General features: G+C 36.5%; 4 protein-coding genes and 5 pseudogenes across 9 annotated transcripts; 5 read left to right on the forward strand and 4 right to left on the reverse strand.

Moving 5' to 3' along the window:
• Positions 1-207: 207 nt before the first annotated feature.
• LOC109108221 (tau-tubulin kinase 2-like) lies at positions 208-17,674 on the reverse strand. 2 transcript variants are annotated; one of them, XM_042774396.1, is made up of 16 exons: positions 17,299-17,674; positions 13,136-13,286; positions 12,115-12,262; positions 10,328-10,401; positions 9,790-9,930; positions 9,575-9,679; positions 9,387-9,452; positions 9,191-9,283; positions 8,972-9,097; positions 8,735-8,892; positions 8,432-8,636; positions 8,131-8,342; positions 7,461-8,019; positions 6,024-6,356; positions 4,434-5,329; positions 208-3,677 (listed from the first exon to the last, which is right to left on the reverse strand). In XM_042774396.1, exons 2-16 carry the CDS (start codon positions 13,202-13,204, stop codon positions 3,233-3,235), a joined length of 3,630 nt encoding a protein of 1,209 aa, XP_042630330.1. In that variant the 5' UTR covers positions 13,205-13,286; positions 17,299-17,674; the 3' UTR covers positions 208-3,232. The 2 variants fall into 2 exon arrangements, with proteins under 2 accessions (XP_042630330.1, XP_042630329.1); XM_042774395.1 differs by lacking the exons at positions 6,024-6,356; positions 12,115-12,262; positions 13,136-13,286; positions 17,299-17,674 and having other exon boundaries at positions 10,328-10,456.
• Positions 17,675-28,014: 10,340 nt separating this feature from the next.
• LOC122148237 lies at positions 28,015-40,638 on the forward strand (annotated as a pseudogene).
• Positions 40,639-55,257: 14,619 nt separating this feature from the next.
• Positions 55,258-67,046, reverse strand: LOC122148238 (annotated as a pseudogene).
• Positions 67,047-70,535: 3,489 nt separating this feature from the next.
• Positions 70,536-73,865, reverse strand: LOC109071690 (proton-activated chloride channel). The gene is made up of 8 exons (XM_042774397.1): positions 73,431-73,865; positions 73,096-73,195; positions 72,329-72,541; positions 72,094-72,248; positions 71,872-72,014; positions 71,655-71,796; positions 71,344-71,451; positions 70,536-71,231 (listed from the first exon to the last, which is right to left on the reverse strand). The coding sequence occupies exons 1-8, from the start codon at positions 73,464-73,466 to the stop codon at positions 71,070-71,072; spliced, it is 1,059 nt and encodes a 352-aa protein (XP_042630331.1). The 5' UTR covers positions 73,467-73,865; the 3' UTR covers positions 70,536-71,069.
• Positions 73,866-75,135: 1,270 nt separating this feature from the next.
• LOC109071691 (neudesin-like) lies at positions 75,136-76,747 on the forward strand. 3 transcript variants are annotated; one of them, XM_042774401.1, is made up of 5 exons: positions 75,143-75,684; positions 75,803-75,863; positions 76,021-76,047; positions 76,216-76,319; positions 76,453-76,747. In XM_042774401.1, the coding sequence occupies exons 1-5, from the start codon at positions 75,550-75,552 to the stop codon at positions 76,684-76,686; spliced, it is 561 nt and encodes a 186-aa protein (XP_042630335.1). In that variant the 5' UTR covers positions 75,143-75,549; the 3' UTR covers positions 76,687-76,747. The 3 variants fall into 3 exon arrangements, with proteins under 3 accessions (XP_042630337.1, XP_042630335.1, XP_042630336.1); XM_042774403.1 differs by lacking the exon at positions 76,021-76,047 and having other exon boundaries at positions 75,136-75,684; positions 76,416-76,628; XM_042774402.1 differs by lacking the exon at positions 76,021-76,047 and having other exon boundaries at positions 75,155-75,684; positions 76,453-76,701.
• Positions 76,748-78,190: 1,443 nt separating this feature from the next.
• On the forward strand, positions 78,191-82,940 carry LOC109071689 (T-cell activation Rho GTPase-activating protein-like). Of its 3 annotated transcripts, none has more exons than XM_042774400.1 (10): positions 78,191-78,655; positions 78,988-79,066; positions 79,212-79,271; positions 79,593-79,662; positions 79,870-80,009; positions 80,121-80,282; positions 80,395-80,504; positions 80,589-80,757; positions 80,961-81,069; positions 81,573-82,940. In XM_042774400.1, the coding sequence occupies exons 2-10, from the start codon at positions 79,040-79,042 to the stop codon at positions 82,580-82,582; spliced, it is 1,857 nt and encodes a 618-aa protein (XP_042630334.1). In that variant the 5' UTR covers positions 78,191-78,655; positions 78,988-79,039; the 3' UTR covers positions 82,583-82,940. The 3 variants fall into 3 exon arrangements, with proteins under 3 accessions (XP_042630334.1, XP_042630333.1, XP_042630332.1); XM_042774399.1 differs by having other exon boundaries at positions 78,195-78,655; positions 78,981-79,066; positions 79,867-80,009; XM_042774398.1 differs by having other exon boundaries at positions 78,197-78,655; positions 79,867-80,009.
• Positions 82,941-83,498: 558 nt separating this feature from the next.
• On the forward strand, positions 83,499-96,259 carry LOC109047642 (annotated as a pseudogene).
• A 2,817-nt stretch (positions 96,260-99,076) lies between these two features.
• On the forward strand, positions 99,077-102,853 carry LOC122134066 (annotated as a pseudogene).
• A 27,227-nt stretch (positions 102,854-130,080) lies between these two features.
• Positions 130,081-133,839, reverse strand: LOC122148239 (annotated as a pseudogene).
• Between the last annotated feature and the right edge of the window lie 10,340 nt (positions 133,840-144,179).

Below are 144,179 nucleotides of genomic sequence, written 5' to 3' on the forward strand. Positions count from 1 at the left end.
CAATAACTCACTAACCTAACGTCTCAGGTCTTTTGGTTGAGATGTTGATGTGATGTGGCTTGAGGCTGCCAACATACAGATGTGCTTCAGCACTGCAGCCATTCTCAGAACTCACTTTCTTTCTGTGTGAAAATGTTCATGTAAAAACGGCATCTATGTAGGAATTAGAGTCATATGAGATCCGCAACAGTGTCTGACTGTTCCTACCTCTATGAACGGGAAAGTTCATAGGCAAATAACGTTACAGCATGGGCACATCCACTGACAGTCAACCCAGCGGCCCGACCGTGCAGACACACCAGCTCTTTCTCTTCTTCACTGAGTCCAGCCTCAGAGCCGAGAGAGGATAACTGCGAAGTAAAACATTTCGAGAAACGTGGTTGTTTAAAGTAAGAGATTTTACGTAATCAGGTCTGGTTTCTATGGTAACTGTTTCAATAAAACATAAAGCTCTATGGGAGAAATTCACGTTAGATTTTCAATAAAAAAGTCACAAGGACCCCGTTCGCACTTTAGAGTTCAGAATTTAAAATAATTTTAGAGACATTTAATGTTCAGGGACCTCTGTTGGCATGCTGAATGAAAAGTGTATTCATAGTAAGTTTATAAAAATAAAATACAAAATAATTCTAACTGAAAAAAATAACGAAAAAAAATAACACTGTACAAGGCATTTATGATACAAATAAAAATTAACACAAATAATTACAATAATGTACAATGTCCCACCCCATAACATTCTTTTGTACACTGTACATCTAACTTCACAAATCGTAAGAAAAAATAAATAATAAAAAATTATACAGATGTAAAACTGCATTTTCTTTTCTCATACGGTTACATCATTGCTTGTCATTTTGTGACAATTACTAATAGAGCAGTAATAGAGAAATTCAGCCTTTGAATTGTTAGAGATGAAATGCAAACAGAAATTGTACTACACATATTACATTTCAGTTCATAGTTAAAACAGTACTGTGCAGTTTAAGTGTTCAATATGGAGACAAAATGCATGAAAAAAACAACAGTCGAGATCCATCAAGCAATGAAACAGTTTGCTTTGGATGGGATAAAACCAGTATACTGAATTGCATTTAACTAATCACTAAATACATTGATTTTATTTGAAACAAGGCAAAGGGGTTTGTCAATGAAATTGAAATGAAACGGCATGACATTGACCTGACTTATATAGTTTTTATATATGGGGGGGGGTAATATTTGTATGATGCCATATGCTGATATCCCACAGGCTCTGGTAAATTACCTACCAGATTACACCCTCATACTCATAAATGCATATTAACCAGCTGAGGATTGAGTAAGTACACTCTGCAAGTTCTCTCTGCAAGTGCTGATATAAAGTTAAAACATGGGTAGTGAGATTGAGAGAATATATTTAAGACACCAACCAGAGGACAGATAGGAAAATAAACATGAAGTCCCTATTTACAAGCTGGCAGAAATTATCAGGCTACAAACTCCAGATATATGAAAACTTGTAAGCTGGGTTTATTGTACATGGCAGCGTTTTGTTATTTTCCTGTAGCTCATGCAAAGAGTTGGCCTTCTATGGGAAGTGGACGCTATATTACAGCATTTTACAGGCGGAGAAGGAAGACAGCTGTGTAACTTATTGTTCCAGCATTTGAAGGGAATTAGATGCATGCTTTTTGAAAATATGCATTATTATTTTTTAATGAACTCTGAAACATATAAAACTTTGATATGAGTGACAAATGGCAAATAGCAGCCCAAACATGTTGAAGTTTTGTTATGTAAAACTAACATTTGTTCCATTTTGTTCAATTGGATATCATATGGCACAAAAGATATTAAAACTATACGTTTAATCCTTGAATATTGGCCACTGTATCAGTATCAGAACTCTTCCCATAAAATAAGAAATAGGAAAAGTATTGGCACTTTAAAACCTTCCGTTTTCACATTAAGTTGAGAGATTTTGGTATAAACTAAAATATTTTATATTCAAAAATGCAATCTACTATGTAGAACTTGATGGATGGTCCGGTTTTAAGTCGAGTTTTCTGCTAGGTATAACAGGCATAGATTATATGAGGGCCTGCAAATAACCAGTCAAAAATAGGTGTGACTTATATGACGCTTTGTTCTGCTGGAAACGGTACATTGCTGTGGAATACCAGAGGCTCTACAGAAAAACAAAATTAACAAATAGTTAGTGACTCCAGATTCTGTAAGCTTGAGCCTGCCCTATATAACTGTACTGTATATTCCAAAGCAAAACTTCTTTAGGCACATCAAAGTGCAAAAACACTTTTTTTGTTTCTTCAGTGTTTTAGAGGTCACCATTTCTTGAAAAAGGAAGAACGCTTCCTCTTGCCAACTTAGAGATGTCAGAAACAGTCTATGCAAGTACAAATGCATGGTCCCATTGAACATAGCACAGTTCACCCAAAAATGACAATTCTGTCATCATTTACTCACCTTTATGTAGTTTCAAAAAACATTTTCTGACATTTTCTCGTATGTTCCACAGAACGTTTCGGAACAACATGAGGGTGGGTAAATGAGGACAGAATTCTCATTTTGTGGTGAACCATCTCATTAAGTTTTTAGAAAGCTAACTCAGCAATGTTCTCTTCTAACTGTTGCTCCGCTCATGATATTAGTTGAGCTAAAAATAAACCTTTCCCATGTAAGAACACTAATGAATGATTTTTGTTTCACAGATTTCAAATGCAACAACATGCAACCACAGCATTTCAGTTCACAGACTTGCGTACAGTGTTTCAGGCCATGTGTTAGTGCTGACAGTAGCCAAAGCACGGGCACAGAAAGGGTTAATGATGGCATGATCTATCAGTGTACCCGCCACTGCTCAGAGAGGGCTGCAATGCATCAAAGCCCAAATAAATACCATAATAAATACTGTAGTACAGCCGATCTTGATGCAAACCTCACATAGTTCATGATACAATAATCTTCATAAAAGCTCTGGAATATTTGAAAGAAATCAAACTATAAACTATTAAAGATCCAGCCAATCACCATCACGTATAACCTCCCATGTTATGAAAGTGACTCTGGTCAGTTCCTCAAAGCCAGCATCTAAAAATTGAGTCTATTGATGGAGAGAACACAAAGGAGTCGCAAAAGCTGCAGATGTGCGAGGGAATGAGAATCAAATATTTTTTAAGGTCCCAATTTCACTCATTCACTTCTTCTGCCAGTGTCTGAAACCTGTGGTTGACTATCTGCCCAGCTTGCTCGAGCATCTGACCTCACGGATGCCAGCTTTGCCCCGTTGGGTGTGTACAGTGACGGAGCGGGCCTGTCTCCCACACCATCCTTCCTGTGTGTGAGGATGAGAGCGGCGCAGAGGAGGTGAGCCCGAGAAACTGGGAGGAGAATGGCTGCGGCCCAGACAGCCACCGCGGTGCTCGTGGCAGGACGGGGAAGAGCTGATGGAGCGCTGTAGTGAGGAGGAGCTGCGGGGCGAGGCACTAGAGCTGCGCTGGTGGAGGTGCTGAGCAGCGGTGGGACCGACGAACACATGCTTCACGCCCATGTGCTTGGGGGAGGAGCAGCTGGGGTGCGGAGAGTGACGGGGCGAGCTGGCGTGCATTAGCTGGGCCAAACATGTCAGCAGATCTGAGTCACTGTTGCAGCCGGCAAGAATCCTGTACCGCCGTAGCCTGGGGGAGAAGTCAAATGAAGTCAAACTACACTATAACATGCAACTGATAAAGAAATAACAGACTGCCTGATAAACATCTAGAATTATCAAAAATACCGTAGCGACCACTCAAAAGGCTTTAGCTACTCCCTAGTAACCATCGAGAGCACTATAGCAACCACTAAGCAATTCAATACCAACCACTCAGAACATCTTAGCACCCATCATTATAGTAAATGTCTAGAAACTTTCCAGGTGATCTGGCTGGGTGACAGGTGGTTGCTAGGTAGTTCTGAGTGGTTGCTATTGCATTCTGCTATGACATTTCTAGGTAACTGCAACTATTTTTTTAAAAGGTTGATTGGTGCATTGCTAAGTGATTGCTAAAATATTCTGGGTGATTGCTAGGCATTAATTACCAAGGCATTCTGTGGTTGCTAGGGTGTTCTGGATGGTTGCTAGGCAGTAGACAGGCCATTGCTGCCCCAAAGTTCTTTGGGGTAAGCAAGAATTTGGTTCCCATCCTGGTCCTGGAGAACCCCCAAAACTGCACGTTAGTTGTCTCCCTTATCAAACACACCTGATTCAATTCATCAGCTTATTAGTAAAGACTCCAAGACCTCAAATGTGTGTATCAGATAAGAGAGACATCAAAAACGTGCAGTGTTGGGGGTTCTCTAGGACCAGGATTGGGATCTACTCATCTCGGGTTAGAAATTCTGACAGAACCATGCATATACAATAACAATATGTTGGCTATAGGCTGGATAACTACCTTCCATCCCCAGTGGAGCGGCTAGGAGGTTTTCCTGGTGGTGGACGGGGCACATAGTGTGCAGTAATGGTTTCCGCGTTCGATGTGGGGGTAACTGGGCGCGGTATCTTGCTCTTCCGTAAAAGTGGGCTAGAGGATGAGGACAGTGAGGCAGCATCATCTCCATGACGATCGGAACGAGAACCCAGAAGCGACTCTTCATCTTGAGAGCGTTCAGAAGAGGCAGAAGAAATCTGGTCCCGCTGCATAGCAGCCACAATGACACGCCTGTCAGAGGATAACGACGGGGAAGCAGAGGGTGAAAGTGGAATGTGGTGAACCTTCCTCTGCAGCAACTTCTCTTTAGCAGATCCAGGTGGTGGATCCAGAAGGCTAGATGGTTCTAACACTGGGATACGGCTGTGCCGACGATTAGGGTCTTGTTTGGGAGTGGAGGCTGGAGAAGAGGGGGCGTTTCTGGAAGGAGCATCTTCCTTTCCTTCCTCCAGAGTGTACTGGTTGGGCTCGATGGAGTGCTCAAGGATGGGAGGATCACTTTTTGGGTCTTTTAGTTTAGGAGGCTGCTTGTTGCCATCTCTCTGTGTATCCAAAGGAGGTGTAAGACAGCCGTTCATCAGAACTGGGCTACGCGGAGTGGGAGGTGTGCATGGAGACGGCAACAGGCTTGGCACTGGGCTTGAAGGTTTCTGAGGTCCATTCCCATTTAGCAAAGGATCCCCTTCAACATTAGAGGGGCTGGTGGGCTGGAAGGCAACATGCTCCTGTGGGGAGTTGATGTCAGCTGTGCTGTCTTGTGGATGCATCTCAATGTTACCATTTTCAGTATCATGTCTCTCCAGTGGAACGCTGTCGGATGCAGATTGGGAGGACAGCACAGAGGGTCGCTGAGCTGTCAGCTGAGAGAGGAAGAGAAAAAATTAGCTATGCACTACATAAATTTTCATGTCCTTGATGTCATCTGGGGGTCACAAATTCAGCTTCAGTCTTGGTATAAATGCTTGTTATTGGTAACCAAACATGCTTGCATGCAGATATAAACTGACAAACCACACACAACATCTTAATGTTAAATGAAAAGAGAAAGTTATAATATCCTTTAGAACATCAGTGTCCAATCCGGCTCCTGGAGGAACAACGTTCTACAGAGTTCAGTTCTAACTTCAAAACACCTAGCTGGATGTTTCTAGTAATCCAGAAGCCCTTAGTTTGCTGGTTCAGTGTTTGTTTAATTAGGGTTGGAGCTAAACTTTGCACTCCAGGAGCAGGATTTAACACCCTTGCTTTAGACAACTTGGATGAAAAGCAAAACCTGACTGATTTAAACAGGATATGAGATGGTTAGTCACATATTTAGAGGAATGTAAACACATAAGCCCTGTTCCAAAACCTAGTGACTGATTTGGAATGCTTTAAATAAGCATTACTTAAGCACAGAAAAAAAACAGCATGACTTCAGTACTACAGTCAAATACAACAACAAAAATCAAGAACATACAGAAAATTGGAAGCAGTAAGACTGGAGAGAAGTCATGTTTGGTGGGCAGAGATGGCCGAAGTTATGGGAAGCACAGAATGGGAGTGCCAATTCACCTGCTGAAGCTGAGCGCGGGTGATTCGTATGACTGAGGGGAACTTAGTGTTTGCAGCAGTCGCTGGAATGGCAGGAAGTTTTCTGCGTCCAGGTGAATGGTCAGCACGGGGCTGGGAGGGTAGTGGCAGCCAGGCATGGCAAGAGGAGGTGGAAGAGGAAGGGTGGTGTTGGTGGTCTGCAGATTGGCTGCGCTGCATCCCAGGTGGGGCACGCTGGTGTAGGGGGTCCGACAGGGTGATCAGGAAGGTGTGTGGGCTAGGGGAGCGCAGGTGCAGGGGGCTGCACGTCCTCGCCACAAGCTCCTCATTTTGGGATGCAGGAGAGGTGGGCAGCTAGAAAAGGAAAGTGGGGAACAGTGGAAGGGAGGCGAAGAGCATTTAGTGAGGCGGATCAGGTGAGTCAGGGGAAGTGAATGTGTAGTGAAGATGGAAAATAAGTCAAGTAAAAAGAGATTAAAATGGCCGGAAAGATAGTAGGAGGTAATTAAGGAATAAGAGGAAGCAGATGGTTACAGTATGCAGTTAGGCAAAATTCACTGACATCTTCCAGAGACCTCAGCACTTAAACTTTCAGAGGGCCAGTAATGTGATTGAATCTGCAACATTCTAATAAATTAAGCCAGCTCTGTGTGGTTCTACAACATTCCTTCCATAAACAGTGTCCTGACCTGGGCAGTGAGGATATAAGAGCTAAGGTAACAGGATCAGCTTAGCTCAGACTACCGTAAGCTTACATCACAGACCTGAGGGTGAGCTGTCTGTAGCTCATTACTGTGGCTTACAGGTAAGCAGCCCTCAGAGACCACCGTTATTCTGCTGACATGAGCGTGTGTAGCATAGAAAGTTATTTAGCCTCATTTACGACATCCAGAAAAAAGTAGAGCAGAAAGGAAATTTTCATGAGGGGTGTATTAGTGAAAATCACTAATTACTATAATGTTTTTTGTTTGTTTTTTGCAACTTAGACACATGCATTTAATACGCTAGTTCATCTAATTTATTGTCTTTTTTGTTTTGTATTTGGTAGGTTTAAGTGTTGCCCAGATCCTTGGTAAAATGTTGCCTTATATTCAGTTCCTGTCTGGCTTGTTCATGATCACATTTGCAAGAGAAAAGCAGTCTAAAATTCACCAAACTTGGCTTTTTATAAAATTAATTGTGATTTGTACTAAATGTTTGACCACTAGGTGGAACGGTCCTCCTACTGTCCCGCTGGGTCATGGTACCAATAATACCTACCAAAATTTGTCTTGATAAGCTAAAGCATTGCCAAGCTAGAGCCTCACGTTATGTTTGGCATATATTTGTCATTGCTGAGGAGCTGTTTTAAAACCTTTTTAAGCTTTTCTGAGTATGGGTCTAAACATCATGTGACCAAATCTTAAATTGTAGACTATTTGTAGAAGTAACGAAAACAGTTTTCTGAGCCATAGTTACCTGTGTGAGAGCTCCTTCAGCCAGTGCCTCACCAGGGCTGGTGGGGGTAACAGGGCGTCCACCAGCAGTAGGGAATACACTGAGCTCCAACCGATCCATCCTTTGTGGGCCCTGGACTGTGTGAGGTATGTGGGTGTCTCCTTGTACGGGACTAGGAGTGGATTCTTTATCCGGAGATTCATCCATTGGCTGCAAAACTTCTGGCTCCTCTTCACACTCATCTGATGGGCTACTTGTGAGTTTAGCCTCAGGACCAGGGCTACGTCCTGCCACCTCTTTGAAGTCCCGCAGGTCAGAGCCCTTCTCTACCATCACCCAATCACGCAACTCAACATCTTGTAGACCTGAGCTCAGGTTTAGAGCGACAAAGCCACTGTTAGCTGCATCATCGCCCTGCTCAGGAGATCCCGGTGAAGCAGGCTTGGGCGAGCCACCGCCAGAGCGAAATTCCTCATCATAGTGCCAAACACGCTCTGTGTGACTTCCATTCAACATAGCCATGCCAGGGACACCATCAGCTTCCCGTTCCTGTGCTGTACCAGGTGGCTGCTTGGCAGAACTGGTCACAGAAACCCGAAAGAATGCACACTAAGTCAACATACCGACAAGTTGCTAAATGCTCAATATTTTTGAAAAAAGAAAATGCAATTTTGAGTGTAGAGAGACTTACCAGGCCTCTACAAAATGCTCAGTGTTGGGTTTGGGCTCCAAAGTTAGTCTCTTCTCCAGTTCAAAGCTATGGATGTTGCGCAGTTTCCTCAAAAGAGGAGGGTCTCTATCTGAGGGCACCACATCTGACCGGATTCGCACTGGTGAACCAATGCTAGGCCCTGCATTGGGACTCTGATTGCCTTGGTTGCTATGTTCATCCTCTGTTCCCATCTAGAAGGGAAGGACAACAAATTATGAAACCTCCAAGAATAGACAAAGATGTCTATGACTGATTCGGTTCATGGTACACATTCTGGTACCTTCCAGACAGCGGGACAGATTCGGTTCCGGTTGCGGTCCAGGTCCTCACAGACATCAGTCTCCTGGTTCCTAAAAGGAAGGCTCGGAGATCCAGGCAGGTGCTCGGGCCGAGCATTGTCCCCATCACTGAGATGCTCATCTTGTAGAACTTCATCCGTGTTCTCCTTCAGAAGATCTCCAGGCACCTGTGAGGCGTTCACAACGCTGGAAGAAAACAGAAGCACCAGAGAACTCTTCACTAAGAAAATGCAAATGTTTACGAGAGCTCAACCAAATGAGAGTAAAGTAGTCACATGACTTACCCCATCTGAGCTGGTGTGAGGCGTGTGTGGTGCTGTGGCGTGTTTGCCGTGGCGATGTTTGTCAGTGGGCTATCTGAGTTCATCCTTTCCCAATCATACGGGTCATTTTCCACTACGTTGTATGTTCTCATGCTATTCTCAAAAACGTTCCTCAGTAGCTAGAGTGGAGAGATCATTTTCAAGTGAGATTATAACTGCTAGATATTGCATTGATCTATTAAAGTATCAAATGTTTACCTGATAGTCAGGTTTGGTAAAGTAGTCCAAATTGCTGGTGTGGTCCAGAAAGACATTGAATTCTGGGGGCAGGTGTTTCAACATAAGCCGATGATCATACGTCTCTTTTATTTTCCCCACTTGTTCCTAATGCATAAACACAAAAATATCATCATCACTTCCCAACAAACAGGAAACTGCTTTTCATAGCACTTCTTCTTCCTCCTGCCTGATAAGCACCTTGTCTTTTATTTTCCTCCAGGGGAGTTGCCCAACCAAGAACTCCACCAGCATGTAGAACAAAGACCACAAGTCATCATGTCTTCCCATCTCCTGTGACAGTAAGCCCAAATCAAATCTGATCAGACCAGAATTGACCACAGTATAAGCAGCTGAGACTATACAGGAACAAGAGAGCGAACAGGGAGATTCTTACCTTGTTCTTGTGGGCGTTGACTGAGGCGTATCGCACTGTACCCCTAAACCCTGCAACAGGACGGGGCTGAGAGAGAAGAGAATCTTACAGTACAAAATTGTATAAAACCCAGTGACAAATAAACACTCACAAACATATAAACAAGTAGAGTCAGAAAGACTGCATTAGAAATTACTATTGATACTGACCGGTCTGACTTCTTGGCAGGAGTTTGTGAATTGGCGTGCCAAACCAAAATCTAACATGTAGCAAGTTCGACATGTGTTAGGAAATCGGCCCATGGCAAAGTTGGACTGAAAACAATATGAACAAGACACTCATTACAATAAGGTTGCAATATTTTGAGTAAAAAGTAAGCAACTTATTGTTAAACTAAGTGTACTAAAGAGTTTAAACTTCTTACCGGTTTGATGTCACGGTGTAAAAAGCCCACTGAGTGGATGCTCTCAATGGCCTCCAGTATCTGTAGACCCAGTCTGAGTGTAGTGCTGACTGTGAAAGTGCCACGGTTCATGCTCCTCCTCAGATCCGCTAAATTACGGCCCTGCAAAAGCCAAAAAGGCAACTCAAAAGGTTACTCATTTTGGCTACAATTATTTAATTGAAAGACGGGTTTGTAAAAAAATGCACACAGACCACAAATCCTAAAGTCATCATATTCACATATAAATTGCAACAAACAAAAACACATATCTACATCTTATTTGCACAATAAAGTTAATGTATATTGTAGGTAAATGATACATTTACAGATAACTTCATTTTAATAGGTCACAGTTGTTTTAACCATTATTACTGTCTTTACAGCTCTCTGTGTACATAACTGCACTCTCATATTAAATACACGTATTAGGCATGTAAAATCATCACCACAGATGAACTGTAATATTCGGCACACATTAAGATAGAAAGAAACGCATAACCTGTCAATCAGACCTCACCTGAAGCTCCATGACAACATAGTTAAAGCGATCATTGCGGCCACATCCAACAAACCGACAGACGTGATCCTTTCCTGAAACAGCGAGACAACACTTTATTAGACTATATATCATTGTATCTCATTTCACATGCACAGAGACCAACCAGGCATAACAGAAGCCCTTTACATATGAAGTCTTAAATGTACAGTAGCAGAAATAGCCTTTAAAAGATCAAAGAGAAGGTGGACATGAATGCAAGACAAAATAAATGCTGTAAAACTTATGATTATGACCACTTCACAAGACAAATAGTAAACAGTAAGTTTCCTTTTTTAAGTATTCTGTGTCTTTTTCTGTCCATGTGCTCCACTACTCCTCCTCCTAATGGAGATCTGTCCAGAGGAGGGGGGTGTTTGGATTTAGTTCAGTGCGGCTCAGCTCTCTTGGGACACTCTCTGGACCGCAGGAGCAGATCAGACTGGCTTCAGCCATATTCTAGTCTGATCCACTCCTGCCTTCTGCCCTGACACACCCTACAGCCCCCCGCAAGACCCTCTCTTCCTAATATGCCTCTTCCTCCCAGTCTCCAGTCCTCTATTATTTTGATTATTCTGAGTGTGATGTTCATTTTCATTATTTACACAGCATTCTTATTCAGAATTATGCGAAAAATGACATAGCTATGTATGAAAAACACCAAGCTACTGTACTTTTTAGCTATTGTCCAGAAGATTTGCATATATAATTTGTGCATCACTCTGTTTTATTTACTTCTCTTCTAACCGGGTGGGCGGCGGCAGCAAGTAGATAGAGATATCTCCAGTTACAAACCTTTCCCTCAGGGAGAGATCAAACCACTTTGTCCTATCATACAGCCATATTACAGCCAACATGATACAAGTACATTGATTTTCTTTTTCTTTTTTCATAAGCAGAGTGGAGAGGTTGAGGATATAATGAAGGAAGACTGTAAAGGGAGGGAAAGAGGATAGCGATGGTTTCATTGCTGGGCTCTGCTAATTGATTAGTTGATTCTTTGCCCAGAGGAAAAGAAGACAGGGTTTGATTTCAAGCTTGGCTACTGATCCTTACAATGAAAAGAGCTGCTTTAAAATACATTGTTTGCTCAAATTGAAACTATTAAGATTTCCTCTTTGAATCCCAAAAATCAGGGCTGCATTTATCTGGTGCAAAACATCTACAACCATGAAAACAAAAAAGCAATGTATATAACATAATGATAAAGCAGTATTTATATAAGTGACACAAGATACACTACCGTTCAAAAGTTTGGGGTCAGTATGATTTTTTTTTTAATATTTGCATTTATTTATGTAGCATATTTATTTGACCGATTAAAAAGAGTAATATTTGTGAAGTATTATTACAATTTAAAATAGTTTTCTATTTTATTATTTTTTTTAAAATGTAATTTAATCCTGTGATGACAAAGTTGAATTTTCAGCAGCTCTCTCCAGTTTTCAGTGTCACATGATCCTTATAATATGCTGATTTGGTACTCAAGAAACTTATTTCTTCTTATTATTATTAATACTGAAAACAGCTGTGCTGCTGTTTAATATTGAATATTTTATTTTATTTTTTTCAGGATTCTTTGATGAATAGAAAGGACAAAAGAACAGCATTTTTGTGAGACAGAAAACTTTTGTAACATTACAGATGTCTTTACTGTAACTTTGGAATGGCAGTATGAAAGTAAATTTAGGAATTCATTCAAGTATGCCATTTGTGTATTTATAAAAGTCACATTTATACACATTTATCGACTCTGCTTAACTACTTGCCTTGCAGTTTCTTCAATTCAGCCACCTCCATCTTCAGGACCTGTTTGGGTTGTTGAGCTGACTCTGCTTTCAGAGCCACACAGGTGCGGTTCATCAGGTCCAGAGCCTCGTAGATCTCGCCGAAGCCGCCACCGCCAATCTTCTTCACCTGAGGTCAAAAAGACACAGAGTGATATCACTATATATGGTTTAAATTTGAAGATCATAGATTATTAATCATAATAATTACTAATAATTTAATTATTTCAAAATGTAATTAAGCCAGTTGAATTCTTAGTCCACTGTTTATAAACCTGATCCAAATCCCATCCACATCAAAATATGAAATGCACCTCAGTCACAGACTAAAATAGTACATTTGACTGTTTTCGATGTAAAATACATTGAGTAAGGGGAAAAAAAGAATCAATATAATTAAAAACATTTTTTTTTAATTATACTAGATTTAATGCAAAACAAGAAAGTGATAAAATTACACGTCCTCTGCAATAGCATCACAGCACATTCTGCACAGCAGTCAGATTACATTTTCAGTATTTTACTATTTATTTCTCTTGGCATCACATGTCCCTTTGTGCCACAACCTCTTCTGCCCTCTTGTGTCACTTCCTTTTTCCCTCAGATCTCCCTGCATGGTGACAAATCTGGTTTTCACTGGGGATTATACTGGGTTGATTCAGCAATGTGCTTATACAACATCAGAGGAAGCAACGTTTTACTGATCAGTGCCCTAAAGGAGGAACACACTGCACCACGAGATCAGAGTGAGGAGTGAGTCCACTACCTGCCACCATCTCCACAGCTACTGAAAACAGTCTCACTCACATATGTAAGCATAGGTAAACGTAGTATCACATACTTTCCAGAAAGCAGATTTAAATGCTTTTTTTCAACATCCAGATTTTTATCTTTGTGAGCAACTATCTCTTTAAGAACTGTCTAAATCAATAACTAGGCTGTCAGGTCATATATCAAGCAAAGCACTACGCTGATGAGCATTAGATAAAACCTGCAGACTTACTACTTTCCATCGGTCCTTCACCAGAATGCCCGGGGACAGGATGTCTGTCTGCTCCAGCCCTGTGCTCATCCTGTCTGTGGTCTGCTCCGAGCTTGTCCCCTAACGCCAGCGACAGGGGTTTGGGTCTGGCATTGGAGCCGTGTGGTGCACTCTGCACACAGAGAATAAAATAACATTGTTTTAGCATTGCTTGTTGTACTGGGACAGCATTTAAATTAAATTAAATTAAATAAAAAATTAAATTTATGCATTTAGCAGACGCTTTTATCCAAAGCGACTTACAGTGCATTCAGGCTATCAATTTTTACCTATCATGGTAAACAATTTACAATGCACAATCTGTGGTTTCACAGTAAAATTATTATATTTGATTAAGCAAGTTATACGGAAATACAGCAAAAAATACAGCAAATAAAAGAAAATAATTGTAAACATTTTAACTCATACTGAAGAAAATCTCCAAAAAATCAAGTCGCATGTGACTTGTCAAATTGTCACTAGGCTGTAATCAAATATTTGATGTACATTTCAAACATGTATTCCAGTGGTCTCTTTCGAGAGGTTTTTCTTTTAGGATATTGCATGCAGATGTGGTTAACATGACAGTGTCAAAATAAAGGTGCATCTTAAAAATATATACTGATTCTTAAAACACTGCATAGATACATCATAGTGTCAACTGGTCGTTGTATAAATGGATATCGATGTTACAACCCTAGCACATGACATGTGGGGGAAAATGAGATATCATGGCAAAGAATTCAAAATTCGTTTAAATTAAAAAGGGAATGAATTAATACAGAGCGGCCAAGATTTAACTAAAACATGAGAATTACTTTTTCGCACGCACATGATAGGGAAGTCCTAAGAGGCCATGGATTATTAATATTTTTCTATCTTGTTTTCTTGTGATCACGACTTAAAAAGTTAGTTCACCCAAAAAGTAAAATTAGGCTGTGTTTTTATCCTAGGTGTATATGACTTTATTCCTTCACACAAATCCAGTCGGAGTTATATTAAAAACTGTCTTTGATCTTTCAAGCTCTATTGTTGCAGTCAGCGGGTGTTGCATTGGTTCAGTCCAAAAGACCTGAAATAAAAAGCGCCCTTCCATAAAAAGAAAAGCATCTCACACGGCTCCGGTGGGGGGGTAAACAAAGCCCTCCTGTAGCGAATCGATGTGTTTTTGTAAAAAAAATTATCCATATTCAAAATGTAGTAATCACTTGAATCTAGCTTGCGCTCACTGTTGTAAACGGAATTAGCTCCGGGGGAATTACGTACGAGGTCAGCTTTGCGCATGTGCCGCTCAGAAGTGACGCAGGCAGAAACACAGCGGAGAGATCAAAACGAAACAACGGTCACTAATTAGAAGTACAAAACGAGGATTTGTAAAGAAGAATGTCGGAGGATTTCGATATAAGCCAAGAGAAGACTGGTTTTGATCCTGTAAACAAACGTTGGTTTTCACGAGACTCACTGGCGCATACACTGACCTCATACATCATGCTCCGTTTTACAACACTGAGCGCTAGTTAGATTTAAGTGATTATTACATTTTGAATATGGATGTTTTTCTTACCTTTGTTCACCCCCGGAGCCTGGAGCAATGCAACACCCGCTGACTGCAACGATAGAGCTTAAAAGATCAAAGACAATTTTTAATATAACTCCGACTGGATTCATCTGAAAGAAGAAAGTCATATACACCGAGGATGCCTCGGGGGTGAGTAAAACGCTGCATATAACGCTGCTATAATTTGTTCATTACTGACATTTAATTAATGTTAAATGCTTGAATCAATATGATTATTTTGTGTATCTGTTTTCATTAAGTTCTTCCCGACAAACACAGAACGTTCCTCTAACGTTCCCATACGGTTTCCATTTGGTTATTTTTTTAAGGGAATTAAATAAGAACGTTCCCTGTAGGTTCTTTTTTAATAACCTAAAGAGAACCTTCCCAGAACGTTCCCTGTAGGTTACTTTAAGGTTTTATAACCTAGATAGAATGTTCCCAGAACGTTCCCTGCCAGTTATTTTTAGTTGTCATAACCATGTAAACTAATTAAATCTTTGCAGAGGTTTCTGAATGATCAGATTATTCTAATGCTGAAATGTGTTTTTTTTTTCCATAAACTATATTTAGCAGAATTTCATGTCTGAAGTAAGCTTTTAATAAAGTGTACATTAAAGCAGTCAAATCTCATTATAATGATCATATGAATCCAATTTTATAGCTGAAATTAAGCCAAGGTTAAGCGTAATCTGAAAAGCATATCATAAACACCTGGGTTTGTTTGTATCTTTCTTTACTGCGCACCTCTGATCTGCATGCACTTCTCCAGCATGTGCCTTCTCCTGTCTTCCAAGGAAAGCCACACACTTGAGTAATTTAAAAATTAATGGTCATTTCATTTTACTGACTGACTAACATTTGTTTATTGATCTCTTTATTAAATAATTACTTATAATTAATATATATATATATATGAGAGTAAATATTGTGATTTCAGAAAGATTACACACATCTAATTGAAGAGAACATGACGTTAACAGTGAAGTTTTTGTTTACTGACCAAAAGAGAGAATTAGACATCATCGCTAATTCAGTGGTAAGAAATGAATTTAATGTTATCCTAGTTAAAGTCAAATACATGTTATTTATTTTTAATGTCTGTAAAAATAAAATTCACATTTTAAAAACCCAATACTGTGTTGAAGTCATTGTTATTTGGTGCTTGCTTAAGAGACGTAAAATCTGGTTTATTATGGTACAGTGATACAACTTCTTCCATATTAATGGATAATTCAATCTCATTTAATGCTCCTAATGAAGGTTAAATGTGCTCTGATTGTTTTTAATGATTAAACAATAGTTTAAAACAAGACATGGTTTGTAGTAGCCTACTGATTATTGACGTCCATCCGTTCGTTCTCCATGCCGCTTACATGATGGGACACAGGAATGCTGGATGATTACTGATGTACAGCAGGGTATATCGGAGTAAAGAGGTTAAGTGAACATTCTGGGAACCTTCTAGGAGCCTAGGAACTAGGATCCTGTTGGTTAGCCAGGAAAGTTTTCTGAACGTAAATAGAACGTTCTCTTTAGGTTACGTGAACGTTGCGGAACCTACCTAGAATGTTCTGGGAATGTTCCCACAACATTCTGGGAAATTACTGTTTTTTTTTTTCCTGTGAAATTTTGCAGAACAACAGTAAATATTACAACACCTTTAGTTTATATATATTCTCTCTGTCAGTGAAAATAGTTCCAAAAGAAGCCAGAGCATCAAGCTTGGCGTGTCACCGCGCAACAGTCTGGAACAACGTCTGTGAGTGGATCGGAACACAGAGATTTCCATTCCCGCACTGTAAACAAATGTAATCACCTCGTTCCGATTCCACTCCGGGTTTTCCATCACACACACACACGATCATGTACTGGCTGGAACTCAAACAATACAAGTAGAGAACGGAACATCCCAGTGACACATTACTGCACTCTTGAGACGCGATTTCACCAATCAAACTGGAGGACTGACACTGTTGTCTCTGTGTTAGACTAACTTAGTTTCATTGGATAAAAAATGTCAGGCAAATGTAAATGCAGAGAAAATTATATCATCTCTTAGAACTGAGCTTTCCTGCCTTTAAAGAGCTTAGTGATTGACAGCTCTCATTTTAACACGTTCACACGTTAACACACTAAATGAGTGATCTGTGAAACTAATGCACTAGAGTTGTGCAGACGGTGCTAAAGATAAAAAAAAAAAAAAACCCATGTAACACTCTGAGCTGTTATTCGAACATCAGTATGGCTTTTGCGTGTTTTGCAGAGCTTATTAGCTGATAATTGCAGCAATTACTTTCGACAGATGCTGCTTTCTATTCAGACGACTTTAACTTCTTAATAAACGCATCAGACTGGTTTCTGCCACATTTCTGATCTGGTTTAATGGCAGCGGCCCGCTGTTGAAATGTGAGCCGCACAGCTCGATGCGTTGCGTTGCTACAGTAAACACAGACAACACATTCACACACGTATTACGTCTCGTTCATTCCGGCGGCTACGACCTTGAAACAGTCATATAACTGCATTAATATCACTGACGGCATGCCATATAGAGGAGCCGTGTGTCCTTATCCATGTTACTCACCTCAGTCCCGTTCCTCACAGCGCCGGGTGTGGTTTATAATTCTCACAAAATGCGCTTTAAAATCATGTCGAAGACGTCAAATGGTGTATATATGCGGAATGTTCATCCATGAGTACGGCGGGAGATGTCCTTTTCTCTGACATATGCGCAAACAGCGCCGTGTTTTCGTAAACGTCGCTTTATTACCGCGGCTCCTTCAGCATCTCTGCGGAATGGGTTCGTGACGCGCGTCTCCTCTGATCCGCTTGCATGCGCGCTCGTTCGCGACGCTATCGCCCTTCGCAACAGCAAGCGCGCGAACTGGCATTCCACTCTGCGAGTGCACGTGGATTCTCAGGGCGCGTCCTCGAGAACTGCTCAAACCTGGGAGGAAGGTGCCCTCTTCTGTTTAGACCCGGGGCAGCAGTGGAAGTACGGTTGACCTCTTGTTTAGTTTCGGTTGTCTATAAAAAGTATGAAATAATATATCCTCCTGAGAACCAGAAAAAAGGTCTGTGATTTTTTTTTTAATTTTATGTCATTGGTTGGAGCATAAGCAACAAATGGAGAGGATTTCCCCCCCCCCCCCCCCCCCCCCCCCCCCCCCCAATTTTTATAATACAGACAAAGTGATAAACAAACAATCATAAAAGAGAAAACATTGTCTGCACTTTTTTCCTTTTTACACATTTCTTTCCCACATACAACTAAATGAGGAAAGAGACAAGGAAAATAATAAAAATAAATAAATAGACATAGCCACCCCCCACCCTAAGAACCCCCCAGGAGGATTAGAAAATATCAACAGTCTTTGTATACAATTATACTAATAAGATGCATATAATAAAAAAGGGAGAGAAAAAAGAAAAGGAAAAACAAGTATAAACAACTATACAAATAGTATACGTGGATGATAAAGTATTAATTGGAAATAGTATAAAGAAGAATATACACATATACATACAGATATGCATCCAAAACAATGCACACATATACCGGTTCAAAAATCGGTTCAATTAGTTGGAATCTAGAGAGGACATAGAGTCATAAAGATTTAGAATAGGGTTCCAAGTTTTATAAAATTTATCAGTTGAGCCCCGAGTAGCATATCTCAGTTTTTCAAGTGAAAGGAATGACATCAGATCCTTTAACCAAGAGGTAGTTGGGGGAGGGGTTGGACACTTCCAATGCAACAAGATGCACCTTCTAGCTATAAGAGAAGCAAAGGCAATAACTTCTGCTTTCTGCCTTGTGATAGAAGACAAGTGAGACACGCCGAAGATGGCAACTATAGGACATGGAGATAAAGAAACATGCAGAGCCCTAGACATGAAGTCAAAAAACAAGCCCAAAATGAGGCCAATTTGGGGCAGCTAAAAAAGGTATGAGTAGCGGGAGAGAAGGAGCATCTGGTACAGGAGTCTTCTGTTTGTGGGAACAATTTATGCAGTCTAGCTTTGGTCAAATGAATTCGATGCAAGACTTTTAGCTGAATGAGACTTTGCCGAGCACATACAGTGGTAGAGTTAACTCTGGCAAGGGCCTCAGACCATAGCTCTTGTGATAACTTGATTTGCAACTCATTCTCCCAAGTTATCTTCAAGCAGTTAAGAGAAGATGTACTAGATGAAAGTAACAAGGCATGGATAGAGGATATAAGACTACCACCTGTAGAAGCTGACAATACTTTCTCAAGCAGAGTATTTTCTGGTAATAGAGGGAAACTGGGGAAGTTGGTTTTGGCAAAATTACGGAGTTGAAAATACCTGAACAAACCTGTAGAGTGTAAGTTAAATTTGGAAATAAGATTGGTAAATGTAGCAAAAGATTATCAATAAAAAGATCTGAAAAACAAACAATGCCCTTATCTCGCCATCTTTTAAAGGTGTGATCAATACCTGGTGGCAAAAACAAGTGATTATTGCAAATAGGACTTGAGATGGATAGTGATTCCAAACGAAAATGTTGTCGAAATTGTTTCCAAATTTTTAATGTCGATAACACAATGGGATTTTTAGTATAACTAGAGGGACGCAGAGACAAAGGAGCAAAGACTAGTGCAGGGAGGGAAGAACCAAGGCAAGAAGTAGCTTCTAGAGTGGCACCAGTTGACCTCCGGCGCATTACACCATAAGAAAATCTTAGAAATATCAGCGGACCAGTAATAAAAAAATAAAATTTGGCAAGGGTCTAGACACATTGATCACATTTGTTTCGTTTGCAAGGATAGATCTATTAACTTAGGAATCTTACCTGCCCAAATGAATGAAGAGAGAATTTTATGCAAAGCATTTAAAAAAGATTTAGGTAGAAAAAGAGTTAGAGACTGAAAGAGAAATAAAAGTCGTGGCAAAGGTCTCCACTCTTCCTACCAGCGAAAGGGGCAGGCTGTCCCATCGTTTTAAATCAAGCTTAATGTTTGATCAACCAAATTTGTGAAGTTATTCTTAAACAGAGAAACCTGAAAGGGTATGAAATGTTTACGCCTAAATATCGAAACCCTGCAGGGGAGAAATGAAAGGGTAGGGCGCTTTTAGAAATTTTCTTAGCCATCATCATTTATGGGGAAACATTCACTTTTTTGAAAGTTTAAATTGTAACCTGAAAAAGAGCCAAAGGTGTCAAGCAAGTGCATAATTCACACAGCCAACTGGATCTTGAACATACAACAACAAGTCATCAGCATATAGAGAAAACCCGATGTTCCGTTTTCACCCCTATGAATCCCAAATATAGACGGAGATGTTTTTAACGGCGCATGAGAAAGAGGCTCGATGGGTCTAAAGCAAAGAGCACAGGAGACGAGACAGAGGGCAACCCTGGCGTTGTCCCGCGGAAGATGAGGGGAAGAATGAACTATCAGCATTAGTTTTAACACTTGCAGAGGGAGCAATGTATAAGAGGCGAAATCCATGAAATAATATTGTTACCACCCAAAACCAGAATTTTTTTTAATGCCGTGGATAAATAATCCATTCGACCTGATCAAATTGCTTTTTCAGCATCAAGGGAAATTATCATTTCAGACTTAGTAAGAAAGAGATGGACTAAAAAGAATGTTTAGCCAAACGCCGGATATTAGATGACATATGACATACCCTAATAAACCCAGTCTGATCCTCAGATATAATATCAGGAAGACACGCATCTATGCACTTTGCCAGCACCTATTGCTAGAATTTTTTACAGTCAGCATTCAATAAACTGATAGGTCTATAGCTACTGCAGAAAGTTGGGTCTTTATTTATTTTTTAATAGAAGGGAGATAGATGCTTTGATCCAATGAGGTTGGGAGGAAAGCCGTGCTCAAACGGAGCTCCTTGTACATATCAAACAAATAAGTGGGGACTAACTGCACTTGATATTTCTTATAAAAATCTTAAGGGGAATACACATCAGGTCCTGGAGCTTGCCTCTACACACTGCATGAGACCAATGCAAGTGGTTGATTTCATCTAAGTCTAAGAGGTTCATTCCAATGTCCTCCTGTATTAATGTAGTAATAGCAGGTATATTTAAATTATGTAAGAAAAAGACCCATTAAGGAAACATCAGAAGGAGGTTTGAGAAGTATAGAGACTGGAATAAAGAAGGAGAAGCCCCAGAGTTAATTTTTTGAGGATCAGTCACAAGCTTATTAGAATGGGTTTTCATAAATCTTTGTGTAATAAGCGGGATGCGGACTGATGTTAAGCTGGGAGGCAAGAAGACGGCCCTGCTCTGTCCCCATGTTCATAATAGGTGGCTTTAGTTCTTTTAAGAAAATATTCTGCTTTATTTGTTGAAAGCAAATCAATTCAGTTTGCTGCAACTTCAAAGCTTTCAACTTAAGATCGGGTTTGGGATCGCTGGAATACTGGCTATCAACCTCTAAAATTGAACGGATAAGCTCTTGCGTGACGAGATTCCTAATCTAGCTAAGTGAGCACTAAAAGAAATTATTCTGCCACAAATAAACGCTTTAGAGAGGAAACATTTTTGAAACTATATATTTATCCATATTTTATTTTATGTCCTTTGTAGAGGATGCCAGAACAAGTTATTCAAAAAAAAAAAAAAAAATAAAAATAAAATAAAATAAAATAAAATATATATATAGGTAGACTCTCATGGGAACTGTCACTGACACTCTTTCTTCTTTCTTTCTTTCTTTCTTTCTTTCTTTCTTTCTTTCTTTCTTTCTTTCTTTCTTTCTTTCTTTCTTTCTTTCTTTCTTTCTTTCTCTCGCTTGCTGTTGGGAAGTAAATGCTTGTCAGAATGTTTAATACATGAACTGAATTTGATACAATTATTATTTAATTCAGCTTTCTAAAGACTGTAACAATCATGAGTTAAAAAACAATTTATTTATTTATTTTTTTCATATTTTCGAAAGGGGACCATCATATTTGGGCGTCCTGGGAAATTATAAAAGTTTGAAAACTGCCGGTCTAGACTGACCAAATTTGGGTTTTTAATGATTTTGAAAGGTTCTTATGCTCACCAAGGATGCATTTATTTGATCAAATATACAGTAAAACAGTAGTATTGTAAAATATTATTACAATTGAAAATAAATGTATTCTATTTTAATATATTTTAACATGTAATTTATTTATGTGATGCAAAGTTCAATTTCAGCAGCCATTACTCTAGTTTTCAGTATCAAATTATCCTTCAGAAATCCTTCTGATATGCTGATTTGCTGCTCAAGAAACATTTCCTATTATTATCAATGTAAAAACAGTTGTGATGCTTCATATTTGTGAGGAAAATGTGATACAATATTGATATTATAAGTTTCTTTAATAGAAACTGAAATAGAAATCTTTTGTAACATTACAGGTGCTGGTCATATAATTTAGAATATCATCGAAAAGTTTATTTTATTTCACTAATTCCAGTCAAAAAGTTAAACTTGTATATTATATTCATTTCATTACACACAGACTGATATATTTCAAATGTTTATTTCTTTTAATTTTGATGATTATAACTGACGACTAAAGAAAAACCCAAATTAAGTATCTCAGAAAATTAGAATATTGTGAAAATGTTCAGTATTGAAGACACCTGACCTGGTGCCACACTCTAATCAGTTAGCTAACTCAAAACACCTGCAAAGGTCTTTAAATGGTCTCTCAGTCTAGTTCTGTAGGCTACACAATCATGGGGAAGACTGCTGACTTGACAGTTGTCCAAAAGACGACCATTAACACCTTGGACAAGGAGGGCAAGACACAAAAGGTCATTGCAAAAGAGGCTGTGCTGTTCACAGAGCTCTGTGTCCAAGCACATTAATAGAGAGGCGAAGGGGAGGGGAAAAGATGTGGTAGAAAAAAGTGTACTAGCAATAGGGATAACCGCACCCTGGAGAGGATTGTGAAAACAAAACCATTCAAAAATGTGGGGGAGATTCACAAAGAGTAGACTGCAGCTGGAGTCAGTGCTTCAAGAACCACTACGCATAGACGTATACAAGACATGGGTTTCAGCTGTCGTATTCCTTGTGTCAAGCCACTCTTGAACAACAGACACCGTCAGAAGCGTCTTGCTTCAAAAAGGACTGGACTGCTGCTGAGTGGTCCAAAGTTATGTTCTCTGATGAAAATAAATTTTGCATTTCCTTTGGAAATCAGGGTCCCAGAGTCTGGAGGAAGAAGAGAGGAGAGGCACACAATCCATGTTGTTGCTTGAGGTCCAGTGTAAAGTTTCCACAGTCAGTGATGGTTTGGGGGTGCCATGTCATCTGCTGATGTTGGTCCACTGTGTTTTCTGAGGTCCAAGGTCAACGCAACCGTATACCAGGAAGTTTTAGAGCACTTCATGCTTCCTGCTGCTGACCAACTTTATGGAGATGCAGATTTCATTTTCCAACAGGACTTGGCACCTGCACACAGTGCCAAAGCTACCAGTACCTGGTTTAAGGACAATGGTATCCCTGCTCTTAATTGGCCAGCAAACTCGCCCGACCTTAACCCCATAGAAAATCTATGGGGTATTGTGAAGAGGAAGATGCGATACACCAGACCTAAGAATGCAGAAGAGCTGAAGGCCACTATCAGAGCAACCTGAGCTCTCATAACACCTGAGTAGTGCCACAGATTGATCAACAACATGCCATGCCGCATTGCTGCAGTAACTCAGGCAAAAGGAGCCCCAACTAAGCATTGAGTGTTGTACATGCTCATACTTTTCATGTTCATACTTTTCAGTTGGCCAAGATTTCTAAAATTCCTTTCTTTGTATTTGGTCTTAAGTAATTTCTTATTTTCTGAGATACTGGAATTTGGGATTTCCATTAGTTGTCAGTTATAATCATCAAAATGAAAGAATAAACATTTGAAATATATCAGTCTGTGTGTAATGAATGAATATAATATACCAAGTTTCACTTTTTTGAAGGAATTAGTGAAATAAATAAACTTTTTGGATGATATTCTAATTATATGACCAAGCACCTGTATACATGTCTTTATTGTCACTTTTGATCAATTTAATATGTATTTTCTGAATATAAAAACTCTTTAAAAAAAAAAAGACCCCATACTTTTGAATGGTAGTATATATCAAAGTACCATAGTATTAGCATTGTACTATATACATATATATATATATAGAACAATAATTAATACTGCTGTTTTATACTCTTATTGGAAATACATGCTATTGTTGTTTTTTTCCATTTTACACTTTACATTTTTTCCAGGTCATCTTCAAATTAATGCCATGTGAGAATATAGGCTTTAATGTGTAAATGTATTATTGAGAGAGTGATTCTATGGGACAAATCATGTTCTTCCATCTCAAAGCAAGATGAAGATCGATGCGAGCTGTGGAAAGAAACATTCTGACAGTTTAAGGACATCAAGACAAATGGTGAACCACCTAACATTCAGAATACAACTCCACTGTTTTTTTTTTCAAACTCTAATGAAACTTGTATTATTATTAAGGGTGTTTGTCTTGCTAATGATGCATACTTAGGGTTAGGGATTCAAACAAACCAATAAAGACCCATTTACACCAAGGAAATAACTGTAACGACAACCAAATCTGTTTTAATTGTTTAGTTTTAATAATCGTTCTAATTCTTTGAGAATAGTGAAGTCCACACCACAACTACAGTAGCCTATAATGATAACAACACAGGAATGATATCGTTTAAATCACTTTCATAATGATTTTTTTCCAGCTGATGAATGATAAAAAATATTGCCAGTCAGAACACACCAGATCTTGAACAATTAAAGAAGCAGATGACAAAACTGCAGAGCACACTTACATATGATAAACAGAATGTTAATGTATGTTTGGTGTAGACGCTAATATATACATTTTTATAGTTATCTTTCTTAATGTAAACAGGCCTTAACTTTAAAGGTGGGTCATATTTACTGTTGCTTGGCAAAATTTTGCAGGCAAAATCCAGTCATTTCAATAGGAAGCTGTGTGATTTGAGGATTTTGCAATGGTGCAAAAAAAAAGAAAAATTAAAAAAATTAAAAATTCCCCATGCAGATTTTGCATCTGTTTTTTCTCTGTGGGCTGTGCTTTGCGTATCACTCCACTATTGACAATGAAGAATGGACCATTTTTGCTTGCAAAAAAAATAAATAAAAATTTGCTAAGACCTTGCCATAATTATTTAACTTTGGTGTGTATCTTGAGCACCAGAAATGTCATAGAGACTTTGAACTCTTCTTCTGACATACAACCATCCATAACACCCTAGAAGCCAGCCAGGGCACCCTAACATCACATGAGCAAGCGCAATCCACATTTCATGGTTTCTATGTAGTTATATTATAACATGTAATTTAGGTCCTAGTTTTTTTTTTTTTTTTTTTTTCTATGTGGGGATGGACTTAAGTCTCCATGGGTTCATACGTTTGGTCTTCCTGAACATGCTGATACCCTGGTGTTGAAGGACACAGGGTAGTTCACTTCATAAAATATCTCAGACGCATTCAAAAACTAATGTGGCTGAGAACTATCCATACCTACAAGACAAGTTAAACAAAATAGACTCTTGTCTAACATGTCTAAACAGACAATGCCAAAAGATGCAGTGCACCATGGAGGATGGGAACACAGGGATCTACACAACTTATATGGCTTTTATCAGGTAAGCTCAGTCAAAGCTGCCCTTAATATAGATAAAGACTATAGTTATATTGTTGTTGTTTTTTCCCTTCACAGCATCACTTGAACTTTCTATTTATTAAGAATACTGATATAATATATACACTACCATTCAAAAGTTTGGGGTCAGTAAGGGAATTAATACTTTTATTCAGCAAGGATGCATTAAATAGATCAAAAGTGTGTGAATCAAAAGTGACAGTCAAGAAACGTATGATGTCAAAAAAGATTTATGTTTCAAATAAATGCTGCAGCAAGCAAGACTGGAGTAATGGCTGCCGAAAATGTACTGCCAATGTCCCTACATCTCTCCAGAACTGCTTCTGTTATGGTTTGGATCCTAATGAACTAACACTACACTAATGATCTCTTACTTGCAGCTGACAACGGCCTTCTATCCATCCTGATCCTTCTCGATCTCACCGCAGCCTTTGACACCATCTCCCACTCAATTCTTTTGGAACATTTGGCTGCCATTGGGATCACTTATAATGCAATATTTTGCTTCAGGTTGTATCTGTGAAACAGAAAATATTTCATTCAGGGAAAAAATGTCGCATCAAAAATGATCACAATCACATGGTGTTCCTCAGGGTTCACTGCTGGGACCATTACTTTTTATCACTTTATGCCAAAATTTTCTGTTATTTTTGGATCAACTTTCACTGCTACGCTCATGATACACAAATCTACCTTTCCACAAAATGCTTCGCTTCTTCCTATTGATTTTGATCATATGTCTTATCTATCTATCTGTATGTATGTGTATATACATACTGTATATATAAATATAAATGTTTGGACCTTGAACCTTGAGGGCTATTTACGTGGAATGGAAATTTGATGAATAAAAGTTAGAACATGTTATATAGCATTGTGTGTTTTCAGACAGCTCAATATGCCATTCTCCTTGTGCCATGTGTTTTCAGCTGTGCTGATGATCAAGGCTCATTTCTCTCAGATGACAAAGTGGAATCGGTGGTCATTCTTGGTCTGAATAGTTTGAAAAGAAAACCCAAGCTCAAATCAGGTGTGAAGAGGCCAAAAGTTTCCTTTTGTGGTAAGTATTAGTGGAATACTTCACACATAAATAATGTGGTGTTAGATATAAACCAGAGAGTTGTCAATAAACCATCTGTTTCTGTCTTTAAGGTGCACTGAAGACAGCAGGTATGTTTGAATTTAATGTAAAGCGAGGTGTGTTAACTTTAACTGGATTGGACCTAGAAATACACAAAGACTGGGAAGTAGTTATATAGTGGATGGTATTTTTCAAATTACCAGGATTTATTTTTATTTTACACTTTTTACAATTTTGTTGTTTTACAGTTTTTCAGATGGTGTTTATGCCTTAAAAATCACAGTAACTTGCAATTGCAATAAAAAGTTGTACTTTTGGTCAATTAAATCAGCACTTTAATATTGGAATGTATTATTAAGATTCCCTCCACAATGATGTCTACTCAAGAAATCTAATAACATGATATGATTTTAATGGCTGGGTTGTTTAAACATGAATTATTAGGCATTTTTTCTTTGCCACAATTATGTGATATTGTAAAGATGCAAAATTATTTTTATTCAGCATTGATGCATTAAATTGTTAACAGTAAAGACATTTGTAATGTTACAAAATAATTTTATTTTAAATAAAAGCTGTTCTTTTGAACTTTGTATCAATAAGATAATCCTGAAATAAAAAAAAAAATGTAATCACAAAAATTTGTAATAAAAATAAAAGAAATAGTAGCTGTTCTTTTGAACTTTGTATCAATAAGATAATCCTGAAATAAAAAAAAAAATGCTGAGAATCAGCTTTACTATTCACCAGGAATAAATTACTTTTTAAAATATACTAAATAGGAAATACGTTTTATTTAGGTTTATTTTAAATTGTGATACTTTACAATATTCCTGTTTACTTACTATAATGAAAATAAATGGAGCCTTGTTTGTGAGAAAATAAAAGACTTCTTAGGCGACCCCAAACTAAACAAATGTATGATACAGTGAACATTCAACACTTGTCGGTAACAAAAGAAGGTTATTAATTACCATACTGCTAAAGGACAATAATAGACAGTTTTGTTAAGTTAGGGCAAGCCGGCGTCATTATGCTGAGAGTGCTTAATGCGAAACTCATTGCGAACAGGTTTAAAAGGCTTGGGAATGCCTTCTGTCTGAGGTAGGCCATCTCACTGGCTTCTCTTTGCAGGGCCGCTCTCCTTTGTTGTACCTACAATGGCGGAACGATGAGCCAAAACTCGTTGCCAAATCTCATTGTTCGCGCCAATGGAGAGCCGTCAAGAGGGAGACTGTAGCAAAGTTTGTGTATGTTATGCAGGTGTGTTTGTGTGCTACATATTTGTGCCACGGTTTAAAGGAGTGTGGGTTCAACGTTGTCTTTTTCTTCTAAATACTGTTTTATTACTCCTGACCGCATGAAGGGGCATCAGGTAGCTAAATATATATATACAAAAGGACAGCCAATCAGAGTTTCAGCTGTTTGAATTTATTGCCAGGTGGATTTTGGCTTGTGAGAGTTAAGTTGTTGGTGGCAAAAGCCAGTATTTTCAATCCCTAAAAAACACACTGTCCCAGTGCAGGAACAAGATGCCCCTATACAACCCATCTGGTTTCTTTTGCGACTCGGTTAATCCGTGAAAGAGAGAGAAGGGATGGCGAAAGGTCCCCCTGAGAAAAACCACATCGTTTCAGTGGCCAGGACTACAACACCCTCAAGCAGGAGTATCTCCAGAAGAAGGTCCTTTTGAGGAGGAATCCTTACAGCCACTGTGGGACTCCCTTGGCTTCAAAGAGTTGGGCCACAAGTCCAACAAAAGTCAAGCAACATTGTTGGAAGCGTTCCCAAGGGTAGGAGGAGAGGGGCCTATGTCAGTTCGATTGGACTTGGGACTAACACTTTGTAGGTTGGGATGTGGAAATGGCACATGGGATTAAGAATTAGCTCAGCAAATGGGACTTAACCAAAATTGTATTTATTTGCTTGAAATATACCACACTCTCATGGGGCAATGATAAATGCCTCAGATGGCAAGAAAGATTTTAGAGAGCATGTTGGAAAATAAATGGGGGCTAGCTGTCACTTTTCTTAATGTGTGCATAATAAAAGCCTGGTTTAAACACTTCTCTTTTGTGCACAACAACAATAATAGCATATTAAGGAGTATTTGATGAGTTTTTAGTAAAGTTAATTTATGAAGCTATGAAGGAATTTATGAAATGCACAAATTAACATTTGTTGTTTTGCCAAGCATTCCAATGCTTTCAAATGTCAACCAAAGCCCTTTGACGGAAAATATTTACTTGAAGTGCTGGCTTATGGTGTAAGTTAATATTTCAGTAATTTAACAACACATTTTCTGGGTATTGTAAAAATAACATTGTGATATGTGCAATTGAAGTCAAAAATAAATTCACATTGTGAGATAAAAAGTCACAATTACAAGAAATTGTCACATTGTGAGATAAAAAGTCGCAAATGGCAAAAATAAATTCACATTATGAGATATAAAATCACAATTACAATAAATGAAAGTCACATTATAAGATACAGTATAAAGTCACCTTTACAATAAATAGTCACATTGTGACATAAAATCAAATTTACAAGAAATAGCCAAATGTCGCAAATGCGAAAAATAAAGTACATTGTGGGATATAGAGTTGCAATTGCTAGAGAATAGTCACATTGTGACATAAAAAAGTTACAGTTATGTAAAATCGTCGCATTGCGAGATAAAAAGTCGCAAAAGTCGCAAAAAAATACTTGACATTTGTGAGAAAATAAAGTCACATTGGTAGATATAAAGTCGCAATTACATAGAAATATCAAAATGTGAGATATAAAGTCACAATTAAATTAATGAAAAAGTCAATTAATGAAAGTTCACATGTAAGATACGGTATAAAAGTGCATTTGAGAAAAATCATTTTGAGATAAAAATTACAATTGTGGAAAATAAAGTTCACACTGTGAGATATAAAACTGCAATTGTGAGAGAAATAAAAAAAACAATTGTGAAAAGTCAAAATGAGATATAGTCCACAATATGAGAAATAAAAGTCACATTGTTGTAAGTAACAATTATGATATATAATAAAGGTGCAATTATGATATATAAAGTCACAATTACAAGAAATGAAATTTGGCACAGAAATAGACAATTACCATATTATTGTTAATATTATTTTTAATCTTCCATACTTCTAACTTAAAACCTTGTGACAACTAGTCTGTCCATCCATCCATCCATCCATCATCCATCCATCCATTCATCCATTTGATTCATCCATTCATCCAAACTCAGAAATAATCAGAAACAGCCTCACTCTTTGCATCTCTGAACCTTGTGTAATATCCCCGAAGCTCTGTGTATCAGTTATAAACAAACTCTTTGATGATGTGTGTCCTGCAGGAGATATGTGATAACCCACAGTTCATTGTTGGAGGCGCTAGCAGGACAGATATCTGCCAGGGAGCATCTGGGGTAAGATAACATTTGAACACATATAACACAATATTGGTTGCCGACTGTATAACTGATCTTTGGGAAGTGTTTTGTTAAGGGTCTCATATGCAAACTTCATGGCAGTGAGCCACTCTCTGCTGGGCCCCCATATGCAGACCTACAATCCAGTGGACCCCCTCCATATTGTGTTTACTCTGCTGGAAGGGAATCCAACTAGCAGTGCTTTCTATTGTTGTGACCCACATGCGCAATACAAGAGACCAAAGACACAAAGCTTGCTACTACTAGAGTAGATTACCAACCTGGCATGTTGCCCTGGACAGTGTATAAAAATGCAGAGTTCAGCAGTGTAGGCCCCTGTTTTACTGCAAATAGGTCTATATGTACAGTATAAATACTTCCCCACTGATGTGACATACTATTTTCTATTTATTTTAGGAGACTGCTGGTGCTTGCAGCCATTGCATCCTTGACTCTGAATGACAAGCTGCTGTATAGTGTTGTACCTCAAGAGCAGGCTTCTCTGAAGCGTATGCTGGAAGTTTTCCATTTCCCAGGTCGGTGTCATCGAGGCAAAGTAGCTTTTGAATTTATCTTCACTAGTCTGATTTCTGTCTTTTCTAGTTAGTTTTCCAACCGCAGTTCTGGCTACATTATGGCGACTGGGTGGATGTCGTTGTTGATGACCGCATTCCCACGCTTCAACACAACCAGCTGGTGTTCACCAAGTCAGCTGAAAGAAATGAATTCTGGAGTGCTCTGCTGGAGAAAGCTTATGCTAAGTAAGCAATTATCTGTGCATGATCTGTTTTGGAATCAGTCAGTCCTTAAAATTCAAAGCTGTAGAACATCTTTTAAGATTTTATTGATGTGAAATGTATAAATACATGGGCCATTTTGAGGAAACCGCACAATTTGTTTGTGAATATCATATTGTCTATACCCACGATCTTACAAATGCAGTTACAGCTTACAAAGTAAGTTGTTGTAGTATCATTCCCTTTCAAAGCACCTTCACACATCAATCTTTTGTGGGCAATATGTCATAAACTTGCAATTCTCAGAATGAAAGTCTGAATTGCAAGACATAAACTTGCAATTCAGAGTTTCATTCTGAGAATTGCAAGTTTATGACACACAATTCTGACATTCAAGAATCTCCTCTAAAGGGGTGCCTTATTATATTTGTGAATGAAAGGATCTCTCTGTACTACCAAAATGCATATAAGTAAATGTTTTTGGTATATTCCATCTCTTAATCATATTAATGCATGAAATCCCATATTACATTTATGAAATGTTGATGCATGATGACATGCACATGGAATACAAACATTAAAAAAAAATATATATTATTTTTAGTTTAAAATGTTTCGTTTAGAATTACATTACTTAATCAGCGCTGTAGAAAATAAACTGGGAGAGTTGTGAAAATGTTCTGTATCTTTTTCATGATATGATTAATGGGGACACACATAAACAGTTCCTGAGAATGACCCTATTCTCAAAAACAGATATTATTATTTAGGACATAATACTTTTTTTAAGGAAAGTATTATATCCAAAGTAACTGTACAAGTACAGCAGGAATTAATTATCTTTAATTTGTCCACACAGCACCTGAATACAAGTGTGTTATACGCTTCCAACACTTCCACACTTACTTTATTTTAGCTAGTAAGGTCTCTCAATGTAATTTGTGTATCCTGTTAAGGCTTCATGGTTCCTATGAGGCTCTTAAAGGTGGAACACAATGCTGAGGGGATGGAGGACTTCACCGGTGGAGTGACTGACTTCTATGAGATGAAGGAGGCCCCTAAAGAGCTTTATAAGATCATGAAGAAAAAGAAAGCTCTGGAGAGAGGCTCCCTCATGGGCTTTTTTTTTGCTCTCAAAATTGATGTGATCGAGCAAAAGAAGGAAAGCTTAATAACCTTTATTATAAAAACTGATGAAACTTTTGGTCCAAATCGTAGTATTCTACCATTAAACAATTGAATGTTTACCCACAGTCCCTGGTTCCAGCCCCCGGCTTTGAAACTCGTACTACAACAGGACTTGTGAAGGGTCAATGCCTACTCTGTTTTACTGCTGTAGAGGAGGTAAAGGTTCTGTTATTTGATACTTTTAAAGATTTTATCTTCTTTATTACATGGCTCTGTGGAATACCTTGATTTTCTGATTGGTCAATCGCGAACCATCCAACGGTATGTTATTTCCCAGATAAACAGCCGCCAAATTGAACAACACATTGCTCATCCGGGTACTACGAGTTATCTTTGACCAGTACTACTTGTATGCTTTAATGAGTCCCTCCGCTATCGTTGTGACACTCTTGTGACTGAAAACACTTAACCACCGCAGTGTTAGAATGGAAGACTTTAAGCAATAATTTCAACATATATGGTAAAAACATACCTTTTTTTAGCCGTGTAATAAGCTAACAATGTTATTACACTTATTTCACACGCTTTCACATCAGGGTCCTGATCACCCTGTCAGGGTTTATTCTGAGAAACAGCCGGCTGGATGTACTAACAATTATCCCTTACATAACTCTTGAGTGTCTGATGATATTTGTGATATTTTGTGTACTGCAGTTGTAAACAGTCCCAACAGAAGGAGTCTAAAATTCGTTTGGTGCGTCTGCGTAACCCTTGGGGTCAGGTAGAATGGAATGGACCTTGGAGCGATAAGTGAGTATCTGCATAGACCTGAATTTAAACCTGTTGAAGCCTAATGCATCATATTTGATATGCATATTTCTAAGACGCCTTAATTATCAGCATGTTCAAAACTTTGGTGAAAAACCTGTTGCACACAATCTACTGCATGCATTCTAACATCCAATAGAAGACAAATGTTTGCTAAAAAAGTTTCTTTTTAAAGTTTAGTGTAATTGTAAAAATGGCCACCATCAGGTCATGGAACGTGTCTTTTTTCTGTGAAATCTTTATAAATATTTATTAAGCACACATAAGAATACATTTCTATTTTGTAACATTTCAAGTTGAAGTTCATTTTGTAAAAAAATGAACTAAAATTAAAACAAAAAAATATAAAAATAAAAACATTCCAAATAGTAAAAACTATACTGTTATCTCAGTTAATCTAAAATATACTGTATGTAAATTTGTACTGTATGGATGCATTTTAATTATTTATTATTTAGTTTATTTTTTGTATTTCTCTCAATAATCATTTTGTACTGCATTGCAGTTGTAGTGTTTTTGCCCCGACAAAAAAACTACAGAGCTTTGGTTATAAAGACATATTTATTGGGAGATATAGATTGACAGCTGATATTCATAAATCATATGCATTTAATCTAAGTATTCTGCTTTAATGATTTACATTACAGACTACCAGAATTTCATATTTTCCATATTTTCTTATATCATACTATAATGAGCCATACAATCCTAATGGATGAAATATGATACTCAGCAAAGGACTTTAATGCAATTTTATTTTTAGATTTGATCTTTTTTTCTAAAGGTTGAATAAACTTAAAAAAAGAAGGAAAAAAAAGAAGCGTGTATACCAGTCTTTACAGGGTTAAAAAGTAGATGCTAGTATTCAATTATTACACTCATTTCTTTACTTTGCTTTTTTTCTGCAGTTCAGAAGAGTGGGAAACCCTCTCTAAATTAGAAAAAGAGAAACTTTCAGCATCAGAAATGCTGATGATGGAGAATTCTGGTGAGTTAAAAACATTTCCTTACGATGAAGGTTCACATAGAGAAAGCTTGAACTTTCGTCATCAACCTGTAGGATGTCATTTGAGGATTTTAAGAAAAACTACACCAAAATTGAGATTTGCAACCTGACCCCTGATGCTCTGGAGGATGATAAGTTACACAAATGGACCGTGTCTGTTAATGATGGGACGCTGGGTAAGAGGATGCTCTGCTGGAGGATGCAGGAATTATCCAGGTAGGTGTTATTTTAATGAACTGAAACCGGAATAAAAAAATTAATTTTATATAGCAACTTTCATGCACCTAAAAGTTCTCCACAGGTTAAAAAATTAAGAAAAAAACATGAAGTATCACAGAAAACAATAATGGCTTTAATATAATATGTGTGGTCTCCAATAGAAACATTCTGGACAAATCCACAATACCGCCTGCGTCTCCTGGAGGAAGATGATGACCCGGAGGATGATGAAGAGGCTTGCACTTTTGTTGTTGCTCTAATGCAGAAAAACAGGCGTAGAGAACGCAAGTTGGGTGCAAATCTCTTCACTATTGGATTTTCCATCTATGAGGTATCAATCACCGTATTTAAAATATAATATACATAATGCATTTTTATTCTGTCATTATCAGCGCGAAATTATGCAAATAGCGCATTCATCACAAAATAGCATGTTGATAATGCATCCAACACTCTTATTAACTTGTTTCATGTGTCCACAGGTTCCAAAGGAGGTATGAAGACACATATATGTTTGGACTCGAGGCTTGTGGATATCTTGCTGTTCATACAGTGCCATTCCTTTAGCATTTCCAAGATCATTTACATGTGTCAAATAGATAGAATATAAACTCCTTTGGGTCACTGATCAAATTTATTTTTTGCTTTTGGTTTGTCTGTCTGTCAGATGCACGGAAACAAGCAGCATATGCAGAAGGAGTTCTTCGTGTCTAGCACCTCTAAGGCTCGTTCCAGGGCCTACATTAACCTCCGTGAAGTGACCCAGTTCCGTTTCCGTCTGAGCCCTGGGGAGTATGTCATCATTCCCTCCACCTACGAGCCCCCCCAGGAAGGCGAGTCATCATCCTCCGCGTCTTTCTCTGAAAAGAGAAACACCTCTGAGTGAGTGAGAGCAGAAGGGATGGTAGGGGTGTTTGTTTGTCTTTTTCAGTTGTACAATGTCTGAGTGCAGTTTTCCTCACACAGCTTAATCAGTATCTTTGTTTTGTTTTCAGAAAATATGTCTAAACATCCTTAAAAAGGATGTTTATTTGGGAAACAAAATAAAGAAACTAAAAATATTATTTTCTCTGAAAACATAACCTCTTTCATATTTTTTAGTCTTATAGGGTTACTCCACCCCAAAATGAAAATTTTGTCATTAATCTCATACCCCCATGTCGTTCCAAACCCGTAAAAGCGTCGTTCTTCTTCAGAACACAATTTAAGATATTTTGGATGAAAACCGGGAGGCTTGTGACTGTCCCCTAGACTGCCAAGTAAAATACACTGTCATGGTCCAGAAAAGTATGAAAAGCATCGTCAGAATACTCCATCTGCCATCAGTGATTCAACCGTAACGTTATGAAGCGACGAGAATAATTTTTGTACACGAAGAAAACATAAATAATGACTTTATTCAACAATTTGTCTCCTCTGTGTCACTCCACATCAGCATAGTGCCATTTTGGCGAATCTGAGCTGTACGCAGGCAGCGTACACTCTTCTGTGTCAGCCGCGTCATTATTTTTTTGTTTTATTCGCGTCGAAAAAGTAACGCTTCATAACGGTGCGGTTGAATCACTGATGGCAGATGGAGTATTCTCATGATGCTTTTCATACTTTTCTGGACATTGGCAGTGTATTTTACTTGGCAGTCTATGGGACCGTCTCAAGCTCCCTGTTTTCATCCAAAAATCTTAATTTGTGTTTCGAAGATGAACAAAGCTTTTACGGGTTTGGAACGACATGGGGGTAAGTGATTAATGACAAAATTTTCATTTTGGGGTGGAGTATCCCTTTAAGTAAAAAAATGCTGGTTAAGGGGCTGTTCACACAGAATTCGTTTTTGGATTCCATTGTGCTGCTTTTTCATTGTTTTTGAGGTAAAAATGTGCTAATGGATGAGTTTGATTGTTTGCTCTCTCGGTCTCGTGTCTTATGTAGCATCTGACACATGACAGTTTTTAAAAATGTGGCACTCAGATAAAAACGTATTCTGTGTAACTGATGTCTAAAAAACCTATTTTTTGTATTATGTGGAAAAAATGTATGGATGTATGCACATGATCATGACATGCGGGGGCGGGGGTGGAGGGGGAATATATAAGATATCTTTGCCACAAGTTTTTTCCCATGTTGTACTAAGTAATTTCCTTCTTTTAATTTAGTTAACAAATCTTGGAAACAAATTAGTACAACGATATCTCTTTTTCCCACATGTCATGTGCACTCTGTAACACTGATCTGACATCCTAATTTTTCTGGTGTTTGCCTTTTGTAGTAGTATTTTCTTACGTTAAATCTTGTCTTAGCTGAAGAACTTCTGAAACACCTGGCTTGAAAGCAGCTGTTACAGAAGTGGGTTATAATGGCTGCAAAAGGGCACATTAAATGGGTGTTATTTTATGTACAAAGGAGCATGGTTACATTATCACATGAATACCAAGCTAACTTCATTGTTACCTGATTGAGTTCTCGATACACAATTGGGAAAGGGGGTGGAAAAACACAAGGACAAAAATTTTAATGACAATTTGATTTGTAGAGCTGGAAGAAATCGGCCCCAGTTCGAGGCTGTAATGGAATCTTTTTTAGGACAAGCGGCAGCACATTTTGGGACCCTCCGGTAAACATTTCCTTTCAGTTCTGACCCACTGTGAAGCACAATTAAACTTCGGCTACAAGGAAGACATGGACACACGAAAGACTGCCGATGTTCTCCAACGAATACTGATGATGCTGATGGAGGACAAGGAATCAGAGTATTTTCACAAGGATCATGTCAAAAATGATTTCCAGTTACTTGATGTGATCTAAATGTGTATTAACCACTGGCCCTATGATAGTCATTGTAACCAAATATCAAACTTATTTTTTAAAATCAAACAGAGAATTAACTTTTAATGATACATTTAAGTAATCATATTTTAAGGATTAGTCAACATATGGTAAGTCTGAGTAATTCCTACTTGGTTATTATAAAAAAAATTTATGGTTACATGGCTGATGTAAGCAGAATAACAATTGATCATTTGGCCATCAAAAGTGGCTTAAAAAGACATACTGAAGAATAAGCTCAAATGCGAAAAGAAAACCTACATGATAAAAACGGCTCCCCGAAAGCTCTTAGATGACCTGTTGTGATGCTGTTTACTGTGGTGACCAGTGTTTGTTGGTTTCTTCTCAGGGAGATAGAGAACAGGATTGAAGCTGATCATCCAGTGGTAAGTACTTCATCATCGAAAAGCTTTTGAAATTTGAGTTCAACTAAGACATGCCTTTATTATGATTAGTACCAAACTACTAACTCTAAATTCGAACTCTGCTGCAAGTTGAAGTTTGAAGACAGATGTACAACAACATCTAATGAAAATGATAGTAAAATCCCATAGATTGATATAAAAAGATGGGACTCAGCCACATCTAGAGATGAGGAGCCGGATTCATGAAACATTCTTAACCTCCAACTTGTCTTAAATCCCCAGAAGTAAGATGCTTAATGAATTTATTGGGTTGTTTCAAATATTAGAACATAAAACTAACTATATATTATTATTACTAGAGATGTACATGAATGCTTCAAGTGACACCATTGATTGATAAACAGTGATCATGTAAATCCAGCCTCAGAATATCGTGGAGATTTGGAGTGGACTTAGGGGTGAACTCTTCTGAATGGAAACCACCTAACAATACACTAACAACAAGCCAGAACACTTAAGAAACACACTAAAAACCACATTTTAGCAACCACATTGCAACCTCTTGGCAAGGGGATTTTGCAGAGGCAAGCAATTTTCTTCAGAAAATGTAGTTTATAATAAATCTTTTCAAAGGTTTCAATTCATTTTGTTATTTCTCAGTACTTTATTTGACTCTTATTATAAAAAGGCCAGTGCTGTCCAGGTAAAATCTGCATTAATTATTGAGAAAAAGGAGCTATCGTTTTTTTTTTTTGTTTGTTTTTTTTTTTTTGTTTTGTTTATCTAGCAGTGATCAGATTCTTTGGCTTCTCACATGAAAATGAGAGAATAAATTCAGTTCTCACATATGTATTTACAACTCCCATGTCTGATCAGCCGGCTCCGGCTTTCGACTGGGGAAGAGAGCGAGGAGGACCAGCAGTTCCTGTCCTTTTTCCAGCAGATCGCGGGGGACGTGAGTACTGGGAGCCACTGAGCGCTGGGGGGAGTGTGAGTATGGTGGTGGGGTGGGACCGGTAATTGGCCATGCCAGTGGTAACAGTGGTAACAGCCATATCATGACAGTTTTCTGTTGGCGTAATAAAAAACCACACCTGACCTTCTGTTTATTCTTGTGTCTTACAGCAAATGGAGATCTCCGCCAATGACCTCAAGATGTCTTGAACAAAGTGGTGTCTAAAATGTGCGTATCTTTGTAGATTATTTATATTGTATGATTGTGGTTTTTCTATACAATGTCTTCAAGAAATGATCTGCTGTTTTACAGACAAGGACATTACACACTGAGGGCTTCAGATCGAGAGAGCTGTAGAAGCATGATTGCTCTCATGGACGTATCCTTTGTATCAAAATTACAAAATTTCTGTAAAGCCTGGAGTAGAAGCTGGAGTAATGATGATGAAAATTCAGCTTTGCATCACAGGAATAAATTACCATTTTACAAGTACTGTATATTAATGCAGTTATTTTAAGTTGTAATAATAATTCTAATATTAATGCTTTTTACTGATCAAATAAATGCAGCCTTGTTTGAGCAAAAAAAGAGAGTATTTCAAAAACATTCAAACATCTTTCCGACCCCAAAAACTTATTTGATGTCACTGTCCTTAAAACATAATAATAAATAAAAAAGAGAGAAATTTCACAGCATAACAGGGTTGAAAAGAAAGAAGAGAAAATTGTATGACTCTGACAGTTTTGAAATAACTGTAATTTCTTCACCATGTACAGTAGATTTAATTTCGTAGCAGATGCAAATCTTTCTTAATCCTAATCACACAGATGGACGGAAAAGGAAGACTTAACCTGCAAGAGTTTAGACAACTGTGGAACAAAATCAAACAGTGGCAGGTTTGAAATCTCCTCATTCTTTCCTATATAAATAAAAAAACAGACTGTTAGACATGGACTTAAATTTTCTCCACAGGGAATCTTCAAAGGCTATGACTTTGATCACACTGGCACTATCAGCAGCTATGAGATGAGAAACACACATCAATGATGCCGGTTAGAAGGTTTTTCATGTATTCTACTGTTCATCTGTTTTTCTCATGTTGAAGAACATGTGTCTGTCTCTAATGGTCTTGTCACTGTTCAGTCACGTGTTTTTGTGTGCCACTCAGGGGTTCCGTCTGAATAACCAGCTCTATGACATCATCACCATGCGCTATGCCAATGAAAACATGAACATCGACTTTGACAGTTTCGTCAGCTGTCTTGTGCGACTGGAGGGGATGTTCAGTAAGTCATAATCTTTTTTTTTATCTAGCAAACAGTCAAACAAATAGTATTCAGGAAATAGTACACAGTGTCATTCTCAGGAAGTGTTGCCATTTAAGCTGGAAAAAATATATATTTTTCAATATTTTACATTAACTCAGTAAGTTTGCAATTATACTTTTTTTTTTTTTTTTTTTACAAGGCACAGTTTCATTGTGCATTGTAATAAAATCATGCATTAAAAAAAAAAACTTCAAAACTTTGTTCTTTTTTTGTCAACCCCGTTACATTCATAATGTCTTTGGATCGAAAGACAGGACAAAAAAATGACAGAATAACAGTATTAGCAAGCAAATATCATTGTAACCATTTTATTTTTTAAAGAGTGTTCCATGAACAGTGTTTTTTTTTTCTGTAAAGAATTGCTGAATGACCTTTTCTCATAACAGAGTTGAACTGTTGAGATTGATAAGCTAAACAATAAAATACTAATAAATGACTTTAAAAAATATGATGTCAGAAATACTATTTTAAAAACATACGGAGCTCTGCACATGATAGAAAAATTTGTGTCCACGTTTTCAAATTATTAATTTAAGTATTTTAGATATATATTAAGTATATAATTAAATTATTAAAAACAAAAAAATGTGGCTACTTTGTCCTAATTTGTTCCTATGTTTTGGCTACAGATAGAATTAATTCGTACAATGCTGCCACAATTGTACTAAAAAGGGAATCTCCGCATAACAGGGTTGGAAACAGAATGGTGTAGGGATAAAGAAAATTTCCACATTTGTTTGGAAAATGTTTCAAATTAAACTTCTTTAAAACACTTAAAGTTGTGGGGAATGCATATAGAACTGCTTTCTTGACAACTAAAGATTTTACTGGGTTCTACTTGAAATCTTTCATATGTTTAAATTTTACCAACAATTGATTTGGGGTTTGTGTATACTAAAAATCATACATGCATACTGTCTGAAGAAGTGAACCTATTCTCTTTGTAGGAGCTTTCAAGGCCTTTGATCAAGGTGGAGATGGCACCATCAGACTTAATGTACTAGAGGTGAGTGGACACCCAATCCATCATCTCAAGACAATGTAATGTGTTTAGCATCAGGTGCACGTCATTAGTTTCGAAAACAACAAAAAGGCTTTCATTTAAAGCTGTAGGTTGGCTGATCACAAAAATGCTAAACCTTCAATTTCAATTTCTCCAGTGGCTTCAGCTAAACCATGTATGCATAGACCAACTATGGATCCAGGTGAGCCCGGACTCGGCAAGGACCAGAAACCACACCAGCTCTTACCTCAACACTCAATGTGCCAGACTACTGTTACTCTTTCTCTGTACCTCAGCCCACACTGAACACCAGCTCTACAAACTTAACACATGATTACTCCTCTTCATTTTAGTTTTATATGGGATGGCAAAGAAGAGTGAAATGAGTATTAGTGTTACAGGACCGATGTTTTGCAGATGAAACGTTTTTTGGGGGCGTTGTGCCCAAGCAACTTTGGAGGCACGTCACAGTTGCTGGTTTTCTGTTGTAATTCATTCCTCAGAGTAGCTTTTCACATGAACTTAATTCAGTTTGTCTACCCTGGTGTTACAGGCAGCATTTTCTCTTTTACCTCACCTAGTCTCAAAAGATGCTAATGTGTTTTCATGGCCCTGAGATTTCCTTTTGCCATATCCTGATGGACCTAATGGATAATATTTAATTGGTTATCTACATAGTTACATAACAATAAAAAAGAAATCGATTCGGATTTAACTCTTGAAATACTGCACACTTCTTCCTTACATTGTAGACGTGATGCCTTACAGTGATGAGAAGAAAAAAACTACTTGAAATCCAGTCTGACCATTCCCACTGAAACACAATCCAGTTTGTTTCCGATTTCACACCACATATGGATCTGGTTTTGACCAGGTTTGTAAATCTATGCAGACAAACTTCAAAAAGTCAGAATTTTTGTCTGAACAAAATGTCTCAAGACACCTGGAAACTCTTATTATCGGGCTACACACTCTTTCTGATTCAGATTTCTTAAAAATATGTTTCCATCTTCACCCAGATATGCACTACATACATCTCAGCCTCCCATTTGATTTGGTAATAGTAACATCAATTAAAAAAGGCATGCGTGAGGGCCATGAAGGTGGTCTTCACATTGTTTCAAATCCCTGGTTGTTTGTGGAGACAATTTTTGATAGGAAATAAGAATATGAAAGAACTAAATAAGGAAAATAAATAAAAAAAAACTACTGGAGGAGAATCATCAGGAAACATCTCAGATGGCAACATTCAGGGTCTTTATTGAATGGTGTAGTCATGGGTCGATGCTAGGCTTTTATTTTTTTTTTTGGTGCTTTTGTTTAAATAAGTGTACTGACTTCAGCCGTTTAATAAATAATGGTTTGAAGTGCTTTCCCAGGGAAAAACAAATCCTTTTTTTTTAAGCTTACTTATTTACACCAAAAGAACTAAGTACCAATTACAAGCAAAATAAATGCCTGCATGTGATTGTTAATTTTAATTATTTTTCAACAAAGGGGCCTGTAAAATGTTTTATTATATAAGTGTTGTATTTGACCCAATTATTTTATATCTGATTTGGTTTTTTCAGCCCTGTTACACAATTTGGGTCTCAGTGTTTAATACCCCGATATGCGATTTTATATTCTAGAAATAAGCATTAAACATATATTCTAAGATTTTCAAGAAAATATTAGTTTGAATAATTTTTTCAATAACATGAGTAAAGGCCCCGTTCACACCAAGCACGATAACTATAAAGATTAACGCTAAAGATATTATTCTAAAAATCATTTCATTATTAAAGAATAATGAGAATTATTCTTTACTAATGCTTTATCGTTATCGTTAAGCTGTGTTCCACACAACAAGCTTAACGATAAAGGTACAGAGAAAACGATTATCGTTGGAATCACTTTTCAGAATGATTTTTTTTTTCAGTGAATAACGATAAAAACACTGACAGCCAGTCAGAATCAATCCTGTTGTGATGAAGCTCCAGAGTTTAAAAGCCGGAGACGCCGCGTGTGCGAGAACTAACCGCGATATCGTTCGATTGGTGTGGACGCGAATACGTGATCTTATAGTTATAGTGTCTTGGTGTGAACGGTTGCATGCCGGCCAACTTAAATGGGTCCAACAGTAAAATATGGCAAATGGAAGGTTTGTACTATTTTAGTGAGGAGGATAACACTTTAACATATCTAATTCTTTTACTTAAGGAAGTTGTCTTTATTGCTTTAAAAAAACTAATGGGACCCACTAAGTATTCTTTGCATGAAAAGTCTGAAAGCATGCGGTACTACACCTAGAAAAAACTAGAACCTCCATGAAACCAAAATTCCCCCTTGAGGAATAAAAGAATGCACACAGCAGCACCGTGTAACTTTTATTCAGTGTGTTTCAAGAGCATTGTGTGACCAAATGTCTATAAAGATTTGAACCAGTAGTGTGAAAATGAACACGTGTGAGAAACTTGGGAATACCAGTGTAATAGGGTCGCTGCAAATCTCTCCTCAGCAAACAAACCAACTATAGCAAAAGAGTTATGCGACAAACAGTTCACAAAGGTATGTCTGGGTTGGAAAAAAAAAACAAGCTGTATCTATGCATGGGTATGATATAATAGAAGAAAAAAAAACACTTCAGTGACCAAATAGTTTTTAAAACTACTTAAGGGTTTAGGACAATGTTCTATTTCAAAACTGACATGGGATTAGTTGCTGTTCTCTCTGAGTAACTACACTCCCAACTGCACAAACACACCTTCCCCTGGTAATCACCCTCTTAAATTTCTATCTCACGCTGCAAAATAGAGGATACCTTCGCTGTGTGAGGAGGACCCTCCTGGCCTTGCATAACACTACAAAGCTAACAAACAAAACTTCTTGACTATAGAAAAGAAAGGAAAATAAAAGGACCTTGTCTTGCTTCAAACTGTCCCAATTAAAAAACAATTCACGGTTTGGTTTCTCTAATGGCTTCCCGGCACCCCCCACCAACTGCGCCACCTCTTCATCCTCTGCTCATCTCAGCACAGCAAACATTTACAAACTGCAAACCTGAATCCTTCGCCTCTACTTCCACAACTTGTGAGCAACCACAGAAAAATCAAAAAACAAAAACAAAACAAAAAAAAGATTGGAAATAGATTCAACCACTCAACAAAAAGAAAACCAAATAAAAATCACCAGACACAACTTGACTATTACAGTTGTGTATTTGTAAACCCGTGTCACCAGAATAACAGTTTGCTTTGACAATATGTAATACCTGGAAACCAGAAACATTCATTGAACTTGTCCCACATAAACCTGCATCATTACATACACTAAAATCTGGCGCTCGCACGACACGTCCTCATTCTTTCTGAAATCACTCCACTCATAAATCTCTAAACTCATACGGCACACACGATGTGGTCTACAACCCTTGGTTGCTGAGGGAGCTGCAGCACCGGTACCCAAATGGTTTCACACAGTTTCGTGCTTTATTTGGTCAGTAAATCTCAGAGCTGATGATACTATACAGTGTATGATCAATCAGAGACTTGGAACAAGCGCTGAGACAGAACTCAATCCCTTCCTATGAAGTATCAAGCAAGCCACGACATAAAAAAATCGAAGATATTTCACAACATTCCTCTCATCAAATACCAACATATCAATCCACTTATAGAGAACTGTCGTATTTTTGTTTAAAATTACGTAGCACTTTTTTTTTGTTTTTTTTTACACAAACCAATTTCTCAAGATTAAAATCATCCATTACGATTAAACTGTGGCATCAGAATCATCTAAGTGGCAGTTTGTTGGTATCTGATGGTTGATATAAAAATATGCCACGAACAGGGCTCCTTGGTGAGGGCTAAGAGACATTCCCCAATATGGGACATTCCCAAAGAGGAGACTGTGTCTGTGAACTGCCTTGGCCCCTCATGGCTCCATTTTACTGTGTCCTCAGCATGTTTCTGCATTGACAGGGGTACTGCCTACAAGACAAAAATCACGCCCAGTGTTTGCCCAGACAAAAATATTATTTTAAATTTACACATAAAATGTCACTTTTCATCTACAAAAAACATACACACATACTCCATTCAAAGTTTGGGGTTATTTTTTTTTTTTTAAGTCTCTTATTTCAAAGGCTATGTTTATTTAAATAAAAAATAAAAAAAAAACAGTAATATTGTGAAATTTAAAATCCCCTTTTTTAAAAACCAACTTTTTTTCTTTTTTAATATACAAAAATCCAATTTTTTTATTTTGATGGAAAATGCTGCGGATAAAACCCTTTTTTTTTATTATAAATTTTTTTTATGTTTAAATTTTTAATTTTTTCCAAAATTCTTTGAAAAAAGGGGAAATTAAAAAAATATTTTCTAACAATATAAATTTTACCTTCACTTTTGATAAATTTAAATGCACCCTTGGTAAATAATTTTTTTTTTTTTTTTTTTCCGAAAAAATAAAAAAAAATATCTAGTCAAAAATTTTGGAAAAAAAATGCTTAATTTAACCCCCTTTTTTTTTTTAAACCCAATTAAAACTTATATTTTTAATAACTTAAAATCATAACAAATCCTTTAAAAAAATAAATTTACAACACATTCTTTTAAATTGGGAGAAAAATTGGGAAAAGTGAAAAATAAATTGTACCATCATTTTTTTTCTGATGCAGTTTTTTGAAGAATTTATGGGAAATGCACCAAGGGGTTAAACAGCATTTTTGCTGGTAGCTTTAAATAAAAAACCTCTTTTTGTGTAACATTCCAACTGGGGGAACTTTCAGTAAAATTACAAATTCCCTTTTCGGGTACAACTTTTTATTGGGAAGTTTTTTACTTTTATTGTTGGTGTCGAAGCTTCCAACCGGGTTTGGGCCGTTGGGGTTGTAAAAAATTTGTGAGTTCCTCCAGCGGCATTTAATTTTTGCGGGTGCTGGGGGGTGTGATGGTTCGCGGGGGGTTTGCTGCGGGGTCCCTCCCATCCCCAAAAGGTTTAAAGCTTCCCGTCCCATTTGGGGGGAAAGAAATTTCTGCGGGGGGGACATTATCCTTTCTACAGTCTCTGGAAATTTTCCCGACCTCAGTTTTTCCCCAACGGTATTCTGAACCCGGGTTAAATCTGCCCCAGCCCTAAACCCCCATCATAGCAGCCTTGTAGATCTGCAACAGACAAACCCCAAAATTTTTAAAAACCCCTTTATTTAAAAATTTAAATGCTTGTATATCTTTATGAAAAATTTTTCTGGAATCTGGTTTTGGGGATCCCAATAGGGTGTTAAAAAATTTGCTCCCATGCTCTTGTGGATGACCATACACATAAACCATGTCTAAATGTCCCCCCTTCTTGAAGTCCCCCCATGAACTGGAAAACCGGGAATTTAACCCAAATCAAAAAATGGGTTACAAAAAACACACAACAATATCACGGGGAAAAACAGTCCAACTAAAAAGTGGGGGTGAACCCAAAATCAAGAAAAGGAAACCAAATGAAATTTTTTCCCTTAAAAATTAATTTCTTTAAAATTAATATTTGCCCCCAAAATTTTTTCTTTAAACCCCCAAAAAAAATTTTGTTCACAGGCCCGGGACCATAATGAAATTATTCCATATTTTTTCTTTAAGTATTCACACCGGGCCTTTTAAATTAATATGCCCCTTTTTTTTAATAAAAATAACGTTTTTTACCCCATTGTAATTTTAGCTTTAAAGTAATATTAATCATTTTTTAAAGGTTCGGGATGTAGGATTGACCCCGGGGGGGGGGAAGGTGGTTGAACATTTTTTTGGTAAAAATTTTTAAAAAATTTTTGGAGAGGTTTTTTTTTTTTCCCCCGGCCCTCCCCTCAGACCTGGGGAATTGGGCCATGAATGGAAGGGAAATAAAATATCTTGTTTTCCCCAAATTTGGAAAAATTTCGGAAATACCTGGGAAAACCTGTTAGTGGGGGGTTTTCACAAACCAAAACAGAGACCCACTTTTCCCGGGCCCCGGGGCCCCCTTTTTTTTTAAGGAGAATAATTTGACTGCGCATTTTTTTTCAAACCCCCAAGTATTTAACTTAGCATTTTCTTAATTTCTCCCAAACTTTATGGTTTTTTTATGCTTTGAAAGGGGAAAAAATACATAAATTCCTTTTATTTTTAATATTTTTTATTTATTCATTTTAAAACATTTTAAATTAGCTTTTTTTTTTGTATTTAGTTTTTCATTTTAATTAAAATTTTAATTTTTCCTTTTTTTTTTGGGTCTTTTTAATTTTTTTTAATATTTCTATTTAATTTTATATTTTTTTCTTTTTAAAATAACTTTTTTCTTTTTAAAAAAATTTTTTTTGGGAAAAGAACTGCAAATAATTTTTTTAAAATTTAATTTTTTAAAAAAGTTCATCTAAAAATTTTTATACTTTTTTAAAGTTTTATTTAATTTTAATGTAAACCTTTTTAACAGTTTTAGTCTTTAAACAAAAACCCCTGAAAAATTAACTGATGTACGGAAAATGCTGAAAAAAATAAAATAAAAAAAATTTAAAATAATAAAAAACTTAAATTTAAAATAAATAAAAAATTTTAAAAAAATTAGGGAAAATGCCAGGATGCTTTAAAGTAATAAAAAGGGGAAAAAATATGTTAAATTCCCTAAAAATAGAAAAATTTAAAAAATAAATTTACATTAAAATACATTTAATGGTAATGGTTCTACATTTACACTTAAATTTCTTAAAAAAAAAAATAGATTTTGGCTGGACATTTCTTGACAAGTTTGAAATATTTGCCTAGGGCCCAAAACCCCCCTATTTAAAAGGGGTATAAAAAATTTTAAGGTTTTTTCTACCTGGAGCCCCTTCCCGGACCAGTTTGCCCGGGGGAAAAAGCAAGGCCCATCCCCCTTTTTCCCAAAAGTTTTTGGCCCCACGGGGCCGGCTTTACTTTCCCTTTTATAGACCTCCCCAACTCTCCTGCTGGGATCCAAGCCCAAAGCATGAATTAGAGGGAAAACCTCTAAATGAGAAAGAAAGCACTGGGTCGGTACCCCACAGGTATATTATGGTGTACAAAACGGGGCCCTCAAACCACTGAACCCCAAAATTTTCATTCATACCTGCGAGAAAAAACCCAAAAATAAATTTTGGTTTAAAATGTTGTTTTTTTTTTAATTTTTTCTTCTGTGCAGCACAAAAAAAGTATTTTTTAAGGATATCCTGGCTACTCTTTTTTATAAAAATAAAATTTGGGAATGGGGACTTTGGGGCGGTCAAGCTTCAAATAGGATGCAAAAAAGCTTTTCTAAATGACTGTTAAGCACATTAAATTGGGAAAAAGTGTGATCAGGCACAAACCTTCCCCCCAGAGCACAGTTTTGCTGTGGCCCCCCAGCGTTGCAAAACAGGCCCCTCTTAAAACTCTAACACTGGGGTGGGGTCATAAGAGCCGCCCACCCGGGTCCGGGGCCCCCCTTCCTACCCGTTGCCGGGCAACTGACACCCCGGGGGCCCGTGGAAACCCCAAACACACCCACTGCTTTTTGTTCTAAGGAAAAATTTGAAAAAAAGGGCCAATATGTTCCCCCCCAAATTTAAGTTAAACAGGGAAACCCCCAATACCCTAAGCTAATTCCAAAACCCAATTTAAGCCCAAAAAAAGGAAATTTTTCCTTTGATTGAAGGAAAAAAGGCCCTTTTGGGGAAAACCCAGCGGTTTTTCCCCTTTTTGAAAAAAAAAACCAGGGAAAACGGGTTAAATTTTTTTTTGAAAAAAAAAAAAAAAAAAAAAAATTTTTATTATTAAAAAAAAAAAAAAAAAAAAAAAATTATATATTATATATATTATATATATATATATATATATAAATATATTATATATTTATGAAAACCCAATTTTAAAAAAAACCAAAAAATATAATTTTCTGCCAAAAAAATGTCATTCTATCATCAGTGCTTGTATTATTTAAACTCTTTAATTACTGTTTTCCAAGAAAAAAAAAAAGCTGTTAGGCAGGATGCCCAACAATTTTTTTTTTAAAATTTAATTGAATTTTAAAAAAAGTTTTTTTTTCAGTAAATCAAATAAAAAAACCCAAAAAAAATGAAAGTTAGATTAAAAAAAAAAATGTTAAAGCTTTTTTTTATAAATTTAGAAAAAAAAAATAAAAAAATGTTAAGTTAAATTTAAAAAACCCAAATTTAAAAAACTAAAAAAAAAAACAAATAAACTAAATTTATAAAGGAAAACCAAAAACAAAAAAAAAACTAATTTAAAAAATTTAAAAATATAAAATAATACTAAAAAAACCCCGAGTCCCAAACTAAATTAATTAAATCTTTAAATTTCCCCCCATTTAAAAATTATTAGATAACACATTTTCATTTCAACCATTCAAATTTATTAAATTTTCACTTATCCCTTTTAAACACTTTTTTTTTTTTTTTTCCTTTTTGGTTTCTAGAACCACTTTCAATATTTTGGAAAAAGAACTCTAAGTTTGCCCCGGGGTTCCACTGAAGAAATAATGTCCTTTGAGTTTTTGGGAACCCATTAAATTTGGGGACCGAAATGTCTTTTAAAATGAAATTTCCCTTTAAATTCGGTTTGTTTTTCCCACAAAAATCTACTTATATAACGTTGTGGTATTACACTATTTTATGGTAATTTTTTTTCAATGTGAATCATTCTCTACTTTGCTGAATTAAAAATGCCCCTGTGTATCAAAAACATTCTTTCTTTTAAGAAAAAATTCAAAAAATTTTCAATGGAATTTAAAGATGGTGGTTTTTTTTATTTGGGTGGACTATTTTTAAAAGTGGGTTTTAAAACAACATACTTTGGGGTTGTAACAGCGGTGGGCCCGGGCACTTGAATCCCCCGGGAAAAACGTTGTTCCCGCCTGCTCCCTTGACCCAACCCAAAAAATTCACTTTTACTGGGGTGTTGGGGCCTTCAAAAACGGGCCCCACACTTCCGGGTCTGTAACAAAAGATCGAGACTTCTTAAAAAACCCGTAAAACCCGCTACTTCATAGATTCCATTTTCATGTTGAAAAAGCCCTTTTTCTGAACCCAAAGTTTTTTTACAAAATCTTACTATCAGGGGTTTAAAGCGGGGTAAAAATGCGGGCCCCTTAGCAAATGGCAACCTCCGTTAAAGGTCTGCATTGCATTCACAACCTCTTGATGGCCTTCAAACTCCCCCCTTTTGTTTGGGACCTTTCCCCCTCCCCCTGGGTCTGATATATCTATAAAAAACACATACCAACCCTATGATTTATTGGGTGAAAAATTTAAATTTTGTAAAAAAGATGTGTTTTCTAAATTTAAAGTATGTGCTGTTCTTTAAAAAACAAAAAACAAGAAAAACTTGTGGGTGGGTTTTTTTTGATAAAAAAGTCCGGTCTTTTAAAAAAAGTATCTTTGAAAACCTACAGGTTTTAACTGCAAAATTTGCTAAGCTTTTGGTTCCCAAAGATATAATTTAAGTTGCCACATCATCAACATTAGGACTAAACATCCAAAATGATCAAATCAGTGTTTTCTTTCTTAAACCCTTTTTAAAAAAACCCTTTTTTGGGAAAAAGGAGTTAACAAACCGGGCCCAAAAAGGGGAATTTTTTGCCCTCAATGGAGTTTTCCCCAAACAATTCCCCCAAATCTTCATCCCCCGGGAGTTTCCCCTCAGGCCCCCTTTTCACTACTGCGTTTTTTTTTTAAAAACTTTTGCTATTCGCCCCGTTTACACTACTCCCCGGGCTTTTAAAAAAACTGCAGACCCCTTTTTTTTTAAAACCCAAAACCCCCCGGGGTTGCATTTTTAGTGTAAAAGGACCAAAACAGAACTTTTTAAAATGATGGAGGGGCTGCCCCTTTTCCTTCTTCCATATCCGACGACCCTGTTTAAAAAATAACATCATTGGGTTGGCCCCCAAAATGGGATGGTAGATTCCCCATTGATGGCCCCCAAGGGGCTTGGGCCCCCCCTGCATGAAAAGGTCCCGTGACATTTGTTTTTAAAGGGTTTTGTAGTTAAAGGGGGATGTTTCTGAAAGCGCGGAAACGCCCCGTGAGACGAATCGGTTTTTATTCTAAAACCCCCCTTTTTTAAACGAAAAGGGACTAGTGGGAAAAAAGGGGGTCAGAGGCCCCGGGTTAAAAAAAAACAACCAGGGACTAAGGTTACTTCCCTTAAAAAATAATTTTGGGGGTTGGCCAAATTTTTGTATGCTAATGGGGTGAGTTTATAATTTTGGTTTTTAGACCCGCACTTTTAAAAAAAAAAAACCGATGAAAATGAAAGCACTCACTGCTACCCGGGGGAATTTAAAATAAAAGACAGATAGTAAGTTACATATCAACTGAATTTTAAAAGGGGTTTTTTTCACCCAAAAAATTAAAAATTTTGTCATTAATGACTCAACCCCAAATTTGTTTTTCCCAAACCCCTAAGACCCCGTTCATCTTGGAAAACAGTTTGAGATATTTTAGATTTTTGTCCGAGAGTTTCGTCCCCCATTGGGAAAGGGTAAAGGGTATACTGTCCCGTCCCGAAAGGGGAATAAAAAAATCATCAAATTTGTCCCTGTTTACTTAGAGGGGGCCCTTAGAATTTTTTGAAGCTCAAAAAACATTTTTCCCCCAAAAAAATAACAAAATTCGACTTTTTCAGCATTTTTCTTTTTCCGGTTCCTTTTCATGGGGTTCCCAACCCCTGCAGTGATTTCCGCGGCGGTTTATCTTTTTTTTTGGGGGCCAAAAACCGTTGCCCAAAAGGGTTTTTAAAAGTCACAGCCCGGGGGCGTTCCCAGACCCCAAGAAGACAATCCAAAAAGTCGTAATTTTTTTTATTTTTGGAAACCAAAAAAATTTTTTTTCGATGTTTAATAAACAATTCCCTCTGATGTCCCTGGACTTTCGAAAATTTTTTTTTTTCTGGAAAGGGAAAATCCGTACCCCTGGGGGGTCAAAAATTTCGGAAATAAATCAAAACTCAAAATTTTTCTGAAAATGAACGGGGGTCTCCTTTTTAAGACAATTTCCCCAATGGCGTTTTTATATTTTGGGGTAACCCCTTTTAAAGGGGTTTATACTGCTGAGGCAGTGGCCCTTTTTCCAAAAAGCTTCCCCTCTATGTTTTTTAACACATCACATCCGGAAAGGGAAACCCTTTGGGCCCAACACTTTGGGGTGATTTTTCTTCACTGTAACAAAAAAAAAAAAGATTTTTTAAAAACTGACAAACTTCCATCCATTTCTTATGTTTAACATAAAAAAAACATTTTTAAATTGCTGGGAATCAAGAGTTTGGTGGTTGCCATTGACTTTCCTAGTATTTTATTTCCCTACCATGGAAGTCAATGGCAACCCCACTGTTTTTGAGTACCACATCTTCAAATGTCTTCTTTTATTCCAACATAAGAAAGCAACTCATACAGGTTTGGAACGACATTGGTGATAATGGATGACAGAAATTTTCATTTTTGGTGAATATCCCTTTAAGGTTCAGAAAAAACGGGGGCCAAAAAAAACACCAAGCATACCATTTGTAAGTGAACATGACATTAAACAAGTATAGCTGTTAAGTTGTGTTCTCCTCGTCTACCAACACAAACAAATGTGTTTTTCTACAATCTTCACAAGCCCCCAGCCAACAGCTTGATGAACAATACTTTATCTTGAGGATGCCTTACTTACCTCAGAGATCTTAACAGATTTACAACACTTTTTGGAAATCCCTTGGTTTTTTGTGTGGCAAAACTATTATGGTGTAACTCTCACACGTCAAAGTTCCCTAACATAACAGCTAATTTTTATTACGTCAGTTTGTTCAATTGTGGCTAGTTCCCGTCCTCTAAGCACCAACTAGCGTGTGTATTTGGAACCCATTCCACTTACAACAAATATAGTATGAAAATCTTTTTTTATTATTACTATTAATAAAGTCATATTAGCACATTATTGACATTAAAATAGTTGTGTGTTTGTGTTCAGAGAGTGCAAGCTCAGCTGTACTGCGGACCGTAAAATATAACTGTTTTATTCAAATTGAAACTATATCGCAGGTTGAGTCCCAAAATCTGAAGCATTCATTACAGAGGTCAAATTTCAAAGATACCTTTTTACGTTCACAAGCGTACTATCATTCGTGAGAAAAGAGAACAGGTGTGTCATCCCGCCGCGCCCGGAGGGTCACTCAGCGATACTGCACGTGTAGACTTCCGGATACTAAATTACCACACGACGGACCCAGCTAAGTAAAAGGCTTCAGGATTACCGAGAATATCTAGGGCAATGTGCGCTTTGCAAGGATTGAGCTAAACCATGCAGACACAGGGATTGGACCGTCTGCCCAATACTACAGATATATAAGGTGTCATAGTGATGTCAAGTTCAAGTTTTCCTCGTTTTCTGTGTGGAGTGTTTTACCAACTGTGGGTGCATAGATAAAGAATCCCCTAAAGTTTCAAAGACCCTAAAGTCCTCTAACCCAAGAGATATTCTTTATGCAAAGTTAACGACCTCCTCCACGCCCTCCTAAAATGCCTTGTTTAAACAACATCCCCCCAGCTTCGGTCCGTGTGTGGGGAAATTGGATATACAACCGGCACCGCCCAAATGTTCCACCCACGCAAATGAAAGGTGGCGTAACTTTGAATTCACTTGGTGTTGCTACGCTGTCTCCATGGTCGTGGCGTCACGCGGTGTTTCGTTTGTGAAAACAACCGACTTTTATATTTGGCCTTCCAAAAGAGGACCAAACATAGAATCAGTGGTTATGTTGTAATTTAACAAACACTGTGCCCGAACAGATTTCAACCCTAAGATATGGATGTGTGCCAGCACATTGTTATGGAGGACTGTTCTTCCTGAAACTGGGAGAGTAGCCTCCAATAGAATGGTCTGTGCACAAGGGCCTGTTTTCTATATAAATGGGGCAGTTCCAACTTGGCAAGGACAGGTACTGGCCGCTTCTCTGACTCACAGCCTGTAAGTATGATTGTTTTTTTAGATTACCCAGAAATATGCCACTTGACTGATTTCCAACGTGATGTTTTTTGTGAACAGTGTAAGGTAATTGCTTTACTGTTTTGTTCAGATTATCTCTGATCACAAATGCAGACATGGTGTTTTAATGTCTATTCGGCAGGCGCTAATAACACAAACGCGGTTGAACGCGACAGTACAACTGTCATGATGAGATCAGTAATTATGTCCCCCCTCCCCCAAACTGATGTTCCACAATGCATACGTTTGTAATGGGTTTTATTCGTTTTTGCTCGTCGGTCCGCAAGATAACACTTTTCTGTCACATGCTTGAGGATTAATGTACTTTGTGCAATGAGAACCTGTAGTACCAAGTTCGGTAACTAAAAAAATGAAAAGCCGCTAACGAATTTCCAGCTTTTTGTTAAGTCCATCGTCTGGGGCCGGAGTCGTCCCCCTGGTCAATCAACCCCGCTCTTGATGCTTAAGGATGCGTTAGATGCGCTCTCGTCATAAACAACTGAGACGGTAAGCGACATCAAAACAAGGAAACACAACCAACTAACCAAGCACCGTTAAAGACAGACATCTGGATCAAAGAAAGAGTTTCAAGTCAGGGTAGCTATCATTTTAGTTTTAGTGTTTCCCATATTTTGATTTCTTTTGTGGCGAATGACCCGCCACAAAAATCAACACTGACCACACACTCGTCACAAATAGATTTTCCATACGGCCTTTTGGACTTGCGTGTGAATCCACATGTGAACCTCTGCACATGTGTACAAAGTCAAAACCCCTCACGGGTTCGTTTGTTATAATCACTGTTTTTTGTATTTCCGGAAAATTATGGATGTCATTTTCAGTTGCGTCTTGCCCTGTAATGCCTGATATAGCAGCGTTGTGCTTGACGCAAAAGCGCTTATTTTATTACAGCTGTTACGGGGGTAAACCTCTATCTCTCCCGCTCTTACAGACCGCCCACTCAACTGCGGTTGCAGCGAATCGTAATTTGCATATGTATGCCACCACAAATACAGTGGGCAAGTCGTGGGGACAACACACCTCGTCGGTTATGATGATTATTCAACTATTCTATTTGAATGTCAGATTGAAATGCACCGCTATTGATTAAACAAAGTAATTTCTCGGTAAGACATACAGCGCCAGGCTATTGCTAAATATAATGAGGCATTATAATGGAGTTTTCTTTTATTAACTATTTACTGCTTGCGCAATAACGTTTATTAGGGTAAAAAAAAAAAAAACCGGACGGACATTTTTTTTAACTATGTTACACACCACAAAGCTTGTAACTGAAATTGTGAATTTCTTAACACTATGCGTGTTAGAGAATGTACAGCAATGTTTAACATCGTGTTCGTTGTCATATGAGTCAGACAATGTCTATCATATTCTGGCTTTACTTTTTTTGTATTTAGTTTTTTAATTCTTGGCTGAATAATCTACTGGAAGGATTGTAAAAGCCCTTTGGATTGGATTTGTTTGATTACAAATGAAAGTTACAGTCAAAAAATTATAATTAGGCATTTTTTTGTGTTGTTTACCTTGGGTAACGAAAAATGGGTACCGTGAAAACTGATTTTCCAACTGGTATTGGTATCAGATCACTAAACATGTTGGTACGCGGGGATGACACACACTAACTTGAGTGGTATTGGCCCAAATGCACAACACATGGTGCCCCACCTGTGATCGATGGCCAAGTAACGCGAGCATCACCTTCGATTTTCAGTAACATACAGCCTTGTACGAAATAATCGTCTGACAGGGTTTCAGAGCGGGGCATATTGAAGGTAGCAACACCTAATGTTACAGTAATGTGGAAAATTAATGTTGTTTTTTTGAACCTTAGCACCCAGCATAACCAGTTCCATTACACCAAATAATGTGTCTTTTCCAGCAATGGCATAGACCCCTTTAAAATTGTTTAGAAAAGTCCCAGTTCGAAACAACAAGACATACCTTTCACAAGTCTGACTATACTGCTAGTATCAATTTCACTAGTGGAGTGGTGACCTCATTGCAGGCAAGATTTTGAGGGTCTTTGACGGCATGGCCTGTTGTGTACGCAGTGGCTGACTTCCTTGTCCTTCTTTTCAGGCATCTCTTCTGGGTCTGAAGAATCTAGATTGACAATGTCAATATCAGTGGAGGAAGCTCCACCATCTCCAGGTCAGATGAATCAGAGTGACGTTCATCTTCATGGTGGTGTTGCTAGCTTGGTTCCCTGTGGTGGTGCCTTTTGAAGCTTCGGGTCACCGCCATCCTCTTCATTTCGTTTGCCTTCTTTTCTGGTGTGGGGGGTGAGACATTCGTGCTGCTGGATCGCCGATTAGGTCGGCACTTGCGGGTAGGTCGAGTAGCGGGCTGCTCTGCATCAAGCTCAGATTCGCTGATTTCAGGCTGCTCGTTCAACTTTGCTTTATTAAGACACTTCCTCTTCTTTAGCTTTCGAACACGTTTTAACTGGATTAGTTTCTAGGTGGTTAGAGGGAGACAGTGGCTTAGGAGAAAGGGTTGCAGACACTAGTGAGGAAGATGGGTTGGCTAACCCCTCTTGAGAGCTCAAATTTGGATGAATTTCTTTGATGGGTGACGGCTGTAATCTGTGAACTGAGGAAGCTCCTGTCAAAGCCATACTTGTGGCGTCTCGTGAAGGCTCCATCTTACTGCTGAAGGTAGTATCTGTTTTAAATGAAGAATAAACATTCAATAATTCAGTACTGCTAGCAATAGCAATCTCTGAGCTGCAATTTATTGATTGGAACCTACCTGTTTGACAGGTCGCAAACACAGGTTTGGACAGGTGCAGTACTTTGAGGTACTGGAAGGGGGCTTTTGACAAGGTTAGGCTCAGGAATGAGGTTTACATTCAGAGATGGGCTCCTGTTTGATGGTAACAGGCAGTGAGGAGGCTGAAGAGGATGATTGGCAGCTGTTGTTGGGTGAACAGGATTGGCGGTGGCCTGAAAACCTGGGTTGGAATGAAGAAGAAGTTAAGACGTCCTCACTGTTCCTCTCTCTTTCTTTTTTGACTCAAATTCACCTGAAAAAAGAATTTTGAAGTCCATATTTTAGTTTTTTTATCACTAACAAATAGGCTTTTCATAAAACTTAATTTGGTTTTTTATTTGGTACAGGTGTATGTAGGCACTGACTGCCATACCCTACCTTATATACATGATACATACTACAAACTGGCCGTAAACCACATTCACAGGTATGAACTCCATGAAAGGATATGTATTATTATTACTGACTTTCCTCATCACTCTTTTCCTTAGATTTACAGAGTTAATAAATAAGATTACACATGACTCCTTCTTTCTGGTTTTTGTACCTTGCATTCCCTGAAGAATTTCAATGCGCTTGGTTCTCAAAGAGTTCATCTCATTAGTTACCTGTAAAATAGTTAACAAAATAGTGACAGCCCAGTGAGAGCTGAAAACAATTGAATCCATTTTTTTTAGCACTAAAACGCTAAGGTCTTACCTGTTGTTTCCACCATTAGCAAGCGCTTCACTTCTAAATAGGCATCTTGCAGGGCAGCACGTGCCTGAATAAGACTGTTGTCCTACAGCCTGAAGAGAGATTTGTTAAGTTCCTCCTCACGTAGAGATACCAGCCAGCAACTGATCCACTTGGCGAGCGCTCTGCAAAACACAATACATAGAAATATTAAATACTTAAATAGGACACTGTTTAGTTTGGTTTACAAATATAGCATAAAGCAGCTTCCTTACCTTTCTTAGCCTTAATTTTTTGCCTCGTGTTTTTCCTATCACTTCATTAGGGCATCTCTGGAGACACAACATCCTAGTGGAAAGACCCAACAATTAGATAATGGTAAGAATTATATTCCATTTATGTTATTCTTGCATTAATGGTCATGTAGAACATTTAAAAATGACACTGGATGTTGCCTTTAGAGGCAGCTATATAATGTAGCAGGCTGCTATTTACAGTAATAAGTAATTAATGTTGAAGGTTGATGTTTACAGTAATAAGTAATAATCTTTCACCATGATATTGAAAGTGAAAAACTGACCGCCTTCACTTTCGGTATTCATGCAATCATCTGACTTCAGCACACGCATGTAACAGCGCACAATATTCTCTCATCTGAGAATGACATCAACAAAATCTCCTAAATGTATTTACCATATATAAAGTTTTTAATTTATTTCTTTAATGTTCTCAGTTGTTGTTACCGAACATAGTGAAAACAATGAGAAGAAATCATTATTCAGGTTGTTGCGACAGGTTGCATTTTAAAATTCGTTGCAATAAAATACTTCGTGTTGCTCTTTTTGTTTTATTATATCACAATTTTGTAGGCAAAATAGGCAAATCATTCTTGTAGGCTATAATAAACCTGTTTCAAAATACATTTTTGAAAACATTTTCATTGAGGAACTTTTTCGGCCTAAGCTACATAGCCATTTTTTATTTTCTCACAGGCTGTGAGTCACAGCGTGTCAGTTATGTGGTATGATGTGCTGTATGAAATTTGTTGCAAATGCAAATTAATGGCTAATCAACATATTTAATAATAAAAGTAAACCTAATAATAATGGACAGAAAATAACAGGTCTACAGTAAATGGAAATGCTTCAAATTGTTTATAATGACAATATTTAATGATTTTGATAATAATCTCTGACTATAGTAGGCTATAATACATGTTTTTCAATCTTTCAACACACCCCATGAGTTCTTACCTAGCGACTATATCTTTTATTTTTCACAGGCTGTGAGTTACACGTAAGTTATGTGGTGATGTTCTATGTAAATTGTTTCAAATTATTAATTCATTAATTTTAATTTAATAATAAAAGTAAATAAATAGTGGCTGCTTTATGTTCTACAGATTATGTGGAAGTGTTTTAATGCCTTTTAATGGTGATGACTTTTTTGGTAATATCTCTGACTAAATTATGTAACCTGATTTTCCTCGTTATCAGCACAACTCCTAGATTTATCAGCCAACATATCGGTTATCGGCTTTCATATTTATAGAATTATCGGTTATCGGTATCGGCCAAAATTTTCCTATCGGTGGATTAATTTTGGGTATGTGCGTTTCTTCCCAACTCCTTGCGTGTCAATCAGTTCAGGCTCTAATAAACAACTGCCATCTTCTTCAACTTCTTCTGGGCCCTTAGAATGCCCTTTCGAACCTTGAATCTCCAGATGGCCTTTGGACTGCAGCTCCTCTCTCCTTGGTGGCTGAGAGGGGCCACAAGCTGGAGAGTCTCTCACTGGTTCTACAGCTTTGGGGAGGGAGCTGGACCTGTAGAACCATCTTTGACCACCTTGCTTTCAGACAAGCTACGCTTACGGGAAGGCACTTGACTAAATTCAACCAGAGAGTCCCAATGAAAGCCCTCAGAAAAGAGGGTACATCATTTTCATCCATTTGGTTCGGACCCTCAGGTTCACAGGGCACCATTTCTATACCAAATCTGAAAAGATTTAGGACAAATATGGAATTGAAGGTATGAAGGAAGTAACCTATTTATGCAAGAAAATGAAAAATGGAGAGATATTCATGCAGTACCTTGGTAAGCCCTTGCCTTGCTTCTTCCGGTTGACTTCCTGGTAGACCTGGTCCCAGTTGACATTCCGCCTTGAGCGAGAGGAGCTAATAAGCTGCCGCAAAGTGGGGTTTAAGTCCGGAGTCCTTCTCAGTCTCATTCTTTCGCGTGCAACTCACATTTCTAATACGTCTGGCAATATTCAAGTTGGGCTCATGGGATGCAGCTTTGCCTTTGGTGCCCATATGGCGGTTCAGATCCCTTTGAAGACATGCAGGCAAGGCAAGCTTACTTAAAGAGGGCACAGAGTCACCAGCAGTTTGTTGGATGGGCTACTATGGGACCCCTCACCAGCTGAGCACAAACCTTCATCCAGTGTGTCCATGACTTGATTTTCTTCCATTTCACCACACTCCTCCTCATCTTCGTGGTGCATAGTGGGAGGTACTAACATTGTAAGGACTGCAGAGATGGCCTAGTGTCACTGTGCACATTGCCAATCTGTACTGAGGTCCTCAGTACTGGTTAACTGCTCTTGTTCATGGCTAAAACATCTTACAAAACCCAAATTCTCTTGACCCTTGTTGAGTCTCCTCTCACTCTCATGTAATTTTAGATTTTTGTTTAGTTCTGAACTCTCTACTTGCTCGTTAATCTGAGGCACAGCCTTTGATCCTTTGAGGCAGCTCTCGGTACCAGATATTTCATTAGAGTTATTTCTATTATTAAGCAATGTTTCTTTGGCTTTTTGCAGCATCTCTGACAGCAGATCTTGCTGTGTTTTGGGTGTGGATTTTTTGTGGGTTTTGAGTTTGAATGGGAATGCTTAAAACCTCTAGAGCTGACAAAGTCTTGACTTCCTGTTTGTTTGAGATTCATTTCTGAACCATCTTCAGCAAGCTTGCTGGGCTTCTCTGTTCTCCTAGTGGTTGAGGTGGAGGGGTAGGAGAAACTATCCATGCTAGTACTGCCAATGTTCTTAAAGCTACTCTTCTGCTCCCTGAAATCACTCTCTCTAGGTTCTGTGGGTTTATACTGCCAATTTTCCTGGTCTGCCTTGGATATCCTCTCCATGTCCTGACTGCCCACGTTAAAACTTTGTGCCTTAGAGGTTTGAGGAGATTCCACATCTGACTTATCTAATGTTGGCTGAGGGTTAGTCTGGGAGGAAGGATCCCCAAGTTTAGCTGGTGGATATGGTGCCCATCGGTGAGCCTTCTCTGACGTCTGACCCTTACCTTTGTTGGGATCATGCTCTCCACCAGATTCTTCTAGACTCTGTTCACCCCATGTCTGATTCTCAGAGCTGCTGGGTGTCTTCTGAGGCTCTTTTGCAGGTGATTTAAACAGCCTAGGTGGTGACATATATTGTCCATTCCATGGGACATTAAACTGACTGTTGATCCAGTGAAATTGATTTCTCAGATGTGGAGGGCAGACTCCAAATCCACCTTGTCTACCACCCCAGAAGTTTCCTTGGTTGTGCAAACTCCCTCTGTGACGACCAACAGATTCCCATTTCTGCAAGTTAGGCGGTCCTTGAGCATGCCATGTGGCACACCTAACATCCCGGTTAGGATGAAACCTTTTGCCACGTTCAGGGGATGAAAATCTGAAATTCTGCCAATTGGAGCCTCTGCCCCTTTTGGGCATTCGAGGAAAGTTAGGATAGGGCCGGTCCCAAGGGCCACACTGCTGGTACATCAAAGGCCTTGGCCCAAGCCACTGAGTCCGAAGCTCCTGCCACCTCCTGCATTCTTCCTGTTCTTCTGTAGCCTGCTTTGCAGAAGCCTCTTCTTTCCTAATAGAGTTCAGTATAGAATGGTGACATACAATGATTTAACTGGCAAAAATGGTACTGACACACTCAACAATGAGGACAGGTGAAAAGCATGATGGATAGGTTAAACAACAATGCATGTAAATTCAAATATGCGGGAGAAACACAAAACATGACGGGATATCTGTATAAAAGCATGCCTCTATACAGTTGGAAATGAGGTCATTAAAACTGCTAAGAATGCTGCCCTTTCCTGTCTTTCAAAGTATAAGGAGGCCATATAATAGGATACAATTTGGTATGTGACAGGATGACAGGTGTTGATGACCCACGGTCTGTGAAAATTCTACTGCTTGTGGCATTCCCCACCAAAACTCAGAAATCACCCACATTCAGTACCTTCATTTATAGTGCTCCAAAGAAACCAAATTGCAGACTCAAGGATTGCTTATTCATCCTTGAATAATTAAACCAGAGACACAGACCTATAACACTGCTTCCATTGAAAAGATCTGTGTGATTTTCACTGTTTTAGTACCAAACTCATTTTACTGGATCAAACATTTATGAATAAGGAACTACTGTTATTTTTATTTATTTATTTATTTATTATTATTTCTGTCTTGATTTGCAGTGGTCATGACTTAATTTTCTTGCAATCTTCACATAACAAAAGTTGTTTTTCTTTAGATCTTGAACAGCTGGGATATCTAAACCTTCTGTGGCCGTCCACAGAAATGGTGAGTGATGTACAGGTCTTTTTATTATCTTGTGTGAGATCAAGGGAAAACAACTTTCTGTTAGACAAAAATAAAGATTAAGTAAAATAAAAAAATAATGTATTACGTATTAGGGCAGAACAGAAAAGGACATCTGTCATTAATTAATGTCTCAAAACATGTGACTTAAACAGCACGGTGCATAAAAATACTTGGTGAGGTCAGACTATTTAAAGACATATTGCCCATGCTGTTTCAGGGTTGAGCTGGAAAGGCATGGTGTGGTGTGCACCCAAGAGTGTGTGTGAGTGCGAGTGTTCCAGTCATGGCTGTTTTTGGCCTCACTTGACACAAGTCTTCACTGTATGCATAATAGTTTAATACAGAACTACAGGTGTTGGTGGTAAAAAACAGATTATTAAAACACTTCAGTGACAAAGATATAAACACTACCATGCAATTAGTCAATAGATAACAGGACTGCAACCACCATCAATGCAATTCAGGGCTTTCAAACACATAGCAAGCAAAGACTCACCTGATCATTTCTTTGCGTTTCTCAATAAGCTGCACAATGTCCTTGTCAAAGTACTCTTCATCTTGGTCGTTGTTTGTGGGCTGGTTCTTCTGATCCTCAATGCGCTGTTTATGCAAAGGGCTGGAAATGTGACTGGCATAGTCGGTCAGGCTCACCTCCGTTTACAACCGCAGACCCTGCACTCGTGTCCACAGTCCCTGGGGACGGAGGGGAACATAGGCTGCTCAATACTTCCCTCAGGCATGGCTACTGCTTCTGAGTGGCTGTCTAATGAGTTAAGGTCTTTTTGAGAGATCAGGAGTCAAACTGACTTTTCAATCATAAAATAAAATCCAACTTGTTACTAAAATGAAAAGAAAAAACACAATCTTCCTGATCTTGTGGTACATCTCCAGGGGCTTCACAAATGGGTTTGGGTGAACAGGCAAGAACAGAAGGTACTAGGAGATCTTGAGCTCAGAGGGGCGACCACCCTCTTAGCAGCTGCTGAGCCTTAGCACGCTGTCATGATGGAGTCCGCTGTGCTCTGAGACGAGGGTTGGGAGAGCTGTTGGATTTTGATGTGTGAAATCACACACCCCCCTACCCTGTCTCCACCTTCCTCTGCTCTTTAGGGCTGCAGCAAGGGCGGGACTCTTTGGCTAGCTATAATGCGGGCTGCTTACAGTTGCCGACTTGAAAACCCCTCCCTGCCATAGATGCTGTATTTAGTGCCAAACTCATGAGCTGATAAATGCTTGCTGTTGGCAGATGGTCAATCCCCCGAAAAATGGTGTCATGGCAGCTTGCCATTTTTGCAGTCAGCAGTCTGCTATGTTTATTATTTCTAACTTAAAATTCAAAAGTATTTTTTGTGCGTCTTGCGATTGAGTACTATGATTGTGATTATGATTTGTGTGATTATCTCTATGTTCTATTGTTCATTTCGATTTGATCGAATGAATGATTGATTGATTACTGCTCTAAGGCTACGTTTAAACGACAATGATGTAGTCAAAAACGTAAAAGTTTTTCTCTTGTGTTTTTAAAAAGTTTCACGTATACACAACAAAGTTTTCAAGGGGAAGTGACAATTATATGTTGTATATGATGTGTCTACGCTATTGGTTGTAATATTGGTGAAGTAAATCCCCACTTTGCTGAAGAAGCATTAGCAAACTCTTGAGCAGCAACAACACTACCATGTATTCCGCCATTTTTGTGTATGTTTGTTCGTGCTTGCCTTTAAAATCGACACGTACTGCGCATGTCTACATACCTAACACGTACTACGCACACACATGACATCAGTGCTTTCAAAGATTCCCGTATTGGGTATTTACACGGAAACGATAACGGTGGCGTTTTTAAAAACTTGCACTTTAAACTGTTTTCAAAAATATGTGTTTTCAGTCCCTAAAATGCCTTTGTCATGTAAACGAACAGGCAAAACGCATAAAAAGTTTCCAGTTTTTGGCTGAAAAAGTTGTGTAAACGGACCTTAAATCACTGATCTGATTAATGCTCTAATCATTAAGTTACATTGATCTCATAAGCATCATTATTACCAAGATGCAATTAGCTATAACATGACAGACCTCTAAAAATCATGGTGTTTGTGTGTTTTGCATTTTAGATTTCAACACCCTCCCCGTTTAAGAATATAATTCTCAATTTTCACATTCCAGAGATGTACATAACTGTCACATGAGGCAGTTGTTATTTGACGGCCTTGTCAGTTGTTTCCAATGTCCCTATATATACTCCCGGGTTAAGGCAGCTGCCTCGGCTTATCTATCGTCTGACCAAAGGAGACACGTGCCTTACATTACACGTTTTTCATCTTAGACCATAACCATATTCAACACCTTTCACCACAGAATTTTCCAAAATATTTTCCATGAACTTTGATGTTGTGAAGCTGCGTAAGGATAAAAAATAAAAAAAGATTTAAAACAAAGAATTAAAAAAAAATAAATAAAAATAAATGATCAAAACAGTTATGCCTTATAAATAGTTTTGCATATCTCAAATAATGCTAAAATGCCCTGAGATTTGAAGGAGGCCCAGTTCTATGAATTTGGGAGTATAACATTAGTGTTGACAGTAGAGACGAGTTTCCCAAACTGGAGTTTGTGAGGAAACCGCAGGGGGTTTGTGAGTTGATTAAAATCTAGTAATTAATTAAATTACAAAAATATAAAATAAAAAAATCAATAAATAAATTAACGAAACACTTTGTAAAAAAGATGAAATATTTGTTTACCTGCCTGTCAAGTGACCATTACCTAACCTGACATTAGAAAACCATTAACATGCAAAAGTACTGGTTAATTACGATATTAACGGTACTTATGATAAATATTTTAAGTCGTGGGGTTTGGTTGAGGGGTTTGTTTGACAAAAAGGTTGGTGTATAACATAGGCTCTTACCGGCCTTTCAGATTCTCCAGCTCCCGGTGGTGCAGCATACTTCTCATGTGCTCTTCCATCTCCTAAAACCCAAAGACACCATTACAATATAGCATAATAGTATTAAACAATATTTCAAAAAAATACAGGAACATTTTTTTTATATATCTATACAAATCAATTTTAACAAATAATTTATTTGTACATGCAAGACAAAGGTTTTTTGTAACCATAGATCTCACAACAGAACAGTGCATGTGCAGAGGTCAGACAGGTGCCAACATCAGCAAGTAAATTACAGTGAATAGTTTATTTGGGTGAGCAAAACTGTGCATTCTAGCAGAAGATGGGGTGATGATGTATGCTTAAATATCCAGGTTTACCTGTTTGGAGCTGTAGACAGTTTCACAAAGAATGCACTTCTGTTCTTTAACCATGTTGAATGATGTTATTGTATCTCAGGCCACCACAAACAAACAGGCTTCTGCATAAAAAAACAATTTAACCACAATCACAACAGGCAGTATATAACGAGTGCCAAATTATTAAAATCACTAGCTAAGAATAATTTTCCTGATTTCTCATTCCACCCCTACACACTTAGTCACCAGACCTCAAATTTTAAGATAACTAAACTAGATTTGGATTTATGAAGCAATTTAAAAATACATCAAATAGTGGATATATAAGGAATATAATGTAAAAGGAAAACAACTTTTAAATTTTAAAGAATAATAATAATAATAATAATTATTATTATATATATATATCAAATAAATGAAATTAATCGAAAGCAAATTATTAATATCACATGATTATAGATCTTCTTAAACATACTCTAAAATCTCTAGTTTCCATCTCCAGCTTTTTGGCAGGTAAAAGTATCCAGTGACAGTATTCAGACTCAGCCATGCACATAGCTCAAAGATGACTAAACTTTCTTGTTTATTTAATACTGCAGAGGCTCGCATAAGGGTTTGCCTAATCTTAAATTAGATTGTGTGGTATCAGCAATGCAAACTCCATAAGGAAGGAAAGAGGGTCAGTGTCTCCGGCTCCACTGCAGGATACCAGAGGACACAATCCGGGGACAGCACTCAAGTCAGGAAGCTAAATGTAGCATGCTGAGAGTGCAGTACACAAGCCAACCACAAACCCACTGCTGGGTCGTGTCTTGGCATGTTCAATTCTCAAACAGAGTTTGGAAAAAAAAAACAAAGAAAAAAAAACCTGCACAAACACAGTTCCTACACAGCCAGGGAGGGATTAAAGCAATAAAGGCATACTCCACCCAAAACTGAAGATGGATATGTAAATTAAAGTCCTACAGTTATATAACTTTTTTTACAGCCCCAATTGATGAATGAATGTCTTCTGCAGCAAAATGGTAATATTTTAAACTTTTTGAACTTTAAACCACAGTTTCTGGCCAAATATCACATGTGCATTCATAATGTGGTGAAGCTTGTGCAAAACTTTTCAACCAATGTAGCGTTTCACGACACTCTCATGAACATATGATAGTTGGCCATAAGAAATGGTTTGTATACGTTTCAAACATTAGTATTTTTCCCTCACAAACACACACACATCTGTCGTTTCACTTCAGAAGACATTGATTCATCACCTGGGTTTACTTTGGGTGGCTTTTGAAGCATCAACTTTGAAGGCCCCATTCATTTGCATTATATGGACTCACAGAGATGGATTATTTTTCTAAAAATATTCAATTGTGTTGATCTCCACAAAGAAAGTCATATGCATTTTGGACGCCAAGAGATTAAGTAAATAATGAGAGATTCTTTATTTTATTTTAATTTCGAGATTGGAGTATCCACTTAAGGTAACAAATAAAATAAAATCACATTTAGAATCTAAAAATTTGCTTTAAGGAGCCCAAGCTAACCTTGTAAATTCCATAAAAGATAACCATATTTTAGTGGTGGTTTCCGTAACTCATGAATAAAGCACATTAAATTCTTGAATGGGGTTGGATCTCACATAGCACTAGCAATTTTAAGATCTATGACTATGAACTGGCATGCTTTTAAAGAACAAGTACCTGGAAAATTACATTGGTCTGCACCACAGTGAAAGATTATACTTCCACCATTTATAAATGGCACAACCTCAGTGCTGTCAGAGACATCATCTGAGTAATTTTCCATTAGTGCCACTGACCAATGCTTTAAACAGCTCTCCACCACAGGTTAATGTGCATGTCCTCTTCAAATACTGCCCTACAAAAACGAGATTTGCTTCCCTCTCCTGCTAAACAGCTCGGTAATATAATAAGGTTGAGTTAGTGAAATCTCTCAGTAGATGAACCAGGCACACTGCGTGGAAGACTCCTCCTTCCTGTGAATTGTTTGTTACTTCGTTCACTGGTTAATGCATCTCTAAGGGCAATTCTGCTAACGTCAATAAACACTAGTACTACTTTGAGCTGACAGGTGATTAAACTGCTGAAGGATGTAAAACAAAATAAAAAGAAAGGGCTGAATATGCCCAGTATGTTAACATGCAGCGGTGTTGCTCATGTGCAGATGTTTAGCATTCATGCTAACACACTGCATGGACTGAAAATTAAATAAAGTAAGCGACAAAACAACGTGGATAAAGACAAATCTGGTTTCTTGTATACCTCTTAATTCACGCAGAGAACGCATTTCTTCCAACTTCTTCATGAACACAAGATTTCTTTTGATAATCCCGCTTCTTAGTTCCGTTATGGAGGTACTTTGCTACTGTTCGAAAGGAAACAACAGATTCGTTTCAAAATGGCCGTTAACATTTTAGAGTAAAAGTCATCATATAACGGTCTGTGTTAAGTAAAATAAACAAACAAAGCTCATTAACAAATGTGCTCCTTTAATAGTCAAAAAAGCAAGTATTACATAATCAGCATACTTTTTTTAAGAGAGAGATTTTTAATGAAGAGATAGTCGTCATGAAAAACAAAAACGACCTCTTAAAGCAAAACTTGAGTAAAAAAAATATATTTTCTTCTCTTTGGTATTAGTTGGTCCTGGGGCCAGTTGCATAAAACTTAGCCTCTATTTTAAGACTGTGTCTTAAGAACTAGATTGACTAACTAGCATTTAACTTAAGTGTTAATCAGTCTTACTTTTCGGATTCAGATTAGACCAATACTTTTTAATGTAATTTTTAAAAAGTTATGACCAGTCCTAAAAAAAGAAAGAAAAAAAATACAGATGACTAAATTATAAGACTAGTCTAAACAGTTTATGCAACTGGCCACAAATTATTATTATAAACTTAAAGTGCAAAAACAGTTATTGAAAAAATCAATGCAATTTCAAGTCAAGTCAAGTCACCTTTATTGATATAGCGCTTTATACAATACTGATTGTGTCAAAGCAGCTTTACGCTGTCAAACAGGAAAATAGTTTGTCAATAATGCAAGAAGACAATAACAAACAGTGAATTTTTCAGTTAAAGTCAGTTCATTGATGATTCAGTGATGTCATCATTCAGTTCAGCTCTCTTCCAATAAGCTTAGTATGTGTGCAATCAAGCCACCAATATTGTCAGAAATTTAGGAATCCCCAACCAAGAAAACAGGTTCAGTCTGGGGGTCAATTCTCCTCTGGCCAGACAAAACCAGCATGGTGTGGTTTAATTCCATGTTGCAACACAGGTCAGATTGTGCAGAGGATTGTGGCCGCCTAGCTGATAAGGTCTTCGCAGGGTATCTGTCTCTGGAGCTCATCTAGTTGACATTACCTCTGCTGACATTCAGGGTTGTAGAGGTCATCTCTAGGTGCTAATCCAAGATCTAGTCTGGACACAGACTGGATCTGGTGGCTACGGTGACCTTGGAATAAGAATGAAACAGATTAATATTAGCGTAAATGCCCTACTTCTTACGATGTAGCGAGTACATGAGGTGTTATAATGGGAAGTGTTCTCGGTTCCAGGTTGACCTAATTATTACAGGCTAACAATCCTTTAACGGATTTCAATTATAGAAATGTGACAGTGTTTTATGTGTAAAACAGATTAAAGAGATGGGTCTTTAAATCTAGATTTAAATTGACAAGAGTGTGTCTGCCTCCCAAACAACGTTAGGTGGATTGTTCCAAAGTTTGGGTGCTAAATAGGAAAAGGATGTGAAGGATTATAATTCCATATGAGCTCACTCAAGTATTGAGGAGCTAAACCATTCAGGCCATGGTTTTATAAGTAATTAGCAAGATTTTAAAATCCATACAGTTTTAAATAGGGAGCCAATGCAGAGTTGACAGAACAAGGCTAATATGTTCATACTTCCTGATTCTAGTAAGAACTCTAGCTGCTGCTGCTTTGGACCAACTGGAATTTGTTTATTAAGCATGCAGAGCAACCACCCATTAAAGCATTACAATAATCTAAGGTCATGAACGCATTAATTAACGTTTCTGCATTTGATATTAAGAGCATAGGTCGTAATTTAGATATATTTTTAAGATGGAAAAATGGTTTTCAAAGGAAAGATCAAATAGCACACCTATGTTCCTAACTGATGACAAAGAATTAATTGTTTTGTTTTTTTCAGAATTTAACAGTAGGAAATTACTAGTCATTAAGTATGCATTCTGTAGTTTTGCGAATTGGTATGTTTCATTGGGCTGTGAAAAATATAGAGCCGAGTATCATCAGCATAACAGTGAAACCTAACACCATGTTTCCTGATGGTATCTCCTAAGGGTAACATGTCAAGGGTGAAAATCAGTGTTCATAGTACTGAGCCTTGTGGTACTCCATACTGTACTTGTGATCGATATGATATCTCGTCATTCGCTGCTACAAATTGATGACGGTCAGATAAGTAAGATTTGAACCATGCCAATGCAATTCCACTAATGCAAACATAATTTTGTAGTCTACTCCAAAGAATGTTGTGGCCGATAGTGTCAAACGCAGCGCTAAGATCCAGTAGAACTAATAGAGAAACACGAGCACAATCAAATAATAAGAGCAGGTCATTCGTAACTCTGATGAGAGCAGTCTCAGTACCATGATATGTTCTAAATCCTGAATGGAAATCCACACAGATACCATTTCTCTCTAAGAAGGTACATAGCTGAGAGGATATTGCCTTTTTTAGTATTTTTGACAGAAAAGGGAGATTTGAGATTGGGCTATAATTTTCTAGGATCAAAAATAAAATGTAATCTCTAGTAGTACCTTTGATCTTGGAAGTAAATAAGTTCATAAAGTCATTACTGCTGTGCTGTTGGGAAATGTCTGCACCTGTTAATGCTTTATTTTTTGTTAATTTAGCCACTGTTTTTAATAAACACCTGGGGTTGTGTTTGTTTTCTTCTAAAAGAGATGAAAAGTAAGCTGATCTAGCATTTTTAGAGCTTTTCTGTAAGTAGAAGTACTTGCCCTCCATGCAATATGAAATACCTCAAATTTTTTTTCTTCCAGCTGTGCTCCATTTTCCAGGCTGCTCGCGAGTATGCTCGTTATACCACAATGTTGGACTGTTTTTCTTACTCTTCTTTAAGTGTAAAGGAGCAACCATATCAAAAAGGGCTAGAAAAGAGAGAGTCCATAGTTTATGTTACAAGTTTTTCTTAATGCCAATGGCTAATGGATTTGCTGAGGAATTGAGACAAGTCACGAAGATTATTTACAAAGCAGTTTTTTGTTGTAGAAGTGATGGTTCTTTGTAAAAAGGAGTTGAGTTTGCAGCTTTAGCTATATGGAGTATACACAAACCTAGATAATGATCAGAGATATCATAACTCTGCTGCAGAATTTTAACGCTATTAACATCAATTCCATGTGTTAATTCTTATTGAACTATTCATTAGTGCCACAAAATAATTATGAGATTACTTGTTTTTAAAATAGTCAAAGCCATAATTTTCTAATCCCCCATAAACATTCTTGATTCAGCTGCATTCAATGGGAAAAGTATTCAAGTAACATGGTTTAAAAAAACAAAAATAAAATAAAAAACAATAATAAAACATATATGTCAGTACTACTTGGAATGATGCATTTCCCCACATATCTCAAAACATACAATAACAATATTTTAAACAACATAACGTGTTTAGTCCTTGAGGCAACATCAGTTTTAACCCAAATCAAAAAAAAAAAAAAAAAAAAAAAAAAAAAAAAATGTATTTACTTCACATTAAAAAACAAATATTAATTTTATCATTAGAAAGCACTATAATGGTACCATAACAATGGACATAAAAATAACTGAAACAGGCCTAAAATTCAACTTGCTTTGTAAGCATGGTTAAAAAATGCATGTTTTCAGAATGTTTTTAAATCAATTAAATAATTTAATAGGATTGGTATAGGTTTATACAACATGTGTCATATTAATAAAACTTATCTCATTCACATTGCTAGCAAAAAAGAAAACAGCAGTAAGACAAGATCCCCAGCTTTACAAAACTTCGATGTCACTGTATGCCCTGCAGTAGTTATTTATTGTTGGGAAATCCACCATAACCAAAGGTCCTTGTCTTTTTTGCTGCAGCAAAATCCCTTCTTAGTCATCATTTTAACTAGCTTAATCTCACATAGAACGGGTGCAGATAGTTAATATTTCAGTGTCACAACCACATGAATACAATTTGCCTTTGTAGTATAGAACACATGCCTCAGCATTCACTGTTACTATACGATTTCAAGTTAAAATCTATTATCCAGTTAAAACAAAATGTACAATAAAACTTCAGCACAATTCTCATGAAAGTGAAATAGACTATCTGCTCTGAAAAAAAATTGCAGAAAGCTCTAAATGTTTGATGTTCATAATTAAAAATGTTGAGAGATGAATCGGAAAAGAATTAGCTTATTTGGGTCAGTTCCCTCATTTTTGCCCTTAAGTGTCTTTTACGAATTTTGATTGTCCACTTGATGCTGAGTTTGGCAAAGTCTGCTGCTTTAAACAGAGCCATGAAGACGCCACACAATATGGCTATGGTGTTCCACGGGTTTGCTGTGACTATCTGTTCAAAAACATAAGGCACAATTTATTAGACTCTTTATAAAGCATTGGAGCTAAACGTTCAGACAAATTTGATAAACATTCGTTTAATATTTAATAACGTGCTCACTTACATCTTTTACTTGCTGTATAAATGGATCTCGCCATTGAAACACAAGAAAGAAAAGCTCATTGGCTTGCTCCTGTGGAGGCCTCTTGTCGATGTACTTCACCACATTGGACTGAAATAAATATGGATTATTAACCAAATATTCAGTATTTGTGGATCAAATTAAGAATCAGCTACTAAAAACCTAAATTGGTTGACCACTAAACTGAAAATCATGAAGAACATGATCTTTTCATTTTCTATGGTGATTATGATTCTGACTATTATGCTGAAGCTGACAAAGATTGGTAAATAGTACTATAAATAATATATTACCTCCTGTCTAAATTCAACTGATTCATTTCCTCTGCCTGACGTCTTGACCAAAGACATTTTGACCCATGTCCGAAAGCCTCCAGAGAAGGTCCACATTGAGTAATTCCTTTCACAGTCCATCATAAAAGCAGCTTTATCTGAGCTGGTAAGAAAACGAGATTTTATACAAACAGGAAAACAAATCTGATTCATGGTAGACGTTTCAATATAGCTCTACCTTTCAAGCATGTCACTAAATTTGGCAAAAATCATGTAGCTGATTGCGCTGAAATCCTCTTCCGTTTCATTCCGACTGAACTGGAGGAATATAAGTTCTCGGTTCCTCACATCAGTCGGCCCTCTGACCACTATGGCTCGCTTCTGCCAAAGACATGTTACGTAAATGATTATTAATAGCACAATTTCTTCTAAATAGATTTGAGGAAGATCTAAAACATACTTGTGTCTGGTTTGAATATGGCCCGTGGTAAATAACCTCCTCTTTTATACAGTTTCTTTCCTCTAGTATGCCCAATGTAACGAGAGGTGGAATGTTATCATGATAATGATGCATGCAACTTAATAACTGCGCCTTCCCAGGATACAAAGCTATTCCTGTTTGCAAAAGAATGATGAAAAATACTGTAAATATAGATACTGAGAGATACCATAAATAACAGTGTATTGTAGCTCACCTGGTGCAGTAAACTCCTCAACCTCTTTGTATGAAACAGACATGACTGGATGGTTGAGCTTCTCCATGAAGTCTGAAATGGTTTGGTAGGCCAAGAACACAGCCACAGCAGTGAGCAGCAAATAAATGAGGACAAGGATGACTGTGAAAGCATTCTTCAGGCAAGCTTTGTTGAAACCAATGGGCATTAGATTGTTGTCCACAATGTCCTCATCTGCAACATTTAATAAAAGTTTATTTTAAAGCAATGTCTTTAATAAAAGACACAATAAATACATTAAAAAATACAAAAAATAAGAAATAAAATAAAGACTTTATTGTCACAGAAAGGGAAATTTGTCCAAGAAAATATCTGTCTATCCTTGCAAATTTACCTTCTGAGATAGTACAAATAAATTAATATCTAAATAAACAAAACTCAATTGCACCAACCATCACCAACCATCACACAATATAACTATAGCAGTTAAAGAATAGGAGAAAAACAAAAGGTGAAAGTGGTTTATCTTATGATTATGGTGCTGGCAGTGTCTTTTATTTCAACAGCTTAATACAAAGTGTATCAAACTAACTCCTGAAGATGATGATATGATGAATATATTAATGCATACATTCTAAATCAATCAATCAATCAATAATCACCAAAATATCTTAAAACATAACCATAGGATTTTTGTCTGCATACATAAATCTACATCGAAATCGAGTTCTACATGAACAGAAAACATTTATTTATTACGGTCATATTTTTAGGTAATAATTTCAGACCTGGTGAAGGGTCACGGCTGGCTTGATCTTGCTCCACTTCAGAAACATCATTGTTCTGGTAAGACCCAAGGGGCCCAGCACAGTCCCCACCATCGTTAAACTACAATGCAACAAGTGACATTTTAAAAATGCATAGACATATATAGATACACACAAAATGAATGTATAGCTATATATGACAGTGTTTCGCTCTTGTGCACTAAAGAGCTGCGGTCAGCTGGTATCACATGACTGCAGTTGTTATGCACTTTCTGCGTTACTACGATCGCAAGCGGAAAACCCGATGAAATTAGTCCTGCAGGATCTAACCGCATTTCACACATCGGTTTCACTACCTCCTGATAAGATCGCGATGTGTCTCTCCTCAGCATTCTGCTTTGCCTCCGAATATTTGGGGCATTTAAACTCTGCCATCAACTTTTAGGAGCAGGACCCAGGCTCATTTCTCACGGATCGTCCCGAGGAGCTGGAGTGAGGCACAGCCAATGGCCAAAAAACATGCCACGCGTGACATCACAGTTAGTTTGGGGAGGGCTTGGGATACAATCCTTCATCTTTTTCTTTAAAGTTTAACGTTACTCAAAATCTTCCATAGGTTCTGTTTTGCACATCACACTTGGTTTCCATAAATGTTTTCTCTTATTATTAAAATGACACTGCCTTATATTATAATAACAATTAATCTCCATCTTCTTTAATGAGAAGAGAGTGCTTTCTTGTGTAAACAAAGAAAAACAACGTATTTTCGCAACAATGCTGGGAAACGGGTTTTTACTAACTAAAGATACATGTTTTGAGAATGAACCGTTGTCGTTCACCTTCACGCGTGACTTTAATGTCGTGAACATAGACTGACTGACATTGGCGCGAGCCAATAGCATTAGACGGCGGGCTGTGACGGAGCATTTCATTGGTTGAACCTTTTAAACAAACACGCCCTCTTTAAAGAACGAGTCGCGAATTTGAATCAGATCTAATCTGGACGAGTGGGCATCAGTTCATTCTGTTAGTCATGCGACTCAGTCAGAGGACAGAAAATAGTTAATTGTGTAAGAACAACTGATGACCATCACACACAATTAACATGACGTAAGGATGCTAATAAAACGCTTCATTTGTTTTGACTATTATTGTGGTTGTTTTGTAGCTTGATAAAATGAAAAAAAAAATGTATGTCCTGTTCTTATGTGTGGGGAACACTTATGATGCTGAACACCAATTCTCAAGTCATAAGATTTGTTGTAAAGCCAATTTATCAATGTGTAATTAATAATCAATCGTTTGAATTAATGATTCAGTGATTCAACTTAAGTCCATAAAAGTTACTGAACGAATCTTAATGAATCTTTTTGATGAACGATTCAAAAAATTCTAGTTACTGAGATGAATGATAATTACATTTTCAGGTTAACAGTGAGCATTAACACAAATATGTATGTATATATATACATACAAAAGCATATAGGAGGAAAGATTATGCATCTTCAGAGGCCTATCACTTAAACACCTGGGCACACCATTTGTGACAAAATTTGTCATTTTTTTATTTTAAGTATAAATTAATTAAGAAATAAAATGTAAGGATGAGTAGGCCATGAATTTGAGAGCTTTGGTATAGGTCTAAAACAATTACCATATAAACTGAAAGAAGGCTTACGTGATATTCTATGCAGCATGCTAAAACTAAATTTCTATGGCCTTGTCTAAAAATATAAAATTCCACAGTTTTCTCTCTATCAAATTTTTATTTGTAATTGCATGAGTACAGGCTAAATGTGCAAAGGCATCATACATAGAGTAAATAGACTACAGTAGAAATGTATGTCAGTTGTACAAATTTGCAAAGCTTTGGCAGTTTTAAATGTTTTGGGTTCAGTTATTTCATTTTACCATATAAATATTAAGATCTGTATTAAAACAGCCTACATAAGACTGTGTGGTTTAGAATGTTTTTTTTTTTTTCTTCTGATGCATATGGACTTTCAAAATAAATAAATAAATAAAAAGATTTTATATTTTTGTAAATGTAGAGATTCATTAAACTCTGTGGATAATACCTATGAAACCGTGGGAATTCACTCTTTTAAAGTCCCGAGGAACGAGCTCAAGGAGAAGTTTCAGTAGTGCGCGTCACTTCCGGTCCATCTCACGTGAAAGGAGAAACAGAAACTCGCGGCTGGAAGTTTAGAAAATTCCGAAGCAGAAGTTAGTGTTACAATCTACATCTCGGACCCAAACAACGATACATTAAAATATTAAGCCGTTATGTCCCCAAGCACCAATTACAGATTCTGTTTTGAAACAAATGGAGCGTTTACACCTCTGATTGTGAAAGCTGATCCGAGATCAGCATCAAAAAGTCTGAATGGAAACCAGACACTCCTGTGACAACAAGGAAACTGCCGCCGCAGACTCTGTTCTTACAACATATAAACCTCAACGCGACACTCCACGATGTTTTATGCACGTATTGTTGTATTATACAGCTTACTAAGTATTTGCTCCACAAATGAAAGTAAAATAAAACACGCATCAAAACCGGTGCGTCTGTTTACAGAGGAGGAGTTGCAAAGATACGATGGGAGCGAGGTAGGCTACGTGTTGTGTCACAAAAACACTGTTCTAGTTTTACACGATATTCCTTTCAAGCTTAAAATGCAAACTGCATTTACTAAAGATCTTTAAACGTCCCCCGCCCCCTTTACAGAAAGGACAACCAATTTACATGGCCATTAAAGGTGTTGTGTTTGACGTCACAACTGGAAAAGGTTAGATGTTTTATTCAACAACTTGTTAGAGGAACTACATCTATCAGCTTGAGAGATCAGTGTTTAATAGACAAAGGCTTTGTTCCTTATTTTGCTCTTTGTGTGAACCACACATGCCTATTAACTTCCCAACAATGGAAAAAACTGGGCTTCCCAGGGCTGGAAGAAAGTTCCAGGAGTTATGGTAATTCTTATAGTGAAATTGTGCGGTTATGTTGAGTTCTACTCTATTTCATCAGCTAGAAATTGTATTTTGTGATGACAGTCTATATAGATTTGCGTAATCAAGAATGGCATGGGAGTTCCTTGTTCAAAGTGTGTGGAAACCCTGTTGTGTTTCTTTTATTTTCAGAGTTTTATGGAAAGGGAGCACCCTATAATGCCCTTGTTGGCAAAGACTCAACCAGAGCTGTGGCCAAAATGTCCCTTGACCCAGCAGATCTCACATATGACACTGTAAGATGGGGATTCTAACAAATTCACAACTGTGCCACAGAAGAAAAACATTAGTTTCAGTTTCTAAATATAAAGCTGAATATTGGATTCCACCAGACTTTTTACATTACCTCTTGTGGTTCCTGTTTGTTAGATGGGCCTCATGAGAGTCAACTACAGTCTCTTGAGCAGATATTCAGCGGCACATACAAAGCAAAATACCCCATCGTGGGATACACCAGCAGACGTGTTCTCAATGAGGATGGAAGCCCCAATACAGAATTCAAACCTGAAGACCAACCGAGTTTCACCCTTAAAGATGAGTTTTGATGTATATACTAATTGTCTTATAATAAAGCTATCTAAAAGTCCAAAGTCAAAAGTCTGAATCATAGTCGTTTGTGACCTTTGTCTTTACTCTTAAGTGGGCATGTGTAAATTTGAGGTTGTCTGGTGGTCTTTCAGCCTACAATCATAGAAAACATTATGATGCATACTGTCCCACGTGGGTTTTTCCCTGGTGGGCTGCTTTGAATGTCATTCAAATAAGGCCACCTACAGGTGTGATTTTTAAAAAAGAAATAGGTTAGGTCGTTTGACACATTTACCAGTATTAAATGATGTTAAATAATCATTTTAAATGTTCGAGGTGTCTAAGAAGTAGCTGTAATTCTAAATGCATTAAATCTCTGGGTTTCTATAACTGTACATGAGGGGAAAGTTTAGTGATTCACACTTCACTTAGAAATTGAAATTGCTTGTGGTGAGAGGTTTCATATTACAAATTAAGCATTAAAATATCATTTCAAAACAACGTTTTTACTCAAACGCCGTCTCAGTCATAATTATAGTGTCTGTGTCTAATCTTTAAGAAATGCCCTCAATGACCAGAAATGTTTCTCATTAATCTGAGAGAGAGATGTTTGTTACTTAAACTTGTTGGCCCGTCGTATTAGTGTCATATAAGAAATCTAAATCAAATGTGTTTATGAATTTCTGAAGAAACACACAGGCAGGTGTCATCTGGTCTAAAAATAAAAGTTTAATGTGGGTCAGACAATTGGAAAACAGCTGTTCAACAAGTAACAGACCGGAGCTATAGTTCTCATAAAGGCTTATTTTTGTGTAAATTTTTATAATATTTTAATTTTTTTTAGGATTGGATACAAAATATTTTGTAACATAATTATCTATACTGTAAATTTTGATTAATATAATGCATCCTTTATGAATAAAAGTACTTTAAACTGTTCAGTTTCTGAAGAATTCTGTTCTCCGATATAAAATTCATTGTGCAAAGTGTATATTGTATTTATTTTATGATAAACATATTTTTTGACTGGTGTGTGGCTAGGAAAAACGTTAAAAATCAAAACTAATGACCTGGGATAAAAAGTGTGACAAGAAATCTAGTTCTGCCCAGTAAAGATCAACTGTTCAAACTTGATTTTAAACTCCTCCACATGTTTGACTTTTCCAAAACATCAAAAAGCTCCTGATGAGAAGACAGCGACCTAAATTTCCAATGAGACTGTAAACAGTAGGTGGGTACGCTGAAAACCATTTGGTCAAATGCAGTTTTTTTTTTTATTTTCATGATGAATTGACCTATTATGCATCTCATGTAAAAACATGGGGGCTGGACGTTTTCATGAACGTCAGTTGACAAACACTGTCACATTCAGAGTCTCAATATGATAGTCTTTGTGACTCTAAAAATTCCCTGGGTATCATGAACATTTAAAGCAAAATAGTGAATCATTGTAAAAGCGCCTTTACTGTAAACACTGGCCAAGATTAATAATATTTCTATTTACCAGAAAACCTTCAGAAACTGAAGAAAGAACTCAAAATATCTGAATAAGTGTCCTGCATTTTATCTAACAAGTGAAATGTAGCTGTTAATGAATGCTGCCTAAAGGAAATAATCTCTGTTGTTTATGACTTCACTTCCATGTCTGTTTTATTCTAATAAATGTTTTTGGGTCTGTTGATCACGTTAATTTGATATGAACTTTCTCTTATTGCCATATACGCTGTCATCCGCGTGCTACTTGCTGCGTTCATGCTCACATGAGTGACGTATATATCACACTTTCCACCCTCGGCCACAACAGCTTGCCATTTGTAGCTAAAAAGGTGTTGATGGTGGGAGCCCGTGATGCTGCTTCCTGTCTCCATTGCACATCAGAATTTCCCCTCTGCCCGCCCACTTTCATTTTGTACAGAGCCTGGGCTGTTTCACTTCAGTCTGTCCGAGTCTCTTGATAGAGTCTGTTCTGCTCCTGAGTCAGTGTAGACTGTTGTTTTTTCCAGCCACCCACACCGTTGGACCCCCGACCGAATGTTTTAGAGTGGTGAGTAACATATTTATTTACATGTATTTTATAATATAGTGACGTGTTATTGTTATTTTTTTTTTTAAATGTTTTGAAGCTGTTAGCTTATTAAGTTAAAGATATTATGCATACATTGTTTTTTTTTTTTACTGTAATTTATATTACAGCTTAATATTTAGCTAATAATTTAAAGACTAAAATGTATTTAATTTAATAAATGTTTTGTTTTAATTCATTATTTGTGGCATGCACTTCAGGTGTTGATTTGCCAAGTTTGATTATATCATTGCATTCTGTATTTCAGTTGCTATAGTGCTATAATAACAAATGCAACCGTTTTCACCGATCAGGTAATCTGACCAAGAGGACTGCATCTATTGGTCATCACAACACAGCAAGCCTATGAAGGTGCTGAGTGATCCCGGCGTGGTAAGTTATCACCTTCACCCATCAGTTTCACACACCTATTGTCTCTTAATGTCATCATGGAAACTGATTAGTGCGTATTTGAATTGACTTACTTCCCTAAATCCCATTGACAGGATAAACACATCTTTTGTTCTTTCTGTTTCAGTCTGTTGTCAAATCGTTGACCCAAAGCAGCATGGACGTAATCAGCATGCCAGCCAAAGATGTAAGTATATTGATCCCGAGATCTTATGCATACAGCATTCCTTCACACCTTCTGATTGATAGATTAGTGCAATTATGGCTTCTTTTAAGGCTGAGTGTTGAGAACAAAGCCTACAATAGGATGTTACAAAGTCTTGACCTGTTAAATGTCAATAAATCCCACCTATACATGGTTTAGATGTGATGTTTATAAAGCTTGCACTGTTAAACTCTTGTTGCACCAACCCGGAATCCCCCAGCTACTATCTTTAGTTCTGCTTTTTATTAGATATACATCTTTAGTCCCTTGCTTCATCTGATTGATTGCTTTCATTTCTATTAGGTTCCAGGGAATACGGTACTCTTCCTTAGTCAGCAGACTAAAGCCAATCTGTCCGGCATCTCCCACACTGGTAAGCTAAAAGTCTCACTTCTGTTCTTTGAAATGTCATTGCTCTTTAATAGTTCAACTTTATGTTGAAAAGAAGAAGAAGAAAAAATCTAAACTAAAAAAACAAACAAACAAGTGTAAATACAGTTTACTGTCATTTAGAATATCAGAATATGTTGGTTCTTTTTAAAGAATATAGTGATTTTTACTGTCTGTTAATATTTAGCAGGAAACATCAACCAAAGGCGCTGGAAGAGCTTCTTCCGTCAAGTACAGAAAAAGAACATGGAACATCCCAAAAACACACTGTTCGGGCGACCCTTGTCTGAAGTCTGTCAAAAAGATGGGTGTCCTCCCAAAGCAATTATGGTAAGAATTGTCATTTTGTGATACCATAGAACTTCAATGCAAAATCATAAACAAATCTTGTATTATGTGCATGTGGTTTTAGTATTTTAAATGTCTTCATTTCCTTTGCAGGATGTCTTTTCATTGCTGCTGAGAAAGGGTCTGTGCACTGAGGGGTTGTTCAGGAGGGCCGGGAATGCCAGGGCTCTCAGAGAGATCAAGGCGCAGCTCAACGATGGGATAGAAGTGGATCTGAAAGAGCAGTCAGTCATTTTGCTTGCTGATCTTGTCAAGGTAAGGGACGACCTTGTGCACTATGATTTGATTTGATTAACAGCAATTCTAAAGTCGAGAATATGCATATTGATCGTTAACACCTGTCTATTATGTGTATTTTGATTTGCAGGATTTTCTTAGACAACTGCCTGGCTGTTTGCTAATGGTGGAGAAGTACAAATCCTGGATGACTGCAATGGAAAAGGAAGGTCAAGAGCAGAAGTGTGCTGACCTTAAAATGTAAGTTATCCATTTTTTGAATAAAAAGTGTTTAGTGTAAATAGACTGTAATTGTGACCAGGTTTCCTTCATGTTGTTCTTTAGGGTGATCAACACACTTCCTGAGCCGAATATTCAGCTCTTGAAGCACTTTATGGTTCTGCTCTACCAAATAAGTGAGAATGCAGACACAAACAAGATGAGTTCCACCAATCTGGCTACATGTGTTTCCCCCAACTTGCTCCAAACAGACAACATGGAAAAGATGGAAGAGGTGAGTGTAGTGACTTCTGAAAATCTTGACCTTAAAGACGTCTCACATGATGTGGCTAAGAGCCAGAAAACAAGAAGAAGAAAAGCTCCAACTAGTTTCATATGCAGACTTATTTTGACCTGTTTTCATAATCCATGTGATCTTTTATGTTGCTGATGTGCCCTTTGATTAATTCTTGTGTATCTTTGGGAATGTATTTGCAGGTGACGAAACTGACTGAGTTTCTCATTGACAACTGCCCTCAAATATTTGGTGAGGATGCACTGACACTCTTTGGGGACTCTGATGAAGATGAACTCAGCGATAATCAAGGTAAATTTTGTAATATTTTGTCTTTATGCACTGGAGTATACATATACTTTTAAAAAAACAGATAATTATTGTTGACGTACAGTAAAAGTATAGAGCTATAAAAACAATATGGAGAGTATAGCTCATTTGATCTTGAAATATATATTGGGAAATATGAGAACATTGTGAATCATAACTAAAATATCTTCTGGACTCTTTTTATCAAGAGAAAACATACAGGAGACTTTTACTGAAACAAACTGTAGACATCCATTGACCAATGAGAATTTGAGAGAGGCGGGTCCAGTTGTACCTTGAAAAATCCAATTGGCTATCCAATTCTCAAATTGATTTCAAATTGAGCAAGCTATTTCCACAGCCTCAAAACATCTTACTAATTCCCATCTGTCCAGGTTTCACCAATGCATAGGCAGTCTTTACATACAATGGCACAGATTTAGCAAAGCAAATGTAAGCAAAATTCATGATAATTAATGAGTATCTGTCCTTGATTTCTCCTTCAGACTCTTTTTCTTCGCACCGTCATGACTCTGCATACGACAGTAATGACCCTGATGATGACAGTGACTCTATCAAATCCGGCACTGAAGAGAAATCGCAGGAACATTCCAGCGCAGAGGAGCTTTGGACCAAAAAACTGACTCGCAGACGTTCAGAACCAGTAATCAACCTCCGAAAGGGAGTTCAGCAGCACCTTGCCCTCTCCAGGAGCCAGACGGAAATGGACTTTTATGACAAACTCTTAACAAAGCAGATCTCTGATGACTGTATTGTGGTTAGAGCAAGCAACAGCTTGGGGAAGAGCTATGGGGCCAGGACATCCTCTAAAGACTGCTCGTATTGCTCTTCAGGTTCTCTTGAGAGTTGTTTCTCCAGCGCTTCGGAGAGCTCTATCCATAACAGTCCTCTTTTTGCACCTTTATGCACTCAGAGAAAAGCCCTTCAACGCAAACATTCCTTCCCCACCCGCCAATCGGCACCTGCACCCAATCGCTCAGAGACCCCCAAAAGACGCTCGCAATCCATGAAGAGTGCACACATCAGAAGCAGGACTGTCTTCGGTCGAAGTGGCTCCACCAAACGGGCCATTGATAGAGCCCTACGCCACAGCCAGACCCTACCTGAGGTACTGAATCCTCAACCGGAGCCGAGACGCTTGTCTAGCAAGGAGGTTTTTCAGCAGGTGGACAGCAGGATACCAAGCGATCCTCCAAGTTATCAGCAAGCCGTTCAGCACAATTCCCACATCGCTCTCTCGAGCCGTAGATCATTGACTGTACAGGATGCCAGATGTCTGTCAAAGCAAACGTGCAGCCATTCAAGATCTTCAAGTGAAGAGACATTGGAATTGTCTTCTGGGAATGAACATTTCGATATCCACAACAGAGACAAGAAAACGACACGTTGTGATAGTACGAGTGGATTGAGACGGAGGACCACATCTGAACCTGGGTATGAAGCATCAATGCCAGTTTGGTGCAATCAGGAAGACCTCAGAGAGACATATGTCTGATGTACTCTTCATTTTTATTATTGTTGCTACTTTTTGGTGGAGGGAAAATGTCTTTTGCATATGACCTCATAATGAGGCGTTAACATTTCAGGGCTTCAAGTACAATTCAGTTTTGCTGAATATGTTGAATTTTATTCTTTATTTTTGTCCAGTCTTTTGTGACAATGTGTTTATGCCCTCTGTGCTTTGATTCTATAGCACCCCAAAACCAAAAATGCAACTGAAAGGCACTTTAAGGAAATTTCACTACACAGATTTTAAGTTTTTGTGCAATGTTTGCAGAACTAATGTACATGCTTAAAAACAATGTAAATCATATGTATGTCTTCTCATGAAATAAAGACAACATAAAGCTAAAGTCATGTTGCCATACACTTTATGAGTCACTAAAAAAAGGATTTAACAATCATTTTATTATTATTATTATTTAAGAAAATGCAACTTAATTTTTTTTTTAAATCACCTTTGCCTACAGTGAGCCCAAAAAGTCACACACATAATCAATTAATGTAATTGAATTAGATCAGGGGTTTGCAAACTTTTTGATGTCAGGACCCACCTTGAGAGCCACCAAAAACTATTTAAAGAAATATGAGAAGAAACAGTATTTTAGGTAACTGAATTTCCTTTGGTTAGCTGATTTATCAGTTTCAATTGTATTGCCACAAGGATTATAAGAAGACTATAAAAATAGGAATAAACATATAAAGACATATCTGTATACAGATAAATCATAGGCTAAACAGTATTGTGTTCTTAGTCAAGTAACCTTTAATTTTCAATATTTAGCCTATTCTTTTTCTACAATACAGATTTTGTTTTTTCACAGTATTAAACAAAAAAGTAACAGAATCAATGATGCAGCCTTGAGACAGCTAGTAGGAGCAGTCTAATAATTATATTGAAGTAATGATTCATTTACATGGAACTTGCAGTTCAGTGAGTGAGTCACATGTTTGATTCAGTGGCCGCTCTAAAAGATTCGAAACCAGCGTCTCGTGTCCTCAAACGAATCGGATCATAATAGTCATTTGTTCGTGCATCGGGTGAGGAATAAAAACATGCTAGAAAAGATAGCAATTTTTGTTTACATTTAAAAAAATACTTTTAACAATATTGCAGTAATGTGGTTGTTAGTAGACGTATTAATCTTTATTCTGACGATTATTGTAATATATAGCCTTGTTTTAGCATTTAAAACCATTTAAAAGAAAGCTGTTCTTATACTATATTAATTTAAAATAAATGCTTTTTGACACTTTTCTCAAACATTTTCGAAATTTTGTGACATTCAAACGATTTTAATTGTCATTTTTAATTTGAATTGTTCAGATGCTTTCTGGAGATGAATGTTTATATTTATTCGCCCACCTGTAGCCTACTAAAGTACAAAAAGTAGAGAACTGCCCAGATGTCCACCTTGCAGTAGATTCTCAACCTCAACCGCGTCCATGTTTTCTCTGCCCAGTGTATATGGAGTGCAATGTTGAAATGTGACAGTGAGCCGTTAAGGGGCTTCTATCATTGTGAGTTTTTTTTTAAGGACGCGACAAGATCCCCGGTTCAAATCAACGAGGCTGTGCACGCGCTCTAGTTCTGTCGCGAGGCAGAACAAAGGTCGAATTTACTGCTGGCACGCTTTAACTCGAGTGGTCTAATCATTTATCTTAGCTATCACTGGGGCGAGGCTTTGCCACCATCAATCAAAATAACTCAGAAATGAGTCTAGTGCCCACTGTTCAGATCGGTCGCGAGCACAGCGCGAGTCTCTGCTTTTTTTCTTCAGCTGGTCCTCACACAAAACTGACAATGCCTCCTAAGCCTGCAAGTAGTTCTTTTCTTTTTATTAAAAACATAAAGGTTTACTACAGTGCCAGTAATGGGAACAATTACATAAATTATCTGTACTACACAAGGATTTTGAGAAGGATCTTTCTAGTCTACAATATCATATATTAATCAATATGCTTATGGTTTATTGTTGATAAACTTGTAGAATCCTTGTCTTGTTTCGATAGGCCTCTGTCATAAAGTCTCCCACATTAAAAAAAGTTTCATAACTTATCGTAATAGTGTAATACTGTATCTAACATTTTTGTAAGATTTATAACTATATTATCTCTATATATTATTATTATTATTATTAGAAGTAAAATTGTTATTAATGCCTATAATTAGTGTTTAAACTTGAAATTATATTATAATATTGTATAATTTATAATTACAATTATTGTTATTTTTACCACAACGTTTTTAAATTCTTTATTATTTGTAAACTTTTTTAGATCTTTTAGCGAATGCTGAAATGTATGTTTTATTTTTTATGAGAAAGCTATTTAAAATATATATATTATAATATATAATTTTTTTTAAAATACGTAAAACATACTGGTAATTTTCTGCCAGGACTTTATACAGTACATTAATTTCACAGACATTTCTGCTAAACACTAAAACACAATGCAATGCTGTGCGAAATTCAAAACAGAGATAATATAAGTTTCTACGGAAAATTCCTTATCGATAAGATAAGATCGATAAGATAAGAGAAAAATATGGCAATATAGCATTGCCAAGTTTGTTCCTGGTTGAATAGCACATTATAATTGTATTCATTTATGAATTCTTTTGTTAAAATAATAATAAAAAAACCTCTCTCTGTTATCAAACATTACTTGAATATTGTAAAAAAAAGAAAAGAAAAAGTTTTTCAATACAGCATCACAGACATACTGTGAGGGACTCATGGAATATTTGTACTTATACTTTTTAAAATTATTTTTAATTCTAAAACATTACAAAACCATTAAAATAAACTAGAGGAAAAAGTTGATAAAAATAAATAGTGACTGGATATAGCATATAACATATATTTTCTCGTATACAAACGCATACATTTTAACCAGAATGTTCATGTCCATTTCCATTTGTGAATTATCCAAATACATTTATTATAGCCCTAAAGCTTCTTTAAGCCTATGAAGAATTACTTGAGCACAAACACTTATCTGTGATTTGAGGGGAGTGGGTTAGCACCGGCTTGTGAGTCTGCACCCTTCAGGCAAATGAGACATGCAGGTTTAGCCGTCACGCTGTGTTATGACGTACTTCGAGTCTTTCCTCCTGTTAGATAAATTTACAGCCCTGATGGTTGCTCATGGAGGTGGTGACTGCTGGATTAAACACTAGCACTCACGCAGTCTGTTCCATTGTTAGGCCGAATCCAACCGAGAGGACAAACTTTGAAGATTATAGATTATATCTGCCATGCTGGCATTGGGATTAATATTTATCTTCTATAAGGACAAGCTGAAGTTGCCAGTAATAATCAGCTAGTTTGTAACTTACTGACAAAACACAAAAGATTTTTGAAAGCATGTGCTAATCAATGTATAATGCTAATCATGCATGTAGTATTGTTATCATATTTAGAGACTCCATAGTGGCAGCAGTCATTTAAACTCTTTTGACAGAGTTGCTAGCTTTATGTAAGAGCTTGCTGATAAAGGTTAACTTGCATTTAGTCACATACTCTTAGGATACTCAGAAGACCAGAGACCTTGTACTTTCTATTTTATTGTAATTTTTATTAACATTGCTATACATGAATCTTAACTAAAACTGAGATTGAGAATCTAAGTGGACATATTTCACTGGTTTATTAATTTTCACTATAAATTATAGTGAATTGTATTACTTAATAAAAAAAACATATCTAAATTTGACTGTGAAAGCACATGTGCTGTCTTTTAAATGTAATAGATTTTCACCATAAATTCAATGGTTATTCCCAATTGAATTAGGTTTTAATGGTAAAATCTAATCATGTATTGTTATTTTTTAGTGAAATGAAATAAAAATATATAATGATAATAACAATAATAATAATGCAGTGTGAAATATTTAATTCAATGAACATTTAAAAAAAATGTTTGGCCAACAAATCTGTTCTGTTGTAATGGAATATTTAAAATTTCTGTACAAATACCAACACATTTTTGCCTTAATTGATTCTAATACTTGATTTAATGACAATGTAAAAACACTTATTTATAATTGTTCTCTGCAGATCAATGTCTGTGTCACCACAATGGATGCCGAGCTGGAATTTGCAATCCTGTCGGATGCAACAGGCAAACAGCTCTTTGAGCAGGTAAGCAACAGCCAAAGGCTCCTGAATTTTTTTAAAGCTAAGCCAGTGAGACAACATGGAGAATCATCTGTCTTGTGTGGTTTTTAACCCTATACAGATAACTGTATCATACACACATTTCAAAGGCTTCTGAATTAGAAACATGTTCAAAAGTTTACTTCAAAGGTTATATTTCACTTACTGGACTTTAGCAGCGTATGGTTTACTTGTTTATTCATACATTATTATTATTATTATTATTATTTTAGAAAAATGTGAGTATCAAATATGATACATCAGGCTTTGGTGGAACATTTATTTGGACATGTATTATGATATTTTTTAGAGGTATATAGAGGAGATATAGAATGACAACTGATATTTGTGACCCTGGAACTAGTCTTAAGTGTCAATTCTTGGAAATCATATGAATAAATATGCTTGTCATTGATGGATGATTCATTAGGATCGGACAATATTTGGCCGAGATACAACTATTTGAAAATCTGGACTCTGAGGGTGCAAAAAAATCAAAATACTGAGAAAATCGCCTTTGAAGTTGTCCAAATGAATTCTTAGCAATGCATATTACTTATCACAAATTAAGTTTTGATATATTTACGGTAGGAAATTTACAAAATATCTTCATGGAACATGGTCTTTACGTAATATCCTAAGGATTTTTGGCAAAAAAAAAAAAAAATCAATAATTTTGACCCATACAGTGTTTTTTTTTTGGGGGTATTGCTAAAAATATACCCCAGCGATTTAAAACTGGTTTTGTGGTCCAGGGTCACATTTATATACACTTTATATAAGTAGTATGCTATACTGTTATAAAGATCTCATTGATTTACATTGCAAGTAATTTCAGTGTACTTTTTGGTCATATAAATATCAGCAACTGCACCGAATTGCATACTTTTGCTAGGTTTGGGCCTCTGAATAAAAATGTATCAAATATGATACTCGACTAGAGGCTTCCAGTTTTAAAAATGTGATTTTTCTGACTATGATTTCATATGTCCGGCTTTACAGGGTTAAACTAAAGGCTAAATGTGATTTTTCTGACTATGATTTCATATGTCCGGCTTTACAGGGTTAAACTAAAGGCTAAATACCCTCCACTTGGACCATGGTTGGTTTTTATCCTCTGTGTTGATCTGTTCAGGTGATTAAGATTATGGGTTTGCGTGAGGTCTGGTACTTCGGCCTGCAATACACAGACACCAAAGGCTTTCTGACATGGCTGAAACTGGACAAAAAGGTATTATTGATTTTGTAGAGGAAATATATACATATTTTAAAACATTTTCCTGCACTATATTGTTAGACGAGAAAAAAAAATCTTAAAATTAACAATGCTTTTATTAAATATGTTAATAATAAACGTTAGTAATGCATAGATGTTAATGATATTCACAGACAGTTCTACGACTGTCTTAATTACAATTTGCTAATATCATACACAGCACAGGTACAAGCATTTTATTAGTGGTATTGCTAAGGCAACCAAGCGTCAGTATTATTATCGTCCATTTACCCATAAGTATTAAACTTTGGCGCATAACTTGTCTTGCTCCATTTGACATGAATGATATCATAAATTATATAGCTTAATGAGGAGGGAATTGATATAGCTTGTGATAGCTTATGATTTTTGCATGGCAGACGGTAAAACAGACAAAAGAATCCCATAGACTTACTGGCACCCAACCCATATCTATAGACTAAAATACCATAAATGTGGGAGTGGGCTTTTTTGACTTGAGTCAGCATTTAACCACCTTAGCAACCACTCAAACTACCGTAGAAACAGCAAAAGAATGTTCTAAGAACATGTTATCTATAGGTGGAGATGTAGGTGTTATTTTACATTTACTACTCTGAACGCTCACTTTCTGACATGTGATTGCATTTGTTGAATGCTTGCAACATTTGAAAGGATTAAGACTGTTGCTTACTTTTGCCAATAAGCTACCCAATACAGAGACCCTAAAGGGACATAGTGATGGGGGGAAAAAGACATGGGAGGAAAAATTGTATTTGTGAAAACTGGCTTTTGTGAGCAAACACATAGTTTCTTGGAGGAACCTAAAAGTTATGAAAACAGAATTTTGACCTACCATTTCATATTACTTTCATCACCACTTTTGCGTTCACAGAGTTTTGTGTGCCACAACCCAACATTCATTCTTCATTCTGATTTTATAGGTGTCCTCTCAAGAGGTGAAGCAAGAAAACCCTCTGCAGTTTAAGTTTCGGACCAAGTACTACCCTGAAGACGTGACTGAGGAGCTGATCCAGGACATCACGATAAATCTTTTCTTCCTGCAGGTGAAGGAAGGCATCTTGAGAGATGAGATCTACTGCTCCCCAGAGACAGCCGTTCTGCTGGCCTCCTATTCTGTTCAGGCCAAGTTTGGAGACCACTCACCGGAAATCCACAGACCTGGATACCTAATGAGTGAGCGGCATCTACCTCAGAGGTGAGTGGGGAAACTACTCAAAAAACATTCATTCAGTGCATTCTAATGATTTAGTGATCAGAAATGACTCACATAAGTGGTGCTTGTTCATGTTGCTGGAGGTCTACTTTCTTGTAGAGTTCAGTGCTAGCCCTGCTCCAACACACCTGTTTGTAATTATCAAGTGTTCCCTAAGATCTTTATTAGTTGGGTCAGACTGGGTTTTATAATATAACTGAGGACTCCTGACTTAAATAGCTTAATTAGAAAAAAAAAAAAAAGTTGGCTTAACATATTGTCATTAGAAATGTCAAAGCTGACATCATATGGACCTGTTGGCAGAATGCAGAGTTTTGAATCTCAAACTAAATGATCAGAATTCAACAAAAATATGTGTCTGTTTGCCTCTTTTAGAAGAATCACTTTATGTATCCCCCAATTGTAAGTCACTTTGGATAAAAGCATCTGCAAAATGACTAAATGTAAATGTAAAAAGTACTTTATTCAGAATTTTACTGAAATCACTTCACTGTTGTTGCTATATATTAATGTTAAAATCAGCTATACACTTATCTAGGCTTATTGTTGGTGCTGCTTCTAATTTTTTTTTAGGTATGTTTGAAAGACTTCTATTTAGCTTTATTATAAACATAAACACAAACATTTACAATGATGTTACCTAATATTCCACCACATGTGAAAATTAATATAAAATTAACATCACTTAAAACACATAAGTATATTTATTTATTCATTTATAAAAGTCTCCAAAAAAGAAATGCATGAAAATTGTATATTTTAAATATCTTTTAAGAATATAATAATCTTAATCTGCAAAGAATTTGCAACTGCATTTGCATGTTTTGGCCACTTTTAATTACTGACAAAGAAAACTGAGACTCTGACGATCCTAAATAGACAGAAATTACTGTAAGAAGACAAAAATAGAAACAAAGATGTGGTTGTAAGGAAATGATGAAAACATTCATACAGTTTTTAGTATGTGACATCTTAATAACAAATGTTATTTCATTCATATTTTGGGCCCAAATATATCTGTTATATGGCCATAGCACTTTAGTCATATGATTCTACCACAACCCTTACGAAGATTAACCATGGTTTTATTATAGTAAAAGTAATAATAATGTTTTTTGTGGATTGATTATCATTTGTATAAACAAAGTTTTACTACAGATGCCATGGTTAAACTATGGTTAGTGGAGCAAAACCATGTGGATTGATTATCATTTGTATAAACAAAGTTTTACTACAGATGCCATGGTTAAACTATGGTAAATGGAAGGTGTGTTGCTTTGATATTCTGTGTTTTTAGAGTGCTTGACCAGCACGAACTCTCTAAAGAACAATTGGAGGAGAGGATCCAGATTTGGCATGAGGAGCACAGAGGCATGCTCAAGTGAGTCAGTGCTCATTCAGCTCGCCTTCATGTTGCTCCACAAGCTTATAATTCCTTTGAATTTTTCATCACCAGGAAAGATGCTTTGCTGGAGTATCTAAAGATCTCACAGGATTTGGAAATGTATGGCGTCAGCTATTTCAACATCAAGAACAAGAAAGGAACAGACCTGTGGTTAGGCGTAGATGCTTTGGGACTTAACATCTATGAAAAAGAAGAGAGGTAAACACTTTTTGTGAGCAAGGCCTGATTGTTTAGAAATGGTGCCAGGTTAGTTATTGGGGTTAGCATGGCAGCTGTCTTGACTGTGTGCTTAACCCACAGCAAGCCAAACAAGTCAACACAAACATTGGTCATTGCACCTAAGGACTAATGCACCACAGAGTCTATGATTTTTGTAATGTTTGTTGACAAACACAAAAAAGACATTACAATTAAACAAACAAAAAAAAACAAACAAAAAAAAAAAAACTGTCAGTTGCATGAAATAAATTTTGGCTGTTTTTCATTACTTAGGTTGACTCCAAAGATTGGATTCCATTGGAATGAAATAAGGGGCATCTCATTCAGTGACAAGAAGTTCAAAATCAAACCCATTGACATAAAAGCTCCTGTACGTATTTGGATGAATGATTTTATGTCTTTTTTTTTCATCTGGAATTATTGTATGTAGGCCAATGGCAAATAACAGCTTAGAAGATGAAGAAAGGAAACGTCTTTTAAAAATCGAGTTTAAAATACATGTGTCAAGTTTATCAACTCTTTGCATTCATGCTGGTTTCCATATGGCTTTGAAAAACTTTTATACATATAAAAAAAGATTAAATGATAATTGTCACATGGTGTAACTATCAAGTTAAAATAGTGTAAAATAGTACTAGTAAAATAGTACTATATAATATACACACACACACACACACACACACACACACACACAATAGTCAATCAAGTGTTCTGAGTCCTTTTTCTTTATATCATTATATTAGGACATTAAAACCCCCTGCCCTGATATTTTTGATATTATGCGTCCGTGAATGTTAACATTCTTCATCTGAGAAGTCTATTAAAAAGTATGGTTTTTTTTAAATCATAAAGGCCGGTTGGAATATATTTGGCATATTATTTATGCAGAAGACATTATGAAATGTGACACATTCTGTTCTCTCTCTTGTTCTTACAGGACTTTGTGTTCTATACGTCTCGTCAGCGTATTAACAAGCACATCCATCAGCTGTGCATGGGAAACCATGAACTTTACTTGCGGCGCAGGAAAACTGATACCCTTGAGGTGCAGCACATAAAGGCTCAAGCCAGAGAAGAGACACACCAGAGACAGATGGAGAGGTGAGGACACAATATTCATTGCCCAGAGAGCGTCATTATCAATGACCAGCAGCGCTGATGAGCACAGCAAGACACCAGCTCAGGGCAGATCATCACTAATTTAAAAAATGTATTGGCCAATAAAATATTTGTCTGTTGTTTATTTTTATTTTTCCGTTTGTGAAGATTTTTTCCCCCCATTAAGAGTACATAATTAAATGTGTTTGCTACCTGTTTTCTTCCCAGAGCCCAGCTGGAAACTGAGAAAAGGAAAAGGGAGGCAATAGAGAAAGAAAGGGAGAGGGTGGAGAAAGAGAATCAGGAGATGATGATGAAGCTTCTCCAGTTTGAAGAGCAGACCAAAAAGTTTGAGAGAGGTAAGAAAATGTTACTACATATCTGATCTCTTTAATACAGTAATAGATATTTTCTTGTTTGGTCTTGTTTGAAATTAAGATTGAAATCCCAATGAAAAGTAAAATAAAAAATCTTGTATCACCCTTAAGGATCTGCAAGGATAGATAGATAGATAGATGATAGATTTAATTGAGTACTAAGTGAGTGAACTGCTGCCTCCTTATATGGGTGTTTTGTGTATATGTATTCAGATCTGAAAGAGCAGTATTAAATTTGAGAGGGCTTTAAAATAGTTTATATTTAAAAACGCATTACTGGAGGAAGATACAAATTATATTATGCGGGTGGAGGTGGAGGCGGCAAAGTCTGCAGAGTGTGCTGAGAGACTAGGACTTGCAATAAACTGATTGGCTAAAGAGAACTGGCCAGGCAAGCTGAGGACCAGATCTGAAACAGCAGGAGCAGCTAGTGAGTGAGGGGATTTTTGAGTTGGGGCGACACCTTTACACACACTGAAACGCACCTTAAAACGTGAAATCTACATATGTCTGTGATTGTTAGTGAACTGAAGCTTGATTTATATATATATATATATATATATATGCTATATATATATATGATATATATATATATATATATATATGTAGGCAGCAGAACTGGCAGAATACACTGCAAAGTTTGCCTTGCTGGAGGAAGCCAGGAGAATCAAGGAAGAAGAAGAAGCCTTGAATGGCAGAACAGGGTGGGTGAGTTTTGAACAATGTACAACTGGTCAAAAGTTTGGATTAATTGAGATTTTTTAATCTGTCTATTGTTGAAATCATAAAAGTGGAAAATAGCAATACATTTTTCTTCTTATAATGGACCTATTCAATTCTCTAAGGCTAAAGAGATACAGGACGATCTGGAAAAGACCCGTGAGGAGTTGCAGCATGTTATGTTGTCCCCTGTGGCTGCTGCCCCCATGGCAGTGCCCATGTCCCGGGCCATGATGGAGGGACCCTTAGAGAACGATCATGATGATCAAGAGGAGAACAACAGCACCTACAGTGCTGAGCTCCATGTGGAGGTTATAGAGGACCACTGTAATGAGGAGGAGTGCATCACAGAGGCAGAGAAGAACGAGCACGTACAGAAACAGCTCATGGTAACTTGCCTGTTATGTTTCCTTAAACTTATGTTTGAACTAGTTGTAAGGATTGTGATTCATCTCAGTTATTCATCCAATTTTGATTCTGAAGAACACCTAAAACACAAGCAGGTTCATTTATTGATTCATTCAGTAACTATTTCTGGAGGTTCTGCAGTTTTTGAGGATTAAGATTTATTTTAGAATTCATTCAGGAGAGAGTCGTTCGCAATTAAAACTAGTCTTATCTTATTTTCAGTTCATTCACATACTTTTCACATACATTTACTTGTACTGGAGATTTTGATTCATCTAAGTGATTCATTGAATCTTCTGACCACCTGAAACATATCCAGATTCGTTCACTGATATGTTCAGTAAGTTCACTTTTTATGGAGGTTATGTTATGTTTTATGTTTTGAGAATTTTGAATAATTATATCATTCATTCAGGAGATTCATTTAAAAACAGAGTTGTTCACATTTGAAAGAAGTCTTATCCTTTTTAAGTTTGTTCACCTTCATATACACACATAACACTTATTTGCAATAGGGATTTTGATTAATCTCAGTGATTCATTGAATCTTTTGAAAATATAAAAATGGATTCATTCACCAACAGATTCAAGTTTTTTTTTTTGTGGTTTATTTGTTTTTTTAAACACCTAAAAACTGATCAGTTCAGATTAGTTATGTTTCTATAGGTTATATTGTTACACATGTAGGTGGTGACCGGTAAGTTTTTTTTTTTTTTTTTCATATTATCATTTTGGGCAGGAGGAAATGCCCCGAAGCGCAAACAGAGTTTTTTTTTTTTTTTTTTATTTTTTCATTTTTTTTTGTTGTTTTTTTTTTAATCAGTAAATAGATTTGTTAGTTATTTTTTTTTTGGTTTTCATTATTGTAGCTTTCTTTCTGTAGTTAACTCAAATTAGTTGATTACAACAGTAGGCATGTGGGTTTTATTCAGTGAGTCACTGTATCAGTGACTGTCGTCACATTTTAGTATATCGTCATTGTTTTTTTTTTTATTTTTTTTAATCATTATATTTTATCATGAATGTTTCTAGAATAAAATATATTAAAGGATTACAACATTGTTTTTTGTATATTTAGTCAAAAGTCCAAGCTCAGCTATATAGTTGGCGAGCGGGGCAAATGACTTATACTTACATAGTATGGGGAAATGGGGTTCTCCTGTGTTAATAGGTTGATAAAATCAAGGTTATTGGTGCTCTTCCAATTGCGTTTTGGGGCTTTCATAAGATCCCGACCTAAGCAGCTTTCCCACGCTCTACTGCCCCACTTCTGGCTTCTCTTGTCGGTTGGCCATGACGGTGGAAAATTTCTCGAGTTTCGAAGTGAGATCAGCAGTTTTAGAAACTTCTGGTCCAGTCACACAAAAGGAAGAATGGGAAAGAGCCAGAGCTAACACATGGGTAATTGCGGTAGGATAGAGATTTTCTCCCTTGGTTATGACCTTATTGTTCGTTGTAAGGGGCAAACTATTGGAGCCCCTTTATCCAGTTTGGATGCATTTCATTCTATTAGTCAAGGACCCTAATTATTTTTATGACTAGTAGATTATAAATTCCATGATGTAAAGTTTGAAATTCAGAAAGTAAGAAGTTACCATTTACATGGATTATATGAACTCACCTTCCGTAACCTTTCCTTTCAGGTATAAGCTTTTTTTTATTATATAGATGGAGAGAATTTTCTTCATTTTCTATTTTTATTTATATATTTTACATTTAACTTTTTGAAACACAATGTCCTGTTGGGGCAACTTAATGGCTGGCACTTAGTTTTGCACTATGTTCCTGTAAGACTCTATTCCATGTTGTGGTGTGTGTTGGGGCTCCATGTGACCTAGTGTTCGCCCTCATGATGATTTGTAATTTGGAGTCCAGGCGTGTCTCCTTAGTTTCCCCCTCGTTAGCCTGTGTTAAAAAGCCTCAGTCCTTTTCAGTTAGTGTTTTGTTCAGTTTTACCTGTTGATGTCCTTCTGCTCATAACTCTGTCTTCTTGATTGCCCCCTGAAAGTGGTCCTGTGATGTACTCCTGGTCTCCCCGTCCGCGCTCCGTGCTCCCTCACAGAAACCTGTGACAGTCCACTGCCACCATTTTGGAGACAAAGTGGATTTGTTGTGTTTGCATATTCAAGCGATTATAAGCAAGATGCACAATTTTTGTGGTGGGGTTTGCAATCAAATGTTCTTCGACTTTAAGGCATAAATTGTTAGAAATGAAAGATTGATCTGTTGGAAAGCAGTATTTTTGAGTTTAGATGCCAAATGCGTTACCCTCCCTGTTCAAATTCGACATTGAAGGGGTGCATACAACATACATGCCCACCAGCAACTATTTAAATAACGCACATTCAAATACAATTTTTAAGAAAAAAAAAAAAAAAAAAAAAAAAAAAAAACAGAACATGTTCACATAGGACACTTTTAACATAACTATATGCATGAAACCATTCAGAAAAATTTGGGCACAAATGGGTTCATTAACCACTTTCTGCTCAGAAAACTACAATGATTTACAATTTGTTTACAATTTCAAGCTTTATTATCCTACAGTTCAGAACAGTGTTGGTTACAAAACAACATTCCACACCTTATCTGTTCCTTCATTCAATTGATCTCAATCACTCCTATCAGGAGCAATGCGTTCAGTTTACACCACTTAGTATGAATTATATTTCACATCCTCACTTTTTAATTTCAGTTGACCCCATTTTGGTGTGTACATTGTGACTAACTGTATCTTAAATTGCTTTCTAGGCCCTGAACCTGGCACCGAGACACAAGATGACTAAGAACGATATTCTGTATTTTGGTTAGGGGTGATGAAAATGTACAAGCGGGAGGGGACAAAGTACAATAACCGCTGCGTTCAGATCGGCATGGGCAGCACCCAAGCATGAGAAACAAGATGAGTTCGCAACCTTGTAATGGCTGAGAAATGTCTCCAAATTAACTTTCAATACCAGCAGCTCTTGCTGTTCAAAGGTGAATTCAGCTAATTGCCACAAATGGCCTCACTGTTGTCTTTGCCATCTGAAAGAGATCTGGTGATTCGGGTAACAGTCTGGGACACATACACAAGGACTGGAGTTGTGTATTTCTGAAAAAATTATGGAAAACACTCTTATTTCAAGGCACTTAAAAGGATATGTGGGGGCGGCCTGGGAAAACGCTTGAGATATGTATTATGCTTATGGTGCCAAAGGCGTGGCTTGGAAAAAAACATGTCATGTTATGGTACCGGTTTATGAGTGCAACGGAAAATCTGTGGGCAGGTCAAATGTGGTGGCAGCATCACGTGTGCATGAAACAAACACGTATTCACAAAATGAGGTATTATGTTGTAAAGAGCCTGAAAAAACAAAGTGAAATAATATTATGATGAGAATGATTATAATGATGATGATCAACACATGAATGTGGACAACTCAGTGGCCATAACAAAAACAGGTCATGTGTTTTCTTTTTTTTTTTTGATGAAAGAAATGCTGCAGAGTAAATTACTGATTATATTAGATTGTACATTTTCTATGTAATATTTTAAAAGTAATTATATTCAATGGATTTGAATTACATCTGCTGTCCAGTTTACTGTGGGACATAAAATGTATGGTTAGGTTATTATTATTATTATTCATTATTTTATTTATTGAAGTTTGTTTTTCAAAAAATAAAAAATGCAACCTAGGAACTGGTTGACAAAGACAGGAGCACAACGTGTTGACATCGGGATTGTTCAGAATAGCAGAAAGGTTTGCGTTGTCTGCTTTTAACCAGATGGTCCTTCCACTTACGCTGTGACCATTAAAAGAACTACAGTTTCATTCGCAGTGATGTCGCAGATAGGCTGTGAAAGGCAATTGTTATGCAAAGGGTGCGCTTGCACGAGGCCACAAAGACCACTGGTATTTACTCAAGGACTGACTGTTAATTATTGTGCTAACACAATTATGAAGCCTCGAACCATGTTTGAAATATGCACAGGGGTCGCATACAGTGCACAAGTGGTCCAGAAATTTACGGTGTGCCACTGGAAACGGTGTCTGCCCATCATTAGCTGCAGTGGGTTAAGTTAGAATACCAAAAATATAACTGAAAGCCTTCCCTAAAAAAATGAAAAAAAAAAATTACAAGAAAAAAAAAAAAAAATTTAAAAAAATCTAAGTTAAAATCTTCCATAGGACTACCAGGTGCAGTGGTGAAGCGAGAATTATGATTTTGGTAAGATCTTGGTCTATGATGCATCTTCCCTGACAGATTTTCTCTGATTTAAATTATCCATTACATAGAGCTTTGTGGTATCTTGTTTTCTTTCATGCAGTATAAGGTGATTTGATTATTTTATGTTTGGCCACAGAATTGTTTTTTTTTTTATTACGTAATCGGCCTCATTGAGATTAGCATATGCACCTCAGTTCTTGAGTGAAAAAAAGAATTATTTGTAGAGAATTTTGGCGACGTTTACAACATTATATAGCCAGAGGAACAAATCATATACCAACACGAACGTCTGTAATAGCAAAGGAGGTGCAAAAGTTCAGGTCAGTAAGGCGTCTATTTTGATTGATCAGTTGCCAGTTAACAGGAAATTACAAAAACCGTTGTTAATTGAAAGACCTAAGATAAATGATAAACATTGAATGACACCAGTGTGGTAGTCATAAAAACCTGTTGAGTATATTAGGAATGGTGTTGGTTTCATTTTATTGTATTTTTTTTGGGCCAGTGAAGTTTTTGACTGGAAATCACACATATATGTAACAAGGTGGGTGGGGGGGGGGGAACTCCGCCAAAAAGTATACACTTAATGAAGTTGTTATGACCCGTGTGAGCAAAGTCAGTAAGTTTTTGGTCCATTTTTCGGGAAAAAGAAAATCCTCTCGGGTCAAAAGGACTCATTTAAAATAACATATTGTATAGTTATTTATTTATTTATTTATTTTAGTTATTATTTATTTACTTGTATGTATTATGTATTCATTCATTTTTTCATTTTTAAGAACGAGGGAACACTTACATTACAGTGTCTATGTTACCAGCATCATCATCAGCACATGAAAACGTGGATAGCCTACACTCTTAAACAGGTTTCATGGGTGGGGCATCTGTGGTTCCATGAAGAGCCGTTCAACATCTATTGGACCTTAAAAAAATGCACAACAGGCGCCTCTGTATAGTTAGTTTAGGTTATATTCTGCGGCAAGTCACAAAACTGCCCTTTGGAACCACGCCAGTCCAAATGTAGTGTAAACAGCTCCCAAGAAGTGACATACAATCAGTAAATTAACTGATAATGACAATGTAATATGATTGTGACGCGTGGACAGTTTCAAAACCTTTCTTTCTTCGTTCTCCCAGTGTCACCAGTGAACTCAAGTAACTGCGAAGGAACGAATGCCCATATAAGGAGACGTGTGTGAGTCCCTCTGGGGGTGGTGCTGAAGAGAACAGCTCCTCGTGAACGCGACTTCTTTTAATAGCGTCCCCTTGTGGCAGATTTTCAGGAAGACCCTCAGCTGGATTCTTGTTTCCAAGGGGTACAAGGGAGCTATGACAAGCCATGAATCAGGAAAGTTGCCCATGCCGGCCCGGAGCTTTGAAAACTGAGGGATATTTTTGAGGCGATGAGAGAAAATGAAGAGACAAAACGTGCGGACACTTGCCTTAATGCGATATTCTGCACTTTGTCCTATGTTGCTCATTGGAGCGGGAGTCTTCGACGCTCTCGAGTCCAAAGCAAGAGAAAGCCAGAAGGGCAAACTACGACCGACTATCGAAAAAATTCTACTTATGCATAAATACACAATCTCACCAGGCTTGACTTTGAGCAGATTGAAAGGGTCGTGCTGCTTCTGAAGCCTCACAAAGCCGGAGTCCAGTGGAAGTTCGCCGGATCTTTTTATTTCGCCTCACTGTGATTAACGAACCATAGTAATTGTTCAGCTCCAACTGATGACTTAATTTGTCATTCTATTCAAATGATGTTTTATAGTTTCTTAGCCTGAATTTTTATTTTTTTATTTATTTTGCCTATAAGCTAATACAGTTAACTTTTGGTTTAGGAAAACTGTTTCGTTTATTTTTATTCACATCTTTTCGTTCACAGTAGGCTATTCTCTTAAGGTGTGAAAAACAGCAAAACGTATACTTTTATGGGTAAAATGTATTACAGTGTCAAAGTTTTAACTATGAATCGCATTTATGCGGAAAGGGACAATTCAAATGTGATTGCACGAACAATCACATTTGTTTATTTAGTTTTATTAGATTATTTATTTAGATCATAGCATCGTTTTAGTGTTTAGTGTTTTACCGATGCTGTTTTGTGTTCGTGTGGTCGACATTCTGTTATTATTTGCTGAGAGGACATATTCGTATTAACTTAGCATCATTTGGTTTCCATTGAACCAACTGTGTTTTTATCAGCACAGAAACCCCAAAGGAACTCTAAATATAAGCTACACAGTTACCAAAATCCCTATAAACACGGTATTTTCACGGAAAAGTTCTGGCAAACTAGCAGAACGTTTTTGAAACAGAGAATTAACATTTTACTGTGTGCCGTGTGTATGAAATAAAAATTGAATTAACATTTTACTGGTTCGATTTCAATCTTGGTTGTGAGATATATGTCACTACGATTTGACTAAGACATAAAGCGAAACAAGATTGTAGGAGATGAGCGATAAAATGAGAAAATTATGAAGAACGCTCCATATACAGTCATCATTGAAGTGCTTAATCCTGTGCTACTGTTTCATGGTGATTTCGGTCACTGCTTCCGGTGATTAATTCATAAAATGGTCATGAGTTATTTTTAGAAAGAGCACCCTACAAAATGCTAATGTATTCTCTCTGTGCTTTCAGGAGCTGAAGACCATGATATTACATTGCTTGTGTAAAGGACAGTTACAGCTATATAATTGTATTTCCTTGTAACCCTCAGAGACCACAAAGAGCTTTTAAGAGCTCACAAACACTTATATACAACACAACATAATTTATACACTCTCAGAAAAAAGGTACAAAAACTGTCACTATATTTGGTACCCCATTTAAAAATCGGTAAATATACATAATATATGCTATTTCGATATTAATATGCACACTTAAGGAGTAAATAAGGTACAGAGGTACTGCCTCAGACACATTTTGTTTTTTCTTTTGCTTCTTTTCTGAGAGTGCATCTTCCAACATCCTTCATGAAACATGTAATGTATTAAATATTTTTGTCTCGGATGAACCAGTTAATTTTGATGTTACCATTTTTTAGATTACCATTTTCATTTAACTTTGGAATTGTGATTATTATTTATTCGAACTTAGAGTTCACGCACAACAGAACCTAATGGTTTACTTTATTTCAGTGATTGTGAGAATTATCATTGCCTTTGTCCGGATAAAAGCAAAAAACAGAGATCCTGTAAGTTTTTAGCTACATACAGCCAGTAGACTTGTTATTCTAAATAACGCTTCAACTTCATTGGACCTATTTTGTTTGTGTGTTGAAAAATTGATACCATGAGTTGCTATTTTGATATCCCAATAGATGAGAGCTATGCACAGAGCTTCCAACAAATCTCCAGGCTAATGCCGTATTAGTCTGCCCACGTTTGGGAGTTTACCAGCATCATGTATAACTAAAATTGGGATGGCTAAGTGAATGAAGAAAGTCTGTAATGTTCTTTAAAATCCTGTAAATATTATCTAGTACAAAATAGAGTGGGGTGTGTGTAGCTGATGAACGAGTTTGATGATTCTGCCGTAAACAAACTGTGTGTAAGTTATGAAGAAGGCTTGTTTACCTTTTAAATTTGATTATGACTTTATTAAGATGTTGTTTAACTGGCATACACCCCCCTAAAGATCGCAAATGTTATTCAATGCAAAGTTGAATTAATGGAACCAAAGACCTATTTTATGGTAGTAGACTCGGTATGGGTCTTGACTATCCAGTGTTCTACAAGTCTGAAAGGTCTTCACGAGATTTTGGATAAAACTGGAGGGCCTGTTGTACTGTCCCATAGACTGCCCAAGTAAATAACAGTGTCATCATGTTACAATCCTGTTTGGCTGAGATACTTTCATCTGATCAATTTGGAAGGCAGCGTGGATGGATCCGTCACTGCCTATGATATCCCACAATCCTTTGGTTGGTTCCATGTTGTGAAAGTTGACCCATTTCCATAGATGCAGGGTCTGAAAGGGTTAAGTTCTACAGATATCTAAGCATACAACGTCACATCAAATCATCGATGAAAACATTGGATTTTTTTGAAACACTTATCTTGTCCTGCTCTTTTTCCCAAGGTTATGGCCATGCCGCCCCCAGTACGGATGCTGGGAAAGCATTCTGCATGGGATATGCGCTTCTGGGCATCCCCCTCACCCTGGTGATGTTCCAGAGCCTGGGCGAACGTATCAACACCTTCGTCCGCTTCCTGTTGCACAAAGCCAAGAAATGCATGAGCCTGCGGCGGCCGGAAGTCTCCATGGCCAACATGGTGATCATCGGCTTCTTTTCCTGCATCAGCACCTTGTGCATAGGCTCTGTCTAGCAGCTGCCTTCTTCCCACTATGAAGGTTGGACCTTTTTCCATGCCTTCTAACTACTGTTTCATCACCCTCACCACCATCGGATTTCGGGGACTACGTAGTCCCTACAGAAGGAACCAACGCTCTCCAGAACGACCCTCATTACGTGGCCTTTAGTTTTGTCTATATCCTGATGGGCCTCACGGTAATTGGTGCTTTCCTCAATCTAGTGGTGCTGCTGTTGGTTAATGTGGATGAAGAGGGTGAGAGAAGAGATGCAGAGCAGAAGGCGCTGCTCTTCAAAGATCAACAGAAAGGTCCGGTTACACAGCGTCCGGACCCTCCGAGCCAACCTGCCGTTGGGCGAGATAAAAGGCGAGGGCTGAAGAGCGTCCTACCTGAGCTGAGGTTGCTTCACTTCCAGACGGTGTGCTCCTCCTGCCTGTGGTACAAAGCAGAGAGAAGATGGTGATCCTCCCGACAGGATCTGTGTCCTTTCAACGCGATGCGCTAATGGAGCAAGGAGATGTATTACCCCACCACTTCTTCGAACCCGGCCCCACGGGCTGTGTGTGTAACCCTCAATGCTGCTCAGCCATTAGCACTGTGTCTGCTGACCTGAGAAACATCTCACCTTTCAGGTTCTTCTCCAAGAGACGTAGCTCTGTCTGAATCACCTCACTTTCTTATACAGTCACTGTAGATCTTTAATGAGTCACTTGAAATATTTTCATAGCATTCACATGAAGATGCTTGAATGGACCACCCAAGATTGAGGTGGACCGATGAAAGAGCTCCGCTAGGAGTCTTTTTGCACCAACACATCTATATTCATTCAACACTTTGATGACTATTTTATGAATTCAAATGATCTTCTACTTCAACTAGCTCATCTTTCCACCCTGATAGGGTGCAGTATTTTTTAAACAGTTCTGTACTAAGTTTGGACCAAAAAGTCTGATCTGCAATGTTATTTCATCTTGTTCAGATGAAATGCTTATGGTATTAAAGGTGTGAATTTGTTAATTTCCATTCTTTTAGTCATTTTTGGCTTTGCATTGCAGCGTTCTGTGCGATTCAGAAATTGGACTGAGAACGCCTCTTAAATTTCAATTCTTGAATTTTGAGTGAATTGGAATTGAAGATAGCAAACAGAATGCATAATTGCAATATGAATTTGAATGAGAAGTAGGCTTAAAATGAATTGAATTCAAAGGAAATTTATAGGGAAATAGCCCTAAAAGCAGTTAAAAGCATCAATAGTTTTTCACAATGTTGCGATGTTGGGAAAACCACATCTGACACTCTTTATTAAATATACTATGATCTGATATTATTGCCAGATTGCCACTCCATTACTGTACTAAGTCCTCTATAATATGCTGTGCTACTGTAACCAGCAAAATGAAACACCTATCAGGTAATTGTTGATCCAGATGGCATACCGACATGACTCCTGCTTTCTGCCCAGCTCTGTACAGTGTGTTAAGGGAATAATCTGACCTTTCTAAAGCTCCAGAAGTATATTAACCTAATGGAGGTCACATAGAGTGATAAAACATATTCGGACTGGCAGCAGATGACGTGTATGTAATAACTAGGACAGAGTTGTCTGTGTACGGTGATATCAGAGTCAACATCTCGGCACGGAAAATTTAATAGACTCTTGAACCTGAGGTATTTTAAATACTCTTGATGTTTAGCACATAAAATTCCCTTTGAAGACAAAGTATAAATATGACCTTGGTCTGAACTAGAGCTCTAGGAAAAAACAGCAGCTATCACATACGGACTCCTCCAAGTGCTCTCAGCACTGATCTGGACAACCGTGTCCTGTGTATCCTCCATGATTCAGAGAGGCCTTGCTGATCAGGCTATGTTTGGCCCAAACAGGAGTGTGTGTCATCTGTCTCATCCTGCCAAGGAGAAAGCGCTTTTGAAGGACTTTGCCTTCAGCTATTTAACCTGCATGACACAGTGACAGAAGGAACGCCATTACAACAAATGTCCTGTATTGCACCCCCCCCCCCCCCACTTGTGGCGCCATCTGTTGCTTTTCCTTCTCTATGTTTTTTTCGTTTGGCATGCTACATCCATGTAAAAGGTAAAAATATATTTGACCAGCAGGTCAGTGGGGGCAGGGGACAGACTGTACATTTGTTTCTTCTCTGTTTCCTATTTTTTATTCCTTACCAAAGAAAAAGGGCAAAAATAACTCTTTGCTGAGTAGTAAATAATAATAGCAGTATTTATTTTTTTTCCTGTGTGAAAACTGATATGGACATGTTCATGCCAGTGAAACTATGGAAAGGGTAAAATATGATTTGGACCAGCAGGTCATGGGGGCGGACACTGTACATTTGTTATCTTATTTTGATCCTTACCAAAGAAACAGGGCAACAATAACTCTTTGCTGATATAGACTAATAATAAAAAGAATAGCAGATTATTTTGTCCATGTGAACGGGGGGATGATCGTCCATGCCCAGTGAAACTATGGAAAGGGATTATTTTCACAGTGTTAATACTGTGAAGCGTTCTAATAAGGAATATGTTTGAATAAACGTGGACTAGTGAATAGATGAGTGGGGCTCTTTGGTGTGGAATGTTAATGTCTCAGATAACCTCTGTAGTTCCCATTAGTACCTTGTTCGCAGCCATCTTTTTCAAGACAAGTAAGAGCTTTTACAAAAAATCACAAGGGCAATTACCTATGTATTTTATGTTGTAAAATAAAAACCCTGAATAATCTTGAGCTCAGTGTTCAACCACCGGAACCTTATATTCAGGCAGTTAACCAAAAATTGCATGTGACTTCACCCTTACAACAGACATAATATAAATAAATAAATAAAAATTCCAGTATAAAGAATGGAATCAATAATATGACATTTAGGAAGGGTATATTGAAATATATTCTATTGTGGTCTGTACTATATTACAATATATTGACACAATACATTAAGGAATTGCAAAAAAGGTGGTATCTATTTAATTATATAGTTTACTGATATGAAATTTGATATTCAGTAACTCACTTCATAACATAGATGGACATGTGATAAGATATGGTAAACTGCATGTGTAGAAATATGTGCACATATATTTACTGCGGGCAGTGTCGTAAACATACAGTATAGACATGTCTGATATAGAGGCTAGATTTTATATAAATATTTATATCCTGCATATTTCATAATAGTTACAGCCAAAAGCACCCCTGCATGTACAAAGAGGGACTATCAGCAGCCTAAAAAAAGATGCCCATCGATTACTTTTTAAAAAATTAAATATGTTCTGGTCGTTGGCCAGTCGTAAGCCTAACCACAGGCTCTACTCTTCAGCACAACGTTAACCCAAAAAACCAGAAACACCTTTTCAATTCCAACATAATAGAACATTAAACACTAAACAGATCTCCCACTATATGCATAATATATATTCATATTTAATGCGGGAAACGTGATGTGCAAGATATGTTGCACAATAAAGGATAAAACTTTCTGAATAGTACATGTAAATGCGATTGTTTCCTCTTCATGTCTAAATATTTTTTGTATGTATCAATATATAAGGGGCCTTAAATGGTCAATGGCATATTAGTGCCAAGTATGTTTCAAAATATAAGCCACTAGCGTCCCAAATATGGAAAGGTATTATGGCAGTATATTCCCAGATATTGTTGTTTGTGAGCAGGAAGGAGCAAGGAAACTTGAAGTGTTAAAATGCTAACTTATTTCTAGGTTTTGACCCTAGAAAAAATACATTATCCCTGCCTGCAACACTGTATTAACTTTGATTAACGTGACTGGAACCCGGAACATTCCGTAAAAGTCAAAAAGCCATTTGGAAACTATTTAACTTGTACATATAACATATTTTTTCGAGAAGAAAATGTTATTATTAAAAACTAGAAAAAAAAAGTTATGTCGATGGGATTTCCTGTTTTCTCTGTCCTATTAATTTAAAAAAGGGGAATGGTTCACCAAATGAAATAAAAATTCTGTCATTGTAAGACACCCTAAATTGTTCCATTATTTTATTTGTATTTTTATTTTTTCTGCTAACGCTTATTTTGACGACTGTGGGTAACCAAACGGTTTCTCTGCAAGTCAGGGGGACAATACGAAAACTGTTTGCGTTACCCACATGTGCTTTTCACATAAAGAAACCTCCTTACAGAGTTGGCACACTTTGAGGGGTGAGTAATGATGGCAAAATGTTCATTTTTAGGGTGAATTAATCTCTTAAAGTATTTATTTTTAGCTAACAGATAATAGTGAAAGTGGTCCCTGAATTATAGTGTTTTGTGGGGAGGAAGGTTAAAAAAATAAAGCAGGCTTAGTCAGCCAAGAAAAGTTCTTTTCAGAGTGGTGATCAAGTTTGGTTACATTTTTTAGCTGGAACACCAAGAACATTCGCGTTGGAAAAACCTGATGCTGACTCAAACCGTGTAAAAGAGAACGCGAGGACTGTTCCTTTGAAAATAACTGGTAGCAACCACGCCTTTTCCATTGGCTGCAAGAAAAACACATCAATCGATAGCCCCGAAGTGCTGGTAAAAAGCCGGTTCAGACTTATGGACTCTCCACAGATAAGATACTGTTGCCGCCACATTAAGGCTGGATTTCAAAGGGGTGGCTTGTGAAAATCTTAGCCCATAATCGGGCATAGTATTATGCGCTGGCAGGCAACCGCAGTTTTGCTCGGCTTTGGACTCGGTCTGGTGTATAAATATAATGTTACGCGTCCAGAGAAAAAGTTGACGCTCGAGTGGGAGTTTGTTACTCAACTGCTGCTTCATCCTAGGAAGTCCGGGAAAGCAGCTGTGTGGAGACCGCAGAAAGTCCTGCCGAATGGGTTGAAAATATGGCGAACTGGGCGGGGATCGGTGGTGTGTTGTTGCAACCTTTGCTTTAGTTAGAGGCTGATGCAGTTTTTTCTTCTTGGACGCAAATAAATCAAATATTACGGCTAATACATTTACTGTGCTATTTAAATTAGGTCTCTTTAAAAGGAATATTTTGCCTATAATATAAGGCACCGCAGTTGGGTGAAATCCGTTTTCGTGCAACCGAACCGCCCTTTTTGTTTTACACGCGATTAAAAGCATTTGGACACATTTTTGTAAATCTTGACCAGTAAATATGAAGACCACTATCATTGAACAATGGCAGTATGTTCTGTTTTCATAGTTGCCGTTATTGTCTACTTTAGCGCTCTGACTAAACTTTTGTGGCTACCCAAAACTTTTGAAAACTGTAAATATAAAAACACTTGTAGGTACAAAATGCATACTGTTTGTCCTGTTTTGTTTTGAACATCCTTTGGAGGCTGGTCAGGGTCTTATTGCGAGGAGTCAGACGCACACCACGCACTTGCTGAACAAAACAAACAAATAAACAACCCGCTAAAACCGCTTATTTGGCTGCCTGGTCTTAGCTGGTTGAAGCTGTCTCTCCCAGCCTCTGGTTTTGAGCTAGTCCAAAACCCCTCTGCTGACCAGCTACTAGGACCAGCTAAGCCAAGCGTGAACAACAGGTAAAAACCAGCCTAAGTTAGTGTTTTGGATTTTGTTTTTTTTTTCAGGCAGGGACAAAACGGCCATCATTCGTGCCATGAAGCCCGTAGGCCATTAGGACTTTTGCTTTTTTAGTTTGTGCATTCACGAGAGGAACATGAAGCTGTTGTGTGTTCTGTTGTCAGGCACTGGCTGGTCATCCACGGAGGACCGGACACATGGTTTGACGGGCAGACAGCACCGCCTCGGTCTGGGTGCTGGTGTCTTTGAGCTGTGAGGCGGCCAGCCTGTGTTCAAATGGAACCGCAGATGGAGGAGTTGAGGGTGCCTCTTCAGCAAGTCCAATAATGCAAGTTGTGGCACTGCATGGTAGCACCCCAGGCTGAAACAACCACCCCCCCCCCCGGCTAAAACCAGCCTAAGCTGGTGGCGTGTTTTAGTCCTAACTTGGTCATAGCTGGTCAGCTGGCTGTTTAGAGGGGGTTTTGCAAGTCTTAGGCTGGTGCTTAGCTAGTTAGGCTGGGCGACCAGCTGGGCCAACCAAAACTAAAACCACCGCTTAGCCAGGCTTGGAGATTAGCTAAACCAGCTACTTCCAGCTTAAACCAGGCTAAGACCTAGCTATCCGGCTTAGGCTTGGTTTGTAGCTATTTTTTTTTTTCAGCAGGGATGGTTGCATAAAGTGGCCCTGTAAGGATTAATATTTACATTAAAATGTTTTGTATTCAATTTTTCATAATATAAACTGGCTGCAGTGTTATTTGTAGTATCATTATATTATCTATCATTACAGCATTTATTCATGTATTTGAATTGGCCTTTTTTTTTTAATCACTTTCGCGAGTTTCATTTTATGTTTTAGCATTGTTGTGTGCCTTTTGGTCAAGCATAGTTAACTGGCCTCAAGTGTCATAGGGATTACTTTTTATTATTAACTTAATTTTTTTTATTTAATTTTACGTTAATTTATGAAGTCAGATCTCCTCAAGTTCAACAGGTGTCCAAAAGAGTTTATCACGTTAACTATGAACATGGTTCCAATAACCAGAACAGTTTCCAATACGTTTCGTCTTCATTCTGAACTAGATATCTAGTTGGTTTAATCAATCTGTCCAACCTCATTATGTTTGGAAATGTGTGCATGCGGCCAACTATCTTTACCCCCTACGTTCCACTTGGTAATGGTATTTTGTGGTGTAATTCATACGTGTTTAAGGGATTGATGAATTGAAGTGGCATACTGAAAATTAGACACTAAATTTGCTTGTGTCCCTAGAGTCTTCCTTATAGGAAGATGTTCAAGGCAGGGACTGTGGGGACGATGGTGGCCTCACTGGCTCACACGATACCTGGAATGCTGACCCGACTGTTCGTTCTGGGTGCAATTATGGAAAACTCATCTGGAAGGCCCAAATTCCTTCTCAGAAAGAGCCCCTCTTTTCCTAAGGATGCAAAAGGTTTGATGGACGGCCCTGTACGTCTCTATAATGCAATATAAAAGATTTAAAACGTGAAGTTATTATTTAAACAAGGATGATTTAAAATGATTCTCGCCCGAAGAGCAGTCATTTAATTTTAAAATATATATATTTTTTTTTAGGAGTTTTAAACTATGGTTTTTACCTCCTTTCAACGGGTCAAAATCCAGTTTCTTGCATAGCTTATATCATATGTATCTCAAAAATCAGTTACTTAATATAATACACAAAAACAAACCTTATGTGTGTGTGGAAATGTTGTGAAATCACTCTAGTTACTAAATACTTTCATGACTTTACGGGTTATTACTTAAAAGAATCACAGCAGTTCTCTGTCACCAGCACAATTATCTATTCAGATAATTTTAGTGACACTGTTTTTTTAGGTGGCCTATGCTGATGCAGACCTCACATCATGCTAATGTCAGAGGCCTCGTGTTAGGGACCTAGCACACGACACCCGATTGGATAAAGATGTTACTACTGTCTTTCAGTTTCGTCGCAGTAATTGTTGGTCAGTGACTGCCGAGGCCTTCACGGAGGTATATCAAATTATACAGTATTAGGGCACTGGTGATGTGTGTTCTGATGTTAAATCAAACTCTGTTTATTCCTTAACTAGGACCCATGGGAGTCATATTTCAGATTTGGGCCAAGTGGAGTGGTAAGCGAGTTGTTGGCTAGTGGAGAGTAAACATAGAAAGAACACATGTTTTCTGTACTAACCTAATGGTTTTCAAGTAAAATAGTGTATTCTGTGAAATAATAATTCAGATGCGTTTCTTACCACGTGTTGACCCTGATACTGGCAATCCTCGACCCGGAAAGTCACCACTGGCCACTCTCAAAACCGTAAGCGCACCCAGACTGAAATATTGCATGTTATTCCAATACTGTAAGATTTACCCAGAGCATATGCACACAGCTTCATGGCTTTTCAGTCAAACAATTGTCTTCCTGTGTGCTGCTTGCCAAAGAACTTGCTTGTTTTTGTCTTTGTTAAGCAGTTACACTGATCAGTGGGTTGTTGGACTAAAGATCTTCATTATTACCGAATCTGGAAGAAATTGCATTAGTATACAGCGGTTTTAGTTTCTAAAGCCCCTTAATAAAATAATGATGCAACAAAATGAAAATTATTAACCAAAAAAATCCTCTAAAAATTTTGGGCTAATATTCTAAAATTAAAATCAAATGCTATGTTGTTTATATGATTATATATATAGTATATAGATATATAATAATATAGATATATAGATATATATATATATATATATATATATATATATATGTGTTGGAATTATGTCATGCATTGTGTGTGCATAAACGGAAAAGGCACATGCAAGTAAGGTAAAGATGCATGTGTTTCAGAGTTTTTTTTTTGTAATAATTCATTTATAAAACAAAAAAACGTAGAAAAAAATTATATTACTCATAGTTGTGCAAGAAATATAATCATGTAAGAACACTTGCTCTGTGTGCATAGGTTCATTTCATAATATTTTTGTCATCACAGTTTTCATCACTTCTAATTGTTTTTGTACTTCATAGCTATCGACTGACTGACCTAAGCCAGAAAACCTGCCAATATTGGGACAGTATTACTACATCGTCAAAGAAAACAGGTGTTCTTCATATTGGGTGAACCGGGTTTATAAGGTCAACCTATTGAAATGGTCAGACAGGATGGAATGCAGAACCTTATTTTTTTAATCTAGTGACTAATTTGCAAGCGACATTGCTTACAAACACAGTTTCTAATGTTTGAATGAATCAATATCCTTGTCATAAAGTTTCATTGAAGAAAAAAAAATTAAAATAATATATAAATTGTTTTGTGAAATGTTCTATATTATTAGCTGTAGAATTATGGTTGGAATAGTTTTCAGTTGAGGTAAGGCTAATTCTTTTAATGTGAAATGAGAAGATGTGATTTGTGTTTCAGTATATTCCGCATTCTATATTTAGGTACCTCGAAATGACCCAATGTATTGGGAATATAATTGTTACATTGTATAATGGTCTGGTTTCATGTAACATGCTAAAATCAGGATGTTAATTTAAACACTGTCTGTGGCTCCTCCTATAAGGAGGCATGAGTATTTGTCATTAATCAAAACAGTGATGTTTTTTTCAATATTGATTTCTCTAAAGCTATTAAAATGATTTCTACTATCAGGCACTGTTTATTTGTAAAACGTCCAGTAGATGGCGCCATTTCAGTGATTTCAAGGAGTTTCATTCGTGCGTGGACAACCAGTTAAATAAACTATCTCTATTTTAACTGTTTTCAATATTATCAATAGGATTTCAATAGTTTCTATGGTACCTGCAATTTCTCTTAATATTTTATTAGAATGCTTTTGTTCTTTTGTTATAGTGTTGTCATTTTGTTGTATAGGTTCTGTTTTTGTGGCAGCAATGAATTTTTTTTTTTTTTTTCCTACACATGTGCATTGTGGACATCAGTTAAAGGTTTGACCCAAATTCACGTACTATCTGTCTTTTGGGCCCAATAACTGGCTCTCAGTGACTGTTCAACTAACAGGTTAATAGCATTTTAAACTTAAAAATAAAAAGTCTGTCATTTACTCACCTTATGTTGTTCCAAGCCTGTGTGGCTTCGCCCCCTCTGTGGAACACAAAAGAAGATGTTATGAAAAGCATTGGTTTCCAAACAGTTTTGGTTAACATAGGCCAAAATCTGAGACATTTCCCAAAATATCTTCTTTAATGTTCCATAGACGAAAAAGAAAAAAGGTTTTGTTGGAACCACATGACTGTGAGTAAATGATGACAGGGTTTTTTAATTTTTGGTTGAACTATCGCTTTAAAGAAAATGGAAGAAAAAGAAGATGTAACTTAGAAAATTAAATGAAATAATCATCACACAATATATACCATTTTCTTGGGAGAGAAAAGTTAGTGTAGTGCAGACATCAAATATAGAGGAAAAAAGTAGATTTTTTTTATTTAGTATATTTTTTCAAGGTTTTGTTAAGTTTTTATTGTAATTGTAATTATTGCTAAATCAATCCTCCTCTTCCAGTCGTCATCAATAAGGGACACACTACCAGGGCAGATGGTTCCTGCAAGCATGTTTTTTTGCTCATTCAGTAAACTAACTCCTGCAGTTTTAACTGGGAACGAGTTCTTCATTTTCTTCCTGGCGGAGCCTAAGCATCCGCGTGAAATATCTCACTAACATGACAAACTCAGTGACCAGGGGGTAATGACAAATAAATTTCGGCTTTTTCTCAATTCTGGTAGCATTTTTTTTTTTTCACTGTTCATTTTAAAATGTCCTGTTATGTCTTTTTTTACTTTGATTTAGAGGGATTCTACAGTTCTTTAAAAGCTAAACAGGTTACTAAGCTAAAAATAATACTACACGGAGATCTAAACCTTTGTCCCATGAGCAGCCAGGCAGAACCATCACTGGGGGGTGGAGGATAATCCAGGAACATTGTCTCAGGCTCTGTGGTGAGGAGGGCTCCCCTGAGCAGCTCGGGGGTGAGAGGGGATAAGCCCACCCATCTAAATGTTGATCTCGAGCCCCTTGAATTATCACGGCGGCACTGTTACAAGTTGCTTTAGGGGCTGTGTCTGTAATTACTGTACTGTTAAGACACCTACGATGAAAAGTGTCTGCTAGATGACAAGTAGTTACAGACACAAATAATCACAGAGTGACACTGACATCCTGCTGTAGGTATTTGTTGTTTTAAGTGAATGTTCTGTAAAAATAGTTAAAAGGTCAAGCTACATCATTAGTAGGGTGTTTTTGTAAAAAGTTTTGCTTTGTTTTTGGGGTCTTTTCTTGAGTTTGACAACTGGGTCCCAATTTATGGGTTGTGTGGGGCTCTTGGTGAAATCAGCCAAATTGGTGTAAACAACCCCCACCGGTTGTCATATCTCCATAGACTCACTGCAAATGTTATAAGTGGATTCTTTTTCCCCAGAGAAATATAATCACTGTACACGTTTATTAAAAAAAAAAAAAAAAAATTTTAAGTGAATAATTATTATTGTAAATTACAATTGAGTCAAACTTCAAAGTTTGTTGAATACAAATGCTACCTCAGAAAATACACCTACTGTATGCATTAATCATAGACTAATCATGCTAGAAGTTCAGCATAAAAAACACAACTGCAGCTGTACAATTAAAAGATGTTTATTCAGTCTTATTTTTTTTTTTTTTAAACACTGTGACTGTTTGAACAAGTGTTTCTGAACATGTCAAAACACACCAGAAGATCATTCTTCACAGCTGCAGTTCTTGCAGGACTTGTAGTGCTTTCATTGACCATGATTACAGGAGAGTTAGTGATGTCTGACTCATCCAACGACTCCAAACATAGGGGTCCAACTGTGAGTTTAACTTCCTAGACTAAAATTAGACAATTGTATTCACTGATATTAGCAGTTCTGTTAATGCACTTAATACTTGCATTTCAGGAGTCTTTAAGAACTGTGGGTCCTCTTCACACAGGTACACCAGGTGAGCACAAAGGGCCACATCATGTTCATCCTTCAATGAACAAAGCAAACATGAATATTCTAAACAAGCATGCTAACTTTCTTTTTACAGATAGTGATGGAGGTTTTTAGTGCTGACAATCTAAAACTCACATTAAGATACTAAACATTTAGAAATGTCACGCTACGTCTCTGAAATCTTGCTTGTGCATGTTGTTTTTCTGTGATGCATGAAGTCGGCATAAGTTGAAAGAAAACCACAAACATGTAAAGGGTCAATTTGTCAAATCCAATTTCACAGAAACTTACTCAGCTTTTGATTTTATCAATTTTTTTTCTGAAGAAAGATAACATATAGTGATGCAAGCCAAAATATTAAATGTCATGGATGTGTATTTGTTGAGTAATCCACTATTTCATTTTCACCTCTTATTCAGAGTCAAACACTGCATGGGGTAAAAATTACTACAGAATGATGGCAGCATCACTTATGTTTTTTTGTACACAGAGATTGGTAGGGTCTATTAGTAAAATCTGTTGACTTTAGCAATCTTTTTTAGCATTATGTGCCAGTGGGTGACCATTAAAAAAATGCGAAAAAAGTTATTTTGTCCCTCCAAGGTTTGCATGCCTCCAACTCAAGAAGTATTAAAAGGTAGTCTTAATGCCCTTTTTAGATATTGAATTTATGCTTTATACTTTCCTTTTGGCATCTTCGATTTTTTAAGGTCCCTTATGGGTTCAGCTCTAGAGATTGTTTGAATTTTCAATATGGCTCAAAGGGAGTAAATTTGTTTAAATTTACACATTTTCAGTGGGGTCAAAACCAAATGTAGGGGCACCTTGCATAATATAGAGGAATATCTGAGGAACAACTGTGACCCTGGACCACAAAACCACTTAAGAAGTCCCTGGGGTATATTTTTATTAGCTTAATAGCCCAGAAGAAAATAAATAAATAAATAAATAAAAAATAAAACTTGTATGGGTCAGAAATTATAGATTTTTCTTTTTATGCCAAAAATCATTAGGATAGTAAGTAAAGATCATCATGTTCCATGAAGATATTTTTGTAAATCTCCTACCGTAAATATATCAAAACTTAATTTGTTGATTAGTATATATGCATAGCTTAAGAACTTCCTTTGGATAACTTTAAATGTAATTTTTCCTCAGTATTTAGATTTTTTACACCCTCAGATTTCAGATTTTCGGGAATAGTTATATCTCTGCCAAATATTGTTCCTTATCATAACAAACCATACATCACATGGAAGCTTATTTATTCAAGCTTTTTAGATGATGTATATAAATCTCAGATTGACACTTAAGGACTGGTTTTGTGGTCCCAGGGTCACATATAATGTTGAAACTAGAAATGTATTTTGATTTATTCTGTCAAAACAACTGCATTGAACCTAGCTGAGTGCCATGAATATTATTTTTCCAAATTTTGCATGCCTGTGTTACTCAAGAAAGTATTAAAAGATATCTCAACATGAGTTTAGATTCTAGTTCTTAATAACTTTTCTTTTGGAATCTTGATTTTCAAGGCCTGTATATAAGAAATTACAGTCACAGACATATGGGGATCCTCAATGCAGCTCCTTATTCAGATTGTTGAACGATACCCATTTTTCAGTGGTCAAAAACCCACTGTTGGTCACACTTTGTATACAGCTGATACATTATATTGTTTAAAGGGAAGTGTCTGAAGAATAATCATGTTGGAACTAAAAATAATACAGTACTTCGTTTCCCTCTATCAAGATAAAATACATCGGGACAGAACCTTTCTGAATGTCCATAAATATTATTTTTCTGAATGTTTGTGATCCTGAAACTCAAGGAGAATTAAATAAATATTAATATAGGAATTTTTAGGTTCTGGTTCCTAAAAAACTTTTTTCTTTTTGGACTCGCTTCATCTTTGCAAGCCCTGTTATGGTTTTAATCCCAGAGATGTTGGGATCTCACTGTGGTTCCATTGTTCAAAATTGTTGAATCCTACCCATTTTCAATGCTTGAAAACCCAAATTTGATTGTTCGTTTGTCTAGTTATGATGGTGAACAAACGCTTAGAGTATGACAATAATAACAGTAACCCTGGATTGTAAGGAATGTACAGCTGTGAGACAATAAGATTATGAAATGACCGGTTAATCATTACTAACTCTGGGTAAAGTACAAACAGTGTGAAATGTAAACCAAGATTAACCCAGGATCCCATTTTACTTTTAGAGGTTTACAATTTACCCTATGACTATCTGTCTGTTACAACAATAATAATAAAAAAAAATCTGCATAATTAATCCAGGTAGAGGCAAATATTGGTAGTATACTGATGCATACAGTGTGTGGGAGAGTGTTAAATAAATAAAAGTGTAGATAGTGTTTTGCTATTACATGTTGATTGCCAACGTTAACTTTGTTCATGAGATGGATTGCCGGAGTGAAGAAACTGTTCTTACGCCTGGCCCATTCTGGTACTCAGTGCTCTCTGTAGCGCTGACCCAGACGGCAATAGTTCAAAGAAGAAATGGAGGCTGGAATTGTGAGGGGTCCAGAATGATTTTTTCTGTTGTTCTCTGCGGAACTTCAGAAGGGTCTTTAGAGATTCATAGTTGTGTGGTGTACAGGGAGAAGAGCAGTGGGCAAGGAACAAATCCCTGGGGGCGCCAGTGATGATGGTACAGGTGCTGGATGAGAATTTTCCCAGCCCTTACTGGCTGTTGCCTGGCTGTCAGGAAGCTGGTGATGCACTGACAGATGGATGTGTGCACAAGAGAGCTGAGTTAATTTGGACAGGTGGAGGTTTGGATGATAGTGTTTGAAGAGAGCCAGAGTTGAGAGTCCAGAAGTTGTAGGATATAATGGGAGTTGCTTGTCCTCTTTGCTGTGTATATGCAAACTGCAGGGGGGGGTCAATGGGGAGTCCAATGTGTATCTTTCCAGATAGGCCAACTACCAGTCGTTCAAAACGACTTCACTTGACCACAGATATTAGGTCCGCATGTCAATGAAGTCCTTTGATTTTGGGTTTCTTTGGAATGGGTGATGATGTGGTGGGAGGCGTTTTGAAGCAGGATTGGACTTTGCACAGCTCTAGAGATCTGTTGAAGATCTGTGTGAAGATAGGGCCAGCTGGTCGAAAGCTGGGTTTTAGAAATAAAACTCAATGAGAAGTGAGGCTCATTTCAAATCAATCAGCCAGATATAGATTCGAACTGTAGTGGCTGCTGGGGATGGTGTCTTGTAGTTGGTGGTGGTCTTTTTCAGTCCTTTCCGCACTGGGGGGAGGGGGATGCAGGAGTCATTTTACAGTAACCTGGTTTCTCCGGCGCTCCGAGAGTAGGTCCTCTTACCCAATTTGATCTCCTTTGTCCAGTGTGTTTTTGGCCTGTTTATCCCTGTAATCATTTTCGTCCAGCCTAATGGGTTGTCTGAGTTTTGCAGGTGAACCCGCGGTTTGTTGTTGTTGTTATTAAAATGAGTCCACAGGTAGGGTTACTTTTATATCCTCACAGGAAACTGAAGTATAATTGTACAGAACCCGTTGATCTCGGTCCAGATAAGGTGGCCAGCAACTTCAAAGAAACTCTTTCTGTCAATTACAGTTGAAACGAAGCATGTCAATGCCCGCTTTGCCGTCATTAGTCCTTCGCACAGGAATGCACAGATTGTAAGATATCAAAGTCAGCGAGAAGGATACATCTATGCTGTCTTCAAAAAATTGATCAGGGGATGAAGGTATCATAGGAGACAGAAGTGAAGCTGACATTGGACTTGGAGGTGCCTTGATGCCTTCCTCCCTTGAAATGCATCCTCCGAAGGCAGCATTTTTCAGCTTTCGGATGCAGCTATTCACTCAAGTAGCGGTTTACACAGAAATGGTGATTCACACAAAATGAAAACTAAATTTCTCATTCAGAAAATGTAATTGTTTTAAGTTACATCAATGTAATAGATAATTGTAGTGTTCTCATTCTTTATAAGTTAGTATACTGTTTTGGGTTTACAGTGTGCATGTTATAGATAAGAGCTTGTTTAAAAGGATAGTTCAGCCAAAAATTTAAATTAAGTCATGTCAAATTTTACTCATCTCTTGTGTTGTTCCAATGCCGTATGAACTCCTTTTCTTTTTCAAGCCACGAAAAAGAGCTTAAAAATAAATAAATACATGTCCCACCCGTTTACGTCATTATAATGGCTAATGGCTTACATTTCTAATGCCATTTCATACATTCGTGATGTATTTACACTATTAAAGGAGTGGAGTCTCATGTAAGATGGACAAAGTTTCAAAAAGCAAGTTGGATGTATGATGTTTTCCAATATCAGTATTTCTGTGCTAAATACACTCCTTCAGGGATCGCAAATTTTGAAGATCTTTTTAAGCGTATGTCCTGTATGATGTCTAGAAGGGCGGAATTGTCTTGGTATGGAGCATTTCTCCCGGAAGCAAGGGCACATCACACATCAAACCAAAAGCAAAAGCAGAGACCATCAAAGCGTGCTTCATTAGTGTTACGAATTAAGTCCAGCCTTTACAGGACCCCAGCATGAGAAGAATTTGTTCATGTTTTTGTTTGACCACAAAATCAACAATTCATCAAAGAAGTGTGCTTTTTGGTTAAGAGGGAAAAATAACCTTGTTAAGTTTCCCAAAGAACCCAGCGTTAAAGGGAACAGTGGATGCAGTTTGTTTCTCCAGGCATCACACAGAGTTTTGCAAGTGGGGCGTCTGTTTGTTCCCGGTATCTCGGTGACACATGTTTTTTATAAAATAAACTATTTCTTCACCATAAGAATACGGGGAAGAAATTTCACTGAAGAGTAAGATGCTTATTGTAATATTATTAGCCTGCAATATTCTGACTGGTCAACCAATTAGATAGATACTGTGTTTTGACATAAGTGGTTGAAGTGTTTGACATAATATATATATATATATATATATATATATATATATATATATATATATATATATATACAAAAAAAACCCAAAATTTTGGGAAATTATATTTTAATGTTTTGAAAAAGGCTTTTTATAAGTGCATTTATTTGATAAGAAAAGAAAACAGTAATATTGTGAAATATTATTACAATTAAAAATAATATTTTTCTATTTGAATAATTTTAAAAATTTTTTCCCAGATGTTGGATTTTCAGCATCATACCAGCTTCAGTGTCACTTAACATCCGGGTCTATCACATGATCATTTAGAAATAAATTTAATATTCATATTAGATATGAAACATTTCCCTTGTCTAATTATTTGAGAATAAAAGGTTAAAAGAACTGCATTTATTCAAAATAATATATTCAAAAAAAAAAATTATAATATATTCTAATAATATATTCCCTTTACTATCACTTTTATCAATTTAACAATCCTTGCTGAATAAAAGTACTGATTTTATTTAAAAAAAAAAAGAAAAAAAATTACTGACCACAAATTACTGACCAGTAGGTTTTTTTTATTACAAAATAATTTTTTTTTAAAACATAGCTTCTTTTTTTTTTTTTTTTATTTTTTTTTTCTTTTTTTCATCAAAGTATCCAAAAAAATCCATTTCTGAAAAAAAATTAACAGCAGAACTGTTTCCAACTTTGAAATGAATCATATATTAGAAATTTTTAAAAGGGTCTTTATAAGATCCCAAAAAATTTCCCTTTTCATCCCCGAAATAAATGATAATTTAAAGTATAATACATTTAAAAACAATTATTTTAAATGTAATAATATACCAAAAATTAATTTTTTTTCTTTTTTTTATCAAATAAATGCAGGCTTGATGAGCAGAAGAAACTTCTTTCAAAAACATTAAAAATAGTACATTTGACTGTACAAGACAACTCATGTTTAATGTGGTAATTCAAAAAAAAAAAAAAAAAAAAACTTTTTACAAAGGATAAAAATGGAAATCAATCCTAGGGGACAAATACAGAAAAAGATTTCTGACACAGGTTGTCACTGGTTGAAATTTCATGTTAACTTCCCATATAACTATGCATATAAATGTTTCATGCAACAGACTCTTAACGACATTTGAACAAAACAGTAAAAACAGCAAAAAATGATTAGAAGTCATTATAAAGCTCAGAAAAAAAGTTTGCTTTAAAGCAGGGATGTCAAACTCAGTTCCTGGAGGGCTGGAGTCCTGCAGAGTTTAGATTCAACCCTAATTAAACACACCTGATCCAACTAATTAAGTCCTTCAGGCTTATTAGAAAATTACATGGTTTGTGTGCTGGAACAAAACCTGCAGGAGTCCACCCCTCCAGGAATTGAGTTTGCGCCCCTGCTTTAAAGGGATCAAAATTCTCCACCCAGAAATGCATCATTTGCTCACTTCATGTCACTCCAAACCTATGACTTTTTCTTTTTTTGGGAAAATAAAAGAAGATATTTCAATACTCCAGAACTGTTTTTGGGTTTCCCAGCATTCTTCAAAATATCTTATTTTGACTTCTGCAAAAGAAAGGAAGTCCTTCAGGTTTGGAACAACATGACAGTGAGTAAATGGTGACAGAATTTTCATTTTTTTGGTAAATTATTCCTTTAAGTCATTTTAGATAAAAGTGTCCTCTAAATCAGAATTTCTCAAAGAGGGGTTCCTCAAAGTTTTTGGGGTCACTTATTCAAAAGTTTGAGAAAATTAAGTCTAAATGACGCTTGCACTACTTATTGGCAGTATAGTTACCTGATTTTTAATATTTGTTGGGGCCATAATTTGGCAGTTCTTGATTTTTGAGTGTAGACAGGCACCCATTATAACTATATAGCAAAACAACTTCATCCCAGTACCTTGTAGATTCTTTAAGATTACCAAAGCATAAAGAAACCATGAGAGCACCCCTGAGAACTAATTAAGATGCATGTTAGAACATGTGAACTTGTTGACAGAAATATATCAAAAAGACCTGAAAGTATAGCAGAGAACCAAGTGAAAATATATTCTGGCGTTCTAAGTAATCACTGTAACCAGTCACAAGCCAATTCAGTTGAAGACCCTTTCAAATTGTGCACACCCAGAGCTATCCTGACACATCTAGCCCCTTAAACTACAAAGTTCCAGCTAAGAGAGTTGCATACAAGGAACCCTCAGTGCCATTTTACAAGTCTATAAATCATCATCACCTTTAAGCAACCTCTAGACATCACCGACAACCTGCGGCCCTTTAAACTACAAAGATCTGATGCACAATTTGATTTAGAACCATAGTGATGTTTTTTGGGTAGTCTGACAAATCATTATCTGCACGTGATCTGTTGTGACAAGTCCCAACATTCTGTCAAACACATATTTTGTGCTGTGGCTTTTGGAAACCTAGTTGCAAACAACAAGTAGAATGCAAACAATGTAGTTCCAGCATGTCTCAGAAGCTTTCAGTAATGGCATTCCCATAACCTGTGCTTAATTACAGGATACAGTAAAACCTGTAGGTGAGAGCATAGACTTTTTCAGACTGGTTTTCAACATTGTTTTTGATCCTTAGGTTGCAGTTTATTTTTTATTTATTGACTTCAAACTAAGCACCAACAGTTTTGACCAAACTAAAAAAAAAAAAAAAAAATACCAAAGTAATAATTAGCCAGTATAGAAGTAATAACCATTTTCATCGATTTCATATCAAATGTAATGAGCAGGCATTGGGTAGCTTTTAGGTTTTTCAACATTTTGATTCTGTAGGGACCTCCCTTCTTAAATTACAAGGTATTTCTAGTACTGTCGAAAGCCATTTTCATTAAGCAACAGTTTGCTTATATGGTAAATATAATATTTAGATAGAAACTTCCACTTCACCTCAAATATTCAGTGCCATAGAGTTGAATTCTTTAGCGGATACTCCACCCCAAAAATGAAAGTTGTCATTAATCACTTACTCTCATACCCAAACCCAAAGCTTCTCGCCGTCTTCGAACACATTTAAGATATTTTGTATGAAACCAGGAGGTCGCCTGCACTCTCCCATAGACTGCCAAGTAAGTTACAAGCACTGTCAAGGTCCAGAAAACTAAGTGAATGAAATCATCAGGAATAATCGATCTGCCATCAGCTTATCCAACCGTAACATTATGAAGTGACGCAGAGAATACTCTTTGTAAGCAAAGAAAATAAAAATGACTTTATTCAGTGTCTTGTCAGCAGTCTCCTGTGTCTTCCATATCACGGTATGCCGCGATGCTCTTCTCTATCAAATATGCCACAAGGATGCACTGTTTTCTTCTCAAATCAAAGCTAACACATCGAGAAACAGCACATCCTTGAATTTTGACAATGCTTTTCAAACTTTTCTGGACCTTGGACAGTGTAACTTACTTGGCAGTCAATGGGATGTTCCAAGTCTCCTGCTCATCCAAAATATCATAAATTGTTTTCTCGGAAGATGAATGCTTACTGGTTGCACCAACATGGGGTAAGTGATTAATGACACAATTTCATTCTTTACTCAAAAAGACTATAGAATGTACCAGTTGACTGTTACATTCCAATATTGTGCTGCCACCACAAATACATCATCTAGGTAAATATGTGCATTTATATACACAGACCAAATATTATGCAAGTGTTATATCAATAGGATTTCGCACAATAAAGAGTCACTTTCACATCTTTTTAGAAAAACTGGTATAGCCTCGACAGGTTTGGTCAAAAGCTCTGCCAGGTCTTCTAGGTTAATGGAAACCCTTACTTGAAGAGGTTGTTCCACATTATCAAGCAAGTCACAGATCTCATGAAATATGGCGCGAATCCAGTCATAAAACTTAATTCTTACAGCCTAACCCGCGGAATATGCCACACTTTAGATGAACAACCGTGCGTAGGTCAGTACACTTGAATCAAAAACACACATGGACTAGTGTCTGTGAATATTAAGCCTTAAAAGACAATATATGTGAGTACTGCACGCTCTGGTATTCAGCACCCACAACCGGGTTTGGATCAGAGTAATCACGCAAGAGAGAGAATGGAGTGGACTGTAGAAGTCACATTGGTAGCAGAGTACAGAGGGTTCAGGGTTTCAAGTGCAGGTCAGTTTCATCTGTAAAGATAAAGTACTGTAGTTTTTTTTCTTTGTTTACTTAGTTGCTAGCAGCACCCCATTGCTCATCAGTCATCACTCAAAAAAATACTGTATAAAGTACATCATTATTATCTAGTGTAATGTTACAGGGGTACTTAGCAGAAAAAATAATCATATTTTATATAGGGTTATGTATGTGGCAGACAACAACACAACCCTTTATGAAAATTAATGTGTAAGGAAAGTGAAAGATGTGGTAACCAATAAATTAGCCATGGTTTAACTGCACTAACTATAGCTTAAACGAATTTGTAGTAAAAAAAGAAATTAATTTGCCCCAAAACAAACAAACAACAACAACAAAAAAACCTTGGTTACAAACATGGTAAAAGCATGGTTAATTTTTATAAGCAAAAAAACTCGACTTCATGTTCAGTATTAGGATTTTTTTATATAAAGATATTGTAGTGATGTACTATTTGACATGTAAGCGATTTAGAAATGATAGTTTTGTTAAATCTTGAATATTAAAGTCATGTGAGAGATATGGCAAAATAAAGAGACTGAAAAGAAAAATAAAAAGTAAAGGGTTTGCAGTTCAGGAGAGAACTTTTAATTCATTTGCATTTCCCCAACCTACAGATTTAAACCTTTTTTATCGAGGTCCATACAAAAAATAGGGTTGTCCATGTTTCAGAATGTGTGTGGGGTATGAGTGGAGATTTCCTGACCTATTTTTTCCCCCAGCCACCTCGTAGAAATGAAGGCGCAGACATGCGGTTTTCATTTACTACACATAGGCCTACTGAAGCTCGCTGGTTACAGCCTTAATATATGAGTACATGAACACATAAACATGATCTCTAGAGTCACTTCATGAGCTTTTTACTTTATTTTGAGAAAACTATGTTCATATCATATACAAAGAGACAGCAATGTTTCAAAAGACACCAATGTTTCAGGAGTTTAGTACACAGAATGGACTATGCTTATTAGATAACCGTATTTGAGTTGATGTATATGCTTTTGTTTATTATTATTTTTTAATTAACTTTTTTTTTCCCCAAACCATTGTTAGATGCAGTGTTTCCTGTATGCAAAGATTTGGGTTCAAAAACAGTATAAGTAAACTATTTCTTATGATTTTAAATCTGCATTGAACTTAAATAAAAAAAAACAAAAAAAATAAATATAAAAAAAAAAACTAATGAAAAAAAAAAAAATAGAGATTTAAAATTAAAAATACATAATGGAAAAAAAAAATGAGTTAAAAATACACAAAGAACGAAAAAGAAAAAAAACAAATGAAAAAAAAAAATAAAAAAAAAAAACAAAATAAAATAAAAAAAAAAAAAAAAAATTTGTTTTGGGGAAGTAGTTGAGTTTTTTGGTAGGAGAAAAATAAGATTAAAAATGAATAATAAAAAAAAATAAAAGGAAAAAAATATTGTTTGGGAGTAGAAAAAGAAGAAAATAAAAAAATAAAAACAAAAAAATAAAAAGTAATTGAAAAATTAAAACTAAATAAAAAAATATATATAAAAATAAAATAATAAAAATAATAAATAAAAAAAAATGAAAAAAAAAAAATAAAAATAAAAATAAATGAATAAAAAACAAAAAAAAAAAGTTTCTGCAGAAAACAATTCATATTTTCAAAAAAAAAAAATTATTATTATTATTATTAATGTTAAAAAAAAAAAAAAAAAAAAAAATAATCGAAACAAAAAAATATTAAAAAAAAAAAAGTAATAAAAAAAAAATAAACAAGAAATAATAAAAGAATAAAAAAAAAAAAAAAATAACAAATAAAAATAAAAATAAAAAAAAAAATAAAAAAAATTAATAAAATAAAATATAATAAAACAAAAAAAAAAAATGTGGAAAAAAGAAGAAACTTTATAAAAATCTAATAAAAAAAACCAAAAAAGAAAAAAAGAATTTAGAGAAAAGTAAAAAAAACAATAGATAAAAAAAAAAAAAAAAGAAAAAAAACTGCATACACAAAATACAGTAAAAAAAAGATGAAATACGACAGCATGGAAGCCTGTAACAAAAAAAAAAAACAAAAGTTAGAGAAAAATAAAACAAAAAAAAAAAGGCATGAATAAAAAAAGAAAAAAAACAAAATACAACAAAAAAAATAATAAAATAAAAAATTAGAATATAAAAAAAAAAAAAGGGGAAAAAAAAAAAATATGAATTTAAATCACATAAATAAAATAAAAAAAATTTAATATAAAAAAAATAGAAAAAAAAATAAAATATAAATAAAATAACAATAAATAAATGTAACAAAAAAAAAGAACCAAAAAGAAAAAAATTAAAAATAAAAAAAAAAAAACAACTATAGAAAACATATAAAAACATTAAAAAAAAAACACCAAAAATTACAAAAAACAAAAAAATAAATAAAAAATAAAAAAAAATGAAAAAAAAAAAAAAAACAAAAAAAAAAAAATAACTAAAAATATTGACAGAATAATCAATAAAAAAAAATCATAGAAAAATAATTAAAAAAAATGGTTATATTAAAAATAAATAAACAAAAAAAAATAAAAAAAAAACAAAAAAAAACTAAAAAAATATAATAAAATAATAAAAAATAAAAAATAAAGAAAAACAATCAAAATAAAAAAAAAAATAAGAAATCAAACAAAAAAATAAATAAGAAATAAGAAAAAAAATTATAAAGAAATATAAAATAAAGATAAATGAATAATTATAATAAAAACAATAGCATAAAAAAAAAAATTAAAACAAAAAAAAATAGTGTCAAAAATAAAAAAAAAAACACAATAATAAAAAAAAATAAATAAAAAAAAGAAAATATAAAATAAAATAAAAAAATAATACATTTTATTCAAAAATGAAAAAACTTTTTTTTTTTTGTTTTTTTTTTTTTTCTTTTTTTTTCATTTTTTTTTTAAAAAAACAAAACTAACATGTAAATCAAAAACAAAAAAAAATGAAAAAAACCATAGAAAAAAAAAGAAAAAAAAAAAACAAATTAAAAAAATTATACAAAAACCTAATAAAATTATAAAACAAAATAAAATGAAAATTTAAATATGAAGAAAAAAAGTAAAAAAAAAAAAAAAAAAAAAAAATAACAAATTAAAAAAAAAAAGAAAAAAAAACAAAAAAAAAAAAAAAATAAAAAAAAAAACAAAAAAAATGAAAAAAAAAAAAAAAAAAAAAAAAAAAAAAAAAAAAAACAGAAAATAAAAACAATTTAACCAATAAAAATAAACACTCCAAAAAAAAAAACTCAAAAAAAATCAAAAAAAAAAATAAAAAAACAAAAAAGTAATAAAAAAATAAAAAAAAAAAAAATATTAAAAAAATAATCAACAATAAACAAAAAATCAACCATTGTTAAACACAAACAAAAAAAAAAACAAAAAAAAAAAAATTTAAATAAAGCTAAAAAGAAAAAAAAAAAAAAAAAAAAAAAATAAAACAAAAAAAAAATAAAAAAAATAAAAAAAAAAAAAAAATTTTAAAAAAAATAAAAAAAAAAAAACAAAAAAAAAAAAAAAAAAAAAAAGAAAAAAAAAAAAAAAAAAAAAAAAAAAAAAAGTTAGGTTTATTATAGTTAATTGAAATTAAAAGCAAAAAAAAAAAAAATAAAAAAAAAAAAAAAAGAAAAAGAAAAAAAATAATAAAAAAAAAAAAAATATATAAAACAGAAAAAAAAAAAAAAAAAAAAGTAAATATTATTACATTCTCTAGGTATGAATGGCACTTTCTTCCCTCTGATCTTTACAGGAAGTGGCTTGTATCTGCATTTTCCTGGAGGTCCCTCCTGTAAATAAAACAGACAGGGGGGTGCAAGGAAATAACCCCAAAACCCTTAAACATTTAGGCCCCCTTTAGTACGTAAAGAAAAAAGAAATTTAAAGCACATAATTATTTAAAAAAGAAACAAGGTGTGGTGTATGTGAGGAAAATAACCTTCTACAGCTCCTTAGTAATAAACCCCTTTTTTCTCCCACTTCTTTTTAAAGGGAGGGATTACAAACAGCTGGGTTAATGAAGGGTTTTGCTATTGTAAAACTTTTTCAATTGCCATTTATCTCCGCTGGTTCCAGCAATGTTTGTCTTGATTTACCATCATTAATTATTTCAAAAAATCAGACTGCTTATGTTTAGTTTTTTAATTTTTTCAGCTTTAAAAATAATTTGTATTTTTTAATCCTTTACTAGATTCAATTTATTTTAAAGGCACTGTAATAAAATAATAATAAACAAACAAACAGGCATTTCCATACATCAGACACCCATCTCACAGTATAGCATGAACACATAAAAAAAAAAAAAAAAATAAAAGAAAAAAAAAAAAAAAAAAAAAAATTAAAAAAAAAAAAAAAATTAACAAAAAAAAAAAAAAAAAAAAAAAACAAAAAAAAAAAAAAAAAAAAAAAAAAAAAAAACCCAAAAAAAAAAAAAAAAAAAAAAACTACGTATAATAGATAGTATTTAAAAAGAAAAACCAAAAAAAAAAAACAAAAAAAAAAAAAAAAAAAAAAAAAAACAAAAAAAAAAAGAAAAGGCCAAAAAAAAAAAAAAAAAAAAAAAAAAAAAATAAAAGAAAAAAAGAAAAAAAAAAAATTAAAATAAAAAAAAAAAGAAAAAATGTGTTCAAAAAAAAAACAAAAAACAAATGTAAAAAAAAAAACTTAAAAAAAAAGAAAAAGAAAAAAAAACAAGAAAAAAAAACAAAAAAAAAAAAAAAAAAAAAAAAAAAAAAAAAAAAAAAAAAAAAAAAAAAAAAAAAAAAAAAAAAATTAAAAAAAAAAAAAAAAAAAAAAAAAAATTAATCCTTTTTAAGAAAAAAATAAAAAAAAAAATTAAAAAAAAAAAAAAAAAAATAAAAAAAAAAAAAAAAAAAAAAAAAAAAAAAAAAAAAAAAAAAAAAAAAATGAGTGAGAAAAAAAAAAAAAAACAAAAGAAAAGGTTTTATAAAAAAAAAAAAACAAAAAAAAAAAAAAAAAAAAAAAAAAAAAAACAAAAAAAAAAAAAAAAAAAAAAATTAAAAAAAAACGAACAAAGAAAATTAATAAAAAAAAAAAAAAAAAAAAATTTTTGTAGAATAAAAAACCCTGAAAAAATGACAAAAAAAAAAAATTAAAATTCTCAAAAAAAAAAAAAAAAAAAAAAAAAAAAAGGAAAAAATAAAAAAAAAAAAAAAAAATAAAATTAATAAAAAAAAAAAAAAATAAAAAAAAAAATGAAAAATAATAAAAAAAATTAAAAAAAAAAAAAAAAAAAAAAAAAAAAAAAAAAAAAAAAAAAAAAAAAGAGAAAAAAAATTAAAAAAAAAAAAAACATGGTGTCCATAGGCAAATACGGAAGAATGTCATCTATAAAAACAAAATATATTTTTGTGGGCTTCAACAGGATTTGTGTAATTAAAACAATGTGTAAATAAATGAGAGCTTTTTCATTATGTAGTTATATACTTGCTGATAAGTTCATCAGTTTCATTCAATTTCATTCTAAAAAGCACCTTCTGTTATCATTTCTTCATTATTTGTGTTGCTTTGATTCTGAATTATTTCTCTTCTTTTTGTTAAAACACAAAATTAGATGTTTTATGAATCCAGAATCTCAAACATGCTTCCTACATTCTAAGATAGTGCCAACCTCTAAAAAAGACAGAAAAAAAAAACTATAATAAATTTGATACATGCAACTGTGTGTTATATTCTAGGGGCAGACTTGTAACTCAAAGGTTGTGGGTTCGAGTCATAGTACTGGCAGGTGGAGTAAATAACCAGCGCTCTCTTCCACCTTCAATAGCACGACTGATATGAGACCCTTGAGCATGACACCGAACCCCCAGCTGCTCCATGGGTGCCGCAGGAAAAATTGTCGCCATACTTGGCCACACGGCTTGTCACTTTCAGTTCTTAAAGTAGCTTTACATTAATTTTGTCTGAGGAACAGACTAAAATTTAAGCCATTATTATACTGAATTTAGGCTTAGTCACATTACATTAGATCTCACTGTCACCAAACGTCATCGTTTCTTGTGTCATGTGACCAATTGCAATTCAGCTGGTTTGAAAAATGCAGCCTTAAATAAGTCTAGAGAGCAATGCAGAGGACAACATTATAAATACATTTTCTCACACAAGTCTATCATAGGACTTCAGAACACTTCAAAATCAAGGATGTTACAAAATTCAAGATTGGGAAGACTAACTAAGAATTTGCCATTGTGAAACCCATATTTAACCCATATAATTGATCACTATTCTGAATATTGGTGTAATGTTTCTGTTCTGTTGTGTTTTGGTTTTGTTTCTCTGTGTTCCAGTTGCCTGTGTTTCCTCATTAGTTTCCTCATTGGGTTTTATTGTTTTAAATTACTCCACACCTGTATCTGTTTCTCCCGATTGCCCTCCCCCATTTAAGGGATACTCCCCCAAAATGAAAATTTGTCTTTAAACCCTTTTGTCATTAACCCCCATTCTTCCAACCCTAAAAGCTTGTCGTTTCGGAACGAATTTAAGATATTTTGATGAAAACGGGGAGGCTTGGCCCGTCCCATAGACTGCCAAGAAAAATACACTGTCAGTTCCAGAAAGTAGGGAAAAGCATCGTCAGAATAGCCCATCTGTCATCAGTGGTCAACCGCAACATTATAAAGAACAACAAAAATTTTTGGGTATGCTAATAAAACAAAAATAACGACTTTATTCAACAATTTGTCCCCTCTGTGTCACTCCACATCAGCGAGCACCATTTTGGAGAATATGAAACTGAACGCAGGGCAGCGTATCCCTTCTGTGTCATACAGAGGAGACAAATTGTGAAAAAAGTCGTATTTTTGTTTTATTAGTGTACAAAAAGTATTGTCATCGTTCATAATGTTTGGTTGAATCACTGATGGCAGATCAAGGCAGATTCTGACGATGCTTTTCATACTTTCCTGGACCTTTATTTGGGCCCAGTCTATGGGACAGTCACAGCCTCCCGGTTTTCATCCAAAATATCTTAAAGGGTGTTCTGAAGACAAAACAAACCTTTACTGGTTTGGAACGACATGGGGTAAGTGATTAAATGACAAAATGTCTATTTTGGGGTGGGAGTAACCTTTAAGCCCTGTTTTGCCATAGCTCTTCAGTTCTATTATTGATGTTTTTTTATGTATATTTTTTATGTTTCTCCTGCCTGTGGATTATTATTAAAGGACTTTTTTTGCATATTTTTACTCGCTTGTGTGCTTTCCATAGCCATGTGACAATTGTTCTGTTTTTTATTTGGGAGTTTGGAAGTATAAATCAACTTTTTATAAAAAAAAACAAGCTTAGACATTCTGCTTAAGGTCTCCTAGTGAATTCCACGGAATGAAAGAAAATAGTATATTAAATGACTGGGAGTAAATTATGGCATTTTTTTTAAACCATTCATTTAAAATACTTTGAAAAGCTAAAAATTTGACAATCTCCAGAAATCAGGAGCACAAATTTTTTGATAGCCAGTGGTATGAAGTTCTCTAGTGACCAATTCAGTGAGCAGTAAAAAGTTTGGAATGCTCCTTTTGATCTGCCATTTTCTCTGACCAGAGGGTGTGTGGTTATCTACAGTCCAGCTCACCTAGAAAAGAGTTCTGGCATAATTATGTAAAAGCACTCAAAGCCTTCTTTGGCCCTCCATCCATAGTTTCCTCCTTTCACAATGATGTCAACCCCCTCATACGATTTGACCACATCACCGCAAAATATTCCCCTCTCGAAACCTGTGAGCGGACCCCCTCGATCCACTGAGCAGCGCCCACATATTCCTCAAAACCGAGGCATAGATCTGGTTTTTGCATCAGGCTCTCTGAGAAAGGGATTGTCTGGAGGAATCTTATAGGGCTTCCCATCTATACTGCTACCATCCACATCAACCGAAGCACTTTTCCTAATAATGCTGATCTGAAAACTATTTGCATAGCGGTAAAACGTTTATGAAAAAGGGTGTTGAGGGGAGTTACTGGAGAGAATTTATAAAAGCACTAAGCATGATTTGTAACACTCTATTATTAATTCTAACACCAATCAATTTTGTCAGCTTAAAACTGTTCTTACCTGTTTGGGAATTTCCAAACTTTCCAAAAGGGTCTCCTGCTTTGCCACCATCCCCTGTAAAGATGTATAGATATCCGTCTAGACCAAACAGAAGCTGCCCACCCTTATGGTTTGCAGCAGGCCCTCAATCTCAAGAAGAACTCTGTAGATACATATTTGTTTAGAACTTACAAAAATTAAGGAGGAAATCTGCATAAAATAGCCTATATTTTAAAATCTACTGTCATCTTTAAAAGGATAGTTCACACAAAACTGATATGTACTCACCACATGCCCTTCCCAAAAACCCTTTATCCGTTTTTTTTTTTTTTTTTGGATCAGGCAGAATTTTTTTTTTTTTTTTACTTTCTTACAGTATTTTCCATACAATGACAATTTGTAGTGACTAGAAGGCATCCAAGAAGGCAAAAACAAAACATAAAAGCACCATAAAAAGGTCTGTACCACAATATTTTAAGTCCTCTGAAACCGTTGATGATAGCTTTGCGTGAGACAGTTCATTTTCACAGAAAATCAAACTATGGTGTGAGTTTTGACTCAGACTTAATTTGGTCATGAGACATGAAAGAACCATGAGGTTGATGATATCATTGCCTGTAGCTTGACATGAGATATCATAATTTGAATTATTGTTTTTTTTTTAGACTTTACCAACATGTAAAGACGAATATTTAATGCAAGGAAAAAAAAGAATAATCTAATGAAAGAGAAGAGTTTTAGTTCCACAGAAAAAATAACAGCATGCGGATATGGAACAACTTTAGGTGAGAAAATAACAGATTTATACATTTTGAGTGAACTATTCCTTGAACACGGTATTTTGACAGCATGTGCATGGATCAAACCTATAACCCTCTGAGTGGGGGTCTGCCACGTCATGTCATGATCGAGACCCTTTATCTCGTGATAATTTCTCCAGCATGCCGTTGATCAAAAATGGAGTAGTAGATGAAGAAGCGCCCATTGTTTTGTACTTCGGATGGAAGGGAGACCCAGGAAACCTCTTTCATCTCCCAGCCACTGTGGGTAAAACCTCTCCGCTAATGTCCAGGAAGGGCTGTTCTAAGCGGCTGCGTCTTTCAGATACACCCATACGAAGCCAACCTGTTCCCGGCACGAACATGCGGTGGGTATCATCTCCGCTGTGGACCCACAGCACAGGGTTCCCAGCCCATTGGCCACTTCGTCAAGCACAGCTGGGAGGCAGCCTTGGTGTCCTCCACCACCTTGCCCAGATTGCTTTTACAGGTCATTGTTCCTCAGGACGTTGGGGGAGCAGTAGTCCTGGTCAGCGAGGTTAATGAGGTTGCAGAAATGCGAGCGGTCTTTCTCACACGTCCCCCAGCAGGGTTCGGCTGTCGGTTAGGTACTTGACCACAGAATGGCACTTGCTGTGGAAATCGGAGCAGTAAGTGAAGCACAGTCCGGAGGTGCGCACTGGAGTGTACGGGTCTTCAGCATCAAACAATGTCGGCATAAGGAGAACACTCCTGCGAAAAAGCAATACAAGCCTTAAAATTAACTAGACTTTACACTTTCTGAAGTTTCTGGTTCAAGTCAAAAGTCTTTGATGTTCAAGTCTGTACAGGGGGCCCCGTCCATTCCTGGAGTTCTTCCATGCTGTAGTGATCAGTTCCAACCAGTGTTGTAGACCCATCCTTGAGTCCGATTCCAAGAAAATTTTCATGGACTTGGGAGCATTTGGACTGAGCCTTTATTCAGACTCCAGACGGGGTCCCGGCTTGATACTACAACACTAGTATATGATGTCCTAATCATCAGTCTAAATTATAAAACATTGTCTAAATCAGTGGTTCTCCTTTCTAGTCAAACACGTATCCCCGCTCTGTTTTATGGCTACTTATCGCTTCAACCGTTCATTCTATTAGAGCTATGAGTGCCCTGTCGAATGTGGACTTCCAAGGCATTATTCCACAATGATGCCCAGTTTGGAAGGGAGCAATATCTCATTTCCATTCAAAAGGCATTAAAATGTGCAAGACTTTATTTTCCGAATTTAAGTCGACCTGTTTGTAATTATCTAGCATTTATCCTGAAGAGCTTAACTGGTTCAGGTGTATTTAATTAGGACTGGAGCTTAGCTACTTTCCAGGAAGGTAGGGCTCAAGTACAGAACTGAACCCCTGCTCTATAATATGACCTTGCTCCTTAGAAAGCAATCTCCCAGTGAAAACTACATATAAAAGTACTTCAAAATCAACTGTACAACTTAAAAAAAATAGGAGGCATCCATTTAATCTGTAGCACAAACACACTATAATCTTCAGATTTATGGATTTTTTGTTTTTAAAGCTCTCACATCTAACCATATGCATAAGCAATAATAAGACTGAAAGCTTGATTGTCTTGCCAAGCACCACAGATAAAAAGAATTTACTGTAAATTTCTGCAAATGTATTTACATCAGAAGTCAGTCTGTACTGAAGAGCCGATTTGCTTTGATATTTAAGCGTATTAAAGTTTTCATATTTGTAGACTACGCCATTCTGCTGTGCAAAAGCAAACTCTTCCAAACTATATATACCATATATATATATATACTCACTATATATATATATATATCTCTATATATATCGTACAAATTACATCCCCTTACATTTCAGATTTGACATTAAACTATTTAATATAAAGAGAGCAATGAAGCGAATGCAGGATATTAGGCTTATAAAAATAAATGCTCTTCAGAGCAGTATTAATTGTTCAAATTAGCAATAATATAATATAATATAATACTATAATATATATGGAAGTGCAACTTTTCAGATACCCACCTTCTAACACACATTTAGGCATTTCAAAAACAACCTTGTTAAAACATAACACAAAATATATAAAAAGTGCAATGTACTACGGCAGATATTTCAGCTTATTTGTTAATAAAAAAGGATCAGGTATTACCTGACACATAATAATATCTTTTACCAAATCACCGCACACTGCATATGCCTCATCACCAATCAAGTCCATTATATCCCAGTATCTCATTGCAATACTGCTTGTCCGTTTTTGGTCACAACAGCCTGGAAATTTCTCATAGTGCCTGCAAAACTCAAGATTGGGAAGGGGGTTTGAAAGGTGGCTGGTAGTCCAAACACTGAGGATGTGCCAAAGTGTGTCTCAAATAAGAAGTAAATGATTATAATGACGCATCTGAAGGGTCCTTGGAGCCATTTGGTCCTCTTGTTCAGGCAACTATCATCAGGGCTCTTTCACGACTTGAGTGAATCCGGCTCTCTCGGCATTTTTGCCGTGTGCTTAGAAGTGAAGGAGTGTGTTTGCGCTATGTGAGCGTGTGCGTGTACGAGTATATGTCTGCTTAAGCAAGCATATGCTGTGTGCGTGCATGCGCGTGCACTACCCACTCTTCTTTTAATGGGCGCGTTTGTCATTTGATAACAAGAAAATACCATATTCTTGCCATATACTAAATTAGCGATGCCAATATTGCTGAGCACATTAAACTATCAGATATTTTTGTTTAATAATTGGTTCACATCTAATAAATTTACAATTTGATACATTTCACAGTACTGTATAAAAACTCGTTTCTGAGATGAAAAAAAAAAGGTACAAAGCTTTGAGCGGAATTAATTTTATAGTAATAATAATAATTATTGTGCAAACATATATATTTTTTTCTGTACAGCCTGTTAGTATCATAATTTAAGCTACATTTTTAAGCAGAAATAAACCTTATAGTTAGGCGGACATATCAAAAATACTTTCTAGTTCCCACTCCATATCAATGAAACAGGTGAATCAAGTATCCATTCTTGATTTACATTTGATTATTTTGTGTTATATATATATATATGTATATATATATATATATAGGTATATATATATATATATATATATATATATATATATATATTGCATGATTAGTTTCTATTGCCTTTATGAAATTAAGAGTTCAACACTAATTTAGTTAAACTTATGTCCCTGAAAAAAACATACTCATGTGGGACACCTATGGACAAAAATATCCTTCTGTAAAATAAGAAAACTGTGAAATGAATCACTACTGATTTACGCGTCTTTGTTTGAGTATAATAAAAATATGATGAAAAAAAACTATATAAAAAAAATAAATAAAAATAAAAATCCATATACCCTGAAAAATACTACCACAAGAAGATTTTTTTTGAGCCAAATTACCTGTAAATAAATGCTGTTTAATCTGTTTAATGGCCAATAACTATGAAGACTATATTTATTTTATATAATTTCTCCATCATGATCGATAGACTTTTAAATTAATTTGAAGTAGATAAATTTGCAGCATAGAATTGTTAAGATCTTATCCAAATCTTGTTGCTTACAATTGGCTAACTTTCACTTAACTGCACAGTGATATATATCTTTAGAAGAGAAAGTCTGTATTACACATGCATAAACCATCTGCTGCTGCGCTTCAATGACAGACAAGTTCAAAAGATGCCTCTTTAAGTTTTTCTTCCATATAATCCATACATATGCGGGGGTCCAGCTACATGAACTGGAAAGCGTTTAATGTGCTGCACTTAATGAGTCTTCTCATTCTCTAAGAAATTAAAAGTTACTTTTTATCTGCCCATGTTAGCAGCATTTTTTTTCTTTTCCAAATCAATTTAAAAACAGAAACTGAGATAGAGGACATGTTGTTAGAGTTGTGTTTCTCATCTACATTTGAGGTCTGTTAAAAATCCAAACCCACTTATACTGCAGCACGACTGTATATTGGTTATTAAACCACCTTGCAGGCTATGTTGTCAGCTTGTCATAATGTTTGCAGTACACCTGCCTTAGCTTCTAGCAGTAGCTCTCGTCCACAGTTAGCCTGGATTAATGCACTGAACTTAAATCACAATCAACTCAAATGTGAAGTTAACATATTATTTATTTAAGAAAGTGTTCATCATTGTTATAGTCCCATACCATTTGAAAGCTGGCCAGAATGCAGCGCAGTTGCTTGGTAAAAAGTCACAAGAAAATAATTATGAATACTTGATGCTATACTTGGAAAGTTAAATTAACGTAATATGCTATGCATTCAATGCATAGCTCCTTTCATGGGACTAGGATTGGGAAGATTTATTTAAGTTTTTGATCATTATATTTTTTATTGCCTATCCTTCCCTGCTGTGCTCTTTCATTAATTATAAGTGTGCAACGATGTCCTTTATGAGCAGTAATTTGGCCTGTGACCTTTGTGTGAACAAAATCAGAAATAAACAATGATATTACTAACAGTGGAGTGAAACACTCTCAAGTATCCCATTTTTAGTTAAAGGTAAACAATCAGTAGTCCACTTCACCATCCTCCACGCAGAGTGAATTTCTGGAAAATATCTTTTCCAAAAACACTAATAAGTGCATCAAAATTCCATTTATGTTACAAATGTATACGATACAACAGTGGTGTGACATCCTACCACTAGGCAGACAGCAGCCCACAGCCTTACCATCATCTGCAATGTCTATGCTGGGGCTTTGTGACAGGCGGCCTCCTCCATAGAGGTGATGGCATTGGTTTTCTCAGATATGTGTATTGAGTCCAATTGCATGGGAGGAAGAATGGCTGCTATGCCTTGAAGACATTTCGCCCTGATGTGTCCGAAGATTCTATCATAGGTCTCAGCCTCACCGGTGGTCCAAAGGCACACCACATTCTGACTCCCCGTATCCCGGGATAAGTGAAGGGGTGGGTTTTGTTCTTCTTGAATTCCTGTGAGCTCCCAGACTCAGCAGGGGGATGATCGTTTGGGGCTGACAGTATGGGGGTGTACCACCAATAGCCTCTTTCATAGGGAAGAGGTACAGTAACACCATCTATAAACCAAGATGTTTGGATCAGCCTCAGCTTCTGCTCTTCACTGAAAAGAAATATGTTTTAACAAGCAAGTTTAGAGTAGATCAGACTACATTGTCTGGTTATAATGTTGGCTGTACCTTGACTTGCTGATTTGCATTTCAAGTGGAATGTCTTGCCTGTATCTACCAAAGAAGGGTTGTTGCAGCACACTAGTGGCTGTGCATGCCACTACTTTCCATGTGGTTATAGGGAATCTGAAAACCAGGCCAGGTTGTCTCATGGAAGAAAGCAGCCAAGTTTAACATGTTTAGAATATGAGATATGACTCTAACACTAGAGCCACCACGGGGTAAAATTTACCCATGGCTGTTTTTTCAAGTGTACGTAGCAGGTTTTCGTCTCAGCCATTGATCCTCTTCTTCAAATTGTCTCTGTTGCTGTAAAAATTGCTTAGATAAAACACTTTAACTGCCAGGGGTCACTGTATACCTGTGTTCTACCCAGCGGTAAAATTTACCCATGCACATGACTCACTGTTTTTGATATGGCTAAAAGCATATTATGTCATCATATATGCGCAACTGTCTTCAATGAAGTAAATGTCTACAGTCATGAAATTATTAATTTTAGTCATCAACTATGCTTTTTGTCCTGCTGTCCTAAATTTAAGGCAGTGATTACTCCAGTCTTCAGTGTCACATGATCTTTCCAGAAATCATTGCAATATTCTGATTTGGTACTCAATAAACTCTATTATTAATGTTAAAAAGAGTTATATTATATACTATATATTACATCATGTATATAATATTAACATGTACAGTGCATACTAACCCATTAATATCATAACGTAACATTATTAAACATCTTATCGCACATTCCCTGTGTTAATGTGCAGAGTTCATCAGGAATACATTGTTCCAAATAAACGTTTGTAAACGCTTAATGAAACTGATGGTACATCTACTATCTTTGATGCAGAACTGCATTTGCGGGAAACCAATGTCCCAGCATTCGGTAGGTGATGTATTTGTAGTCATTCGCCAGAGAAAGTAGCCAGGATAACAGTAGTATTCTACCACACCGTCCCATGAATGTACGGTCACATGGTTGTAAGTACATGTAATTCCATGTTTTATCATCGCAAAGAGCATAAGCCAAATACCAGAGAAAGAGAAGACATCTTAAACTGATAACTCTCATTTCTCCTGAGTCCCAGACCTATTTTAGTATCTGTCCCCTGTATTTGCTTACAGGACACTCCTAAATTACATAATTACTTTTTATGTAATGTCGACATTTATAGTCTGTTGACGCTTTCTGCAGATTTCTTTAATTACATTTTTTAAAAGTAGATTTCAAATGTTCGAGATTTTACTATAAACTATATAAACCATAAGCTAGTATGCAAGAAGTAGCTTTTCAACAATAGTTTTCTTAGCGCAAGTAATTATAAAAGATTTTTTTATTATAAAATGAATCTATTAAGTTAATATTATAGATAGATAATATTAAAGATAATAAAAATATTATAACTACAAAACTATATCTTTCTTTTTGGTTATATCTGTTGGTTTTCCAACTCAAAGCTGAGAAATTATACTGATATTCACCTCAACATCAAGGCACCGGGGTGGGCGTGGTTTGACCAGATGAGGTTATACATGGCCCAGAAATTCAGGTCCTTCCAACTTGTGTCCAGTGGAAAACACTGGTAGTGGACTACAGTTCCAACAGGCACAGAGAACTCTGTTTCTGAGAGGATGTTCATGTAACTGTGAGTGACGGTGATCAGCGGATCGGGAGGCAGCCTGTGTAGACCAGAGGACAGTGCCATGAAAACACCTTCTACAGTGGTAACCCAGATCTTTAGGGGAGGATTACATGAGCATATTAGAAAGTGGTGTTGGATTATTGATGTATAGTCAGTTAGAGAGTCGATTTGCTTCTGAAGATTTGTTAAAAACGGCTGGCAGCAAAACCTTGGACAAGTTGGCCGATTATCCCATTGTCCACTCGGCCTGACAGACTGATTCCTAAGTTTCCTCGTGTCAGGGTATCGGATCTGCACATCACATGACAGCTAATAATGAGGCTAGCGCCAGGCTGTCTGTTTATTGTGAATCAGCATCCGCTGATGGAGGGAAGGACAATTTTGAAAGATAGATTCGCTACAGTATAAAATGAGCAAAGTGTGTACAATTAGTTAAATAAAAATTGAAAGAATTTAAAGATTTAACTTTAAAGTGGTGAAAAAGGCACTATATTAAATTATATTATTTAACTGAATATTACAGAAATATTGGATCTATAAATTGCTATAAAATTAAAACATTTGTCGAAGAATAGAGTCCAAATTGGAAGTTGATATACCAAAACGATGTTCCTGATTTGATTAGGCGTATATCAAAAAGTAGCCACAGGGTGACACCAAACTTCATAGAATTTTTTTAATGCATTTTTTCTGTCATACAGATGACTGCACATGACATGCAAAAAATAATAATCATAATCATGATGCCACGATTACTATTTCCTTCCTCTCAATTTGCTCATTTTGTTCCCTCGATTTGCTATATCATGCGGCCACCAATTTAAAATCGAGGACAAAATGGGAATTAGTTATAAATCATGAACAAGTATATAATCAAGGGAATGAAATAGTAAATCATGCACACGATTTTAGCCTACGATTTTTTTCCACGCATGCCATGTGCAGGGCACCGTAGGTCACAAATGTATACATTTCTGTAGCAATATTACTCTTCTAAACAAAAATAACAAGCAAACATGGAACCTTGAGTCTCAGGACTTTCCAACCAATACATGTTGTGTCAAGATAGGAAAAGGTTTTATTATAAAATATTGTTAGTTAAATTTTGTTATATGATGCTAGGACACCGCCTAATAGGGGGAGGGAGCCTGCTAAAAGGTTTTAAAGTTACGGCTAACAGGTATGCTGGACCAGTTAAAAGGGTTTAAGAACTGGAGTAGGCATCACCTTCTGAAAAGGCACAGGGTTAAGGCTTGGTTCCAAGCCTACCGATCCATTATGGAAGACGCCACGGCAGGATAATCTTGGCTGGACCCTTTAAGCTATAACCCATCCACACATAGCGAACCTGCGCCACTGAGGTTTCAAAAGAACAAACCGTGCTTGGAGTTCTGATTCCGTGCTCAGGGAACACCAGGATCCTTGCAGAACTGGCTCCACTGAAAGTTACACAATAAGAAACCAAATCATGCATTTAAAGCAAATTTGGGACATCTTATGATGTGCCAGTATCAGTGTTTGATCTCGACATCTGTAACAGTTCAATAAACTTAACCTGCCATTATGATAACACAAAAATAATGATCAAATGCCATTAATCCAAAAGGATGGAAATTTGTTCTTTCTTTCTTCTATTTGTTTTATATTTTCTTTAATAACTGTTTTCTTATTATCCTTTCCATTTTGCAGAAATGGTCTTTGCAAACTACTAGCACCTCAGGCGGGTGGTGAGACAATGATAGTGATGTCAACCTGTAGCTCTTTCTGTGGGGTGAGAAAACGTTACAACTCAGCCCCTTGTTTACAAAACCACTCCCTAAACAGGTTCTCTAAAACATTCACACTCAATAAAGCATTTCATGCCACGTGAGACAAACCTATTTTCTGCTGAGATGTTCTTTTAACTCACTGTTACATCAAAGTCACCTACATAAAATGTTTTTATAGTCAGGGAGGAGTCTAGGGCCTAGATGATGGCTGTATTTTATGGAGTGTGGTGTCTTGTTTGTTGTGAATGTTTCTGCTCTAGTCATGACACAAAATGTATTCCATATTACAACCATGCAGCTGTACAGGCAGCATTGTCATTGTCATTGAGAAAACTGGAGGGCTGGATAACAGGAGAAGAAACCTCTATATGAAGATGATTGGCCAGGCTCTTCAGCGTGCTCCCATTACACTGGGGCAACAAACAAAGGAAGTTTCCAGCATATTCAGCATATTCCTGTAAATGATCTAAATTGCAGTTTTATGCAGATCTCTTACCTTATGGGTGTTAACCGGGAAGGCGGTGACAAAAGAAGGGAAGGAAGAGGGAGAGGATAATCGACGAGAACAATCTGGACCGTAGCCCGGATGTCCAAAACGCAAGGATTTCTTGCCTTCTTTATCACCATGATGAAAATCGTTCACTGAATAAAATTCATTCGGGGTCACAATTGCTCTGTAATATATGACGACAAAACGACAAAAACTAGGTTAAAACGTGAAAATGTTACCTCTATTGGGATTGCATAAGGATTGTCCACTCTGCAGGAATCTCCTCGCCGACGCGACAGAACATGATGACCAGTAATCCCCATATCAAATCGTAAAAATACCAAAAATATGTCTTTTCGGGAACTCCGTGTGTCGCAGATCCAGCCACGCATATATTTAGCATTCCCCATATGTCGTCGGCAGATCAACATAAGGCTTCGCGTCAAAATGAACACGATGCTGTTTAAAGTACACATGGACAAAGATGATGATTGAAAAATGCGTCCTATGCCGCAGTCACTGATCATACCTTACACGGGTGGAAACCAAAGTCTATAATAGTAGCTCGCTGTTTACTGCTCTCTCATCTCTCTCTCTCTCTCTGCTCTCTCTCTCTCTCTCTCTGATCTCGAAAAGAAATGGAATAAATAACTTTATTTCGGGCTGTAGATCCGTTCTTCACTGGGAAACTGTAAAGTATTGAAACGCAACCCAATTATCCGCCTGTGGTGGTGTGTAGGTTATCTCGTGATGAAATTATTATACAGGTCAAAGTACTATAGTGTGGAGTATTATAGAAAATGAGTAAGGCAGGGAAGAAAAAGTTTTTGGACAGAGGAGTAAACTGGCAAAAAAAGCAAGCATCAAATGCATTACATACATACATACATACATACATACATAATTACAGGGATGGGCAGTATTTCAGATACATGTATTTAAAACAGGGGGCAGCTATGACCTGATGGTTTCTGTAGCTCAAGTGGTAAAGCATTGCGTTAACAAGCGCAAGGTTGGGGGTTCGATCCCCGGAAACACATGATAGGTAAATATTGATAGCCTATGAATGCACTGTAAGTCTTCTTTGGATTTAAAAGCGTCTGCTAAAAGCATTAATTTAATTTATGGTTAGAGAGTCAGACTGTAAAGTCGGCAGATTTCGAGTCTCAGGTGCCGGCAGGAGTTGTGAGGGATGGGGGGAAGTGAATGAACAGCGGCCTTTTTGCCCGTCCTCAATAACCCATGGCTTGAAAGTGTCTCTTGAGCGAAGCACGGAACCCCCAATTGCTCACTGGGAGCTGGAGCAAATACGGGTGCCCTCTCAATAAATTATGAATGGTCTGTGGAAAAGTTCATTTACTTTCAGGAATATCAACTCAAAAATGTGTAACGTGTGTATTAAATAAATTCAGTGCAGGCAGACTGAGCGTAGGTTTAAAAAAGTCTTTGGTTCTTTTAAATTGTGATATTTTTTGGCTCAGCATTTAACAAAAACCCACCAATTCACTATCTTAACAAATTATAAAGTTATGCGTGACATGCCAATCATACTACTAAACAACACCTCTGCAAAAGGTTTCCTTGAGGCCTTCCAAAGGAGAGTGGTCTGTTCAGTTTGGTTTACTGGGGCTTACACACTCACATTGCGGGAAGGACTTGCTGGATAAAATCTAACAATACAGTGTCCAGGGCAAGACAATCATTAACACCCTCTCACAAGGAGGGTTAAGCCACCAAACATTCAGTGCCCAAGAAGCTGTGCTGGTCACAGAGTTGCCGGTAACCAGGCAGGTTTAACAGAAAATTGAATGGAAGGAAAGAATGTGGGACAAGAAAACGTATGCATTCAAACTAAGGGATGAGAACCGCAGCCTTATGAGGAATTGTCAAACAAAATCGCTTCAAAACTTTGAGTGCACTGCACCAAGGACGGACTGCGGCTGCGGTCAGAGGCATAAAGAGCCACCACACACAGACGTTCAAGGAATTTGGCTACCAGTTGTCCGTATTGCCTCTTGTTAATTAGGCCTCACTCCTGAACCATCAGACAAATGTCATAGGGTTCTTAACTGGGCCTAGGAGAAGAAAGAAGCTGGACTGTTGCCCAGGGGGGGGGGAGGGGGGGTTCCAGAAAAGTCCTCTTTTCAGCAGAGAGCAAAGTTTTGAGATTTCATTTGGAAAACCAGGTCCTAGAGTCTGTAGGAAGGGGGGGGAGAAAGCATCATCGCCCACGTTGCATGAAGTCCAGTGTTGTTCTCCACCGTCGTGAGGATTTGGGGGCTAATGTTCATATGCTGCGTAGTAGGTCCAAATGGTGTTGGATTTGAAAACTCAAAAGCTTCACTGCAACCATTTACCAATACAATTATGGAAAATTCTTCCTTCTGCTGACCCAGCTTTTTGAAGATGCTGATTTCATTTTCCAGGGCAGGATTTGGCACCCTGTTCTCACACTGCCAAAAGCACCAAAAGTTAGGTTAACATGACCCATGGTTGTGGTCGTACTTGACTGGCCAGTCAAATCAGGGCAGACTCTGCACCGCCAGAGAGAATCTGTGGGGTATTGTCAAGAGGAAAATGAGAAACAAGAGACGCAAAAATGGCAGTATGAGCTGCAAGCCACTGTCAAAGAAAACCGGGCTTCTCATACCACCTCAGCAGTTGCTACAAACTGATCACCATTCGCATAGGCCATAGTCGAATTGTAGGCAGTAATTAAAACCCCCCACAAAAAGTGAGCCCATACCAGGTAGGTGAGTACATGTAGCAGTAATGATAATACTTTCCAGAAGGCCAACAATTCCCTAAAAAGATTCTTTTTTATTTATGTTTTTATTGGTCTATTGAAGTATTCTTCATTTGTTCGAGATCGTGAAATTGGTGGGTTTTTGTTACCTGGAGCCAAAAAATATCACAATTAAACAGGAACCCAAAGACTTAAACTACGTACGTCTGTGTACAAAACTACTATTTTGTAGTATTTTACAGGCCTTGGGGAAAAAGGTCAACTGTAATTTGGATTTAAATACATTTTAAGATTATATATTTTGTATTTTCAAAATACATAAAATACTTTGTGCTTGTCAACATCTTTATCAGGGTGCTTATTTTGCTGCATCAAACTAGTTCAGGCACCACCCCGATCCCTCCAAACATTCCATCACATGAGCTGCAATCTGTACATCTCCACTCAGGCACTGGAATGAGGTGAGGATGTCATGGTCAATTGTACCTCGATTGATTAAAGTTAAAGGTTCCCCCTGAAGTGGCCTTGAAACAGGCAGCGTGGTTGGTTGACGTTAATTGTCACAACTGAAAACAGGAAGTGAGGGCTGGACATATCGATGCAGCCCCGACCTCTTTACGGAATAACCCTGTCCTTTAGAGCATCCGACTGACCCCTTCCCTGCTATATTTTTAATGTCCTTGCTAAAACTTTTTTTATTTTCCTTATTGTAGCTGACTATGTGATATGCTAAATATGTGATATGGGTGGTTTTAAATTTTTGTCTGGTTCTATTTTTCATGTCTGTGTAATAATTCTTGCTCTTCGTTCAAAAGCACTTTGTTCACCTGGAGGCTGTTGTAAAGCGGCTATACAACTAACATTGAAATTGGCAATTTTTTAAAACATAACCAAATGCGTTTGTCAGAATCAGAATGAATCTGTTATTGGGCTTATTGTTTTCAAACACACACGAGGAATTTGTTTGTCATCGACAGAAGCTTCCGGCTTGCAACAGAATGACAGCATC

Source organism: Cyprinus carpio, chromosome A17 (genome assembly GCF_018340385.1).
Source record: "Cyprinus carpio isolate SPL01 chromosome A17, ASM1834038v1, whole genome shotgun sequence".
In the NCBI taxonomy this organism is placed as follows: domain Eukaryota; kingdom Metazoa; phylum Chordata; class Actinopteri; order Cypriniformes; family Cyprinidae; genus Cyprinus; species Cyprinus carpio.

Bases quoted from the DNA above. Each gene is read 5' to 3' on its own strand.
- LOC109108221 (XM_042774396.1), bottom strand. From the start codon at position 13,204: ATGAGCACAGGGCTGGAGCAGACAGACATCCTGTCCCCGGGCATTCTG. The intron at 12,263-13,135 runs GTAAGTCTGCAG...TTTTGACCTCAG, and splicing joins TGAAGGACCGATGGAAAGTA to GTGAAGAAGATTGGCGGTGG. The intron at 9,098-9,190 runs GTGCTTATCAGG...TTTATGCATTAG, and splicing joins GGAGGAAAATAAAAGACAAG to GAACAAGTGGGGAAAATAAA.
- LOC109071690 (XM_042774397.1), bottom strand. From the start codon at position 73,466: ATGCTGAGGAGAGACACATCGCGATCTTATCAGGAG. The intron at 72,015-72,093 runs GTATGTTTTAGA...TGTCTTTGGCAG, and splicing joins CATATTCAAACCAGACACAA to AAGCGAGCCATAGTGGTCAG. The intron at 71,797-71,871 runs GTAGAGCTATAT...TTTTCTTACCAG, and splicing joins TTTAGTGACATGCTTGAAAG to CTCAGATAAAGCTGCTTTTA.
- LOC109071691 (XM_042774401.1), top strand. From the start codon at position 75,550: ATGTTTTATGCACGTATTGTTGTATTATACAGCTTACTAAGTATTTGC. The intron at 75,685-75,802 runs GTAGGCTACGTG...CCCCCTTTACAG, and splicing joins AAAGATACGATGGGAGCGAG to AAAGGACAACCAATTTACAT. The intron at 76,048-76,215 runs GTAATTCTTATA...TTTTATTTTCAG, and splicing joins AGAAAGTTCCAGGAGTTATG to AGTTTTATGGAAAGGGAGCA.
- LOC109071689 (XM_042774399.1), top strand. From the start codon at position 79,040: ATGAAGGTGCTGAGTGATCCCGGCGTG. The intron at 79,663-79,866 runs GTAAGCTAAAAG...GTTAATATTTAG, and splicing joins GTCCGGCATCTCCCACACTG to CAGGAAACATCAACCAAAGG. The intron at 81,070-81,572 runs GTAAATTTTGTA...TTTCTCCTTCAG, and splicing joins TGAACTCAGCGATAATCAAG to ACTCTTTTTCTTCGCACCGT.